The sequence below is a fragment of the Mesocricetus auratus genome, unplaced genomic scaffold (genome assembly GCF_017639785.1).
Source record: "Mesocricetus auratus isolate SY011 unplaced genomic scaffold, BCM_Maur_2.0 Super-Scaffold_100020, whole genome shotgun sequence".
In the NCBI taxonomy this organism is placed as follows: Eukaryota; Metazoa; Chordata; class Mammalia; order Rodentia; family Cricetidae; genus Mesocricetus; species Mesocricetus auratus.
Window position 1 is genome coordinate 14,176,609 of NW_024429201.1, and position 144,179 is coordinate 14,320,787.

Below are 144,179 nucleotides of genomic sequence, written 5' to 3' on the forward strand. Positions count from 1 at the left end.
AAGTGTCAATGTAGTCCTCAGCCACAAAAGGAACATCTTTATCACCACACACACATACGCACACACACACACACACACACACACACACACACACACACATGCATTTATGCAAGCACACACACACAGCTCAGAGGCCATCAAGAAAGAGGGAGGAGAAAGGTTGCAAGACCCAGAGGTCAGGGCATTCTGGACACGGCTGAAATAGCTTCTGGACATGACAGAAACACAGCACTCACAAACTCCCAGCAGCTGTGACTGCCTACAGAGACTTGCAAAAGTTCGTTTCTTTCAGTCGGATAATAAAACCAACAAGACAAACGAAGTCCTAACATGGAGCAGAGGACTCATGAGCTCCTTCCCCTAACTGAGGGATTAATGGCAGTTTATGCCTTCTGTTGAGGAAGTATCACTTTTCCTTATGGGTCTAGTCCCTGGTTGGTTCACCTCGCTCAAGTAAAGGTCCCACACTCATGAGTATATGGGCAGCTCCCACTGAAATGAGTAATTCAAAACAAAACACAAAAGGACATGAAATGGGGGAGAGGGGATGGGAGTGGATCTGAGAGGAATGGAGAGTGAATATGAGCAAACTATGTAAGAAATATTAAATAAAAATTACTAAAACTATACTTTCTTTAAAAAATGCAATTCATTGTTCTAATTACAGTCAACGTAAGTATAAATGGATCTCTTGGATTTATTTCTATCATCTAACTAAATTTTGAATCCTTTGACCAACATCTTCCAAATACTTAGCCACTGGAAACAGAGCAATGCTTTTGGAACTCCCAAACAAACAATCCCCAACAGGATGAGCCCTCCCTGGGCATTTGGACCAATATGGACCTCACCACATTTCCCGTTATCACAGACTGCCAGTTTGCCAATAAGAGGCAGTTCTTCTCACCTCAGTCCATAGTTTTCTCATGCCTCACCCTGAGGCATATGACAGAAGTGGGAAACTTGTCTAATTTCTTGGGTTTGTTTATAACATAGAACCCAGTCTCCTAAAAATGCCAACTATCAGTTAAAATTTATCAGTCATAACCTATCTTTATTACAAAATATTAAATACCTTTAAGCTCTGGAATTTGTTGTATTCTACTTTAGCCTTGCAATGAACGATTGCATTTGCTACCACTATTAATATGTGGTTCTTCAACATATTCGTGAACTGAGCCATATTTAGTTATCTCCTCTAGCTGTGTAGAAATCCCAGTTTACATGGATAAGATTTTTTTTGGTAATTTTCATTGCAATTATTGGGTAACTTGAAAACTTGCATGTATAAAGAGGATGAGTTATTCCTTTAAATGCACACAAAATATAACCAAGTATTGATATGCCAAAGGTATTTTCTTTTGAGCATTGCTAATCCTTAATCTTTACTGTCTTATCCATTTTGCATTTCTTCTTATACTTGATCAAAAGCATAGTATTACATCATTCCTCTTGTTAACGTTGTTGTGTAAAGAACATTTTGTTTCTTTCAGTCGGATAATAAAACCAACATTGGTTATTAGAGTAACCATTTGACTTTAAAGTTGTAATTAGACACTAAGTGTATATATGCTATGAAATTACATTAAAGTTACTTTTATTTCATCTGGGTTAATACCAGAGATCCTGTTGTGGAGATTGACTCTCAAATGTATGTAAAGGACAAAAAGTGTTATGCACATCTTTGAAGGACAAAGGCACTGAGTTCCTTTTGCCTGAATCCGAACCTGACTTGACATAAACATTTGAATATGCAATAAATACCATAATGAGGATAGTGGCCTCAGTTACTGTGTCATATGTAACAGATTGGAGGAGCTGGTGGTGGGCTCTGCACTGGTAACTGAAAAAGTGAGAGGTCCTGAGGCTGCATGTGCTACCAAACTGGAAGTAGATATTCCCTGCTTCTGCCAGACTACCAGAACTCAGTATCAGATAAGGCCTTCCAACTTTCACAAGAGTGGTTAGAGGCCAGAACTCAGTATCAGATAAGGCCTTCCAACTTTCGCAGGAGTGGTTACAGGCCAGAATGAGCCCCAAAAAGGTATTGCACTGTACCCTAGTCTGACACCAAACACTACATCTAGATGTCTCTTAAAAAGGCCCCTTTATCTCCAGTTCCCTCAGGGGACAGAAGCTGAATGTCCATCCTACCATGGAGTTAAGAGGGTTCCTCCACTGTCCTGTCTCCTTTGTGCTGCTGTCAGAGTTTAAGATGGGACACTTCTATTCTGGGGGAAAAAAGCAGTTTTTGTTTTTTTAAACTTATCTGTCTTCAAGTCTTTTAAATACAAATAAAGGTGAATTCACTGACTACATTCTCTTGACTCTGGAGCAGGTTAGCAAGAAAAGTTGGAAAATCTCAGAAAAGCCTGCTTCTGAGCCAGCACCTTAGTGTGTGATTCTGAACAGGTCCCACCGTCCTTGGATGCACCAGGATTTCAATAACTAAATAGAAGCTCAAGAGTTACACCTCAGTTCAGTGCCAGCCACTGGTATCATTTTACAACCCTTTGCTTGGTCACTAATGCCTTTCTTTGCATGTCCTAAAGACCCAGACATTTAAAATCTAGTTTAGGAAGAAGCTAGCACTGAATTTGCAATCCTCCTAATCTGCTTCCCAAGTGCTGTGGTTATACCTCAGCATCTGGTAGGACCCAAACACATTGACTCTAGATTTTATCTAGATTTTATTGTCAGTGTTCCTTTACATTAATTCTTGCAAAGGTTGTCCAAGACTTTTTTGCTTGGAAAAAAAATCCGTAAATTTTCTTTCATTTGCACATGGGGTCACATTATCTCATCTCTAATATCCTTTGTTTTCTCCTACAATTATAAGTTTTTATAAAAGTGGCATTTGTCTTTGCTTTTTCGCTCTTCCCTTGTTTTCCAAGCATGTTCTTAAAAAAAAAACAAAACCATTTATGACAAGTTCCTTCCAATGACTATCACTCTGTCTCTTTGTGTCCTCAGACTTTGTCCTTGTGGCTGCTTATAAGGGTTCATCTAACACCTTACTTACAAGTTTTACACCTTGTCATTGTAAATCCACAACATTCCACAATGAGTGATTTTTTATTTAAATTAGAAACAAGCTTGTTTTACATGTCAATGCCAGTTCCCTTTCCCTCCCCTCTTCCCTTGCTCCCTATTGACCCCCTATCCCATCCCCTTTCTGCTCCCCAGGCAGGGTGAGACCTTCCATGGGGGATCTTCAAAGTCTGTCATATCATTTGGAGCAGGGTCTAGACCCTCCCCCTTGTGTCTAGGCTGAGAGAGTATCCTTCTATGTGGAGTGGGTTCACAATGCCCATTTGTATACTTGGGATAAATACTGATCCACTACAAGAGGCTCCATAGATTATCCAGACCTCCAAACTGATACCCACGTTCAAGGCGTCTGAGAAAGTCCTGTGCTGGTTTCCCAGTTGTCAGTTTGAGGTCCATGAGTTCCCCCTTGCTCAGGTCAGCTGTATCTATGGGTTTCTCAAGCTTTGTCTTGACCCCTTTGTTCATCATTCCTCTTTCTCTGCAACTGGATTCCAGGAGTTCAGCTCAGTGTTCAGCTGTGGGTGTCTGCTTCTGCTTCCATCAGCTACTAGATGGAGGCTCTAGGATGACATATAAAGTAGTCATCAATCTCATTATTGGAGAAGGGCATTTAAGGTAGCCTCTCTACTATTGCTTAGATTGTTAGTTGGGGGTCAGCCTTGAAGCTATGAGTGTTTTTAATGCAAATGTGTCCTTTCACTCTTTGGTGCCTCTGAGAGAGCACACAGCTCACTCCTCAGAAGTCACCATGTCCTTCCCTTCTGAGACAATGCATGCTCAGCACTCTTCCTGCTGGCAATCCCCTCTCCATGTCTCTGCTTATGTTACCTCAGCCCTCCCCTCATTTGTGGACATGTATCAGCGTGTAGTTTGCATACATCTGTATTTTTTTTTTTTGCTGTACGCTTACTCCTGCCTAGATACACACACATCCTCATGGCTTTACTAACAATTTTTGAGTTGTAAATTCTAAATTTTTCTGTCTGTCTCTAATCATTGTTAGTATATTTTCAATGGTCAAATTCTAACAGGCAAAGGTAAATTGAAAATAAATTCTCAGATTAGGGAATTAGAATCCATCACTTTCTTTTCTTCTTTTCTGTCTTTCCTTTTCCTTTCTTCTTTCATAGTACCAGGATCAGAATCGACGAGAATATGATACAAGCTTGGTAGTGTTTTAACACTCAGTAGCATCTCTAATCCCCTTCTCACTCTTTAGTTTGAAATAAGGGCTCACTGAGCTACTCAGGTTGACCTTGAATTCATTCACTTGAACCTGGAATCCTCCTGCCTCAGCCTACTAAGCCACCGGGCCCACTTTTGAACCATTTTCCTCACTTTTCTTCTGGCCCAATGTAAGAAATTATTTGGCTGTGCTTTTAGAAATGAGCTATATCCACTCATGATGATTTTGAGCAAAGTCCTTGGACCTAGAACTGATGTGTGTGTGTGTGTGTGTGTGTGTGTGTGTGTGTGTGTGTGTGTGTGCGCGCGCGCGCACGCGCGCGCGCATGCGTGTGTGTGTGTGTCTGTCTGTCTGACTGTCTGTGAATATTAGGACATATTCATCCATAGGGATTCTCTATTGAAACTATCTGAAGCCTGAAGAAATGAAGGACTAAGAGGTAAGAATATAGACATGAAATGGGCAAGTCCTGTTGGAACACATTTAAATGCACAATGTCAAACTGACCAGGATTTGGGCAAATAAACACTTTCATAAATAGTCAGCCTGCGTGTTATTTGGTAAAGCCACTCTGGAAAGAAATTCTGGAGCTTCATTAATATGTAAATTTGGGCTGGGAATGAAGTTCTGTGATAATGAGCAGTGCTTACACAGTATGTACAAGACCCTAAGTTCTACCCTCAGCATTTCAAAATAAAAATAAATGAATAATGCAATCCACCTATTTTACATCCCAGCCACTTCATCTCTTCCTATAACTTTCTAAAGTATTATATATGTTCTTATATGAAGAAGACCATCTAAAGAATTTCATTGAAGTAATAACATAGTATTAAAACACTAGAAATAATCTAAATGTCCCAGATGAGAAAATAGCTTAGATAGCTATGCCTATTATCCTAGAATATCATGCAGATTTACAGCATGGAGGAAGGTGGACACGGATGCTGATGCTTCTTTGAATACAGTGTTGAGGCAATTTGCAGAATGATAAACACATCTCATTTCCATATAAAACCTACATACACAAAAACACCAAAGCACTGTATGGTTTCCCAGGAAGGTCCCTGGATACAATTGCCTACTGGGAGATGTACAAGAAGAGAAGATTGAGACCAGTATAATAAGGGCTTATTCTTATCTGTGATTGTGTGGCCTATGAGAAATGGAAGAGATGGAGGGGTGGAATAGAGTATGGATAATAAACAAAATAGCCAGCATGAGTCGGTGCACACACATGGGTCAAAGGACAACTGAGGCTCAGGCTCAGTAGACATCCCGTCCCTACAGGATTGCTCCAGTATGTTTTAGCGTACTTGGCAGGCTCAGAAGTGTCCTTAAAGGCACCCAGTTTTGCTGGAGAAGTGGCTGTTCCAGACAAGGTTAGTGAGGCCAAGAGAAGAAAAGAGAATCAGCAAAGTCCTCACTGGCAAATGGCTAGCACAGTGTGGTATAGACAAGGTGCAGGCCAGAGCTGCGGTTGGCTAGAAAACATTTAGTCAAATGGACTGGAGGTTTCAGTAGAACCCACAGACAAAGCACCCTGGAGACGCTGACTAATGGCTCCAAACAGGAAAGGTTCTGTAGAGTCAGAGCGAAATGCAAATCTCAGGGAGAATTGCCAGTGGGTTTTTGTTGTTTTCATGAGAGAATAAAATTCCTATTACCTTGGATAGTTCATATTTTTTTCTAGTCAGTCCTGTTTGCAAAATAATGCTCTGACCTTAAAACTCCTAATTTCTTAGCGACTCTTATTCAACACAGCTGGGTATCTCCTCCACTTGAGTTATTATATAGCTTAATAACTGGCTTCACTGTTTTCACTGTTCTTTTTTTTCTTTTTTCTGATGTATGATACACCTCACTGCCAAATTAATTTTCTTTAAATAACACTGGCCTCCTATTAATTCACTTAGTTGAAAAATGGCAACAGTCCTCTTTTGCAAATGAACTTTCTCAACCCCGGGTCAGGATCAAACTGTTCTGATCTGAAAGTTCTGCTGTGAACTATTCCATTCTCGGCTGCTGTCAACTCCCACCTATGTATAAGTCCTGTCCTTGATGGCTCAGCCTTCAAGACCCTGTCTGCAGACTGCGGAGGTCAGTGGTAGAAGACAGATTAGTCCTTTGGGTATAACAGTTTCCCAGCGTGGCCTCAAATCACTTGTGTTTTGTCGTCGAAAGTAAATCATTGCAGTTCAAATCAAAGGAGCCAGACCGTTTATCCTGCTTGGGGCACCTTGCTCACAATGCTATCACATGAGTTGCTTCCCTTTTATATCTCAATTCAGATTGCTCATGTTATTCTAAGTCACTCTCTACTATTAGATGTGCTCCCTAAGTGCTGCTACTCTCCTTATCTGCCTATTTTTGATAACTATATTGGGTTACCTTTTCTAAAGACATCATCCAGAGATCTATCTCATCTCTAAATGCCTATAGTATTTACACATGACAGAAAGTAATGTTATTATACGTTTTTCCTGTTCTTGATGGTCTTGTGTATTTATTTTCTCTTTCAAGTATACATTCCATGGAAGGAAGAGTCCTCTCTTATTCTTACTTAGCCTTCTTTTGTATGTCTACCATTCTTGCTCATACTGAACAGTAAGTATTATGTAATGGATTCGTTAGAGGTACCCATGTCTTTGATTAATGGTTCTTTGAATATTGTATTAGTCCAGACTCTTTTGATTGTCTGTGGTAATATCTCTAACCCAACAGACTTAAATTTAAAAGGTTGTTGTTACTGAACTAGTTGAAGTTGTAAGCGTAATTTTACCTCTATAGTGCTAAACCTACACACTTAGATTATATTTTAGCAATATGTCTTTGTCTATTTCTCCACTTTGAACACCTGGATGAAATATGAGGCAGCATGGGATCATGAATGGCAAAGGCAGCTACCAGCAATTGTAGGCTTTCATCTCAGCAGTCTATCACTTCAATGGAATATTAAAACATAAAACTGTCACACACGTAAACCAAACACTAGATCCTCAATTTTTTTCTATTTTAATTATGCATATCTATATATTTGTGGGTGTGTTCACATGAGCTCAGACATCATGGAATCTAGAAGAGAGTTTTAGATCCCTTGACACTGAATATACATACAGGATGTTGTGAGCCTCCTAATGTGGGTGCTGGCAACCAAACTCAGTAATCCTTTCTCTTAATCACTAAATCATTCTCCAGCCCCCCAAAATAGTTTTCAAATATCAAATTCATATATGCTGCTATTTGAAATTAATAGAACAGACCTCAAGGCTCAAGTTCATTAGATCACCTGAAATTTCAATCCTATAATTAAACCGATCATTATGGCCACTGGGTATAGTGTTCTTGTTGATCAAGCAGAAAATGTGGGTCCACACTCAAAGCCATATGGGAAAATAAAGAGAAGACAGGTTTCACAATGGGAATATAAGGTTTTACTCCCAGGAAAGTGAAAGCAACAACTGCACTGGTGAGCCAAACACTGAATGTCCTTTATGTACATGAGATACATCAAAGATGAGAATTAATCATAAAGTTCCCTGTAGGATCAGACATGTAGTTTTATATTTAAATTTTGAGTTTTTCTGTTTAAGATATTTTTAAAAATTGCTGGAGAATGTGGGGCTCCCAAATTCTATAAGCTCCTAGACCAAGAAAATCTGTATTTGCCCTATCAAAAAAAAATATAAAACCAATAGGAAAATTTTATATTTATCCTATTTAAGTTGAAATAAACCATTTGTCATGTAAATTTATCCATTAAATTCTTCATAATCATATTATCAGATCATTTAGCAGTACAAAAATAATAATAACATGATTATCCCCTACATATCTTCCCATCTTCTGGAACCCTCACCTTACTGCTTTTTCTCTGCCTCTGTAACAGACCCTCTCAGATGAAGAACCTTCCCACCTCTCCTCTTTGACCTGTACTTCCTTTGACTTCCAGGTCACATGTCCTCAGCATCTCATTCCATGAAAGCCCAGACCATTTCCTTGCTGGCTCCTTCCATGTTTCCCTAAAGCACCAATCAGAAGAAATGTACCCGTTGCTCATATTCACTCTAAGCTGATGTTCTCGCATATTCTTTTTTTCTGGATCTCAAGTCAAAATTAATTCTCTTCAACTCCAATAGAAAGGACATGAAATTTAAAGTGTGTCTTACATTTAAGGTGAATCTATGATGTCACCTTTGTCAAACCCTTATAAGTGGTAGGGAACTCATCATCAGAGAGGCTTCCAACCTGGGTTTAGGTAACTAGAAAATGTGTCCTTCTTACTGAGCTTTTCAACTGTATTTTACCCTTCTGCTTGGAAGTCAGACAGCCCAGGGAATGTGAAATCATGCTGTCTTGAGTGTGGGGGAAGGTGAGGGAACTAAGCTTGCCTGCTGCTATTCTGATTACAGCATTTGTAGCTGGGAGAGACAGCTCTGGAATTGATGCTATTTTTCCCCCTTTTAGGAAAATGGCTTGTATCAGGGAAAGGCAAAGGGCACCTGCAAGTGACAATTTCTGCTTAATCCTCAGCAGGTGTGCCAATCTGTGGCCCTTAAGATATGGCTTTGCATTTGACTCCTTAATGCCTCATTTTCCCCCTTTTCCCACCTCCTGCATGGAAACAGGGTAATGCAATTATGTTGCCTATTTTTTTATCTTTTAATCTGCTGAAATTATCTGTAGGCAGAATGGGGAGGGTAGAAACCAGATGGCTGTAGCTGGAGTAGAAAGGCACTACTAAGGGAGTTTTAAGTACTCAGATCTAGTAGAAATCACTATTTTCCTGCAAAGAAAGAGGGTGCAATTCCAGAAGAGTGACAAAAGGCGACCAGCACACCGAGTGTCGGGGCCCTGCTCTCCATCCTCTCTCCACATGCCAGAAAAGGCAGACCCTATTCCACCTATCCTCCTCAGTCCTGTCAACCACAGGCTACAGAAGGGTCTCTTCAGTGTGTGGAGGGGTAGGTACAATTGTAAGTTAATAGTAACAAGTGGGTTTTACTCAAAGAATGAACAAATAGGCATTACCCACGTCTTTTCAGAGTTCCTCACTCCCTCTGTTGCCGTATTCCTCACCACCTACAGCCTCATCACCCCGCAAATCCCAATTATGTGATTTAGTGATTCTTCAGTCCTTCCTCCCTACACACATGAAGCAGAGAGCACACCGACACTGAGACTTCAGATAGAGTAAAAGCCCATGGGCTGGCTGAGAGTTAACCTTGTATCTTTTTATCCTGGGGGAAAGACCGGCGACAAGCCCTTTTACACTGGTGTTTGTAGATGTTACCGCGCACAGAAAAGGGAAGAAGTACTGAGACCTCCTTCCTCTGGTGTCTTTGGCAAAAAAAAACAATTGCCTTCAGAATAATATGAAAAATGAAACTGGATATTCATTCAGATATCCAACCACAAGGTATTGGTTTTCCTTCACAACCAAATAAGTAATGTCTTTTCCAATACCACTCCACCTCACTGAAAACAATGAGAGTATCCTACCATTCAAATAATTATGACACACAACACCTAGAGTTGACCCTAGATTCAGCATGTCTAAAGGCTTCATCCCTCAGGACTGCCCTCCGAACTGTCGGTCAAAAGTGTTGGTCTGTGGGTTACCCGCTCTTCTGTCCAAGTAGGACACAGATAGATATTCCCACACGTCTCCCTCTCAGGACTGAAACTTTATGACAAGAGTTCATGGAACTCAGGAACGCTTTTCAGTTGTTGCCTGTTTATTAAAGCACACGTCATCCTGGAACACCAAATAGAAGAGGGACACATTCGGAGTTGGTAGGCTCAACAAGTAAGTATAGATACCTGTCACCATGGCTGAGTACCTGAGTTCTACCCTTGGGACCTACATGACGGAAGGAGAGGAGAAAATGTTCTCCTGTGACCTCCACATGCACCATGCACCCCACTCACCTCATAAATAAATAAAATAAATTTTAACATTTCAGCAATCTTTAGTGTTATTCAAGGTAACTTAAGACCTTAGAAAAGTCCATGTGGAAGCATACTGATATATACGTTTCCTAAAACATATAAACAAACAAACATACAGAGAGAGAGAGAGAGACAGAGAGGGAGAGAGGGAGACAGAGACAGACAGACAGAAGACAGACAGACAGACAGACACACACACACACACACACACACACAAAGAGTTTAAATGGAGTTACTCTAAAATAGGGTAAGGTACCTCTCCTAGACAGCATAGACTATCAAATAAATGCCCAGTGTCAGAAATGAATTACTTCTTTAGAGTTGTTAGTCAGTGGAGTCCCATAGACCCACAAACACTGCAGAATATTGCCACTGGTTTTTGTTATCCTCTAGAACTTGATTATAAGGGCCTACTACAGATAATACCTCTTCTTGAGTCATGAGACATGGTGAAATCAAACTGATGCCCTACCTGAAAGCTTTATCCCCATTGGCTAGCTTCATACTACTGAAGATGCTATCCAAAGTACCAAGGGAGAAACAGTCACTATTATAACCCATCTCTGAACCCTGTGGGTTGTAAGAAAGACTAGCCTGGTAAGATATGTAACAGTGTTGTAAGTGTATTAGGAATCATCAAACATTTTCAGATTAGACTTAACACCAGCTTCATAAAATGGAACTCATGTCTTGTATTAAAAAGGCCAAGATCGCATAGCTAAGTAGGTAATAGGCCCTAGGGAAGGACCTACTACAATTATTTTGCTAAAATGGACATAGCATGAAATCAACTCCTTATGTCTTATCATTATAACCATAGATAAGTGCATTTTTAAAACCCTCATTAAAGAAACTTCTGTTAATCCCACAGATTTTAGGACAAAGACCACCAACCCATATTATGTCCAAATTCATTAAAGAAACCAATTAATTAAAGTGTGTTTTTTTTAAAATTCATGCACACAGGTTGTCTCTCCCTAAAAGTGAAGCTCAAGAGATCAGCATTGGACATGGGTAAGATAAGAGCTTTTATAGTTCAAGAGTAGGGGGTTCCCAAATTGGAGACTTGGCAGGCAAATGGTGAGGTTACAGAAGCAGGGCATAAACAAAACAAGTTGGTCTTAACATCCTCCTGAAACAAAGACATGATTGCAAGGTAGCCAAAACAGGATAGGCATAACAAGGGAGTCATAACAAGGTGGTCATAACAACAGATGGTCATAATAACCCTTTGAAACACAAGTCATGACTGCCAGTTCCTGGAACAGGCAGTACAGAACCATTTTTAGTGAAGGACACAGGTGGGCACAGCTCAATCCTTGAGAAATAGACTTAATCATAAACAGGAACAAGCCTAGTTTATCTTTACTATAGCATGACTTTCATGTCTAAGATGGAGACAGCCTGATTCATCTTTTGCAGTAGATATCAATTAACACAGAGAGCCACCATTGGTCACTAAGCAAAGAATAAGAGACTACAAAATGTTTAATTCTAAATGAGACATCCATATCACGTACCCTCCTCTCCAAGGCTAAGGGAACACCATGGAAGAGGAGATGGAGACATAAAAGTCAGAGGTGGTAGATGACTTCAGAGAAACTATTTCTCAGAAACAACAGGGAAGTTCTACAAAAGCGCTTGCAAGTAGTTGTGTAGCATGAACAAGATCTGAGTAAGATCAACCTAGAAAAAAAAACCTCTTTGTGGCCAAGAAAGGGAGTCCTGAAGACCTACCCCTAGCTCAAGAGCTATTGACACTTGATGGCTTCTGGGAAAGGAAGAGTAAGTTTCTTCAAAGGTGTAGCCCCCAGGAGGCTACCCATGATCTGGAAGATGGCCCCCTATCTATACACATACTGACAGCTGTAAGTGGACTCGGTTTGTTTAAAAAGTAAAAACAGAACACATGAAATTGTGAGATGGAATAGTAGTGGGGGAATAGGGGAGGGGCAGATAAGGTAATGGAGGAACATTTTATGCACGTATGAAATTTTGAATATAATTTTTAGGACAAGGTATTGGGTAGAGGATGATGTTTTTATATCTGTGCCTGGCACACCATCCTCCTAGCCCCTGGATGTTGTTCCCAACATGGAAGTTCCCGATGCCATCTGGGTGACGGTTTTCTCACAGGTTTCTTTACCTGACTCATAAAGAAGTGGTTGTTGATGGTAAACTCTCTTCACCCCTCTCCCTTCTCTGGGAGCTGGGAGGAGAGTTGACAGTCCTGGGCTCCTTGAGGATTAGTCTTTCTTGCACCAAGACATCCCATCACCCCTTTCACCCAGACAGCACTGTGTCAGGACCAGAGACAACAGCCAAACATGCTTCGTTATGTTATCCCACACCACCTCAGTGTGTTTATCTGACCATTAAAAGGAAAACATACAGAGGCCATCAATTTATGGGTGAGGGGGTGTATACGGGAAGAGTTGAAGAGAGTAAGGGAAGGGTGAAATCATGTTAGATTTTAACTTCAAAAAAAAAACTAAAGAAAGGGATCTAGAGGTATTTCAAAGACCCACCTACGTCGTTGCCTCCCTGGTCATTTCTAGTTCCCCTTTCTGCGTGCTCTCCACATTCATCTAAGATAGTCACCAAAACCTCTGATTTGTTCTTCAAGAGTTGTTCATTACATAACTACTTCCCCAGGGAAACAAGTTTCCTTAGCCCTTCTCTCCTGGGAGCAAGTGTTCAAGACCTCAGAGTTGAAGGGCCTTTCCACTCCCCCTTCCTTCCAGTAGGATTTTACAAAGTCAATGGTCAGAGGGAAACCGATTGGCTTGAGGACCTAACCCCACCTCTTTCTGGAGATAACCTTTTCTTTCCATTGGTCCTGACGCTGACCTCCCATAAGGAAAAAAGGTCAGTTTGTGGCTGGGTTGGAGTTGTTTGTTCTGCTTTGTTTTGTTGGTCCTTACATCTTCAAATCTCTGCTGGCAAACACTTGCAGGTTTAACCACTTGAAGTGGGGTGAGTATGAGTACCAACTTGAGTGAATGCCCCTGTGACTTCGCCTCATCGCCGCTCCCAGGAGCAAAGACCAAACTAAACCAACTCAGGGAAACATCGCTGTCCTTGGATGCTATCAAGAGAGCCTCCTTCAGAAACAAAATACATCGTTCCCTGCTATGGCCCCTAAAAGTCTCCTCTCAGATGACAAAGGCCTCAAACCTCAATCGGTTTATTTGAAATCCATGTTTAGGTCCCAGCATGTGGCAATGTTCTCCACTCTGATGACACTTTTCGTTTCTAATAATAGAGCAGATGAAGTAATATTGCAATTGATGTTCCCGGGAATTTGATTGGATAAGTGCATAAACTGTGAAAGGGAAGGAGATTGTATGGATGGATCACATTAGTATTCCTGTCCTATCAATGTGCGGGGCCAAGACCAACGTCAGCCGGACCGACTCTGTGCGTCTGCCAGTCCCGCCACAGATTCATCTGGGATCCTCACACACACCAGCCAGCAGAGGAATCAAGAGGGCCGATTAGCACAGAGTTGCCTGCTGCGGAGCAGCTGGCCCCTTCCAGGCCTGGCGACCAAGGAAGGAGGGGAGAGGCGAACCTCGCACCGCTGCGGGAAGACACCGAAGCAAGAGCGACACCCCCTCCCGCCCCCCACCTTGCAGCGCAGGCTTTTGAACGCAGCTTCCCCCATCTGAATGGAAACTCGGAACCGCCCGGCGGCGCGTTCCTCCTGGCTCAGCCTGTCAATCCATGCCGAGAGGAAGGCGGTGCAAGCCCGCGCCAGCAGCGTCCAGCTCCCGGGACAGGGCCGGCAATGCTGCTGAGCAGAACTTGATCGCGCCTCTTCGTCGCTGCTAGTGGAAGCTATGCTGCACCGCACAGGCAGCGCTTCCCCGGCTCTCCTTCAAGCTGAAGGTTACCCACCCGCGCAGCCAACCGCAACCTTGTGAGCCGCGCGCGCCTCGGGTCCGGGCTCTGGCTGCTCCGCGGCGGCGTGCAGGGGCAATCATCGGGCCGCCCGCGCCGGGGCGCACTGCACCAGCGGCTTCGGCTTGGTGGATGTGTATGCATGAGTTCTGCACCGAATGGGCGCAAAAAGCGCCCCAGCCGGTCCACCCGCTCCTCGATCTTCCAGATCAGCAAGCCTCCGCTGCAGAGTGGAGATTGGGAGCGCAGGGGCAGTGGCTCCGAAAGCGCCCACAAAACCCAACGAGCCCTGGACGACTGCAAGATGGTGGGTGAAAACTGCGCCTTTTTTTTTTCCTTTTTTTTTTCAGGGGGTTTGTGGGAGTCGTGTATCTTAATCCTTTGCTTGAGTGCCAGCCACTCCCCACCCTCAGCCTCTCCATGCCGATCACGTGCATGATGTACTATTTTTAAATCTGTACTCCCCCAGATGCGGGGTGACACCCAGCTCGAAATGGCCCTGTCAAGACAAGAGTCATGGGTCTGGATTCTGGGAGTCAGAGGCTAAAGGTGATGTCTCTACCGGTGAAAGAATGATAGACGCCAAAGGGGTGAAGAGGCTCGCTCGCCAGGGAAAGAGGGTGGGGGTGAGGCTTTGTGGTGACACAGGAGCAAACAAACCCAAACAGAGTGCAGGAGCGCTGCAGAGGCGATGAAAGGTCCCAACGCAGAGGACAGGACACTGACCAGTCTGTCTGTCAGGGTCCAAACCAGAAGCGTTCAGTGGCCCGGTAGGAGGTGAAAGGTTTGCCTGTTGTGTCCTACTTATGTTTTTTTTTCCTGTGCCACTTCAAATCCATATCCTAGCCGTAGCAGAGAGAGTATCTATTTCAGAGACCACAGCATCATTTTCTCGTGGCCTGGGAGTGGCTCGATAGCTTTCCAAAGATGTTCTTGCTCTTCGGAAACATACTCTAAAAAGTGGGGGCGATTGGGCCTGCAAATGGAGCGTCCATGGCTAGCTTGCTGAGGAAAAACAAACATTGGCTTTGGATGAAGGGACTTGCCACCCTTAAGCCTTCAGCTTTGAACAGGTTCCGTAGTTGGAGATTGGGGTGCCAGGCCAGACAGAGGTCAGTGAAATCTCTGTTTATGTACATGAAAATAGTTAAGTTTCTGATAAGCGAATGCTTAGTGAAAGAAATTGGCTTTTTTTTTCCAGCTTGTCCAAGAGTTCAACACACAAGTGGCCCTGTACCGAGAGTTGGTCATTTCTATTGGGGATGTCTCGGTCAGTTGCCCCTCACTACGGGCAGAAATGCACAAGACAAGAACCAAAGGCTGTGAAATGGCCCGTCAGGCACACCAAAAGCTGGCTGCCATCTCAGGGTAGGAGACTCTGAACTTTTATCTGGTAATTTGTGTACATGATGCATGGATGCTGGCAGAATTCTGTAGTGATTGAAACCTCAGAATGAGCTCTCTAAAGCAAATCTGATTTTAACCAATCACCCTGAGATGAGTGAGCCCTTAATAACAAAGCTGTATTACTGCGATGATAGACAAGCAGACATACATACAGGCAGACATAAATGCATGCCTATGGGTGGTTATGGTCATTCACTGACTTTTTAAAAAGTTAACTTTCAGTTAATTAACTGGAATTGGGAGCTTACAATTTTGATGAGGGGAGTGTGTGAGCATTAAAGTTAGATTATCATGTTTGAAGATGAGTTCATAATCTGCTGCTGGAGAGAGAAAAATCTTTGCTAAATCTCAGATTTAGTTAAATGATTTTATGTCATGTGATATATCCCTATGGTGCTGCTTAAAGTGGGTAAAGTAAAATCTTGGGTAAAAATTACATCAATTCCTTTACTAGGCGTGAAAGGGAAGTTTTGACACAAGGAAAGGTGTTTTGTTGCTGCTGTCATTTGTTTTTTTCCCACATTGGAGATATTGGCAAATTTGAGTGAGCATCAGCTGGATAATTTATCCATCACACCCCCTACCCATTTTTATTTATTTTCATCACATTTATGGATTCCCAAGCCCATAGAAGATGCTAACAGAGTAAATGAAAACTCCTCTTCTGGGATCCCATCTACTCTATCTGGACCTCAGTATTAGGGAAAGAACCAGCCTTTTGCCAACAGTTGCTGTTATCAAACTAGGTACGCCCAGAGATGTTGCGGGAACCCTTGCATAGACAATGTGAGTGCTTGATTCAGTCCTGGTCTAGCTTTTATCCAGTTTTTATTTCATGAGTGTGGCTTTATCATAATATAAGCGCAGATGCAGCTACACACCTGATGATGCTGCAGACGGATCACTTAGGAAACAGTTAATGTCCTTCTTCGCATCATCAATGCCAGTGATACACGCAATAACATTACTGACATGTACAGTGAGAAAATCATGTTACTTTTTTAAATACCTCATTTATGTTTGACAACGGGAGTTTTATTTCATGAAAAAGATAAGTTTTCTCATTTACTTGAAGTGAAGGATACCCGAAATAACATGCAAACCTCTTTTATTTAGAAGTAAGCTGGGTGTCGGTGGCACACTTGGGAGACAGATTAGAAGTAATATGGAGAAGCTTTATTCGTTTTCTATTATGCTTTATTGAACAGAAAGTAAACCTGGGAAGTAATGAGGAAGTAGGTGTTTCAGTACATAGCTATAACACACACCAAGAAAATCAACATGAAGAGTGAAGTGGAGTGATGATTAATTGAAAAGTAGAGAAACACTGATTGGGAGGGAGAATAGATATGGACGGGAACTTAATGCTCATAGCGGAAAGTCCGTATCTCCATAAATTCAAGATGAAGTCATATCTAGAGCTCCTTTTAGTCAAAACTCAAAATGAGACCATGTTCCAGTCAGACAGAGGGGCTGGAGAAATGAGCAGGATTGAGAAGTGAGTTGATTTTGCTCTCCAAATCACTTAGGTAAGAGTCTGCACACACTGGGTGAATGCCCAGAGTTGAGGATGTGAAGTGGGCTGAATCTACTCTGAGCCTGGCAAACTTGTTTACCTGTTAATGTGGGGTTGTTGCCAATGGAGGCAGTTTTTAGAAGAATTGGTGGGGAACAAGGGTGTTCTTAGATCTCTATTAACATAAAATTCCACAATAGTCTAGCATAGAATGTGATCCATTCCCCCCTTTAAAAAATAATTAAATGCAATTTAACATTATTTATAAGAAGTGACAGTTGATATAGCTGAAGGAAATCCCCTTAGTTCCTTACCATCTGGGCTTCATTAATGAAGGACACGACTCCCTTTGGTGGATTATGTTTCTGATATTGCTTTACTATGTGACTCTCATTCCAAACTTGATGAGAAGGCTGCTGGGGAGGCTGTAAGTCTCACTGCACAGTTTGAAGTGGGGAGGGGGGTGAGAAGTACACAGATTGCTGGGCAAACAGGAAGTCTGGGTTTATTGAGGAGTGTCTGAGAGAAGGATTGCAACTGTATTTCAAAAGATGCTGGGAAGGTCTGCGAAGACTCAGCTAGAAAGTGCCACAGACTTGTTCAACCTCACATTCCTTCCCTCTGAAATTCTACTCTTTTTTATACATAATACTGACATGCAAAAGAGTGGTATATGAAAGGATGTTTTATTATTGCTAAAATATGTGTAAATTATAAAGAATAAGCTAACTAAAAGGAGTCACAAAATAGCACACATTGTATGATTCTATTCATATTAAACATCTTTTCCTCATAAAAATCAAATCTAGAGAGACAGAAAGTAAATTAATGGTTACTTGAGACTGGTGGGAATAGACAGTACCTCTTTTCAGTGTAATAGAAATATTCTAGAATTTGACAATGATGGCACTTCTAGAACTTTGTGTTCTTACTAAAGCTCATTGAACTTCCCACCTAAAAATAGGCTACTTTGAGGAACACAAAGGATACCTACATAAGTTTTCTTTAAAGATGCTGTCACCATTAATATGATTGACACCATTTTTTGCTCATATAGCATATGATAACAGTATATATTGAGGAAACAAAGAAAAACAAAGCTTTCTCTTTGTATTGGTCAAAATGTCTGTGCAATAACTATTATCACAATACTAATGTGTTTCTCTTTGTAGGAAAAGAGACAGTTAAGACAGTACTTCCGAGAATAACTGAGCTCATTTATTGCTTACGGCACAGACCACCTCTTCCTAGTCCATGAGCCCAGTGTGGGAGGATTGAGGACAGAGGCACAATTAAAAGCAGACAGGGAAAAAGAAAGTGAATCAAATTGGAAGGCAAAAAGACAAGTAATTTAGAATGATGCCACAAATTTGTTATGACTCTCATCTCTGACTAAACTGAAGCCTTCTGGGGATGATAGTGTTCTCGATGACAAACTCTGGGTAGGAAAGTCATCTTTACCAATGTGATCACACATTATCTCATACTGTGTTTGGGTCAGAACCTGGTCCAGCATGTCCTTTACTTTCAAAGTATAAGGTTCTTCAGAATCGACCTAGACAGATGACTGTGAAGTCTCCTCTGACAGGAACATCAAGCTCTTATGTCTGTACAACCCAAATCCTTTTCTAAATGGCACACCTGAGGCGGTGGGAGTGGGATGCTTGAAGGTTAATACTGAAAATGGTCCACAAACTTCTTTAAACACAAAATATGGAATACTGATTCATTAGGCAGGCCAAATAGCATTGCTATGCACTGTTTGGGGTGTGTGTATGTGTGTGTGTGTCTGTCTGTCTGTCTGTCTGTGTGTCTTTGTGTGATTTGTGTGTGGTATGTGTGTGTGTACACATATATATATATCAGAGGGAGGTAACAATCTAGACCCTGTCTTATTGGAACTCCTTTCCAAAATAACTTCTGAGACACCTTCAAAGAATCCTCGGGACTCTTTGACACTTTATATTTAGGATTCTGAGGTTAGGTAGGTTAAAGGAACATTGGAAGCAGCTTAACACATTGGGTATGGAGATTTGGGAGTGGCTTGGGGTGTTTACTATCTTCTAAGGCATTTTATGAAATCCATGCTCTGAGCCCCACTCAGGTCTTTATCTATCAATTTGTTGTCATGCTTGATCCCAGGCAGTTGAGAGAGCTGTTTGGGCTCAGTAGACAGAGCAGAAATCATGTGTCCAGCCTATATGGTCGCATGTCCCCATTAGAGACTGCTCTGACCCCATCAACCACACCCCTTTCTTGGAAGGACAAAAGGAGAACACGCTGGGAACCAGCATTCTCCAGAAAGCTCCAGAGTTGTTCTGTGGCTAGTGCCTTTGAGGTGGGGATCATTTCCACAGCACTGTTTCTGTGGTGTCTCTGTTGGACTGAGACCTCCTCACACCTATACCTTATCTTAATGGCTCCTGGAGAGTCAAATCGAGGGAGCAGGCCAGATCTTATAAACAGGTGTAAATAGGATATGTTAGAGGCAAGATTAGAAAGAGCATTGACTCTAAAGTAGATTAGATCTGAACAAAGTCCTGACTTCATTCACCGCTTACTAAGGACACATGTGTAAGTCAATAAGCAGATTGCTACACAGTGTGGCCAGTGGCCATCTGCTTCCGGGCCTAAGAACACACACATGGAGGCCAGACTGTCAGCGCTGCTGTTTACAAATGGTGTGACCTTGGGCAGAAAGGTTGTCACTCTTTGCCTGGGGTTCTGAAGACAAATAAGACCAATAAGTAATAGGACCAAATCTCAACATCCTGTGAAGAAACTGGCTATCACATAGTGAGTGCTGTTATTGCATTCAGGTCAGTGTTTTCATATCTGCTAAAACACTGAAAACTCAGATTGACAAGAAACACTTATTTAGATTTTAATATTGATCCATCAAACACTTTTCAAATAAATGCTTTAGTTGGAAGAAAGTGTGTTTGCCTTTCTTTCTTACATTATCTTCTGAGGTGTTTTCTATACTGAAAATGCCCCAAGAGCCATCTAATGTCCTATTCTTGAACACTTTACAAATGATACAGAGATGTGAAGGTTTGAGAGTCAGTTTAGAATGATTTTCTTTATGTAAGCCAGCCTAGATCATTCATAAGTCATAGAATACTTACAAAGTCTTTAACCTGGTTCTTTATGGCCTTTGTGACACTTCTGCCAAATTCACTGTGCACCTAAATGACAGGTCAAATTGAGTGACTTCTTGGCCTCCTGGCTTCATATCCCCCCCCCCAGCATTCCACATTAGCTGATGTAGAATCACAAGGGTGTTTGTTTATGGAACTGAGCTATGAAAATTGTTAGCACCACACGGACAGTTCAGTGATGAAAACCTAAACATAATTTTGGGGAACCTGAACATATACTCCGTTCACAAAAAGCATCCTAATTTCCTCACGGCCTTCTGCCGAAGTGTGCTGAACCTCACAGAGAGCCATAACTTCAGGATTTGGGAGTCTGCCCTCCAGCAATGTTTTCCCAACTAGCTAGGCCAGGGTTTTCCTTTTCCCTCCCCCTCAGTGTGTTTCAGTTTTGTTCATTTTGTATTTTTTATTCTATATTTTCCAGTCCCACTTTCAACTGATGCTGTTCTACTCCTTTGTTCTGTGTGTTCAGAAGTTGAGATGTGTGAGGGAGAGAGGTGAGAACAGCAGTTTATTCATAGTGTCCCTTTTGACACTCTGGCTGAGACAGCAGCAGCAGTTATGTGGGGTGGGAGACTGATGAGGAGCTGGGTGATCATGGATGCACTCCCACAGCTTTCTTTGAGTCTCGTGATGGAGGGTGTACTAGGTGGGCAGTGGCAGCCTCAGCTGTCAGCAAAGAGACCTGTGGTTGGCAGGCATGCCAGGACATTCACTCTGACCTTTTTCTTTCCTATGTGTGTTTCCCTTAAAGAGAATTTAAATCTCACTAGCCCAAGAGTGAAAGACAAGTTACAGATACGCTGTTCCGTAAGATGATGATAGAATCACTATTCTGGATCCAATGGCAAGAGTTGTAATCTAAAAATGCCATGGGCTTGGGGGATCAAAAGCAGAAACATGTTGACTCAGAGCTGTGGAGGTAAGAAGACCACGCCAAACAGTTGAACAAAGTTGACTGTGAGGAAGATGCTGTCCCACATCTCCCTTAGCTTCAGGTGGTTTGGTAGCAGTCTCGGATGTTCTTTGGCCTGTCTCTCACTTTCCCTTCACTTGGCATCTCCCTGAGTGTGTGTCTCTATCTAAATTTCCCCATTTTGCAAGGACACTCATCATACTGATTAGGAGTCTGCCCTAATTAGGAGTCCAGTGCGATCTTACTCTAGCTTAACTAGTTACACCTGCAGGACACTATTTCTGCACACAGGTCACATTCTAAAGTATTCGTGGGTAAGAATTCAATGTATAAATTTGGGGTTGGCATAATTCAACACACCATAAACATTCTTGGTCCTACTTTGTCTAAAGGAGAAGAGGTCAGTGAAGATAGGGTTTTGTCCAGAACTTACTACATACCCTCCACTTTCACAAACTGGCAACCCAAGACCAAATGTTTTATATTCACACAACTGTATTTCCTCTTAAGGGTGAAGTTGGTGTCAGTGGAATGAAATTGATATGTTCTAAGTCTCCAAGTCACTTTGTCTTGTCTGATGGTATGCCATCATAAGTGTTGGTATATGATGGTAAACCAAAACCACAACCACAAGAGACTAAGAGACTACCCAATGATCCCTCACTTGAGACATCACTCACTTTCCCTCCGGAGTTTGTTGGGAGGATTAGTAAGCAGTGGCCCCTTAATAGTGCTGATATTGTTACTTAATGGTTATAAGCATCATCTCCAGCAATTGACAAGGCACTGACACATTCCAGGCTGAAAATAGTGCTTGCTTAGTTGGTTTGTTTGTTTATAGGGTTACAATGCACATCTCAAGCAGCCCTCAAACTTTCTATCTTCCTGCGTCAGCCTTCCAAGTTCTGGGGTTATCGTCCTGCACTACCATGTCCTGCTTGTAAGAGACCACTATTAGCAACTAAACTCAGTGTGATATGGACTCATGGATAGTGATCATTATTGCCTGTGAAGTTTCCCACTTTCTACCTTTTGAACAGATCTAACTGCTTTCACCTTGTTAGGGTTTTCTTAATAGATGTTCCCATTAGAGAGAAAATTGAATCTAAATGAACTTTAGCAGATCTACAATCGCTTCATTATTTAAACAACAAAGTGCTAGAGAGCAAGGTCATGTTTCTTTCATTTCTGCGTCATGAATAGCAAGTTTAGTGGTGCTGTGTCTTGTATTTTTATTAAGTTTAGAGGCATTTTAAAACCGATCCTTGAATTTTTATCTTGACTTTATAGTAAATATGGAGAGATTACAGCAAATCAGTAGTCAGCGTATAAGGTAGTATTTAATTTAGGTCATTACACAAGACTTGGATTGTGGCTTCATTTTGGATAGTAAATAATCACTAGTCCCCTCCCAGTAATGACAGACTCTGGAGATCCCCCTCAAGGAGGGCCTCACCCTCCCTGGGGAATGATGTGGGGATAGGGCTGGGGGGCTAGGAGGGGCTGGGAGGGAGAAGGGGGGAGCTCGGATTAACATTTGAAGCATGCATGTTTCTAATTTAAATAAAAAGGGAAAAAAAGAAAAAATAATCACTAGTCACTGAGATGACCTTTTAGAACTGTTCTTTAAACATTTAGTCCTCAAGAGTATGGCTGTGTTGCATGCTGGGGAGACACCAGGATGTGGCATGGCCGTAGTGGGCAACTCAATTGCCTGGTTATCTAATTCTCTACTTTGGAAGATGAGATTGTGAGTGTGCACATGTCAAGATGAGAAGTTGACATCAGATGTCTACCTCAACTGCTGTCCACCTTATTTTTAGAAAAACAGGGTTTCTTACTGAACTTAAAGTTGGATGATTTGCCAGAACTGTCTGATGAAGCAAGTCCCAAGATCCCCACCCTAGCCTCCATGCCCCAAGCATTGTGATTTCAATGCTGTACCACCGTGTGTGGCTCTTTATTATGAGTTCTGGGGTTTGAACTTGGGTCCTCATTTTTACTGACTTACCCATCTCCACACATGTATACATATTGTCATAATACATGTGTGTGTATAATCTCATGAAAATTTAGTTGTTTATATACAGTTATATACAAATTTAAATACACATACAGAGTGGGGAAAAGAGAGAGAAAACTTATTTATGAGATCAGATCTTGTTGGATAAAACATCCAAGCCTTTAAATTGATTTTAGAAAAAAATGTTTCTGACCAATGGGATACCATAGATACAACCAGATCAACAAAAAGCCCACATTCTCAGCCACAGGTGCATGTAAAGGTAAGAACAAACACTAAAGTCACAAAGTGGAAGGAGCCACAACCTAGTGTGTTCTTAGTTCCTTGTGGCTATCTGGATGTTACCCTCACCGTCAGCCTCCTCCAGTGTTTTATCGTTTGCAGTGTGTGCTGAGCCCCTTTTTTCAACATCTCCATAACCATCCTGAGCTCATGTATGTATCTACCCAGGACACCTCCTGCTCCTGCCTTCTGACTGGGCTTCCCGCCTTCAGTCACTCACTTCTTGTCTTCAGTTTAGTCACTAATGAGAGACTAATCCTCCCTAAATGCTCCTCTGATCTTGTTACTTCCAAAGATTCTCCATTGCCTAAAGCAGTGTTTTTAAGATGTGATCCCTGGGCCATCCATGCCTTCAGCTCTGAAAATCTAAAATTCTGGGCATGAGGCCCGAAAGTCCAGACTGTTAACAAGCATCAACATATTCCCCCGGAGACTCTGGAACATACTACACAGATACCTGCTGGCCTAATACCGTGAGTCTCAGTCTGAGCTCCCCAGGGGAATCACAGATGCAGCTTTAAACATTTGTAGCTCCTGACTTTCATGCCTAGAATTGCTGTTTTAGTAGGCATGGGATGCAGCCTAGGCATTGGATTTTTTTTTATTTTCCTACAAGAGCATCAGAAGGGATTTTTTTCCTTTTTGCCTACATTAAAAAATAAAATAAAAAACAAAAAAACCTTCAAAGGCACCAGAAGCTCATTTCCTCTCAGAAAAGCCATAAAATGGACAATTCAGAATAATGTATGGAGGCTCACAAAACCATGTGTCTGCCCTTATTCCTAGTTCGTGGCATTCATCCTCAAATTCATTTTATGATTCAAGACTGTGATAGGAGTCTTCCTGGAACCCAGGAAGAAAAGAAGGGTCAGGGGCCTCGAAGGAGTTACAGAGCTCTATCTGGGATGACATGTAGTAGTCACATCGCCCCTGCACACTCTCTGGATGGACAACATATTCTTTTCTTAAATAAAATATATTATTACTTAGAAAAAAAGGGACAGATGGAGGTTTGAAAATAACTAATAATGTCTGGTACATACATAATTTATTTCTTAGCCTAATCTTCTACTACTTCTAAACACTTTTTATTCTTTAGTTTCACACAGCAGGAGAAAAATATCCCATCACTCCTCACACACACTCTGCATGAAGAGGCATGTTCAGCTGAAAGGGAAAGTAGTCACTTTTCTGAATATCAAGACTGTAGTTCTAGTCTCCCTTTGGCCTGCTTGACTACTTACATTGAAAACCAGAACAGAAAAATGAGCTCCCTTCCCCCCCCCAAAAAAATTAAGAATATTTTCCTGCCTTTTAGCAACAAAAAATATGAAGTTCAGAAACCACTTTGGAGGGCAGGAAGTTAGGCAAAGTGCCTTTGAAATGATGGGAGGATTATTTCCATAAGACAGAATGTGAAAGCAGGTCAGGCCAGGAAGGAGTGCCAACAGTGACACTTGAGAAGTTAGTTCTGAAAACTTTACCTGACACTGAGTGGGCCTCGAAAACAAAAACAGACAAGCAAAATTATTTCAAATATCCTTTAGTAAGTGGAGAATTACTAGACAGTTAAACTCTGGTGAACGGTTATGAATGAAAGGTGGCAGGAGTCACATGGCACAATACACCAGGTGAGCTAAGGTCAACATTGTAATGAGTGTGTTAAAAGAGAGTGAACCTAAAGTGCACTATCTTTCATAAACAATATCGTAGATTAAGTCGTAGCCACGTTTACCCAAGAGTTCCCTAAATTATAATCCGATGTGTATGGTTGTATCTTCTATGGGAAATCATTCCTGTCCAACCCAGAAGTCCGCAGCTCCAGAATCCACACATTCTCCAGTCACTGTGGAAAACAAACAGACAAGGTCCTAGCAGCCCCACTGTGTGACAAAAGTGAACAAGAAATGCAAACTAGGAACAGCATTTCAGATAGTGATAAATGCAGTGGTAAAATCAAAACAAGATCGTCACATTAAAGAATAAACAGATGGAGGGCACTGAGCTACTACTTTCAGACAGTGTGGTCAGAGAGGCTCTTCTGCCTTGATATCTGACTTTCAGAAGGAACCAATTTTGAGATAATCTGCGCAAAAAGCATTTCAAGGAAAAGGGAAAAGCAAACACAATTGTCTTAAGAATAAATTAGCTTTAGCATGTCCAAACAAAAGAAAAAAAGAAAAGGGAAGGCAAGGCAAGGCAAGGCGAGAATAGAAAGACTTATCTTCAGCTGTTAAGTAACATAGATCACAGAGTGACCTAATCCTTCAGGCCTTTTCCTCCTAATGTTGTTGTAACTCCAGGAAATGTATCTGTGTCCTGGGAAAGTAGTCTAAAAATGAAAATGTTAGTTAATTACATGTGTCTCTGTGTAAAAGACTTTCACAGAAGACTCATACAGCAACTTGCGTGAATACTTAATTGGCCAGCATCAATGATTCCAAGTTTCATGCATACATCTCTTTGTGCCCATTGTCTAGGAAGATTAAACATCCATGGTTTCTCAACCAAAGGTGTATGTCTGCCTGTGTGTATCTGTGTGTATGCATGCCTGTGATATGTATGTGTGCAAGTGTGAGTGCAGATATGTACATATTTTGGTGGACATGTGAAGGTCAAAGAATAACCTTGTGAGTCTTCACCTTCTTTCTTGTTTGAGACAGAGTTGCACACACCAACTGGATGGACCATGAGCTTCTGGGCATTCTCCCATCTCTGTCTCCCGTCTTTCTAGAACAACACTGGGATTAGAGGCATGATCTATCATGTTAGATGTTACACGGGCTCTGGAACCCTAATTCAGATCTTCACACTTATATGAGAAGCACTGTAGCCATTTTCCCAGCCCCAGGGGAAGAAGTTTAACAAAACTGATGGTAAGGAGCCTGAGAGTAAAGTGTGACGAAAAGTCCTCAGCGTTCCCTTCCTCTTCCTTCGCACATCCTCCTGTAGGCCAGATGGAGTAATAGGCTCCAGAAGTATAAAGATGAATGAAGCATTTATGTCAGAACTGACTTATAAACAAATCATTACACAATGGTGGGATTGGTGCTTCAGTAGGAATGTCCAGGGGTCACGGTCGAGTCAGCTTGGATCAGCAAAGGAGATCATACTCTGAGAGGCAAACAGAAATGTCCTTTCTCTTTTCATTGTGTGGCCTTGGCATTATACCGTGGGAAACCACTATCCAGTCTGAACTCAAAGGAAACAGAATAGAACTTTATTTTTATTTGCTTAACTTTTTGAGATGGGAATCTTGGTATTTTGCTTAGGCTGGCCTGGGCTTAAAGGATTCCTCAACCTACCAAGCAGCAGAGGCTACATGATAAGCTATCACACCTAGTCAATAACAGTAATTTGAATGTGTTAAGAGTTTTCAGGGTGTTGTTTCTCTCAGGTGTTCAACTACATGCCCTAAGCTCTTTGCACATATTGTTTCCTGATTTAATGAGTTCAAGTGAAATACTATTTGCTTACTGTGGTGGTTGAAAAGAAAGAGCCCCCAGAGGGAGTGGTGACCTTGATGTGTGTCTGTGAGAGCAGGCTTTAGGCTCTCTTTTTTGCTCATGTCTACTTCCTGTTGCCTGCACGATGGAGCTCTCTCATCTCCAGCACCTTGTGTGTGTGCCTGCCACGTTGCTCCTCATCGTGGTAACAATGAACTAACCTCTGAAACTGTAAGCAAGTTCCACTAACTAAAAGTTTTACTTATAAGAGTTGCCATGGTCACGGTGTCTCTTCACAGCAATAGAAAACCCTAAAACACTTAAGATACAGAAAATTAATATTTTCTCAAACTTGGCATGCTGAGAGGGAAGTGCTTTTACCTGTATAATACAAATCAACCAACCTATTCACAGGGATCTACTCACGGAACCAGCTCTGTAGTGTGTGGGCATTGGGGTTATTTCGCCAGTTGGAGAATGCCAGGGGTGAGTTCCTTCAGGTGTAATGTAGAACTTGCCCTGTTGTTCCAAGATGGCCACCCCATCCAGTGCAAGCAGGATTCAGAGCTGTCTCTGAATTCTAGGTGAGGCACATGAACCAGCTTTCCCAAGTACCCAAAAAGTTAGTGACCTTTAAATCTCCATTTTTAAATAAATTGGCATTCTGAAATGATGAAATGTGTGGCCTGTTGGGGTTTGAACACTGGTCTCTCTGGTGCTAGCTTCTCTGCTTTTCTTCTTCACAAAAATTTTCCTTCCTGATCCTGGGTTGCAATCCTCCCATCTTCTGCCCCACAATCTTATTTCCAAATCTCTTTCCTAGCCTGGGTAGACTTCCAGTTAAGCATCTTCCTCGCTGGGCAGGCACACTGCTGACGTGAGGCTTTCAAAGTTTCCTCAGAAGAGAAAAAGAAGAGTGGAAAAGACTATCAAAACGATGGCCTGATTGAGGCTGTCAGAAACATGAAAATGGATCTTGGCTCCGCATTCCTGAAGTTTCAGCACTTTTCTCTGGACCCCAAAATTTCCAGAATTTCCCCCTCCCCGGGGAATCGTGTTTATTCAAATTGTACCATCTGGCGTCTTCTTTCTTGGCTGATCAACTATGCAAGTCCCAAAAGTGACCCTGTAGGATAAGACTTTGATCCAGCTCGGAATTCTAGGTCATTTGAGGAAGAAGCCTGCCCCATTCCAGTGCGAGGCATGTCAGCTGAAGCTGGACATCCCATCGCTGCCTCCACATGGTCCAACCAGCCCCTTCTAGGATGCCAGTGGCCACAGGAATCAAAAGGAAATGGTGGTAAAGTGTGAGAGAAGACAGCTTCCTTCTGGTAACAGGAATCCTCACAGGACACTCCCTGGGGAAGCAAGGGAACCCTTTATGTTCCCATTCATGTAGTCATTAATAAACTATTCTCATTTGCATCTCACATATCAATTCCTAACTTTTCATGGCCACAAATATCCCAGTTGGTCTTACAAATAGCAAATTATCCCCCTTATTAAGAAAATATTCCTTATGTAAGAATAATTCAAGGAAGGAAAGGAGAATCGATCCTAAAATTGTCCCTGATGTACAATAACAACTTGTTCCTAATAACTTCTTGAGTTGCACATCTCAGATATTCAAGGAGTTGTGTCATTATTCCTATTTAATAAATTACTTTCTTATCCTTCTGTAACAGAAAGCACTTGGGACACGCACAGACTAAGAGTCAATAAGTAGAAAGCGAGGAACCATTCACAAACCGTCTTCATCTCAAGCTCCCCTCTTCCTGGCACTTATTAGCTTTTACAGAATTCTACTTGCTTAGCTGTCATGACCCTCATCTTACTCATAAATTGCTGTGTGGACAAACATCCCTAGGAGGATGGACCCCCAAGTTCTCCCTCCCTAAATGAGCTAGATGAGGAAACAAATGGCCAGAATCTCGCTAGGACTATGATTTGGGCATGGGTGATTTGTGTGAGGACAGCTGTTGCCTCCACAGAAGAGAAAAGTTCTTGTGGTACAGGAGGATGAGTGGAACACAGCACTCCAGCTGTGTGGGTTCTTGTCACCCCCAACTGACCCAGAGCCCCAACTCTGTGGGCTGACCTATAATGTTTGAAAAGCCCCTACTGTATGCAGATCCAGGTGGGGGAGGATTGAAGCAGTCCCTGCTCAAAGACGGCACTGTGTAGGACACAGTTCATCCCTCCACTAAGGAAGGGAATACACGCATCCATCTTCTAAATGGGCTGACTCCTGTAATTCCTCTCCCCCAGTCACTGTCTGAGGCTTGCATTCCAGTGGCAGCGTCTGCTGGAGTCTTGTACCATCGCTGAATCATGAGGAAATTGCTCAGATTATTATAGGCCACAACATCCACCATTGTGCAGAATGGTTCTACAAATGTTCCATCCATAAGACAAGCGATATCAACTGTTTTTATATTCATAGATTCAATCTTTTGTTTTCCGAGGCTGAAGTATGTTTTAAGCTACCAAATCTGTTCAAATTTAGAGTGCCTTTAAATTGTTCCCTAAGTTTTCCCAGTAGTTACTGTTCAGGTACCGCTGCAGCTCACGTATGAGAGTGTGAGGCGAGTTCAAGTATCTATTTAGTGTCTTGTAGAAGCAGTCCTACCTCGGTTCATTCCAGGAGACTGGCTCATCGCTGCTCCTTCGGCTTTATAAAGCGTTCTCCTGCTTCTGAGGAGGAAATTCTGTGGGCTGTGAGGGGGAACAAGGCTAAGAAGGAGAAGGATTCAGATGAAAAGAAGAAAGAAAATGGGAAGGAGGGCCGGAATTGCTCTCTGGGAATTGTGCTGACTAAAGCACTTGATTGCCAAGGAAGGAGGAAAGCTAAAGGGACTGGATAGCATCTGGGCTCAGGGAAAGGACTAGGGGCATGCAGCGTCACCAGACTCAGGTCTGGTATGCATCTGGGAAGATTAGGGCAGAGTTGAGATGAGATCACGTGCCATTATAGCTAAAGTGGTAGATCTGATTGATTGGTAATTTCCACATGAAATAAGAGCAAAGTGTGGCATTTGTGTGACTTCCCTCTCTCCCTCCCTCCCTTCCTCCCTCATCTTTCCTTTTGTATTAGGGTGTATTAGGGCCTCGAATATGCTAGGCACAGGCTCCAGCACTGATTTACATCCTCAAGGCTCACAAATTAGCAGAAGACAGGATCTATCTCTGAGTCTGTGTTTTCCTGAACTCACCTAGTGGTTCAGGAAGGCCTTCAATTTTTATCTTTGTGCCTCAGTTTCCCACATAGCTAGGCTTAACAAAATTGAATTGCCAAGTCTGGCTAGTTTTCCCTACGACACTCCAGGGGCTAGCAGGATAGCTCAGTGACTGAGTATTATTTGTGAGTTTAGTTTCCAGCACCCAAGTTGGGTTGTTGGCATGCACTTGTAACTCCAGCTCCAGGGGATTCAGTACTTTCCTCTAGCCTTCATGGACACCTTGCATGCACACTAACATAGACAGATAAGCACAGGTATACATAGATAAAAATAAAAGATATTTTCAAAAGAGACTCCAAACTTCAGATCTCTGTGTGAGATATCATGATTGGGGATGGGGGTGATAACAAAAATGTCCCCAGAGCAGGAGGTACTCAGACACCTGTTAGTTATCACCTGATTGTTTGCTCAGAGTACGTACAGGCTGACAGGGATGAGCGACTGTTTTATATGTGCATTTGCCACTGTGACTTTTATCACCCTAAGTCCTTTATTGCTTCACAATGGCATATTATGACAGACAAAACTTGTCAATATCTGTCACTTCATCAAAAACCCCTGCCAAATTCATTTAAAAGGAGGAAGGGGGTATATTTTCAAGCAACCTATGTAATTAGTCTTAGAAACTTGCTAAGCACTCCTGGAATTGACCCTAAAAGAATAAATTATGTCCTAAAATCAAAAAAGAAAACTAATTATCATAAAGCTTACATAGTTTCTTGTGGCATTAACTAGAGCCAAAAATCTTATTGTGATCAAGGTCAAGACAAATAGCCTGTCAAATGTAAGCGTCCAGGGTCTGTATATATGTCAAATGGAAGAGTTGGGGTCTGTATATATACACTGGACATACATATTTTACCTCATCTACATAAGGCCCTAAGAGGAATCATCCTGATTTCATGGTAATTATATGACTTAATAACTAGTAGGATTTAACTGAGAAAAAATACTGTATATTAAAGAGCGGCAAGCTTCAATCTATGCAGGAGTCATGGCTATTTCTGCATAGATATTTCTGTTCCATGAACAACTTCTCCTGCTAAGAAATGTGAGTCCTGTGTCATATGTTTCCTTTCCAGTATTCAGTTTTCCCTAAATTCTGTAACTCGAGATTCAATGTAGCTTAGGGGTTCGTCTATTCCCTTCTAGCTCTTTCCTTGGCTCTCCCCTCCCTCTTCCAATAAAAGAGCTTTCAGGTGTTCTCAACCTTTTAACACTGTGACCCTTTAATACAGTTCCTCGTGTTGTAGTGAACCCAACCATAAAGTTACTTGTTGTTACATCATAACTGTGTTGCTACTGTTATCAATCGCAATATAAACATCTATGTTTTCTGGTGGTCTTAGACCACCTCTGTGAAAGGGTCATTCGACACCCCCAAAGGGGTCTTGACCCACAGGTTGAGAATCACTGCTGTAGAGAAAGGAATTGGGGCTACAGAGGCATGTGTGACCTGAAAGGAGAAATGATTAGAGAAGATGTTTGTACATTTAGAGGAAAGCAGGGTGAAGTGAGTGACCTGTAAGTTCATGAAGCTAATATACAACAAATACATAAAATTTTGCTTTGCCTTGGTAGCTCATGCTAGTTATGGGGTCAGTGTTTGTATCTATAATCAGCATATGTATTTCAAATGTCAATATTCTATTGACTGATACAATTATACTTCTGGGATTTAAATGTCAGAAAGGTCTGCTTCTCCTAAGACATTAGGGTTCTGCAACTCTTCTTATTGATGTTTGATATCATATTAGTCACCAAAGCAACAGTGCACAAGAGCCCACTTACCACTCTGCAACTCAGGCAACCAGGCAGCATCTTTGAGCCATATTCCCAATGTCATACTCCAGCTTGGTTTATCTGTGTTAACTGTCCCCTTGGCTCAACTTCCATAGTCTATTTCCTGGACTATACTTCTTCCTTCTCCTGAGATAAAAGGGGTTCTATCATGCCCCTCCATAGATGCAAATAATGTTGACAGAGATAGAGACAGGGATCACAAAAGAGCTACAAGATAAAGAAGTGTGTCCTTGCCAGAGACGTCTCCACTTCATTGTAGCCAGTTGAGTCAAGTGGATGATAAACAGCTACTGTCCTTCCATCTCTTCCTAGGCATCTCACAAATTCCACTCTACCATTGCATGGGTTGTTTGTACATACAGCTATAGAAATAAAGTGGATACTTGGTGATATCCTTGGTTTTTTGGAAACCCAGTGGTCCTAAAAGGTCACTTATCCTTTATAGAGTCAGTGGACCCTACAATAATTATAGATACCCTATGGGTTTGCTGAAGCAAAGTGCTTCCATAATATATTGCCCTCAGTACTCTCTCTGAGCTGGCAATCATCTTCATTTTACATGTGAGGAAACTGGAGCAAAGAGAGGTGATTAAGGACACTTATCTTCAGCTACACTACATGGATGTCTGGTACGGGGAAGTTGGTTCCTAATGTTAAGCTCATGCCCTTGTCCACTACTGCACAGGGACCCTTTTATGACATTGTCTTTAAGGAATTTCCAAGGTAAGATCAAGCAGATTCTTCTGTCACTTGGAATGGATACCTATTTTTATTTGTTTCCCCTTTCTTTCCCTTCAGTTGTTCTGATAGATTATGTAGATCTGAAGAACCCTGATAACAGAAGGGACATCTAGAGGTCCCTGAAAGCAAATCCATAGTGGGGAAAGAATCTAGCCTTCACTGAGATTTCTAGAGAGAAGATTCTGTGTATAACATGATAATGACACCTGAATTTCTCCCACCTGGAGACTTGGAAGGATTGAACACTGCATCAGTAAACCCAGGATTTTGTAGTCCAGAGTACCTTACCTCCAGATACTTCTACAAATAAGTGCAAGTCAAGCAGTCCTCTTACAGATTGCAAAGCTCTAGCTTAGAACAACGATGGATCAGCTTCATTCTCCCTAACCTCAGTGCACAATGCATTTTCCATCCCACTGCAACCAAGAAAGGGGTAAGAGCCAAGATGGGCAAGTTCTACTCCAATCAACACCTCTGCAGACAATTAGAATTTTAAGGTATAGATGTTCCAGCCACTTTAATGAGCAGCTCATGGGGTCAATTATACCCATAGCAGTATTGAAAATAAATACAAAAGTTGGGTTTCTGGAAATGTCTAGAGGGGCCACCGGATGCCAGGCATGAATGAGGGGCCAGAATTGATGAGATCCACATTCTAATGCTGAGGGTCTTGTAGCCCTGGGTATAAGTGGAAATCCCGGGATGCTCCAGTTTCCCATTAAATTACAGCTCCTTATTTGCCCTCATCTTTCCTCTGTATCAGCCCCAAAGCAAGCATTCAAAGCTCTCTAAAATCTGAGCAGTTACAAAAATGCACACTTCACACCCAGCTTCCAAGACCAAATACATCACTAAAATTGACTAATAAAAGCGCCAGAGCGATATACTTGAGTGCTATTAGCTTAAGGCAGAGCAATTGTGGGGTGTTTGGACAATCTCTGTTTCCTGGTTCCCTCTTTAGTGTGCAAAAGCTAACACCAAGAGGGTCCCAGTACACCTGCTGGAGAGACCTTGATTCCAGCGGCAGCTTAGTACAGAGCTCGTAACCCACTGCATATTGCAGCCCCCAGGGTAGTTTTTGAAAATAACTGAGCTCCTGAGCTCCACCCAGATGAAGGCAGAGTGACTTGGGGTGAGATGAGGATATATCACAGAGGGAAAACCATCTTTGCAGGTGAGTTGAGAACCTGCAGTAAGAATTGAAAATCTCCCTCAGATAGTAAAGACGCCATTTATAGTCTCTGTGAAATTTTTGACCAAATAAACTCTGATCTTTCTGAGCTGCAGATTTCGTGTCATTTCTAAGTTTGCCATGGGCTGCAAAAATTTATATATACATTACAGTATTGCATATAGAGTAAAATTGGCAAATGGTCTAAATATTTCATATGGATTTAATTCAAGGCTCCAACACTAAGTAAACAAACAAATGACATTAAATAAACGTTTTGCTCTCTGATTTGAGTTTTGAAACAAAATATGGGTATATGTAGATGGTAATAGATAGATGAAGAAGTAAAGGATAGATAGATAGGTGTGTGTGTGTGAGTGTGTGTGTGTGTGTGTGTGTTTGTGCGTGTAAGGATATACCCAAAAATCTTTATAGGTTTCCCTTTCTGGAAACTGACTTTATTTTCTTCGTTTTGAGTGTCTGTTTCTAATTCTGTATTAAACATTAAGGGAGAAAACTACTCGCAGATGTCAAGGCCTGAAATCAGTGTTGACTTAAATTGCAGACATTTTCAAAACAAATTAGGTTTGTACATGCAGCACTTCATCTGTGTGTCCTTGTTTTGTTTTCTTCCCACTGCAGGGGATCAAACCCAGCCTCCCTTGTGCTCAGCAAACACTCCATCACTCAGCTACATGTCCAGACCCTGAATCTTAGCTCTTATGTGTGTGATGTGCTAGCGTCAAAAGCCACAGCTTTGCTGGTCCTCTTCACTCTTAGAGATGCACTAGCCTTAGACGCGTTTCTCCTTCTGGAGACTGAAGAGCAAGGGAGAAGTGAAGGATGGAGGCCTTTCTACAGCAATATTTGTTATGGGTCCTGGCAGAACCACCCTCGTTTCATTGGAGAGAATAATGACAGAGAAAACACAAGGGCAGACAGCCAGGAGAAAAGGCTCTTGATCCCTTTTCCTTCCCTAGAGCATCTCGTCATACTTACTGCCTGGTGTATTAGTTGTTATGGAGATAAAATGAGAGGCATCAAGGAAAAGGGTTAGGATACATTTAGGCACACAATGGCTTGATAAATTTTCATTCATTCCTGCTCACTCCAGGAAGTAAATGACATGCCAGGTATTTAACGAACACATGACCTTGGAGAATTGTCTTCTGCAAGCCTCAGTTTCTTCTGAACAGGTACGGACAGCAACAACATCAGTTGCCATGAGAACTGAGTGGTGTGATGCAATCATAGCACTAAGCAAGACCTCTGCATATGACACACACTCAGTAGCTCAGTAGGTGCCACCTGCTATTATTATTTCAGTGTTTTGTAGCTAAAACACCTGGGGCACTGAGAACATATTCATGGTAAGCCAGAAAAAGAGAAGTGTATGCAGCTGATAGGAGATAGTTTGGGAAATTATGTTTTAATTAGAAGAATCTAACTTTTTGCCCTTTTGATAATTTCAAAAAAAGGGGGGTGCCTTAAGTGGTTTTTTTTTTTAAAATACTATTCTTTTGAGATCTGGTACCAAGAATAGAATGTTTCACTTTAGAAAGAATGCCTTAGAGAAATGAACTACTGACAAAGACTACAACACTAGAAAATGAACCCAGGTTAAAGGCAAATGTTTCTCTCAGAGAGAGAGAGAAAGAGACAGAAAAGAGAGAGAGAGAGAGAGAGAGAGAGAGAGAGAGAGAGAGAGAGAGAGAGAGAGAGAGAGAGAGAGAGAGAGATTGGTCATAAGCCTAGCTCCAGTTTCAGTGAGAAAACCAATCTCAAGGGATTAAGGTGGGAAGAAATACAGTGTGACACTAAAAGTGTTCCTCTGGCCTTTGCATACAAGAAGGAGCATGCAACCGCACATCGCTGTGTATACCACAAACATACTCATATACACATAGAAAAAAGAAAATGTTTTAATTTTTAAAGTTATTAGGCCCCTAGAAATGTTTTCATAGCAACACAATAGATACATATATTGTAATGACTCTATCTTGATCTCAACTTCACTGTTGAGCTCAAGGTTCAAGAGCACCAGGGCTCAGTGAAGACATGAGGAAAAGGAAACTAAACTATTGATGGTTCCAGTTCATGGACTTTACTACAATAAATGAATTATGATGGTGAGCATAGACCAGTAGTTCTAAAAGTGGGGATGCCCATCAGATTGGACTCACTTTGTGAGTGAGTGAGTGAATTCCAACTTCAGAGGCTGACTGCTCAATCAGGGACACAGCCTGGACTCCAGAGTCTTTTCAATATTCTGGTGTGTCAGCAAATTTGGGCATAAGTGGTAGGGACAGAGAGTCCATTTGAACCAGCATAGCCACCAAGGAGGGATCTTTCCCTTCGTCCTCAAGAAATTCTCAGAGAGGAGCAGTGGCAAACAGCCTGACTGTTTCTTCCTCTATCCCCCCACTCTCTGTAGTAAACATTACTTCAACCTCCAAGACACACATTACATCACTCAAAACAAAGGCTGAGCCTTGCTTTGGCAGCATCATGCCACTTCCTACTCTCTGCATCTCTGCCTCAGTTTCCACAACCTCCCTTTAACAAAATCAGCATCACACCACTAGGAAATCACTAAAGGGCCACTTAAAACCCTCCACAAGCAATATTTTAATTTTATGTTACATGACATCACCAGACCAAGATGATCACAAAAGTTTTAGCTAGAAGCCAACATGGTTGAAGGGCAACTTGGAAGGATCACCGGTTTTGGTTTTTGTTTGTTTGTTGTTGTTGTTGTTGTTTTTATCTTAACTCTTTGTAAGTCTGCCACCCGACTCCCAAATAAATACAGGGAATCGTATTCTTACTTGTGAATGCCTGCCCTTAGCTAGGCTTGTTTCTTGAAATCTTTTCTTAGATTATCCACTCTATCTTTGGCCTCTGGGCTTTCACCTTTGTATATTTCTGTACACCTTCCTTTACTTTTTGCTCCATGTCTTGGCTGCCCCTGAAGTCCTCCTACGTCTTTTCGTTCACTCCTAGATCTGTTCCTCCCAGATTTCTCCTCCTGTTTATTATCTCTGCTTGCCAGCCCCACCTATCCTTTCTCCTGCCTTGCTATTGGCCATTCAGCTCTTTTTTTTTTCCAGTTTAAATTTAGATAAGAAACAAGGTTGCTTCACAAGTCAGTTCCAGGTCCCTCTCCCTTTCTCTCCCCTCCTCCCGTGCCCTCTCCCCAATCCCCCCCCCCCGTTATCCCTTCATTCCCCCAGGGAGGGTGAGGCCCTCCATGGGGGTGTCCATAGTCTGTCATTTCATATAGGGCAGGGCCTAGACCCTTCCCCAAGAGTTCAGGGTGAGAGTGCACCTCACATTGCTCTTTATTAAACCAATCAGGTGTTTTAGACAGGCAAAGTTCACAGCTTCACAGTTAAACAAATGCAATATAAAAGACTGCCACACGTCTTTGCTTCATTAAACAAATATTCCACAACATAAACAAATGTAAGACATCTTCAACTAAGCAAATGAGCTAGGATTTCTTTTTGTCAGTATTTATTTGGTGCTGGCGATCAAACCCAGTGATCTACCACAGAGTTGAATGCCTAAGCCCAGAAGATAGGTTTTGAATGCAGCTGCCTTTGCCTGTATGTACATGTCTACCAGTAGGAAGGTAAAGTACGTTACAAATGTAGTCAAATACAAATGTAGCTTTTGAGTTGAGAAATCGGAAATCATCTGCTTCCATCTGTTCAACACTGTTGCAGTGGAAGCAATGATCTAAGGCCCCATTTAAAGCTAGTTTGAAGCCAATGGCGTTTTATCTCTTAGGTCCTATCTGAAAAGGAAAGCAAGAATGTATAATGGATGTTTGTGATGTACAAAAGGAGATGATATAGAAGAGGTCTTCCTGTCCTGAAATGATAAAAAACGTAGCCTCTATATGAAAAAAAATGCTTTCATGATAAAAAATAGTCTTACATTGTCCTTGGGACATATCTGTGTGATGTTCTTATTCCTGTCTATAAGTGAAAAAGGGAAGCCGAGGAGAGATGAACTGTCTTGCCCAAGGTCACATAGTCTATAAATGATAGGACCAGTGCTTGAACATACATCCTCTGTCTCAAGGGCCACCAGACTCTCAGTTATGTCGCCACTAGAAGAATAGAAATAGTGTCTGAATATGGTTCTCATCTTCTAATCAAGTAGATTTTTTATTTTCTTTTGATTTTAGATACAACTGCAAAGCACAGGCTAACTTCTGCTTATTGTTCAATAAATGTCTCGGGGTTTTATTCCAACCAAGAGTAGCTGACTATATTACCTTAATCAAATAGGAAAACTAATTGGAATGTAACAGGAAGATTGTGGGAGTAAATGGAAAGAGGGGAAATGTCTTGGAAAACGTACATGAGTCAAGGGCTTGAACAGGCTACGTAGCAGAAGGAAGATGAAAGGGTATTGCCCCACCCAGTGTGACTGGCAAACACAGCTACTCCAAATGAGTCTTAAATAGCCCTTCCTTTGGGACTACTCATGCCATCTTCAGAAGAAACACATTGGGAATAACCACTTAGTATAATGCAGCATCCTAGCTTCTGGGAGTAGGAAGAGAGAGGGGGTGACACAAGGTCGAGAGAGAGGCTATGAATCCACCCAACTTCTACAGTGATGTTATGAACTTTCAAGGCCACTAGCAGTGAGAAAGAGATAAAAATTGCTGAATGTTGGACAGCCTACAGAACATCTCTTAAGAAACAACATCAGTTTAAGATCTATACTTTTCTGTCTTTCTATGGTGCTAAAAAATCTTATCAGAAATGAGTCCAACAAAACTTAGAAGCTATTATAGAAAGAATACTTTATTTGTTTTTTAATTTAAAACATCAGTGGCTAATAACTAAGCCATTGGAGATATCACTCAATGAGCATTTTGAGCAGAACATAAAGTTCCACCCCTAGAGAGTTCACGTGTCATCTCCTATACAGGAAAGCCAGTGGGGTTATATCCAGCTCTGTCACATGAGTCCCCACACATAATATAGTCATAGCTGCTCCACGGCAGAGTCCGGAAACACATTCTTGTTCATTTGTTCAGTCATTCTTTGTTTAGCCTCATCTGTCAATGCTTTTCATGTCTTAGCCAGGATGTTTCCCACACTTGTTTCTTCGAATACGAAGACAACCATGTGCAGATTCAGATTCCCCCCTACAAAAGAACTTCAAGCTGTGTGAATGTGGTGGGCTCATCCACATATGTTTGAAAGTGTGTGTGTCGCTTTGCAAGAGTTCTAATCAAGTTTCAAAGCATGCAGGAAATTAGGTAATTTAGAAACCCCTTCATTGGAATGCCAGAGACACTAGTGAATGTAGACAGTGTTCAAATATGTTATTGATTTGCAAAGTCATTCCCTGTTCTATCACCATTACCCCTTCTCTCTCCTGTACACACACACAAACATGTAAATGGTCAAAAAGTGTTTATTTCATAGTAAATGTCATCTTTAAAAAAATGGGGATCTTAAGAGAGATTTTGTTTCATAAATATTTTCTTCACGCTTCCTATCTTTCAAAAAAAAGTAAAAAGAAGCTCACCAAGGTTGGGCTAATTTAGGTAATAAAAACCAAGCAGAAACTGTAGACAGGAAGAGTTAGCCGATGGCTTAATGTCACCCTGCTTTAAATCTTTTCCTAAACAATGCTAGCACAGGCACCATTTGTTGCAATATTCTTTTCCCCTGGAGCCAGAGCAGTGCCTGGGTTGTATCAACTTAGCGTCTATTTTCATAAACCCAAACAGAACCAGCTCCTGGAACAATGAGTCTTAATCGCAGAGCATAGAGAGGCAGAATTCACTTCATAGAAGCATTCATTCTTGGAAAAAATGTGTAAATACCTTCTCAAGTGTCAAAGTATAACTTTTGTTTCTGGAAGTTGAATGTAAGAGTATCAATGTTTGCTTTTTTTAGGTATGTTGAAGGTCATTTATATTGAAAAGCAAGAAAAAGACTGATCTAGACTTCTCCTTCACAGAGAAAGAACAAACACCCCTGTGAATAATGAATAGTTCCCTGAAATTCTTCCGCTACTGGGAGCTAGTCTCTCTTTTCTTTCTTTGAGAAAAGGTCTCATTCTGTAGCCCAGGCTGGCCTTGAATGCACACTAATCCTCTTGCCTCAGATTTCCAGTTGATGAAATTATTGGTGTGAGCTACTACACACCACTGAGGCCTATGTTATTCTTACTATTATTTACTTTTATATATGTGTGCTGTATTTACACCATTTTGTCCCCTTCCTCTAACCCTCCTGAGCCACCCTGTTCCCTCAGGAAATTTGTGACCTTTTCTTCAATTACTATACACACACACGGACACAGACACAGACACACACACACACACACACACACACAAACTGGATGAGTCCATTTGGTGTTTTATGCATGTATATGCTCTTAGGACTGATCACCTAATACTGGATAACCAATTAGGAGGCTCATCCCCGACTGACTCTTCTCCTCTCAGCTTCCATTAACTGCCCATGGCTCTTCATCTAGGAATGGGGGGTCTTATGATCTTCCCCCATCCATGTTGACATTTCAACTGCGATTGTCAGTTTTTTGGGTCCCGTTTAGGAAACTGTATCATCGATAGTTCATGGGTGCAGCTTCCCTGTCTAAAATCCAGCAGATATTCTGGCTCTCTGTGTGCTAAATCTTTGCTCTCTCTTTCCCAACATGTTCCTTGAGTTGTAGGTGTAGGGACTGTCTTAGATGTATCTAGTGGGACTGGACTACTCTTATTTGGACACAGTTAAACTCGAGGCCTGGCACATTTCATACCCAGGAGCTACCTCAACACTCAGTACCCAAGAAAAATAGCATGAGCCAATGTCCCTCCTTTCTCAGGGAGTTCAGTGTCCCACATATCCTTTTGTCTGGCATTCTCATGAAATATACTTGGATATCAGAGGTCTCCCTTCAGGTTCACTGTTGAAACTGCTAGCCCTTCAACCTGAATCATTGACATGACAATTCCTCCCCATCCACTGTTGTTCTCTGTGTCTCTGGCCCTCTCTCCTCACAGCTTCATCCACTGTTGTAAGTATGGATTCCAATATTTTGCCTCCATTTTCCAAGGCACTGTTCACATAAGGCTAACACAACCAGTTAATCATTGCTTCTACCCAGTATCTTCTAAGTCAGTGGTTCTCAACCTGTGGGTGGTGACCCTTTAGACAAACCATCATCTCCAACAAAATTTACCTTATGATTCACAACAGTAGCAAAATTACAGTTATGAAGTAGCAATGAAAGTAATTTTATGGTTGGGGGTCACCAGAACATGAAGAATTGTATTAAAGGGTCACAGCATTAGGAAGTTTGAGAACCACTGTTCTAAGTGTTATCACTGAGAACTGTTCCACCTATTGATGTGGCCTATGGGATAATTATATTCATTCTTTGACTGAACTTTATAGATGATTCCTTCATTTTTTCTGTCTCAAGCATATACTCAGCTTCTTGTTGCTTCTGAAACATCACCAGCCTCTTTTCTTGGCTAACTGCACAGAGCCTTCTCAGTTTTGAGGAGATCAATGCAGTTGGTGATGATGATGCTGAAATCTAGCCATGATGTTAGGCCTTTTTTTTTACCCTGTCTGCTCTACTGAATAAGGAAAGCTATAAGACATAGTTCACAATAACTGTATTTTCCAGATTCCAGGGGATTTGGAAAGTATACTTCCCGAGGTTCAAAAATATCCCCTACAAAAAACAGTAGGGATACCTCAGGAAATAAAGCAAATGTTATTATTATTATTTTGGTTTTTTTCGAGTCATGGTTTCTCTGTATTGTTATGGAGCCTGTCCTGGAACTCGCTCAGTAGACCAGGCTGGTCTTGAACTTACAGGGATTCACCTGCCTCTGCCTCCCAAGTGCTGGGATTAAAGGTGTGCGCCACCAACGCCCAGCGCAAATGTTATTTTTATCACGTAATATATACCTGTCAGAAGAGATAGTAAATAGGAAATTAATAAATAAGAGCAGTGGATACATATTAGAGTCACCTGGAAAGCTATTGAAACTCTTGACACTCGGGAAACATCTAGCATCGATGACAACAACATATCTTGGATGGGGTCAAACACTCTTGGGTTTCTAGTGGAAGATCACTTTTGGGAAAGACTGCCTGAGACAGTAGGCAGAAGGAAAATTAAACAAAAAGACCACCATCTGATACATTTTCTTCCACAGATGAACTTCCATACTCTGAGTCCTGAATTTTAAGAACCATTTCATATGCATTCACAGTTTTATGTTGTCTTGTATTTTCAAGTTTGAGGGTTACTCTAATCTGTTCTTCTACCCCATGTCTATTTGTGAATCATAATTGCCCATTAAACAAAGATTTGTTGAACATCTGTTATGTGCCAGTTTCTGGAGAGGTGCTTCAGGAAATAAATAATGATGGTATGATTGCTGTGATTCAGTTCATATCTCCCATCACAGACATGATGAGAAAACAAACAAATAAGGTAATATAGAAACATTACACAGAGGAAGACAATAATATAAAAAGGATAGTATCTGGGGACAAGAAAGAGCAGCTGCTTTAGTCAAGCAGGAGCATCTTCTCACAGGAGTTAACATCGTAGTGTGAGCTCAATGGAAAAAGGAAGTTAGGCATGTGATGATCTTGAGCAGAGCATGCCAGGAAGAGAATCAAAGACAAAGGCCCTGAGGCAGGGGCAAATTGGTGGCTTCCAGAGCCTGACAGACTGGACTGTGGTGAGTAATGAGAGACTGAGACAAGACAAGGTCAGAGGGTGATAGAAGTCAACCCAGCAGGTCTGTGTTAGGCCACAGAGAAGACTGGATCTGATTTTAAATGCAATTAAAAGCCATGAGAGGATGAGATTTGTGTTTCTGAAGTGTGTAGAGAAACTGTTTGGATTGGGAGAGGAGTTAGTGGCTTCAGTGATAGTATTTTAAAATTACAATTTCAGAGGTAAGGCCCAGCAGGACTTTCAGGTGGGCTGAAGGTTGGAGGAAAGATGGAGCTGGTCATGAGAGAAAGAAAGAAAGGAAACTGAGTCCTTTGATTTGGCCTGGACAACTGATTCCATGGAGATGTCTTGTCACTGAGTTGAATGGGCTAAGTGAATCATACTTCAGAGGATGAGAGAGCAAAGCTCAAAAACTGTGCTTGCTTGCAATAGCTGAGATATTCCTTTAGCCATATGTTAATATCTCTCAGATGCTAATTACTATTAGAACAACTCTGAAGCTAAGATGATAGGTTGGGATTATAGATTCAATTTTGGAAACTGTTGGCAAGAAGGTGACATTTAAAACTTTCAGACCAGGTGGCTTTATCCAAAGAGATAATATAGACAGGAAACAGAAGAACACTGTGGACTGAGCATTGAGGCACTCCCAAAGTTTAAGGAGAGAACAGTCTAGTCAAGGAGATTGAGGAGGAGCCAGGGACCTACAACTGCAAAATTCTAGGAGTCCTGTGTTATAATTTACATTATAGTGGAGAGTGTGGCCTGGAATGTGCTCAGTTAATACAGTAGTTACCTAGGAGTACAAAGCCCTACTTTTGATTCCCAGGATGACATCAAAACAGAACATGATGGTAGGCATCTGACCATCAGAAACTCAAGTTCATCCCTGGCTACATACCAAGTTCAAGACTAGCCTTGGAATACATGAAACCTAGTCTCAAAAAAAAAACAGACAGTGAAAATGATGCCAAATGCAGTTGAAATGTCCAGCAAGATGATAACCTAGGAAATAGTGGATTTTGTGAAAGGTATTCTTTGTGAGAGTGACATGAGCAGTCATTGGGGACATAAATTCAGATTTAAGAACTGAGCAATTATGGCAAGTGGGTAAGTGTAGACAAGGGCTATTGATATGCATGAACCAACGGATCTGCTCTAAGGTGCACATTTTTCTTGTTAGAGCAGAAACTTGAATGGATACCTAAAATAGGATTGGCTCTGTGCTCACCCTATATGCACACAACCACTGGAAGGATGCCTCTTAGACATTCCATCTTTTTTAGCTAGCCATAAGAGTCAACGAGAAAAATATACAGTCCCTTTAAAAGAGCAATAACTACCTGTTGGGAAAGGCTTCCCCACACAGAGCACTGCAATAGTAAGTAATGTCAAACCCAGCCTCCTCGAATGCTATTCGTTTGCTCTTACAGCCTGGGTAAATTCTCTGTCTCTTATCTAAGTGAGAACCATCCTCTCCTCCATGGCATATAGGAAGACACATGGATAGTATTGTTCCTCCTTCATGGATAGTAAATGTTCCTCCTGTCAGTGCCTTTAAGATGACAGCTTCAAGGGGGCAGATGCATGTTTGGCCAGATGGTGTTAGAAGAAAAGTTCTTAAGTTTTTAAAAATATGAGTTTTAAAAGACAGAAACCTCCTCTTTTGGAAGAGAGTTTTGGGGATACAAATGAATAACACAAATCTTAGAAAGAGTTATCCCTTAATTGAAATAAATTACTGTAAAAGTAGCTGGTTAAGTCTGTTTTGCAGTGAAAGAACTTTTACAGACTCAGAATCAAAGTTGTTCTGCATAGCAGGACTCTCATTCAGAACCAGAATCTTGAAGTCTCTTTGGGAAGGAACATTCAAAGAATGTCTCATCGTTGTGAGGCAGAGCTGGGTTTGAATACCAAATCCTGTGGCCATGGGAAAAGGTGGATACTTCTGGATTCGGTGTGTAAACCTCAGTTGAAAGCAAGACGAGGTGGCCATAGTGAGGAAGTAGGGGGCAAGGTATAGGAAACTCTGTGAGGGAAATTCAGCAGGTATCTAGATGGGAAGAACACAGAGAAAAAGAAATTGTTCTGGCTAGTGTAATTATATTCCTTCTGGCTTTATTGCCATTGACATTCACAATACAAATCCAACTTGCCTTACCATTAGCTGTTTGTAGAGTGGAAATCATGTCCTTATTCATGTGTTTTCATGATCCATCTTTGTGTACATATCACACACTTCACTTCTCAAAACATATCTGAGCATACATGCACTGCCCGCCAGTGTCAAATCTTCTAGGAATTCATTTAATGACCTGAATTCATTTTAGTCATGGCATTAAGTGACACCCAATTCTCTCTGTGAAGCTTACTGAATCATGACCAGGTTATCAGGCTATTTCTAGATCAGGTGTGGATAATATAACTATAAAAAGCTACAAAAATCAGTATAAAAGTCAAGAGGGATTCTACACTTTTTGTTCATCACAATGACTTCTTCAAGCTTTTGCTGTACTTGGAGAAACCAAATGTGGAAATTGGAGCTGATACATTCTGAGTACCAGATACAGAACTTCACCAGATGGACCTACACTCAGGAAAGACCTCAGAGTGTTACAATAAGTCGTGATTGTGCATCTAGCTACCCAATCAGGATATAGAGAGTGCTAGCTTATTAAGCATCCAGTTATCAACCTCAATGACAAATAGTCAGAAGGCTTCCATTGTTCTTGGTAGGGATTTTCATTTTAGACACTTCAAGTTTTACCTCTTTGCAGAAGCTTAAATAAACCATTACTACTCAAGAAAGATGGCCTGGGAACATGAAGAATTATTCCAAGTTCCCTCCCTAGATTGAGACAAAGTTTCAGAAAGCTGCCTCACTGATCAGTTTGCTGTAATCGCAGTGGGAAGCCCATCACATAAATGTGATATTTGTGTTAGACTCCTGATTTTTATTGAGGATCCATAAAAGAGCCTGGCATACGAACAATACTTGTGTCTAGTGTATTAAGCTGATCTCGAAGCCTTCCATTATTCTATCCCAGACCTGGTACATGAAGAAGCCTATGACAGTTGTTCACAGGCAGTCACAGAGAAACACTGCAAGAGTTGGAGGGAGACTTAGAAAGCAAAAGAGAAGAATCATAACTAATGTCTTAGTCAATTAAATGTGACACTCCTTGCATGCTGCTCTGACTTGTTCTCTTTTGGATTTATGGGGTTTGAAAAGTTGGCGAACACAGTAAATATTCCATTTTTATCTAATTAGCCTAAAACAATAAGCACAACTTTAATAAACATTATCACAAAAGTTGAACATTTCTATAAAGCTTAATTTCTTCAGATGCAACAATCATTTCCCAGACTTTTTTATATTTTATTTTCCAGTTTAAATTTAGATAAGAAATGAGGTTGCTTCACAAGTCAGTTCCAGGTCCCTCTCCCATTCCCTCCCCTCCTCCCGTGCCCTCCCCCAACCCCCCCGTTATCCCCTCATTCTCCCAGGGAGGGTGAGGCCCTCCATGGGGGTGTCCATAGTCTGTCAGTTCATATAGGGCAGGGCCTAGACCCTTCCCCAAGAGTTCAGGGTGAGAGTGCAACTCAAATTGTTCTATGGGAGTCCAAAGTCCATGTGTATACTTGGGATGGGTACTGATCTGCTGCCCAAGGCTCAATAGATTCCCTAGCCCTCCTCACTGACACCCAGATTCAGGGGGTCTTGATCAGTCCCATGCTGGATTCAAGAGTTAACCTTTGTCTGGTCAGCTGTTTCTGGGGGTTAAACCAGTCCAGTCTTAATCCCTTTGATCATCAATCCTCCCTCTCTGTTACTGGCTTTCTTGAGTTCAGCTCAGTACTTAACCAAGGGAGTCTGCCTCTTCTTCGATCAGCCACTAAATGAAGTTTCTGTTTCCCAGACATTCTGTTTCCCATAGGATTGTAGGCTGGCACTCCCCAGACATTTCCCAGACTTTTATCTTTTGATCTCTCTCCTGTAATTTCAATTCCTTAAACTTTAGATTACAGAAAAATTCACTTTTATATATTTCTGACAATTTATAAGGTTATTCATAAGTCTTTCTACATAACCATAATGGTCCTAGAACTCACTACATAGACCTGCCTCTGCCTCCCTAGTGCTGGGATTAAAGGTGTTTGTCACCATTCCTAGCATCAGAGAGTTTTTTATGCATTCTCACCATGCATCCTTGTCAAATATGTAATGTACAAATATTTTCCCTATCCAATATTTGTATCTTAATTTTCTTAATAGTATTTTTAACAGATCATTTTTTTAATTCAATGGATACCAGTTTGTCAATCTTTGTCTATTCTGAATCATGCTTTTGATATCTTAAAACCTCTTTGTTAAACTCAAACATGTAAAGACCTTCTCTTGTACTTTCTTTTATAATTTTTATCATTTCTCAGAACATGCTGCTGCATGGTTATTGTCCCATCTACTCTAAAGGACAAGTCGAGAGGCTAGCTTGATCTCTGTTCTAGGTTGTCTAAGAAGTGGGCCAACCCAACTCAGAAATGAAATCAGGTCAAAACTCCCATGTTACTCAATTGTATGACCCTCCCTGTGAACAAGCACTGCACTGCAGCTTGAACAACATAGCAAAGCTAGACGATAGAAGACTACCAAAAAAGAAAGAAAGGGAGGAGGAGACAGGGAAGAAAAAGAGAATAAAAGGCAAGACAAGACATGATCAGAAAAAGATGAAATGCTCAACACCTGCAAGCAATGTGACTCTATACCTTAAACTCCCTGTGGATGACTGGGTTTGGTGGCCCTGTGCCTTTAATTCCAGTACTGTTAGGCAGAGACTGGTGCCTCTATGTGAGTCTGAGGCCACATTGCAATACAGTTGCAAGATATAAAATCAATTTGCAAAAAAGTACCTTTTTCAATTATCAACAACTAACTTTCTGACAAAAAAAGGAAAAATAGCTCATTCTCAATAGCTTACAAAAATGTACCTACATAACAAGGAGGACCCTAAGAGAGACATGCATAGATGCCCCTAGGAAGGGGAAATAAATAAGATCTCTTGAGCAAACTGGGGATGGGAAGAGAACATGAGAGAATGGGGTTAGGGAGAAATCTTGTGCTAGAGAAACTCGCAGAAATCCAAAAGGATATCTCCAGCTAAGTTTCCTAGCAATAGTGGAGAGGGTGCCTGAACTGGCCATCCCTTCCAATCAGACTGATGACCACCCTAATTGTCATCATAGAACCTTCATCCAGTAACAGATGGAAGCAGATGCAGAGATTCAGAGCTAAGCTCTGAGCCAAGCTCTGGAAGTCCAGTAGAAGAGAGGGGAAGGGTTTATATGAGCAAAGGGGTCAAGGTCATGGTGGGGAAACCCATAGAGACAGCTGACCGGAGCTAGAGGGAACCCACTGTCTCTGAACTGATATCTGGGGAACCTCAATAGGACAGAACTATGCCCTCTGAATGTGAGTGACAGTTCTGTGACTTGGGCAATCTGTGGGGTCACTGGCAGTGGGACCAGGATTTATCCCTAGTGCATGAACTGGCTTTTTGGAGCCCATTCTTTATGGAAGGATACCTTGCCCAGCATAGATACAGGGGTGAGGTGTTTGGTCCTGCCTCAACTTGATAAGCAAGACTTTGATGACTCCCAGTGGGAGGCCTTAGCCTTACTGAAGAGTGGGTGGGGAGTTGTGTAAAATGAAAAAAAAACTTTTGGATGAAAAATTAAAATAATAATAAAAATAAATGAATACTGTTGGGGAAACTGGGAAACAGCATGGAAAAGACTGACCCTGAACCTTACCCCTACACATCATACAAAAGGATCTTCAAAATGGACTGAAGATTTAAGTGTAAACTTTGACATTGTAAACTACTGTAAAAACTATAAAGGAAACATTTTGACATTTTTTTAAAAATGTGCCTAAAAATAACTTAATAAGAATAGTGTTAAAGACCTTTACAAAGAACAATTGAAGGTACTGAAAAAGAGAAATGGGGGGGGGGCTAGAGAGATGGCTCTGTGGTTAAGAGCAGCAGCTGCTCTTCCAAAGGACCTGGGTTTGATTCCCTTAACCCACATGGTGTCTCACAACCATCTTCAGTTCCAGGCCTAGGGATGAAAGCCCTTCTTGCATCCAAGAGCACCACATGCCTGTGGTGCACAGACATGCCTGCCAGCAAAACATGCATACATATAAAATAAAAACTATTTTTGAAAACAGTAAGGAAAATGTAATAAAAAGATATGCAAGGCAATGGAAAGGCAGAATGCTATTGTGAAATGAGTATATTACCAAAAATAATCTACAGCTTAATGTAATCCCTCTCCATCAATATTCTAGTGGCATTCTTCATTGAAGTGGGGGGGAAAACAATTCTACAGTTCATATGCGAACACAAAATACCACAATTATACCTGACTTCAATTATACTTACAGAGGCATATTGACCACGAAATCATAGCACAAAACAGGACACTTAGACCAATGGAAAAGAAGAGGACCCAGAAATAAATCCATGGTCGCTAAATACTTTGTAAAGGTGTCAAAAACATGCACATGCGGGAAGAGAGGGATACTTGACAAATGATTCCTGCAAAACTGGATATCAACATGTAGAAGAATGAGATTATCTCCCTCTTCACAAAAGTCAATCCAAAACTGATTAAGGACATTAAATTAAAGCCCAAGAAACTGAAACTGCTGGCAGAGAACACTTCAAAATATAGATGTAGTCAACAACTGTCTGAAGAGGATCCCAAAAGCACAGAAAATATCCTCCTAGATGGATAAACGGAAAAACACGCAATTATAAAACTCAAGCACAGCCAATCAAACAGGCAAAAAAATGGAGGCAATTTTATGTTGGTATGTTACTAACACATCTCCCTCAAATGTGTCCTAAATAGATTCCCACCTGCTGTCTGTCTGTCCTTTTTCAATTTTTCTTCTGGTGTTTGCCTTTGATTTATATTTCTGTTTTGCTTGCTATTTTTCTTACTAAAAGTCAGATATTGTTTTAGACATGTTATCTAATTTTTAAAATCTTTTCCTTTTATGTTTTTGTTTTAATATATAATCTTAATATATAATCCATGTGTGATCAAGTACATCTTATTTATCTGCTTCTTATTTCTTGTGTCTGTTTATCTATGTTGACTTGAAAGCTCAGAGTAGACTCATGAGTGCCATCATGTCAGGCTTTTTATCAAAAAGACTCTAATACAGATGAGGTAATCCTTGGAGGAAGAAACAGACTCCATCAGTCAAAAACTGACCTTTTCTTTTATATTAGGATGTGTTTGGGTTTCAGAGTTAACAGCTGAATTCTGAACAGTTTCTGTGAACATGATGTTCCAAAAAAATCCACTTTGGTTTTGAGGTTCCCATTATCCTTTTTCTAGTTAGACAGAAAATGCTTACATGAGTACCTCCCAACCTCCAGCCAGCCATGTCCCATAAATCCATACACTGCAGGTTTATTTACAATATACAGTCTAGACAGAACACACCAGTCCTGCCAAAACCCATCATTTTAGATGGGGACTCTGGTATCTTTCCACTAGTAAATACTATTAGCATGTTTACAAGGAGCCTGTTGAGGTCAATCATCTCCAGCCCCAGGAAGGAGTCTGGTGTTGTGCTTAACTCTTTCTTTGCTGTGTGGACGTGACTTGACCCACCAATAAATGGAGATATTCATGATTTGTTTCTGTGTCTATGTGATGTCTCTCTAAGCATCATAAACTGAATGAGTTCTGCATCAAATATTCATCACTGTTTTTGACACTACATTTTCATAATATGAGTGCATTTTCATAAGAATGGATGAAAAAAAATAAATGTAGGATATCTGGCTACAGTTAAGTGGCAGTGTTTGCTTCAAGTGTATGTGCCTTGGGCTCCAAGCCCAGCACCTAAAAAAATGACAACTAAATATAAAATTGTTGAACACATGACACTTGCTTCCTCTGCATGCATCACTTCCTGTTTCCACACAACTGGATCCACAGTTAATGTAAAAGGAAACTCATCTGTCCCATTCCAGCTCTTCCATCTGAAGTCTCCTTGCTAATGTATTCAGTCTACTGAACCCTAACAGGAGGCGTTTCCGTATTTAGTAAGCAATAGAGTATTGATATTTCATTTTTAAATGCAAATGCTTCAAGTACATATACCATAATCAGGACAGCATATACAGAAATTAGATTTAAGAGAAGAAGAGAAACAACAAAAACAAGTTTTGTTTAAAATAGTAACAATGATTACTAATCCTTTGTGTGCTAGTGAAAATTAAAAATAAAGTACATTTAAGAATGAAAAATACAGCCTAGTGGTGGTGGCACATACCTTTGATCCCAGCAGAGGTAGGTGGATCTGTGTGATTTGAGGCCAGCCTAGTCTACAGAGTAAGTTCCAGGACAGGCTCCAAAGCAATACAGAGAAACCCTGTCTCAAAAAAAATGAAAAATACACCAGGCAGTGATGTTGCACACCTTTAATCCCAGCACTTGAGAGACAGAGGCAGGCAGATCTCTCTGATTTTGAGACCAGCTTGGTCTACAGAGCAAGGTTCAGGACAGCCAGGACCACACAAGAAACCCTGTCTCAAAAAAGAAACCAAAAGGGGAAAAATGAATGAAAAATACACTTTGGAAATTTCAGCAGTGTATTCCCCATTGTCTTTGCATAAGAAACATTTCATACAAAAAGAATAATACAATTGGCCTGTCAAAGAAAGTCATTTAATCAAAATAGAAAGTTTTCTCTGACTACACAGCACTGTGGGAATGAGTGGGAAGTGGGGAAAGCTAAGAGGATGTTGGTGCAACTTATGTGGGCAGTGATGTTAACCTGACCTCCATAGTGTAGTGAGAATGGAAAAAGTAGAGAAAACCAATTATATCTCTGAAGGCATAATCAAGAGACAATGTACCTAAGGGATGACACTGGGTAAATAAACCAGGGATAACTCAAATTTTTGGTTTGGTCTTCTGAACGAATGGTGATGCCATTCATTAAGACAGGGTACACATGGGAAGAAGATGAGGGGGCGAGACAGTAATACAGAGTTTGGGTATATGTGGGAAATCAAAGGAGTGATGTTTCCTGGGCTGCTGGATAAATAGATCTGGGCTTCTGTAAAAGGATCTTGGCCAGAAACAAATCTTCCAAGAATGAATGAAAGTATATGGAGTGCATGGCGTGGGTGATGACGGTGTGCCTGAGAGATGACAAGCACTAGAGAGCAGAGTCCAGAGGTGTACCAAGAGATAAAGGACTCTACAAAGGGGGCTAGGAGGCAATTCCCTGAGACGCAGGAGAAAAAGCAAGAAAAGCAGCATCAGGGAAACAATAAAGGGGAAGATTTCCAAGGAGGAAGAAGAGGTTAAAAGTGTGAAATATTCCAGACAAGTCATAAAAATACATTGACAGTTATTCATTAAATTTAATAGCAATGATATTAGGGAATCTTGGAACATCTTGTTTCAGGGAACAGCTAAGGATGATGCTTGAAGTAAGACAAAGTTAGAGAGTGATCAGTCATGGGAAGAACTTTGTAGAGGAAAAGACAGAGATACAATGCAGCCAGGCAGGGCTAAGGGTGTAGAGGTACAATGAAGCCACTAAGGGCTAAAGACAGAGGCAGGTATTTAACTAGCTAAGGGCTAATCGTTTTACATTAATACATTAATACAGGGAAGCTTGAATGTATGTATTCCAATTTTCCTTAAGCTTAAACCATCAGAAGCATACAGCAAGATGAGTTTGTGCACTAATTTAAGTGTGCAGTCATTTAGCTCTTACATGTATATACACTTATATAATCACCATCCATTTTCCTATTGGATGGCATTCAGCAGGTTTGCTCATGCCTTTTCTGAGTAAACCCCAGTCTCTAGAGTTAAATAGTTCTAGTCCCCCTTACTGAAGATCAGCTAGCCAGATTTTAAGCTTCATGCAAATGAAATCATTCAGGATATATATGAGATTAATTCATATGTTGTAAATAGAAGCTCTTACTTTACTACTATATAATATTTCATTGTGTGACTGTAGAATTCACACAGTTTCCTAATGGATGACATTAAAGGTGTTTCCAGCTATGAACTGGACTTGTTGTGAACACGGCTGCTAGCATGGTTCTTGAATCCGTCTTTTGGTGGGTGTAGTTCCTCAGATACCTTGGGTAAAATCTAAGAATAAAACACTGGACCATCAGGTACATTATCTTGAGGAAATGCATCTGATTTTAAAAGGAGGAGTAGCATCAATTGCACTCCCAGATCAACTAATGCAGTCTTCTCACCAAAGCTCCACGTTACCACTTTATCACTGGCTTTCTGGTGAGCAGACATTTCAAAGTCAGGATGACAGAGATTACAAACCACAGCTTCTCAGTTGTTACTCATAAACATTTCAAAGCTTTCTATCCCAAACATATCCAATCATTGGCTGCTGTCCTTTGGTAAATCAGATCTGACATTAAAAATGCATACACAAATTCAATCTTTGTGAAAGAAGTGATTAAATTCTCTTTTGTAGTTAGCAGGATTGAAACATGGTCATCAGGGAAGGTCTGTCACGAAGAGCTGCACTCCCAATTATGACTGTGTAGGGAATACTACCCTCCGATATATCAGCTGAGGTTTCTGTGATGTTGAAAACCCTAGCGTGATACACCTAACTTCTCCAATTCACATTTGATACAAGCAGTGAGCTTAGAGATAATGACTCAGTTTCCTCGCCTCCTTTTTATTTTGATTATCCACATTTAAACCCATCACTCTCAGTGATCTGTGTAATAATCTCTACCATTTTAGAAGATGTTAGTGGTTCACTGAAGGAAAATAATAAAATAAAATTAGATGTTAACATAAAATTGATTATTATATATTTTCACCTATGGTCTTTCCCCATTTTTGATGCAGTCTCCATTTTGTACAATACCCAAAGGATTCAAAGAAAATACATTATTTATAGTTTCAATCAATATTATTCATGCTAACATCACACACAAAATTTCATGTCAACACTATTTCCTTATAATTTTCTCCTAAGTGATCACTTCAAATACTCAAGAATCTGTTCATTCACTTCACCAAAACAATTGGTTATAAATTTAAGTGTAATTCCTTTAAAAGGGCACTAAAAATAACAGAGATATATATCTCTATGATTTCTCAGGGAGATGCTGGAACCAGTGACCATAAAGAAAATCCTTGGTATGGTTGCCCATGTGTTTAAGGCTTCTGATCACACCACACAGAAACCTAAGTTCAGAATCTGAAGTACTTTTTTGAGTAACTTGTAGTGATATATTATTTGTGATTTAATAAGGCTTGCCTGAAGGTACAGAAAGGAAAGCCAGCCACAAGTCATAGAGCCAGGCAGTGGTGATACACACCTTTAATCCCAGGACTCAAGAGACAAGCAGATGGATAGTCTAGTTAAAGCCACACTAAGCTACAGGAAATTGATCCAACCTAAAAGAGAAAGGGCTCATGCAAAGGTGACCTCAGAACCTGGGGTCACATGCCTTTCATACAAGCACTAGGGAGGTGGAGACAGGAGTGGCATAGCTGGGAAGAGAAAAGAATATAAGGCAAGAGAAGACAGGAACTCAGAGCATTTTCCCTCTGAGGATTTATGGAGACAGGATCAGCCATTTGGTCTGAGGTAGAGGTAGGAGCTCATGACTGGCTGCTTTGCTTCTCTGGTCTTCAGTTTGAAGCTTGAACCCCAATATCAATATTTTATTGTTGATTCGAGTTACAGCAACTCATCTGTTCTCTTTTAAAATGTCCATGGCATGATGAAGAAGGGCTGTTCTGGAGTCAAAGCAGTCAGAAGAAACAAACCATGTAACCCCTAACTAATTCATGTTTGTTTGGTTGGTTTTATTTTGTTTTGTTTTGGATCTGGCTTTGTTTTATTTTGTATTTTTGAAGACATTCAGTAATGACTAACAAATTTAAATCACATAACAGATTATAGAATATTTTCTGTATGTATTACATAATCCCATTGCCATATCAGTTGATTCCTGTAGCTCTTTAGCAATTTGAAGATAAACATTAAGAAAAAGTGCCAAGCATTTCAAAATAAACTAATAGCTTGCCTTAAAACTTTTACAAACTACTTTTTAAGTATGGAGATTCCTCAGGAAAATGGGAATTGATCTACCACAAGACCCAGCAATTCCACTCTTAGGCATATATCCAAATGAGGCAAATTCATACAACAGGAGCATCTGCTCCACTATGTTCATAGCAGCATTATTTGTAATAGCCAGAACCTGGAAGCAACCTAGATGCTCCTCAACTGAAGAGTGGATAGAGAAAATGTGGTACATTTACACAATGGAATATTACTCAGCAGAAAAAAAACAATGGAATCTTGAAATTCGCAGGGAAATGGATAGCACTGGAAGAAACCATATGTACTCACTCATATATGGTTTTTAAACATGGATCAGGATAGTGCCAGTCTGCACTTCCACTGATAGAGAGTCTGGGAAACAGGAAAGAACCTAAAAGATATGCATATATGCATAGTACCCAAGAGAAGAGGATTGAGACAAGATCCTCTGAATGGATGGGGAACACGGCGAGGGGTGGGGGGTAGTGGGAGCTGGGAAGAAGAGAGGGGGAGAAGAGGAAGAGAGAGTAGGTCATGGGGGAACAGGAAGTTGAGGGGGTGGAGGTAGAATAGGGGGAAGAGGGAATCATAGATTAGAAGACAGATCAGGCACCAGAGTGACCACTAGTGATCTAAAGGGATAACACCAATTAGCAAACTAAGCAATAGTGGAGAGACCACCTCGAATGCCCATTCCTGATAATGAACTTGATGTCTATAACCACCCGGGAGCCTTCATCCAGTGACTGATGGAAGCAGAGGCAAACACCCACAGTTAAGCACTGAACTGAACCCAAGGAATGCAGTGACAGAGAGAGAGGAGTGATGAGCAAATTGGCAAAGAATGGGCTGGCAAAACCAGCAGAGACAGCTGATGTGAACAGGGGAGAGCTCTTGGACCCCAGAACGACAGCGGGGAGGCCAGCATGGGACTGATCTGGACCCCCCCAAATGTGAGTGTCAGTGAGAAGACCTGGGCAACCTATGGGGCCCTGGGCAGTGGATCAGTGTAAGAGGGATGCTCTCTCAGCCTGGACTCTTAGGGGAATGCCTGGACCCTACCCGGAGTGAAATGACAGACTCTAGATATCCCCTAGGTGGAAGGAATTGGCAATAGGGTGGGAGGCTGGGGGGGGGAGGGGAGTGCGGGAGGAGGGGAGGGAGAGGGAACTGGGATTGACATGTAAAACAAGCTATTTAAAATTAAAATAAAAAATGATAAAAAAAAACACCTCAGGAATAAGATAAGAAAAAGATACAAGATCTCAGTTCCTTAAAGAAAATGCAAAATGACAGCACATTTACGGAGTCTTCTCTGCTCATTGGTAACCAATGCAATGCAACTCAGATTACTAAAACATAAAGAGATATGAAAATTCATGTCATCTCAGAAATGCTTGGCAGAGAATAAGTTAAACTTGATGTCTATTTAGCAGGATTTTTATCAATAAAACCTTAACAATATTTCTACCTTTGATTTTAAAATTCCAATTGTAATATCCATCCTAAGGAAATAATCATATGACTGAAACAATTCAAGGATGATTTTTCTTCAAAATGGAATATTGACATTCTAGTAATAGAAAATGTATTCATGATATAGCACTATCTAAGAGCTGCAGGCTAAAACTGTTTATGATATGATGTCATTTATTCTGTGACGTATCACTTCCACAAATCATATAATAACTTGGGAAAACATTTAAAAACAGAATAAGAGGAAAGTTTCACTTTGCAGAATCATAGCTTTGTCTTTCTTCTACCTCAGGCTAGGGGTATTTTCCAACACCTATATCATAGTTTCTTACTGAGGAAAACAGCAATGGGTTAAGTGGCCTTGCTGGACTGTGAGAAAAGGTTGGAAGGTTTTGTTTTTTGTTGTTGTTGTTCTTGTTGTTCTTGTTGTTGTTCTTGTTATTCTTGTTTCCCGGTTCCTCTTGTGACACTAAAATGTACTTAGAACCTACTTGATTTTATCAGGTCGCTCCTGCTAAATTTTGGTCTAATTTAAATCTGTGTCTACAAATGGGAAGTAAGTTTCCAGAAGTCTAAGATGGCTGGTCATTTCCTTCTCTGATAAAACAGAGAAGGTTCAGGTGATAATCTGGCCCCTTTTTGTCTGTCAGTCAGAAGAGGCTGAGGTGAGTTGGGGCTGACTTTTCCCATGGACCCTCAGGCACTTTCCCAAATCAGTTATGTGTGAAGTACACCATGCTAACAAGGCCAGGTCTGGTTACTTTCAGTCTCTCAGGGATAGACTAATAAAATCAGTGTAGCTGTCCTGTTTTATGAACATTGGCCTGAGTCCACCTAAGCTTTGGGTTCTTCTTTTTTTAAAGGAATCTCGAACAAAATAATTATTAATTTTTTTCTTTAGAAATAATTCTAGACTTAATGTGTTGCAGAAATCTAGTACAAAGGTGGATACCTTACTGTATACATCTTACCCTATTTACTTACGTGGCTATCAGTATGTCTGTGATTATTTCCTGAATCACTAGATATAATTTATAAACATCAGAGGCTTTCACTTTATAAATTTTAGTATATATTTGCAAGAATAAGAACTTTCCCTTAACTTACACTTTAGAGTTATAGCAGTTTCATAAATACACTTCCACACAATAATAATGCAATCTCCTGTCTGTCTTCCATTTCTATCAGCTGCCTGACACTATAGCATCTCTGCCAGGCTGATTCACAAAGGCTCTACTCTAGGGCAAGTACTCCGTTTACTTAGCGTATTCTCTTTAGCTTCCATTAAACCACGGTGATTGTTCAGATATTATTCACTTTTATGACACTGACATATTTTTTTTTTGGTTTTACGAGACAGGGTTTCTCTGTTTTGGAGGCTGTCGGTCCAGCCTGGCCTCGAACTCACAGAGATCCACCTGCCTCTGCCTCCCGAGTGCTGGGATTAAAGGCGTGAGCCACCAACGCCCGGCTGACACTGACATTTTTTAAGAACATGCCCTTCCCTTTTTTTATAGTGTGACTGATAACTAAGTATCATAGTCTGGGTGTATATCAACACAACCTACCAAATTTATTTTCTCACTACTCTGAAACCTGGAAGTCCAAGCGATACAGCATTGTGAGCTGCTGAGGGAGCTCCCTTCCTAGTGATGGTCAACAGCTCCTTACCATCTTCAAAATTCTCTGTTGCCTTACCTTAAAGGAATGCTAAGCCCTTCACACCAAAGGCTCCGTCCACTGTTCTAACATGGGGATATTAATTGGGGGTTTTAGCCTCCAAATATGATTGATAGAGGGGTGCTACCAAGGGTGCAGTCCACAGCACAGGATGTTCCTCACTCTGTAAAACACATGCATTTTGAATATATGAGTAACAAAAGTGACTTGTGTTATTCAAAAAAAATAGTGTTTTCTAAAGCTTTGAAATGTAAATACAAGTGTAGAATTGATTTCCCAAAGGAAATGCCTACTGAACTGATAGAATTCATTGAAACCCCAGCCACTAAGACCTAGTATCTGAAAGTAGCCTTCTGTTTGTCATCCTTGTTCATAATGTACACCCTTCTAGGGAATAGAAAGAATGTAAGAACCAAAAGAGAAGGTCTGTGAACTGCTGTTTTCCAGACAAGGCCACACTAATACAGTCATGATCCCACAGAGGCTATGGCTGCCTGCAGTGGGCTTGTGGATCTGGCTCACAGGGCCCTCCAGCAAGCTGCCTTTTAAACTGACTCATTATTGACTGGTGAAGGGGCAGTCATCTTCAATTGTGCACACACTACTAAAGAGTCCACCAGGTACTAGGGAACAAGTCCAAACCCATTGTCACACAGACAAGGCTGGTAAAACTCAGTGGATTGAAAAAAAAGTGTGGTTTAGGAAATAGACTTGTCAGGTGGAGGGTGAGGAGGAGACTGGAGAGGGTGGAAGGTGACAATGATCAGACTGAACTTAGTACATGTGTGATGGTCAAAAAACAAATTCAAAAAACAAGTTAATTTTTAATTATCCCTTTGTGCCAGCACAATGTTAAGATGGATATATTTGCTCTTTATAGAAGCATTCTGTCCCAAGGAGTTTTACAGGATCCAACCTATATCAGTCCCACAGAACGTGCTTCAATTTACTTTTAGATATTAAGTATTCATAAAATATATATTTCAGAACAGTACTTGAGTCATGAGACAGGATGGATATTTCCATATAGCTTCCGATCCTTTGAGTAAGTAAAATACTATTCCTTTTTTCTAAATTTTATAAGTACTATGTCTTTGTTTTTTGCATTTTTGCATATTCAGATTTTTTGATTTTGTTGTTTTTTGTTTTGTTTTTTAGGGTTTTTTTGTTGGTGGTGGTTTTTGGTTTGGGGTTTTGTTTTTTGCTTTCGGGGGGTTTTTTTGGTTTTTTTCAAGACAGAGTATCAAGTCCTGGCTGTCCTGAAACTCACTCTGTAGACCAGGCTGACCTTGAACTCACCGAGATCCGCCTGCCTCTGCCTCCTGGATGCTGGGATTAAAGGCATGTGACAACAGTATCTTTGTTTTAAGGACTGTGTTTTTATTATATGTTAAACACATTTAGTCAGTTGCATAATTATATGTATTGTATACCATATGCTAAAATTTAGTTCATTGTAAATTAGTTTGTGGAGTCTCATCAGTCAATCTAAAATTTGTTGCTTACTAAATTTTAAGACAATTTTTCAGTTGTTCCAATTAGACGTCATCTGATTTATATACAGTTTCTCTTAAACCTGTGCTTGTTGGTCAGGCATAGTGGCAAATGTCTGTAAGCTCAGCATTTAGGAGAAAGCAGTTGGACGATTGTAGCAAGAGGTAGTCCAGCCTGTTGTATAGAATGAGTTCTAAACCACCCAAGACTATTACACAAATTCCTTTTCTATTATTTTAAGAAATTCTTACTTCTTATTCTTACATGATTTCTATTTCTCCAAAGTCAATGATAGTAACTTTCTAATATTTAACCAGTTTTAGATGACATTAGCTACTTTTGACATTGTCTTTTAAGTGGTTAATTCTCTTATTCCAGTCCCAGGGATTTTTTTATCTCTGGACTAATTTCTCAATAAAGTATAAGTTTTCTTTTCTTTTTTAAAGAATCAAAGGTTTAGATTATAGTTGCCTCAATATATTTAACATATATTCAGTTACAATTGCTTCTGAACTTGATACAATTGCTTGACCTGATACAGCACATTTTAGAATATGATGTTTGTGTCATAAGCTCCTACTACCTGAACAAAATGGTTTTCTGGACTTTTCAACATTGCTGATTTTCTTTCCGTGGTATCTATTCGATATTTTGTCAACTGAAGCACTAGGGTTCTGATGTTCAGACAAAACAAAAGCAGAATATTCTTCTCCAATAGTCTCACCTGTTCAAGATGTTTGAAAGGTCAGGATTCATCTTTTCCCATCTTTTCATAATGGCTTCTGTGGAAGAAGTGATGTTGTACTCATACTCACAACCTGCAGCGAATTTTATGTCACACGTGATTAATGAAACTCCAGTGTTCTTGGTTTTAATTTCTCTCTTGCGGGTTTTATGGTTAACCTTTCATGTGATTAAGTAATATTTATTTATACAGGATTTCATTTCTCCTTTCATTTCTTTATTTTTTATGAAATGGTACCCACTGTTCTTCTGATAGCATGCTTGTACTCACTTAGTCATATAATAGAAAGAGCCTGGGCCCAAGGTCAATGTTCTTATAATCATGACCTTAATAGTTTTCTGTGACTGCTGAGATTTATCCCAACCTCAGATCCTTCATCTTTAAAATTTCAACACTGTCTATGTTATAAGATCTATGATTATTAGTCTTCTTTTCAGGAAATTAAAATAATCTAAAAACATGAGTCTCATAAAGTGCATGGTTTCTGGAAAAGTAAGAGTAATTCCCAAACTCGAATTTCAAAGAGAATCAAGAATGGAGGCACACACTTGTGACCTCCACTCTCTGGAAATAGAGGAAAGAGGGTTGTGAAGTCAAGGGCTGCCTAGGCTACACAGTGACACCCTTCTGAGAGAAGGGAAGAGAGGAAAGAAGGAAAGGAAGTCAGGGAGGGAAAGAAGGTCATGGAATATTGATACAAGGTCCTGAAAGGAGCATGCAGGTCATTAATAAGGTCTTTGTAGTTGGAACAAGGAAAAATGATATAATTCTATTATAATTTTTAAGAAGTATCTTTAAGAGATTCTGATTTGAACTAGGACTTTCAAAGTGCTACAAGCTTAGTGACAAGAAAGCCGTTGGGGACTGGAGGGCGGGGGATAAAGCAATAGCTGTGGTGTGTATCTGGTTCAGTCTCCTCGGAACTACAACTAAACCGGTTATACGGTGGCATACTCCTATAATCCTGTCAGTCAGTGGTAGGTTACAAGTTCAAGGCCTTCCTGGGCTGTGTAGTAAGAACCAGACTCAAATAAAAGACAGACAGACAGACAGACAGACAGACAGACAGACAACAGACAGACAAAGGAGAGGGGGAACACACATTCATTGTAGTCTAAGAGAAAATCTGCTCTCATGAATCTGCAAATAAAGTCCTGCTAAGTGAGGTGATGACACAAGAGAATCTTGAAATACACAGGGGAAACGTCCAGCAAAAGCAGAGAACACATACAAACTAAGCAGGAGGATTCAGCCTTCCAAGAGCTTTTGTTGATACCATCACTTTGTAATAACCTAAAGGGAAAATGTCTTAAATTATTAAAGACGTAGGCAATGGATTGAAAATTAGACAAAATGGGATGTGTAAAAACTACAAAGCATACTTGGAAGCACACTCAAATAAGTTTCAAAAGATTTGGTCATTAGAATTAAAGTCTCATGGATGAATAATACACAGCTAAGCAGAGTAAACTGGAAGACAGCTCTAGAGAAAATGCTTAGAATACAGCAAAGATAAGTGTACAGAAATTATAAATGGCAGGGTAAGAAGACAGTAAGAGTAATATGAGAAGGTCCAACATATTTCTAAAATGTGTACAAAAGCTAAAATAGGGACTGGATACCACAGAACCCCAAGACAAAGGAAGATAGAAAAGACCTCACAAGAAAAGCAACTGCCACAAAACTGAAAGCAAGTTTTTCCATGACAACAGAAGCCAGGCCACAGTGATATGTTTAGCAGATACCTGGTACCCAGTAAACGCTCAACAAACCTTGCAGCATCTCTCAGTTGAGCATTCCTTGTGAACTAAACCAGCTATCTGTTTTCCCATGCAACCCAGTATTTACATTTTGTTTCTCTTCAGTGGCAGTTTAGTTTTTATGTTGTTGAACATAATTGATCTTAACTACAGCTGCTTTTTAACCTTCAAACAGAAAACTGTAAGACAGAAGGCTTGAAATAAAAGGGAAACAATGAAGAGGCAAACACAAGATAGATGCACACGGTACAGGAGAATTGGGAGTTTGCATGTGTCTGTACATACGCAGTGCTAATGGCAATGGGAGTTGAATTTACATACTACATTATAAAACCCAGTTGCTTTCTCACACTTGCCATTTTAAGCATTCAGAAGTGTCATAGCGCCTACCAACCTGCTTGGCATAAAAGAATAATTTCACCCTGGGTGGAAACTGTGCTGACCTGTGCTACTCTGGGGATGGACAAAGGAGCCGCATTGAAGTGTTCTGAGTATACACAACTCTCATTCTACGTGAGACTTCAAAATGGCCTCCAGCCATTGTGTTGATCTTGCTTCTCACTGGTCAGCACAATGTGTCATTTCTCTTTCAGATTCACTATTTGATCTTCTTTTCATCTAGTGGGTATGAAATGCAGCGCCTCAGTTAATTAAATTTGCATTTTCCTGACAACTAGAGGTTAAAAAATTTTCTTAATGTGTTAGTATTTCACAACTCTTATCCTGTGGCATTCTTGTTTATAACTTTTTTTTCTACATTGCCATGTTGAAATAATTTTTAAGGGTAAACGACTGTGATACACTGACAAGTAAGACAAAAATAATTTCTACCCCTCCCTTAAAATAATTGGCCTCAATTCAGTGAAAGAAAATATCCATATGCTTAAATTCTGAGATGTTATGATAGTTAAGCAGTGGGATTTGAACCAATTTGTTTTTCTTTTGCATATTATTTTAATGTAATATCACTTTCTCATCTTCAAGGGTCAAAGCAAATACAATTATACTTGAGCATTGGGAAATTACCCTAAGACTTCCTACTTTTTGTTTTCTATGCCTTCTTCTTGGCTCCATGTAGACCCGGTGCTTATTTTTCTTTATCCCTGCTGTTATTTTTATTTGACGTTATTCCCTTCTGGTAGAACACTGTGTACTTGACCTTAAAAAAGACTCTGTATGCCTCTGTGTATGAAAAGCAAGATAGAGTAATGAGTTGGAAAACACTTCAGGATTTGTATGTTTAACTACACTGTGAGTTTGAATTGCAGAAGAGACCATGTTTTCTAACTCATAACATGAAGAAAGGCATTTGTGACCATTGCTTAGTTGTGTTTGGAAAATGGAGTTTAAGTCCACACTGGACTTAAGTAATCAACCCAGAAAAAAATGACAATCTTTAAAAGTAGAACCATACTAGTGTCGTATTTTGTTTTAACCAGAAATTGTAGTGTTGAAGTTGAATAGAAATCTGGACAGGTGTGATTGATTATCGGGGAAAGGAACCTGTCACCAAGCCTGATGAACTGACACCTACATAGCAGAAGGAGAAAACTGACTCTCCAGATGTCTTTCACTTCCCTACAGGTATCAAGACATGCATGTGTGCACTTTCGTGCGCGCACGCACATGCGCAGGCACACACGCACGCACCCATGTACACAGGCACGTAAGCACACACAATAAGTACATGCAATTTAAAAATTAAATAGAAACTCTAAGTTCTTGGAAAAGAATGGGCAGCATTTTGCAAGATGTTTCACAGTAGTGCCAGCAGCCAGCACTTGTGAACCTCCACCGGTGAAATGTAGTTATGCTCTCTCACACAGATCTCTTCCCTACGCTGCATATTGTTGGCAGGGCTTCTTGCTATTGTCTCTTCCATGGGTCATCTTGTCCAAATTTCTTGCCACTCTCCTGAGTGATGTTTCTCAACCCTGGTACAAGTGTTCTTAGCAGCAGGTACAGGAAATGCAGCCAGGAGTTTTACCTTGAACAAAACAGACAGCTGCTATCTTTACACCTTTTCAAGAACATTGCAGGCTCCAGCTGATGCTGAGGCTTGAAATCCTTAGCATTTTCACCAACTGTGGGCACACTGGCCATGCGCATCTCTGGGGATTTTTTGTAGTACAAGCCAGAATGTGCCTTTGTGTGCCCTCTGCCTTTCCCAGTTGATTCCAAATAAACCCCCCTGCAAGAGATTTGTTTTGAACAGGAGGCAGATTGCCTGTGTTTGTGGTTCTTGACCTTGCCAAGGATACTGACCCTTTCCAGTCATCCCACAATTCAGGCTCTTTTACCTGTACTCATTTGTCAAGTGGATTTTGCTGCATTTTTTTTGATTGACAACATGATGTCAGTTCATATTAAGATAATGTTGACATGTGTTCGAGGGCAAGAAATGAAAGCAAAAGTTTTAAAACAAGACTTTTCTCTATTTAATTAGGGTAAAGTTTGCACAGTAAAAGCTGGAGTGCAAACCAAATATGATTTGCAACCTGAATCTCCACTCCCCAGGGGACCCTGCACAATAATCTGCCAAGAAATGCTTGGCTTCTCAGGAGAGCTTGTCATGAGGGATGTCATATCACTGTGGTCCTGGAACACCCTGCAGTCTTCCATCTGCTTAAGTTTGAGCTGAAGTGTGGATTTGGATCTATTTCTAAGATTTCTGTTCTGTGTGTCTTGAATGGCATCTGAAAACATTTTTCTCTCCATGTGCTCCATTGGAATGTTTTTGCATGTTCGTAGAATCCTCTACTGGGTCGAGCAAACACTAGGACTGTGTGCTATGCATTGAGTCTATAAAGTCATCTGCTTTAAATATCAACTTTACCGCTGCATGACAACATCTCTGCTTCTTCCCCTTCGATGCTGTCTTCTGATCCTCAGGAGTTCAGCATATGTAGCTTCGCTGACACATTGTATTCTAGACTGATATCCTAATGTTAATGGGAAGAAAATAAAAGAACAGAACAGAATAAGAGGGACAGCAAGAGGAAAGAGGAGCAATGGAAGAAAACTAGGAGGAAGAGGGGAAAACGTTTACATGGAAGAGATGAAAACACCCAAAACAAACTGGAACCCAAGAATTATGTACGTAAAGCACTGAGCCTCACTCTAGAGTTAAATTTTATTTGATTGCTGTGTTGTCTTATTGGGATACACCTGTGTTCATTTGTTATACAAATCAAGCATATAGGTAGGATTTTAAAAAGAAATAATTCGGCAATTGAAAATGATGCATGCCTGCTACCCACAGCTGGAAAATGTTCTTTTAGAGAATTGAATGGGCAGAGATGCACTGGAAGCAACTTGTGTTACTTCTGGCATCATTATCTGACACATTTGAGTACTAATCTGTATAAATTAAGTCACTTACGTAAGAGTGTTAATCTCATACTAATGCCCTACCAGAAAATCACACAGCCTACTACTTACACACGCACATACAGAGAGAGAGAGAGAGAGAGAGAGAGAGACAGAGAGAGACAGAGAGAGAGACAGAGAGGCAGAGAGACAGAGAGACAGAGACAGAGAGAGACAGAGAGAGACAGAGAGAGAGAAAGAGAGAGACAGAAACAGAGACAGAGACAGAGAGACAGATAAATACAGAGAGAGAGACAGAGACAGAGAGAGAGGGGAGGGGCTAGAGAGATGACTTATCCATAGTAAAATGCAAACCTGAGTTTGGATCTCCAGCACCCAATAGAGAGAGAGAGAGAGAGAGAGAGAGAGAGAGAGAGAGAGAGAGAGAGAGAGAGAGACTCAAGGTGTACATAACTACAGCACTGAGGAGACACAGACAGATGGATTCCTGGGGCTCCAGGTTCAGTGAAAGACTCTGTCTCAGTCAAATAAAGTGTAGGGCAATGGTTCTGAACTGTCCTAATGCCATAACCCTTTAATACAGTTCCTAAAATTATTTGCATTGCTACTTCATAACTGTAATTTTGCTACTGATATGAATTGTAATGTAAATGTATGCATTTTCCAATGGTCTTGGGTTATCCAAAGGGGTTGTGACCCACAGGTTGAGTGATCAAGATACCCGATGTTCACCTCTAGTTTTCACATGGACACACACATGCATACACCTCTGCATGAACACGTGTGTGTGCACGCACACACATACACCATGAAATTCTTATTTGTTATTCAAATTTTAATTCTGACAACCTAGCATTTTAGTTTAATATTTCCACAAAGGATATGGCTATAAGTTAACACAAAGCTTCTCCAAATATGGATCCTGAATAAGCCAGAAATTTAATAGAGATTTATGATATTTTCCTTAATTGTTCTAGGATCAATAAAAACTCGTGAGTCAGAAATTGAAATAAAAACCTGTTAAGTCCAAAGAACAACGGAGAGATGATTGGCAGACACTACTCTCTGTGTTTTCCAGATCAAAAAGCCTACAAAATCTCCCCAATCCCTGCCTTATCTCTTCCTATCCCTCTCTATTCAACTTCTTCAGTCCTCCAACATCTCTATGGCTATTTCCAGTCAGCCAATCGCTGACTCCATCCTTTGATTCAAGTTTAAACTTTATTATCATAGTGGAGTGGCAGTGTGAACAGTCCTCCAATAACAGAGATTAAATGATGTCCACCCCAAACCCAGGACTGAAAGCCAGGAAGAGGACCCAGCACTATATGACTTGATATGCCTTTATGAAGATTAGATGCACACTGAAGTTTGGGAACCTCCAGCGAAAGCCTTTAGACTGCAAAGGGACACAGGCAAGATGACCTAGCAGAAAATATTGTAACTTCGTATTTCATATTCATTTCTAAACTTCATTTTTGTGTATCTAAAATATGTCATACTTAACAAATCCATATTGTGTGTCAGTAGTGCATGCTTATATTTTATTGGCATGGCCATATGGAATATAAAGGTTGGATTCTGTTTCTCTAACATTTTAAAATCCTTACCCTATAAATCCAGCTGGACCATTGGCCACCAACGTTGTCTATGTTTTCACTAATATATTTCTTTCACCTGTTGCTTCTATAATGATTTACAAATAACTTTCAGTACAGCTTTCTCTTCTTGTGGAGAGAATTCCCACACTAGTAGCAAAATGGAAGAAAAGTTGGGGGAAACACTACACTGTGTCTACTCCTTGAGGAAAAGAGGTAATAGTGGCGTTTGAACGGCAGTAATACCACCTTTCTTATCCCTCTCAATGCATTTATATTCAAGAGTGCAGAAAAAGACCCAGACATTGAAAAGGAGTCTTCCCAGTCTCGCCATGTCCTTTTCTCTTTCTCATGGCTCTGAGATGGGAGCTCACTGCAGGGTAGAACCCCTGTTCCTCTTAGTGGCTTCTCCCAGTCCCCCACATATACCAGCTTGAATTAGCCTAGTGGGCCTCTTGGGTCAGACAAGTGAATAGAAAATATTATTTTACACTTACTTGAAATGGAAAAGTGAGAGTAAAACTGACTTTTGAGCCAAATGGTGTGGGGAATCTAGGAAGGAAAAAGTAGGAAGAAATAATTGTTTCTAAAACATGCTGTCGATAACTCAGGGTAAGATTAAAGCAAGCAAATAAGGACAGTGCCTTCCTGTGCGCCTATCCTGGTGATATGGTGGAGTATCTAAAAGCACAAACATAGGCTTCAGTCTTGTCTCTGCTTTTACTTCCCGTGCGACCCTCGACAAGTCCCCTATCCTCTCACAGACCTCACTGCACATGGAGGATGAGGATGGCTACCACTTTGTAGACTCACCATGGGAGCCAAAGGGATATATGAGTTCAGGACAGTGGCTGGTCTGTAGTAAATTCCCACCAAACCTTACATTGCGTTTTGCTAATGTTGAAGAGATTCCCAAAAAGATCCCAGCCTGAGTCCTTCATTGGGGAAAACTCACCAACTTTTTGGCTTTTGTTTTGTTTTCCAGGCTGAGTGCTTCATGAGCTTGCATAATGCATACTGACTTGAAAATCAAAAGCAATTCCCTCCCCTAGAGAGACTGACCTAAGCATTTGCTCCTAGCTCTCTGCTCATGCCCCTATGTCTGTGTGTGTGAAGAGCTATCTCCTAGCTCTCTGCTCATGCCCCTGTGTCTGTGTGTGTGAAGGGCTATCTCTACTCTTGAGCTACGCATTGGCAGAGATGCCTGATAGCACATTATGCTTTATCATTAGGAAAGGAAGGAAAACCGTATGCTAAACTCCATGGTAGAGCTACTTAGTTAAAATTTTGCTGGCAGTAAAATGATACCTATCAAGGAAAGAAGAAAAGACTTCAAGCTTTCAGTAAGTTCTCAGAAGAAATCAATTTGCCTAGAGGAGATGCTACAACACCCTGTCATCAAATAAAAAGACCTTGGGTAATGGTCATTTTCATGAACTCATAAAAGGAGTTCAAAAAAGTTATGAATGCCTTTTTTCCAAAATCTGCTGAGTTAAAAAAAAAACCACCAAGTGTTTTTTGCCTGATTAAGTAGGAGAAGGCCTGTAACATAAGCGTAAGGGTGGCTAAACTAATGGGCAGAATTGCCTGCTGGGATTTTTCCCCTTGTTCATTTGGATTTGCTATAATCCCATAAGTCCCATGCAATGTTTCATTTGAGTCTTTTCAATAATGCTATAAAGTAGGTATGACTGTGCTACTGTGGTGTTTGAAGTACTCCATACCACTTGGGCTTCACGTAGAAGCTTGAAGTTAGGTGTCCTCTTGTTACCTGGCCCCCAAATGAGCCATGATTGACTGCAGTGGACCAGAACCCCTCCCCCTGCACTCAAATTACTATTCTATTACTTTATCTTACCAGTTACCCCTTGAAACCTCTTTGAGGACACTATGGACCCCATGGACTCAAGTTCATGGACACCCAACCCAGTGTCATTTCCAACAGTCATTTTGTAACTTTAAGGATACAGATGTTCTAAGACTGTCATTCCCTTTGAGTTTCTGTTTGGGATGGACAATTTTCATGTTTGGAATTTGGCTTCTGTTTGTTTGTTTGTTTGTTGTTTGTTCCTCGACTTTTTTGAGTCCATCGTCTTACATAAATGTTGCCCACTTCCCCCTGCACATGCAGGCTTGCTGATTAACCTTGTACTCCTCCTTTCTGCTCACCTGCCTTTTTCCAGTGGCTCTCTCCCTGGGCAGTTAGCAAGTCGGCACACTCTTTCTTCCAAATATGTTTACTGTGAAACTTAATGGGATTTTTGGAATTCTGAGGACAAGATTGAAATGCTTCTTTGGTGTCTGTCATGGGGATGTTTGCTCTGATAACCAGGCTTCACGATTGTGTCTGTGGTCCAAACATGACTGCTTGCTTCTTGCTTGACTTGTGTCTGATCTCCATTTCTACCTCAAAGAGAAGTCTACCTTGCATATAACCCAAAGGGCATCAGGACAGCCACACTGGTGTCTTGGTGTAGCACTAGTCAAGTGAGTTCATTCCCTCATCTTTCAACTTTAAAGTAGAGAGTTAAAATAGCTGAAGTTGACGGAGGTGATTTTAAAGTGAGAGGCTGAGAAATAGCTTCATGCTGCCATGCAGTCCCTGACCCCACAGCACTCTGAGTACAGTCCACACACCATCCTATTCTTGCCATGTTCTCCTCTGAATACCCAAAGGAGCCATCAGTTCGTTAGCCATCATGGATGTATCTCATTATCACTGTTTACAGAGCTGTGAAATGAGCTTCAGAGATCTCTACTTGTTTTCTTTAAAGTATGTACTTCTTTGTTAAATGATAAATATTTTTTCAGAAGGCTTTACTTTGTAATTTCTCAATTATATGGCTTACTTCATGATTTAGCTCAAGAGCCTTTGAAGGTCTTAAATAATTGCTCCAGCATGATTCATAATTTATTAGGAAAGCACAGATTGTTGTGAAATTTTTATACATCCTTAAATAATTACCATTTCTAGATCTCTGATTTTGTTTCGTATCAAGGAAAGCAGTTTTATCTAGGAAATCTGACTCCACCATAACTATTTATTGAGCTCCTAAATTGTGTTTCTCACAGATGATGGGGAAGCATCTTAATAAACCTGTAATTCATTGAAAAGGTTATGAAGGACAAATGCCCTGGCACACCTCATCTCAACAGGCTGCCTTAGCAACATAGCACACTGTAAAGCTTTTCTTCTCTACCCTCTGAATCTTGGAGCTGGTGGCAGCTGCAGCTCTCTGCTGCCACCTAACACTGTTATCCCTGAAAAAGATCAAGTTCAAAGTACAGTTCTACCTAATGGCTGCCTACACCAGTCTAGGGTTTAATGTGGATTCAGAAATAGGAGTTAAAGCAGGGTAGGTCAAGCAAAGCAAGTTTCTAGGCAGCCTAGAATATTCCAGAGAGCACAGTCTCTGCATTAAATCCTTGGAAGAATTTTGGGCAAGAACTTAGATCCACTCCTCCTTGGAATTTTCATGAGTAAATGTATTGAGAGTTGATTGTGTGCTAAGCCTTCCCAGCATAATTCCATTTGCCACACCACCAAGTAGACATGGTTATCCCAGTAAGAGATAAGGAAAACCAAAGCTCAAAAAGCTCTGCAATTGGTAAAAGTCATCTTTTCTTCATTGTACTCTTATGATATGGTGTGTGTGTGTGTGTGTGTGTGCGTGCGTGTTACAATGGATCTAACCCAGAGCCTTGTGAACACTAAACAGCTCTTTACCACCGAGCTACATACAAATTCCAATTTTTTTAAAAGAAGGTGAAGAAGGATACACAATAATAAACCAGTCAGTATTGGTACAATTGAGTTGGTGAAGATATCACCAACACCATGAGCCGACATGTGACTCCTTACTGCACTGAGCCACTACCTTTACAAGCTGCCTGAGAAAAGTCTTTTTGAGATCTGTGATGCAGCAAACAATCTAGTAAATGTTCTGGATTACAGACACATGAGGTAAGCTTTCTGACCTTTATAATCCCGTAAAGAAGCTCATAGTGGAATATAATTTCCATGTATACAGATACTACTAGCCTCCTGTATTTGCATAAGGAATTTACATTGTTATACAAAATAGCCCTCACATCTACTCAGAAGTGCATATTTCCATATTGGCATAAAACGTCATCTTTTGACAGTTATGTGAAATATGTTTTAATTGCACGCCAAAGCAAAGGCACAATAATACCACCAAATATTTGATTGTGTTTATTTAGTGTGTGTGTGTGTGTGTGTGTGTGTGTGTGATAGTGGGTGATGGGAGTGTGTGCAGGTCAGAGGACAACTTGTGGGAGTCTATGGTCTCCTTTTACCACATGGGTCCCTGGGTTGGAACTCAGGTTATCAGGCTTGGTAGCCCTCTCCCTGACTCATCACCCCAAAATCTTACTGAGTATAATACAGGCTTCTTAGTGTTAGATAGAATCTGAACTTGGAAAGGAGGCTGGAAAATGAAAAATGCAAAGCACACAAAAAAGCCCACTGCATTCTTTATAGAAGTTAAAGTGAGATCTCTTGCGCAGGGTGGAAGCAGTAAGTAGTCACTACTATCATTAAATGTGAAAAGCAGCTACCTCTTTTCCATTCCCATCCTTTCAGATGAGCTTTTCTGGGTCAACTCAGAATAGTCTAGAAAAAGGTATTTCAGACCTTATATGATATGTGTTTGGGACCCTTACAGCTCTTCGCCCTTTTTAGGCAGTCTAAGTGAAATCTCTCTCATGTAACAAGGCTATGAGAAAAGCTCTTCCATAGCTGTATAGCTGAGAAGTCACAATTAATTACCAAAGTGTTGATTGCTGTTTTGTGCTATTTTAGTTGAATGATATTTTTTTTAAAAACTAACTTACATTCTTCTATCTAAAACTCTCTTTAGCATTAACAAATGAGATCAAGCTTGGTCAGCCCAGTTACCAGAGTTCACATGTAAACTGTTTGTTGTTTTGGACAATATTGATGAACTCCATAGCTTCCCTAAGCATCAGCTAACTTAATGACATAACTAAGAACAGAGCCCTGCACAGTTTAGATAAACCTCAACAGTTTAATATACTAAGCCCTAAAAGCCTAAGAGACTAAGGTAGGAATTAAGTGCATGCTGCAAAGACTGGTCCAGACTTTGGATATGATGCCTTTTGGGGGGCCGAGTTGAGACAGAGTTTCTCTGTGGCTTTGGAGGCTGTCCTGGAACTCACTCTGTAGACCAGGCTAGCCTCGAACTCACAGAGATCTGCCTGCCTCTGCCTCCCTAGTTCTGGGATTAAAGATGTGTGCCACCACCTCCCAGCTGGATATGATACTATTTAATGAGAATCTTTCCAGGGCAATACATAGGATGATGACCAACCTCTAAAGATTGTTGGCATCTTTTTGAACATAACTAAAACCAAGAGGGAACAGCGAGCCTCAAAGTTGGAAGAACTTGATTTTGGATCCAAAAATATTTTGTGTACTATAATGTCGAAATATATAATACTTCTTTAACTTGAATATGTATCTTTCAAGGCAACATGCAAGTGTGTAAATTTATATCTTTAAAAAACTAGGTCTGGAGTGATGGCTCAGCCATTAAAGGCTAGGCTCAAAACCAAAAATAAAACTACCCTAAATGTAAGAAATCATATTCAATGCAAATATGTATATATAAGTTAAAATATATACATGTATATGTCTATCTATACATGTGTGTGCATATATTTATGGTGTTATATAAATATATATGTACACACACTTATATACATATCTTTAATATGTATGTGTATATGTTTAAAAATAAATCAATTCTGGCTATATTCAGTGGGAAACGACTATGTTCTCATCATTACAGTCTTTGGTTCTGTGTTCCTCCCAACAGAGTCTTAGGAACACAAAGTCAGATTTCCTCAGTCACAGACCTCTGGTAGCTGTAAGAATCCTAAGACCTATTAAGACCAGGATCTACAGAGCTATTTTCAGACTCCATATAATTCCTAGCCAGAGACCATAAAGGGGAAAACGCTAAGAAAAATCAGAGGGGAAATGGAGAGGCCAAGAAACTCTCAAGCCAAAAAGGGTGTAGGGTAGGGAAATAGGCCAACACAGAATAAGAAACACATTTTATTTCGAGCACTGAAGAATGTTGTCTTGTGAACATCAGAGTGGCCTAGACTCTAAGCCTGATCTCAGGAGAGATGCTCCTGGAACAATGGCCAGAAGTTGCAGTGAACTTCTCCAATGCCTCAGGCCTTGAGAAATCCCCAGAAAGCCCAGCAGAATCACTCTGGCAGTTGTTCTCAACCTGAAGGTCACAGCCCACACAGGGGACACATATCAGATTTTTGCATCACAATTCATAACAGTAGCAAGCTTGCAGTTATGAAGTAGCAACAAAAATATAAGTTTATGGTTTGGGGTCATTACACCATGAGGGAAAGGGCTGCAGCATTAGGAAGGTTGAGAACCACTGTCTACAGAGTCACCAGCTATTCCCAGTTCTCCCATTCTTACCATGAGAGTAACATTTAAGGCAAGTCAAAGATAAGGTACAATTCAACAGAATGTTTTAATTTTATTTCAACATAAGCATTGTGATGCCAGGAAAGTCATGGCTACTTGTTTTAAATGGAGTTTTCACTTTTTAAATGGAAAAAAATGAACAAAGCACATGGTAATTCTCTCCAAAGCATCATTAAGAAATGGGCACGATGAAAGGGAAGCAAAAAGCAACAGGAAAATGGAGTCTGGGCTGAAGCTGCCCAGGGTGCTGCCCCTCTGAACCCCAGGGTTTTACATAAAAGAATCCAAAGTTTCTACCCAAAGATAGCTCAATTGCACACGGAGGTCTCTTTTGCCTTTAAAAATCAAGTCCCCTTTATGACTGACTTGCACTGCTCCAGGGCAGAGTTCAATCCATGTTCTGTTCACTGTGGAGGAAGTCACCCAGCCAGCCATGTGTTCCCATGTAATAACAGGCTGTGAAGTGACAGAGGATGCTGAAATTGCTTTTCCAAAGCCTCCTGGGGGCACCAAACTCACAAAGACTCTATGAGGAAAATACGGGTTCCCACCTAGCATACAAGTTCATAAGAATTCTCAGGAGCAAAAGGGAGAGAGATGGAAAACTTCTTGTTTCTGGTCTCCTGCATAACTGGGTTTCTCTATTTTATGGAGACCTCTGTTGTGTATAAACTGTTCAGCCATTGGATATGTAGGTATCTGGCATCTATTCTGTATTTGTGAACTTGGAGAGACTCTATAATTACCTTCAAGAACTTGAAACCTGAAGTAATTACTGGATGATACATGTCTATTAGCTCCTTACAATTTGACTGACTAGCTTCTCATGATGTAGACTTAGGGGACCATCTTGGGAAATAGCCTTCATTAAGCTACATGAAGGCTAAGGTTTGAGCTGGTATAAAAATAAGGTATATCCTTGAAGAGAAACCCATCTGTGAGGAACCAGCAGGGATATTTGGAGTGATATCCAGAAGAGCATTCTTCTAACTTAAGTCATTTATTGTCTCTCCCCACTATTTGGAAGATACAACAAAGAATCTAGTCCCCTTCTCACATTCCACTAGGTTTCCTGGGACTTTCCCTGCTTTTTGCCTTAGTAACCAAAATCAGAATTAATTCCAGGAAAAACAGGCTTGGATATATTCGCTACGGTGGAAGTTCTGCTTTCTGTTTGTGCCAGGTGATCCCCAAGTGCTTATTTATTTGCCCTCGCTAAAATCTGTGACATGCTGAGTAGTTGCCATTAGGTCACCTTCTCTCCTCGCCATCTCTCCTCAGTCTAATGGAACGTTTACTTAACCAAAGCCCATTATGGGAACTGCATGTAAATAAAGACTATTATGCAACAGACTAAGGAATACAGTTAAGTAAACGTAACCTTGACGTAAGATGGATGGCAGCCAACTTGTGACACATCACATTCTTTACTTCTTTTCCCACGCATAGTCTCATTGGAGCCTTGCAGTGACCTTGAATTACTTCCTATAGTTGCTCCTCTGTTTCACAGTGGAGGTGACAGTCTCAAAGAAATTAAAGTGATTTTCCTAAGACCACAATTCTATGTAGCAAAGGTATGAGTCAATCTACGCTTTCTGACTCCAAGCTCGTTCGCCTATGCTTGTCTTTGTGCCTTCAGTCCCACGTGCAAATCATTACTTACACCACCAAAACAACAAACATTTTGCTTGTTTTTTAAAAGTTATTAGCAATTGCATAGACTGTCAATGTCTGGTAACTTCAGCAAAAGGAGCAGATAAATTCATGGCTAAGATGTATCCTCAACCAAATGCCTAGTTTAGCTCCTGAGTGTGACTTAACAGCTGTGAAGCTTCCCAGATGTTTTGCTCCATTTATATCATGTGATTATTTGGGGACAGGAAAATCTTCAGCATGGTAAATGCCCACCCTTCATCTAAGTTCCACAGTTAACATTTTATTCTGTATATATTTGCTGTATTGCACACCTATCTGCCCGTCCATTCATCTTCCCAGTCAACAAGTCATATCGCTTTTCTGAAATTCCAGGCATCAATCAACTTTACTCCTAAATAAGTGGGCACACATTTCAGAAGATACCCAGCTCAATGTAAAATTAAAAGGTGCATATAGTAAATACATAAATATTAAGTGAGCCATTCAGCAGGTTTTGTCCAATGTGGACATTGTCTCATTCAAAGTGTAGGCATGGAGTCTCAGCCTGCTCTGGACTGTCCACCCTTCTTAGACCATCATCCACCATTTTAACATACTCACTGTCTCTTATTTTTCTCATTTGCTACACCTTCGAATGAATGGAGACTTATTTTGCTTGTCTATGCAAGGATTTTCTAAAATAATGTTTCTAAAATATGCTCACATTGATAGCACACGCCTTTAATCCCAGCACTCAGGAGGCAGAGGCAGGCGGATCTCTGTGAGTTTGAGACCAGCCTGGTCTACAGACCAAGTTTCAGGACAACCTCCAAAGCAATACAGAGAAACTCTGTCTCAAAAAAAAACAAACAAACAAACAAAAAAGATATGGTCATGTTGTTTTGAGCACAAGGAGTTAGCTATTTTCAATTGTCTGGTGTAATGATATCTTTTAGGACTATGCAAATTTCTTTAACCATTTTCTTCTTGGTAGAAAATTAGGCTATTTCCAGTTTTTGGTTCTTCCAAATAAATCCTACAAGCACTCTTGTATGGTGGTATCTGTGAATGTTCTTCTCCATCTTGGGCAAATACTTAGGAAGAAAACTGTCAGGTCATAGGATGAACACATATTTTGTTTTACAAGAAATTGCCAGAGAGTTTTCTCCAAAGTACTTGAGCTATTTTAACTCACATGAACAATATACCAGAGTTTCTGTTGCCTTGCTGTTGCTCACCAACTTTGGGGTTACCAGGATGTTTTTTATTTTAGTCATTCCAGCAGGTCTTCATCGTATTACTTTTATTTGTAATGGTTGAGAGTTTCCATTTTCAAAAGATGCCTTGAGTGGCATATGCATTAAAGTCTCTGCTGTGACTGGAACACTCGAGTTTTCTTCTGTGAACTTGGAAGAGAATGGAAGCAGATTTATAACTTAGTGTTTATTTTAAATAATACTGAGCTTAACATGAGCTACAAATTTTGAGTTCTTGATATTTTGTTGGACCTAAATCTTAGGGAATTTTTTTCTATAGCATTGAGGCTTTCAGATTAATCAAAATCATCAGTTTGGTTCTTAACTTAAACTCAGCAAAGGAAAAAAATCACAATATGTTCATTAATTCATAAAGTTTCTTTGGATGAACTAGTTAAGTATCACCAAGGGGTACCTCTCCTGAACTAAACTTGGACAGGAAGTGAGTCATTCGGAGTAAGCGCCTGTAATATTTGGAAAGTTATCAGCAACGTAAATTGCTTCCAGCTCAGGGAGAGACCATAGTTCTCATGTTCAGTTTAATGTCAGTATTTCCTTGGGTCTTGCAATTTATACTTAAGAATTTTCAAGGATATGACTTGCTTTTGTTTGAGATTTTTATTTGTTTTTGTTGGCTTGCTTTTATTTATTTTTGATTCCTCACTGTTCTCCATAGTTCAACTTCTGTTTGACATGAAAAAAAAAACTTGAATGCATTTCCTTCCTCTCATGAAATGAGATGTTCTGGTGCTTGCCCGTCATCCCTGCACCAGGGAGGCAGACACAGAAGGGTAAGGAGGTTCCAAGCCAGATTTAGATACAGGGAATCTGAGGTCAGCCTGGGCTACATAAGACCCTGTTTAATTGTTGAAGCCATATTGAATTTACTGTTTGTAACACTCGTCTCCTTATAGCAACTGAATGGTGTGTCTTTTTGTGAATTTTCAGGAAGAGCAACATGTTTAAGGGTTCTACAATGGAAGGAATAAAGCACCCATGCACAGAGGCTTATGCACTCTGCTCTGGACATTGCAAAGCACAAACACGGTGATGCCTTAGCTTTTCCTCTGCTCTCTAGGGCATTCCTCTCTGCTTCAGTTTTGTCAGCTATGGAAGGATAATGTGTGAGAATGTGCATGCTTTTTAGCCAGGAAATTCATAGTGCAGCTTTAGCATTGATTAAATTTTATCATGTATATTGTTTTTCTGTTAGGCTTACTCAGCTCCTTCCCATAATATGTGTGAGGGGCACAAAGATACCAATTCTTAGAAAGCCTTCATGAGTTTGAGACACTGGCAGGTGACCCCCTTGGAAACAAATTTAAATTAAACATCCCGGTTTCTGTTCTGACTTGCCTTTCCCCAGAACATAATGCATTGATTTTTCTTCTAGTTGCAAAATAATAAAATAGTTTATTCAAAAGATATATAATATAGTAGTGTTTTGGTAACTAAGCCCTCATGCATATATTTTGTTCCTTTATATATGAGAAGATCCTATGTCTTGGAATGACACTGTGTTGGCCACCTGTCTAATTCAGATGTGAGGAACATGTGACAGGTTTACTATAATGTTCATTTTGTTTCCTGGTTTTATTTAATGCACATATGAGGCACCAGGAACAATGTCATAATTAATGAAAATCGGGACTGTGATTGAGATGGTTAAACAGCACAGAAAACATCCATTTGCCTTTGAATGCTTCCCTTACACCTTGTATTTGGAATATGACATTGCCTTCAGATTTTTCTATGCAAAACAATGTATTAACAGATAATACACCAGGATCACTGTTTTTCTTTTATTTGGAGAACTGTTAATTGCAGTATTCCTTCAGAATCTAACAGCATCGTTAAGAAATGGGACACAGAGAAATGTCTGAAGACAAGAGGTGATAGAAAGTGTGTGAGTGTGTGTGTGTGAGGGAGAGAGAGAGTGTGTGTGTGAGTGTGTGTGTGTGTGTGTGTGTGTGTGTGTGTTTAGATATAGTGGGGTCGTGTGGGGCAGGTAGGGGGGAACTTCTGGTAACTTGAAGGTAGAAGGTGCCTGAGGTTTTCACAGGAGATCTCTTGCTTCAGACACTGGTCTAAGGCTGGCTGCATGTGAGGCAGATGAAATGGAAGTAGAGCACTGTTTTAGCTTCCAGATAAAGCCAAATTTTGCACAGCAGTTCTGGGATGCACTTTGTTCTATTTGACCCCAAAAGACCCAGGATAACTGTGCAGGCGTGGTGGTGTGGAGGCTGAGAATTTTGCGTTTTTCTGAGTTATATAAGCCACATGGTTAGATACACTTGTTCATCGGTGAACTAAGTATGAAAATGAAAACTCATTTTCACTGTCAAGTTCTTGGTACATAGTTTTTGTTGTTGTTGTTGTTGTTGTTGTCTGGTTATTTTTTTAAACTGTGATTCCAGAGCTTAAAAACAAAGTGAGCACTTTTTTAAAAATCTGATTACATACCCCTGAAATTTGCCACTGACCCACTTTACAAAGAAATTGAATCTAAATTCTATAGTATTTAATCAGATTTCATCCCATTTTAAATGAATGTGGGCCAAAATAAAGATAACTCATTAGGATATTTGACAGAATTTACCTTTAGGCTTTCTTTAACCTCAAATCAATCTGTAAACTTATCCCTTTAGTTTACATCATTCAATATATGCTATTCTGGGACAGCATTGTTTTATGAAAAAAATCAATGTTCTCCTTCAGAAACCAAAACTAATCACTTCGTGTTTTATCATATTTACATATAAAATTTTAAAAAGAAAGCCTCCAGAACTTTAGGTTGTCATTTCAAACATAAATTCAGCATCTGTGTAGATTCAGATTGCCAAGCATAGCTATGACAACTTTATAACTTCTCTCTTTTATCATAAAATATTTATTTTATCATTAAAAACATTTGGGTTTCATAAATTAACCATAGCAAACAACAAGAAAATCTTAGATTAAGATTAAAAACCTTGATAAAAATAATTTGAAAATTGGCTCTCTAATCATATTAGGCTGGGGCCCTGATATTAGAGATGTCTTCTAAACGTTAATTGAATAGACCGTGTTAGTCTGTCTAGAAACAGACGTTTTCTATCTCTTTGTAGCTAGGAGATTATTATGCTTTAAGTGTATTTTGGAAATTTCTTCCTACGGCTAAATTGAAAATGTCTGATATTCTCAATTACTTCAAGCGTTTATGATTCTAAGCTCCCAGCAGAAACCACTGCCAAGGAGGGGAGGGTAAGAGCAGTTACTCCGAAGGACACTTATGTAAGAACCATCAGGGCGGTTACTGGCTTGCAAGCAGGAAACCCTGTATTTCAGACTCCAGGCTTTAAGGAATCTTTATTGAGCCCTTTCTCCTCTCAGAGCTGAGACAAATGGCTGATGACTGAATCCTGAGACTGTCCACAGCTTTGCTCTCTCATTCTGCTGCAGCCCGGAAGATGGTGAGATCCATCCCGAAATCTGCCGGCTTTACATCCAGCTGCAGTGTTGCCTAGAGATGTACACAACGGAGATGCTGAAATCCATTTGTCTGCTGGGGTCTCTTCAGTTTCATCGAAAAGGTACACACATGCAATAGGATGCCAGAAACACAGTGAAAGAGAAGACAAAACTGGCCTTTTGCCTAGTGCCCATGTACAGGCCCAGGCACACAAGCAGAAGGATTTAAATGCTCAAAAACTACAGGATACATTAACTAATAAAGAGCCCACATCACTGCCATCTAAATGTATCAGGATTGAAACCATGGTAGGAACAGTCCTTAAATGTATTATTTCACCACTTGTGAATGTGACTTTCATTAGAATCCACAAAGACTGCAAAGATATACAAAGGTCTTAGTAGAGTAGTAAATGTTCTTCAAGAGCCTTGTTTCTCTAAATGAAAAGTTGCAAAGAGGTAAATGGCATACTGTGTCCCACTGACTTCAAAACAAAGGGAACCCAACAAATTGTGTGGAGGCATGAGCAATGGCAAATCTCCTTCCCTAGACATGGCATACAGTGACTTCAGGACTGGAAGTAGCTTCAGCATGGTTTGATGATACTTATGATTCCTGTTCTAAGTGAGGCTCTGTGTTTTCTCCCAAGCTGCCCTCCTCCACACTGGGTAGACTGACTACCACAGCTCTGGTCATCTTCTGTATTCATCATTTGACTCATCCCGAAGGGGAAACTTCTCCTGATTATAAAATGAAAATCCAGGCTTCATTCTAACTGAAACAATTTCCTTCTTGAATCATGGAGGGCTAGAATTCCACTGATTGGCTTCAGCAGTTAAGGGCTGTCCACAAGGCTAGATCTGATCAGTGCTCTACAAACTGATCAGTGGTAGAGTGGAAGTTGCTCAGCTTCCGTCACTGAAGTATTTATCTGACTTACATTTTCTTATTAATTCATCAAAGAACTCTTTGAAACCTCCTGAGTGTGAACTTTCTGTGCTTCAGGCCAGGAAAATGGGAGCTGAGAATACGTAGAATGTACTCGGTGCCTGTGGTTTAAATTTAAAGACAAGGAAGTTCAGTGAACAGCTGGGATAGGCGAACTTAAGACAACAAAGTAGTTAAAGATTTGAAATCAAACGAGTACTGGAATTTGGCGACAACAAAGTGATGTGATAATTTAGTAGTAAACATCAAATATTGCTTCATTGTTCCAAAGACAGGATAATGTTTTCTCAATACATGAGTATTATTTTTTCCTTTGTCTTCCTAAAAGCTCATTTTTCAAGGATTAACACCTTCATTTCTGTGGTTAATAAGAGAGAGAGTAGGTTTGGAAAGATCAGTCTCATGACATTCCTGATGCCTTATCTAAAACTTGAGTCCTCAGGCACATGGCAACAACACTGGTATCACCCTCACATATACACAAGCAGGGCAATGCATTCTTTGCATTGTTTGGGTAGGCTGGTGTCTTAGTCACCACTCTATTGCTGTGAAGAAATACCACAACCAAGACGACTCTTATAAAGAAAGCATTTAATTGGGAGCTTGCTTGCAGTTTTAGAGGTTTAGTCCATTACCATCATAGTAGGGGGCATGGCAGTAGGCATGGCAGATGTGGTGCTGGAGAAGTAGCTGAGATTTGCATCCTGATCTGCAGTCAAACAGAGAGACACTGGGCCTGGAATGAACTTTCGACACCTCCAAATCCACCCCGTGATACACTTCCTCCAACAAGGCCACATCTCCTAATCCAGCAGTTCTCAACCTGTAAGTCTCAACCCCTTGGGCTATCAAATGACCCTGTCACAAGGGTCTCCTAATACCATTGGAAAACACAGATACTTATATTACGATTCATAACAGTAGCTAAATTACATTATGAAGTAGCAACAAAACTAATTTTAGGGTTGGAGGTTACCACAACGTGAGGAACAGCAATAGGAAGGTTGTGAACCACTGAACTCATCCTTTTCAAATAGTGTCACTCTCTGATGACTAAACCTTCAAATATATGATCCAATGGGAACCATTCTTTCCAAACCACCATGATTAGATATAGGTGGTCTTGTTTTCCAGATCTGCATTGGTTACACTTGTGTGTAACCCACTCCTGCTTGTAACCTGCTTGCCTTTTGTTTTCTCAAAACTGACTTTGTTTTTTAGGTAAGATATCATGCAGCCCAGACTGGCCTGCAGCTCCTATGTAGCTGAGAATGACCTTGAACTTCTATCCTGCCTCTATCCCTGCAAGCATTAGGACTACAGGGGCACACATTTTACCTCTGTTTTATGTGGTGCAAGGACTTGAACTCAAGACTTTATGTATGCTAGATTCTTACTCTAACAACTGAACTACATGCTCAGCCCTGCAACCAACTTTTGAAAGGAAACTTCTGTTAGTTTTTCAAATTAACCTGGATCCCTTACTCGGGTTATTTCCTTGCAAGTGTTCTCAAGAAAAATAAGAAGCATGTCACCTCACTCCTGAGACGTTCTTTGCCCCCTGTCTTCATTGTCAGGATGTTTAGCCTCCATTTCTGACTTTTCTTTAAAAAAATAATAATTAAGGCTGTGGGTGTAGCTTAGTGATAGAGCTCTTGCCTAGGCCTTAGGTTCTATTCAGAGAACTACAGATGAATAAAAGCAACTTGGGTTGGCTTTGAACTCAGCAATCTTCTTGCCTTGGTCTCTACAGTGCTGAGATTACAAGCATCAGCCACTCACCATTCTTGTTCTCAACATTACTGAAACTTCTAGCACCTGCAGTCAAGCCTGCTATTACAAAAGAAAGAAAATCACAACCCCAGAGAAGCTAGACCCAGAAACAGATGGAAGCTGGTGCAGAAATCCACAACTAACCAATGGGTCAAGCTCCTGGAGTACAATTGAAGTGAGGGAGGAGTGATAATATGAACAAAAGAGTCAAGAGCATGATGGGAAAACAGAAACAGCTGACAGGAGGTAGTGAGAGATCACTGACTCAGGCCTGACAAATGAGGAACCTGCATAAAATAGAACTAGACTCCCTTAATATAGGTGACAGTGGTGTGACTGGGACAATATATGAGGCCACTGGCAGTGGGTCCAAGATCTAACTCTGATGCACAAACTGATTTAGTGGAGCCCATTCTATATGGGGAGATACCTTGCCAACCAAGACACAGGGATGTGGGGTGGAGAGGTGCCTTTGGCCTGCCTCAATTAGATGATGGGACAGGCTTAGTAGACTTCCTAGGAGAGGTCTTACCCTATCTGAGGAGCAGATGGGAAGTATGTGGGGGGGTGTGAGGAAAGGAGGGAGGAGGAACTGGGATTGGAATATAAGAAATGAATTAATAAGAAAGAAAGAGAGGGAGGAAGAAAGGAAGAAAAGAAAGTAAGAAATATTCTTTAAAAGTTTACACATAGTATGGAGGTCTTTGAAGAAAGTCCAAAGGGGTCTACAAAAACACTCCTAGAAATAACGACTGTATTCAGTATGGTCAAAGGGTACAAAGTGACCCTCCAAAAGCAAAAGTATCTCTATATGGTAGCAATGAACACACAAGTACCCAAATTAAAGATGTGGTGTCATTGACTACCACTAAATGCATTTATTTGTATCTAAAATCTCACCAGGATCTGTGGTTGAAATTACAAAATGGAAGAAATCAAAGAACACCTAAATTGGTCCCTAGATCCAATGAAAAGATTTCTATCAATTCAGCAAGGTTATCTCTGAATATGAATAAGCTTATTTTTAAATCTACACATAGGGTCTGGCAGCGAGATTGCTCAGTGGATAGAGGTGCTTGCTGCCAAACCTGCCCACCTGAGTTAACTTTCCAGAGCCCATACAGTGGAAGTAGAGAACTGAGTCACAGCAACCGTGACTGAATGCATAAGACCTGTAAAGCATCAAGCCAACTCAAATTCCTTCATGAATGGAGAAACGGCTCATGAATTCCTACCTTAGCTGAAGAGCTATTGGTAATTGATGACCCCCAGAGGAGAGAGGGTTGGTTTCATTCAGGGATGTGGCCTCTGAGAGGCTACCCACACTCCAGCAGATGGTGCTACATTCATGTACATCCTGCAGCACCAGGTGGACTTGGTGGCTTTAATAAAATAGCACATGAGACTGTGAGGAAAAGGTGATGGCGGACTAGGAGAAAAATTAGTAGGAAGTGAATGCATATAATTCATATAAGAAATTCTCAAACAATAAAACAACAACAAAATAAATAGTGGCATAAGTGCTTAAGAGACACAAGCAGGAGGGTACAGAAAGTTCAAGACCATCGTAGTGTACATAGCAAGTCCTTGGGGAGAGAGAGAGAGCACATGCACCACTAAGTATATGAAAATATGCTCAAATATCATTATCCATCAAGAAAATGCAAGCTAAAACTGCATTCCATTAGGCTGATCAGAAAAACGAGGACATAGAACCAGCTTTGGTGCCCATGAGTGGGTAATGATAATGTGGCATATATACACAATGGAGTATTGAACAGCCATAAAGAATGAAATAATCTTGTCTAAAGAAAAGGTGATTGGGCTAGAAATCATCACTTTACTTTAATAAACTAGACCCAGAAATCAAATAATAAATTAATAAAATAAAAAAACTTCATCTTCTGCTCTAATGCTCAACCTTCTATACATAACTCCTAAAAAGAAGCAACTCCTGGGAAAATACTAGAGTAATTACTTAAGCATTGCTTCAGCTGAGTGTACTCAATGGCTACCTGTCCTCAGCAGTCCATGTACATAAACTTTTTTTAGAAATATGCATCTACTTTCTCACATGATACCTAAATAGCATCTCACTCTCCTCAAAAGCCTTTTGTGTTCACACACCCAAGAGCTAGCATTGTCTTGGTATCAGTAGACAATCCTAGGAGGTGATTTCTTTTGGTGAGAAAATGCCAATTACTCTAGAAGTAAAGAAAATGGAAATATGTGTAGCTAAATCCTATGTTGAAGATAAGTCACTAGTGGTAGGCACCAAGGGAAATGTCATTAAACCAGAGAAAATACAACATTAGAAATATGTGCATGAAAGTACTTATTTGAGAAGTTTCCTGAAATCTCTAGAATGTGAAATGAAACACTACCAGCAATTTGATAAGGGATGGAATGGTTCCATTAAAGAAAGCATTTTGAATATTCCTATCCTGTGTTTGTATAATACATCATTTCTATTTCTTTTTCCTTCTGTTAATCCCCATGTTGAACCTAAGGAGTTGACTCTACACTGCTATTTTGAACTAATGTTTTGTTTATATTATGTCTGAAGTCACATTCCCACTACCAGAATAACACAGGTAATGTCAACTGATATCATTAGGTTTTGTTCTTTCTTGTGTATCATTGGTAGCTATAGAATGGCTTGTGTGTACCCAGAAAACTTCCAGCCAGTGCACAATATACATATAAAGTCTTCTGTGGTCTCTCTTGGTGGATTAGGTTGAGAAGAAGAGGAATATTTGACTCCAGTGACAGTAGATGCCAGAAATGAGTTGAGGAAAAGAGTGTTTCACAGACTACAGCAGATGAGTGTTAAGCTTGTAGAGAAGATTTGGGAATATTAAGGCATATGATATGTCCCTGAAACTTGGAGTCAATATTGTAAAAGTATACTTAGAGAGGTCAACACACCTGAGAATCCTAACTGTACAACAAGAAGATGGGAGATAAGAAATGTGGGAGAGATGTGAGGCTGACTCTGTCCTACCAGGGCTCCGAATGGAGATGTATAAGAAGTGTGGGTAGACCTGAAGGAGCCATGTGGTAGAAACTAGAGTAAGGCACTTACAAATTCTAGGTCAGGTGGGAGAAGTCACAGGAAAAAGATCAAGAGGCCATTGTCCTTTCCCGGGACTAATACACATGCATTACATTTTACATATAATTTAATGTTTGTGTCATATATCAACAAAGACATACCATTTATACCCTAACTCTGAAAGTTAAGTTGGCAGATGACTTTTTCAAGACATTTTGTTGTTTATTCAAATAGTGGTACATCTGTTGCACCTTCAGGCCAGAAGATGATCTAGACAGAGAACATTCACTAAGAATCTCAATTTTGATAATATTTTTTTTTATTTTTATTTTTTTTTGGTTTTACGAAACAGGGTTTCTCTGTATTGTTTTGGAGGCTATCGGTCCAGCCCAGCCTCGAACTCACAGAGATCCGCCTGCCTCTGCCTCCCGAGTGCTGGGATTAAAGGCATGTGCCACCACCGCCCGGCCGATAATATTTTTAAAAATAATTTATTGATTTTTATTTTATGTGTGTTGGTGTTTTGCCACAATGCATGTCTGTGTGAGGGTATTGGTTCCCCCTGGAACTATAATTACCGGCAGTTGTGAGCTCCCAGGTGGATGCTGGGAATTGAACTCAAGTCCTCCAGGAAAGAGCAGCCAGTGCTCTTAACTGCTGAGCCGTCTCTCCAGCCTCCCCATAAGATCTTAATACCCACCTCTTTGCCCTCCTTCTCTTCCTCCTCCTTCTCCTTTTCAGTTCTGCATTTTGAACCCAAGGCTTTTTCATGCTATGCATACACTCTACCACTGAGTTACTTTCCCCAGCCCCACTAATATCTTACTTTAACTTCTCCCCTCTCCTCTCCTTCTCTACCCTCCTCCACACCACACCTTTCTCTCTGTCTCTCTCTGTCTCTCTGTCTCTCTGTCTGTCTCTGTCTCTGTCTCTGTCTCTGTCTCTCTCTCTCTCTCTCTCTCTCTCTTTCTTTCTTTCTCTCATAAATCAGGTAGTCCCCAGAGTCTCCAGGGATCTGTAGTACTTTCAGCTCAGAACCTCTACCTGATTTGTTTCTTCTAACGTTATAATAAAAGTTGATGTTTTAATAATCTTCAGGTGAGCTCCTTTCTTTTCCCTCTGGGTAGATGCTGAAGGTTGACCATTGCTCTCTTCTTCAGCTTTCCATTTCCGTCAAGGAAAGGAAATATCACTGTAATTGAGTTTCTAAGCAGCTTTGTATCAAAGCCTCCTGTCAGTGTTGGGCTGGGGTTAAGTAGGGAAACTGAGCTGCTTCATAGCAATCTGAACACACAGTCTCTTCTTCTATCTGTGAACCTCCCTAGCTCTACCAGAAGCTCATGTACTAGTGTATGTCTTGCTTAGTTTTTCTATTATATTCCATAGTCAGAGTGTACGTTCACTTTTTAGAGGTAAAGGGCATACAAAGTCACTTCAGGAGTTGAGAGCATGGCTTTTTTTTCCGGAAAAGTATTTTCCAAATCATTTTAGAGCTCCCACAGTGATCTTGCATTTATAATGAAGATTGTCCTCTTCCAATTAAGCAAATTCTGTATTCTTGGTCTCAATAGCATTTCAAAAGATCTTCTTGCATATTCTGTGTATAGAAATTTTTGCTGCCTCATGTATCTGATTGGCACAAGGCATTTGGAAATATTATGTGCTTTGCAGGATCATGTTTTTGCCAAAGAAATGAAAAAAGTTCCTAAAATGATTTTCCTTTTTCATAGTCAACAAAATTAAAGTAAATTACAGCTATGTCAGGTAAAACCTACACTTAATAAACATTATTGGGTTATACCAGGTAGAGCATGACTCTGAAAAACTGTGTTTCTATAGGAAGATGACAGATGGGAATAATTTTAGTCATTTTGTAGCTTGATAGTCTAACACTTTTAAGCTGTAAATTGGAGTGCCGCTTCACATAATCTCATTTCTATGTCTACAGTGAAAGATATTTGTTCCCATCTCTTCACATCCAGGTTGGTAAGAAACCTGCTCTCATTACTGGTTGCATGCATTGTGGTGATTGCTAGTGCCTGCTTCCTGCCACTGGGTGAAGTGAGCTCAAGGTTTCACCCATTGTGTTGGCAGACAGAGGAGGCGGCTGCTGAGGGAACTGGGAAGCCCTGCAGTGTGGACCACGGTTGTCTTCTCACTTTCTCTTCCCCATTTAATCCGTTATGAGAACTTGCCCATTCTTTTTTTTTTTTTTTTGGTTTTTCGAGACAGGGTTTCTTTGTGGCTTTGGAGGCTGTCCTGGAACTCACTCTGTAGACCAGGCTGGCCTCGAACTCACAGAGATCCGCCTGCCTCTGCCTCCCGAGTGCTGGGATTAAAGGAATCCGTTATGAGAACTTGCCCATTCTTAAAAGAGCTCCTTTTTATGTGAACTTCTTTTTTTCCACCCTGTCCTTCATGTCACGGTGCTCTGTTATCAACCTTCTCTGACCCTACTCGCCTCTCAGCCACAGCTTACAGCAAAGTGCCTGCCCCCTGATCATTTGTGGGCATGAGACCACCACCCCAGTCTTTTGGGGATAAGGTGGATTCTTCTTCGGAAATGCACTGTCATGGTAAATTCAGATTGAAAAACGTGTAGACATGTGATCACAAAAAGGAAAAGAGGGAAATGTTAAAAATGGAAAAATCTTTTTGCAAAACTGGATTGGGAGCCTGGGGACTGATAACTCAAGATGGACTAGTGGGAATGAATGGCCCAGATGTGTGACATGCAGGATGAAACCAAGTCAGGAATGGGTTGCAGGCAGGAGAGATTCCAGTGCACTCAGAATCAGGACAACTAATGCAAAGGAAATGATCCACACAAATGAAAGAAACAAGCAGAAAAGATAAAAATAGAATTTAGCCACAAGTAAACACTTTATTTTCCAATGTAAGAAGGAGCAATTGATACTAAAATAGAACAGCGAGTTAGAAGAAATGAAGCAAAATAAATCCTAGAATAGAAACTATGATTGAAATTCTAAGAGAAAACAGGAATTCATTCTTTAAGCAGATATTCATTGTTCATCTGTCGTATGTGAGGTAGTGCTCTGGGAGCCGAAAGCCGGCAGTAATGAAGGTTGCAAGGGCTCTATTCTCAAGGAGTATGTAGTCCAGAGGGAGAAAAAGGGAAGTAAGATGAGGAAGGAGGAAGAAAAGGGGGAGGGAGGAAGGAAGGGAGGGAGGAATGAGCAAGGGAGAAAGGAGAGACAACCAAATTTTCTAAAACTACCAAATATGCAGATAATTGAAAGTGGATATACAATGCAATAAAATCAGATGGAGTGGCTGCTTTGGGTGTGATAATCAAAGTTCTCTGAGGACATATCATTGAATCTGACCTGAATGACAAAATGGCAACAACCTCGGCAATATACAAAAGACCTTCAACCAAGAAGCTTGTCCTTTTAAAACAATGCACTCATAGCCAGATTCTCTAATCCTACAGGTGGCCTGAAAACATCTGTCAACTCTATCTCTGTGTCTTTCATGTTGTTATATGATGGAACTTCATATAACAAGCAACTGCATGGTTTAACCCTGACACCCATTATGAAAAAGCTGCCATTAGTTAGTTACACTGGAAACACATCTTGCACACTGCTTTGCACTGTTACAGGCTTGAGGTAGAGCAAAGTCTCTCTCACACGCAACTGTCTTCAATTGTTTCCTCTCTCACGCTCTGAGGGAACCTCGTCAGTTCTGCTTTCTCACACAGCCACATAGGGCCAGCATGTGAGCTGCTCCTCCAGGGTCACTACTGACACTACAGTACCACAAGGAAGACAGAAAAGAATAGTAAACATTGAAGTTGGGGATTAGTGCCTCATCACTTATGGGTTGAACATTATTTATGTCTAGATACATGGCAATGAAGGAGCCCTGTGTATAATGTGATTATATTATCGGCCTCATGCTTTTTGGTACAATGAATGTCTTCCCATCATCACGTAGAAAAGCCTTGAAACTATTTTTTAACATAAAGAACTTACTGAATTAATGGAATTGATTCCCATCTAAAGCGCATACTGTCTAAAGCATGAGAGGGTGCGGGTAGGTTACCTAACATATGCCCTGTGTTTCTTTAGCTCTTTGCACAGGGCAGAGTCAGAAAAACCTGAGACATGTGAGCATGAGAACCATTCTAAACAGGCAGCTGTGCATCTGATGTAAGTCGTGTCTGTTTTGTTCTTCTCATTCAGTCAGTACAAAAGCTAACCTGAAAGTCTCTTCTGTGAGGACTGTCCCAACAGATGATGTGTCAGGAGCACTTAGGATGCAGGAAACTTGTCTCTGCCATCATGGAAATGACAAGGCAGTGATACAGGAGGAGCTCATGGAAGAGTGATTCATTTCATTTCCTGCACAGAAGTACCCAAGTGGGTATTATGGACTTGCTGGATCCTGGAGGCCAAACTAAGGACCTGACAGTGACAGCATCTCCCACTGTCACCGGGTGGCTGAAGAAACGAAGAAAAGCAAGAATGGAAGACAAAGGAGAAGGAAGGAGAATATATGAAAAATGCAATTAGGGACAAAAGACTATAGTACCCATAGAAGAGATTTCTAGAGGCGGGTGTGACCAAAGGGTCCCACCCAGCCTTCTCACCATTCTGTGGGATTTTTGAGGGTGGAGGACTCTGTGGCTCTCCAAAGATGCCTCACGCCTGATGTGGGCTTCTTCCTCCTGAGAGACTGACTGTATTCAAGGAATGTGAGAATATCTAGGCTTCCTTTCCATGGTTGGTTTCTCTTGACTTTCCTTCAAACATGCCTCTTATGTTATCTATAAACAGGCTAAAAATACATGTGAATCCCCAGGAAACTAAAAGCAAAAGGCTTTGCAAGACCCTGAGGGAAGTGGCCACAACTTCAGTGGCCTAGTTCCAAACAGTGGTGCAGCTGTCTTAGCATGATTTCAAGGTACTCTGCAGACTCTTACTCTCATCTCCATCCCCTCCCCCAAGCAAATATTTGTTCACTGAGGCCTGAAATTGATTTTTCAGAGGACAAAACTTTCCATTTCATAATAGAAAATTATTTTGGATGCATAGTCACTCTCTTAGGCAAAGCAAAATATGGCTTTGAAGTCACCATTTTGGAATCATGCTGATCTTTTTCCTAAGAGCAAGACAGGGAGCCCAACCTGGTATTATTAGGCAAGTGTCCCATTCCAAGGAAAGACAGGCAAAGGAGGAAAGCTGGGAGCGAAGACCTCAAACTGATTATCCATAGGTTATTTAGGGCACACACCCTTTTCCGCTAAGTCCTTCATTAAAAAAAAATCTATAAAGTGACCCTGATAACTCCTCCAGTCTCACAGACTACCAACAATACTCCAGACTTAGACACCTGTACCCAACTGAACTACTTTGTAGAATCTCAAGAGATGTGTTGCTTTCTGTGTCTCCTTCTTCCTGGGATAATATGAGCCATTCCACTCACCTCCATACCCATCCCTTCCCCCCTGGACCATCTCTGAACTTTATTGGGAGAGGGTGTCATGATCTAGATATGACTTTCTACAGAAAGCTACTCCAAAAACCCTAAGTTTGGGCAGATTCCTATCCCTCAAGCATTCCTATGGTGCTGATGATGGCACATTACATAAAGGCTGTCATTTGTTACCTGGTTTTACATCTCCTGACTTCTGTAGACTTTGATGGTCTCGAGTGTATCCCCATAATCTAATGCAGTATCTGGAGCAAAGATTCAAGTAATGATTTTTGGATAAGTAGATGAAGTTTGTGTTCTCCAGCATATGTCATTAGAGAGGGAATGTAATTAAAGAGGAAAACCTAACAGAAATGATGACCTAAACTTGTGGATATTTCCCTTCCTAGTTAAAAGAATTTTTTCATCAAAATAATACAAAATCATATTAGGAAAAGAATAAATCAGCATTAGTTTGTCAGGATAGGGCAGTCAGTTGCTTTATTAAATAATTCCATACCTCAATTGGTGAGAACAGTAAGTTTATTCATTTATGGCATAGTCCAGTGATGTCAGAGTTAGAGTGGAATGTTCATCCAGCTTACAGAAAGCATGGGAGATTCTATAGGAGGATGTCTAGAAGACAGTCTGAAAGAGTCTATTGTCAATACCTCTGTCACAGGGCCCTTTTCAACTGTAAGGGGAAAAAAAGTAGAGTCTGACAAACACAGAGCATTTCCCATAACCCGAAAAACAAACAAGGAGTACCTAAGCAAACAGAAAGTTTAAGGAATTTATCCAAACTGACAAGTAATTGGGGTTGAATTTGTTGAAATTTAGGAGTAAGTGAACAGAGGAAACCAGGCAAATAAGAAACTCCAGAAGAAACAAACAACAACAGGAATTCAAATGGTAGAGAAATTCTAAAACGATGAAATCAAATCCAGAAATACTTCAAACCCAGTCAAGAAACACAAACTGGAAGGATTTCTAAAGCCGTTGGAGTTAGTAATTGCAACTGCACTTAGAAAGGCTACACTTTCTCCTAGCTGAAGCTACTAGTGTTGTAGCTCTTGGGAACCAAAGCAAAACTGAGTGTGAGATAATGCCGGGGCTGCACAAGAACGGCAATGAGAAAGACAGAGAGTGCATTTGGGATTGTAGTCAGCACCACGTTAGACTTCTTAGCATTTCTCTCATGCACTGCAGGAAACTAGCCTAACAGGGATACCAGGGCAAATGGCCTTGGGATGGGAACATCTTGCACCCACAAGTAGAGTTTCAAACACATGTTTTCTAGTCACACACCCTGCCACTTTTCCACAATTACCAGGATACTGTTGGTAGAAGTATATACAGAGATACTCAAAGACATCTGAACAGACATCCAGGAATGACCAGATTTTCAAAGAAAAAAATCAACACTGCTAAAGAAGATATCCAATGTAATAAATAGCCAATATTGAAAGAAGAGCTATTAAGATGATGAAAATTTTAAAGTGTGTGTAATCAGTATATGCAAAGAAAAGAATCATTATATTCATGATTCTGCCATATCCATACAACAGTAATTATCTACACCAAGTTGGGAATAGTGTGAGGCAAGCTCTCTTACTGAACCTGGGACATAATGATAGAGTGAGCTAGTCAGTAACCACCGCTCCAGGACTGGAATTACAGTGACCATATTCACCCGTCTTTACATGGGTCCTAGGGTGATCCAAACTCCCACCCTTACACTTGAATGGCAAGTACTTTACCCACTGAGCCCTAGCCCCGGAAATGTTTTAATTAAAACTATTGTGTTGAGTTCAAGACCAGCCTGGTCTACAAGAGCTAGTTCCAAGACAGCCTCCAGAGCCACAAAGAAACCCTGTCTCGATAAACCAAAAGAAAAAAAACTATTGTGTTATCTCAATGGGTTACCTAATAGTCTACAGCAACAAAGAAAAAGTAGTGACAGCAATAATAAAAGTTGTCACTAGTCATCTTAGCCAAATTAACATCATTTACAGTGGATCAAATGACATGTGTATTTTCCAGGGTAATGAACCAAGGACAATGTATTTCTTCTGTAACATTCTTGCTGAAAATATTTACTGCACACTTAGACATCGGGGAAAGGGTTCATCAGACAGCTCTAGATAAGAATAAAGGCATTCTATAAACTAACTGCTGTGGACTCCTCTTGATTGAAAGATAGTCATGAGATTAAAAAACAAAAGAGTGTTATATTTGATGAAAACAATGCAAGGAAACATGAAAAGTAAATGCTAGTCATAGCCTTTAAATTAGGTTCCTCAACTTAAAAATAAAGCTAAAGAGGACATTATTGGAATAGTTGGGTAAGCTTGAATAATAATAATATTAGATATTAATAATAATATATATCAAATTGTATTAATTACATTCAACCAGGGTTTTAGAATTATTTGATGTGATCATTTGTGTATGGGCGGGAGGCAATACAATAAAAGATTTGTTTCTCGCCAGTCTGGTCCTACAGCCGTTTCAGCCCCAAATGAACACACAGAGACACTATATTAATTATGAAACTGTTGGCTGATGCTAGGGCTTCTTATTGGCTAGCTCTGCCTTAATTATTAACCCACTTCTATCAATCTATGTATTGCCACGAGGCTGTGGATTACCTGGTAATGCCCAGCATGGTGTTACTCCTCCGACAGCATAACAACCCTGTGGTGGCCTCTGTCTGCTTCCCTTTCCCAGAATTCTTCTCATCTCCTAGTCCCACCTATCTTCCTGCCTCACTAGCCGAACAGTGTTTTATTCATCAACCAATAAAAGAAACATACACAGAAGGACATACCCCATCAAACATCCTTATTCTTTTTTCTCTATTTTTTGTATGTTTGGTTGTATGTTGCATGTATGTTTGTACACACGGGTATGAGTGTATATGCCTATATACTCAGAGACCGAGGAAGGGTGTTGAGCACCTTCCTATATCACTGTCTGCCTTATTTATTTGACACAGAATTTTTCATGGTGACTGAAACTCAATTTTAGGATAGGCTGGCAAGTGCCGGACCTCCCAGGATCTGCCTACATCTTCTTCCAGAGGTTATAGGCATGTGCTGCCATGCCTGGCTATTGCCCAGGTATGGGGATTTGGATTCAGGTCTGCATGTTACACAGCAGATTATCTTACCCACCAAACTGTCTTCCATCCTTGTTTGCCGGGGAATATATACTAAAGTATTTTAGGACTGCGTGAATTAAGGCCCGCAACTTACATTTAAATGGTTGATCATAAAAATATATGTAAAAATTCACATGTAATTTTAGGTAGCAACTTATCTGCAATTTTTCAAAATTTAGGGTGAATCCTATCAAGTGGCAAGAAAAGTTAACATAAAAGAGTTCACACAGAGACATATTTAAGAGCCATTTTAGGATTCAAAAGTTGAAAGATTATAGCCTAAAACTTTTCAAAGATCCATAAATAGGTTACGTACAAAAGCATCTCCGAATATAAATAGGAGATGAGTGAACAATGCCATCCAAGTTCTCAGAGAAACTTAGTTCAAACATAGATTTCTGTGCGTAGCCAATAGAACATAGAAGCAAGCATGTTGGAAGGGGATGGGAGATACATATTTTGAGGCACATAAAAGCTGAGAACCTTTTTTCCACAGATCTCCTCTGAAATAATCAGTCAAAGGTACATGCCATACATGCCTTCATGTTATCTAACCTTCAAAGTTTAAAAAACAGAGGGCTTTACTGAGGAGTCCCCCTTGACCCTCTTCCAAATCACCCAGATCAGGTTCAAGTCCACAGGTGAATTCTGCCAAGAGGTTAAGTGGCAAATAGACAACCACACTTGAGCCAGGGGGCAAATGCAAATGGCTTTAAGAGATCATTGCCCTCTAGCTATGAGATGATAATTACTTGCTTAGTTAATTTCCACCGAACAGCACATCGTAAGTTTGGAAAAACTATTCCTCAGGCCAGCTATGTCTCCAGCATCAATGTAGTGTACTGCAGAGGACCAAAGCTTCCCACCAGGCAACTTGTATTCATGCTCCAGCTGACCCTCAAGTTTCTGCTGTGCTTTGAGGAAGAGTGCATAGCTTGGGCTTCTTGGTGTGTACCTTTCTCCTTGTTTTGCTAACTCAGGAGACGGAAAAGACAAACAAGAGTCATCATCAGTTCTTACAGGAAAGGTAGACTTTTCCCATGAGCAGCCCTTCTCTTCACAAATTTGAGGGTATTGTCCTCATTGATGTTTTTGCTTTAAAGGATTGGTAACACTGATCTAAAAGGCAAAAAGTGAAGCTTCTATATCAAACATGCTCAATGGTGGCCAACAATCGAAATTTCTCTAGAATTATATGTATATATTAAAATAGAACTAAGTAAAAGAATATAAAACACAAGAGATCCCTTTTCTCCAAACTGCCTAATGTTGAACATAGCCCCTGCAGCTGCTGCTATAGCTCTGGCTGTTTCTGGTGGTGGCTCATGCTTGTAGTCTGAGTACTCAGCAAACTGAGGTCAGAGGATTGCCATGAGTTTGAGGCTAGCTTAGGCTATACAGTGTCAGCACATCCAGGGCTATATGACAAGATCTTGTCTAAAGGAGGAGGAAGGGAAAAGGGAAAGGGACAGAAGATCCAGAGGACCAAGAGGATTAGGAGAAAAAGCAGGAGGAGGAGGGGAGAACCAGCCTTTCTTCTGTGTCTCATATCAAGCCTAGTGTTTGTATTTAGTTGATACTCAAGAAATATTGTTATGGGAATGGGAATGAAGGAGCAAATAAACAAATAACAAATCTGGAGAAGGTTGGATCCTATTTCTCTGACCATTATTACGGTGCTGGTATACTCCCCTGTGGCTACAAACATTTTCAAGGTAAAATGGGGGAGATAATGACAGAGTATATATCTAAACCAAGGACTATGATCCTCCATCTAATTTCATGTACCCTTGGGGTTGAACCAACTTTTAGTGTTGTTTGGTATTATTTGTTTGAGGCCGGTCACAATGAACATGAGTCTTGGTGGCCAGTGCTTTGCTATGGACAGCTACTCAGGATGACGACGCCCTCCCTTCACACAGCACGTTAGCTGATGGGTCTTTAGTGTGTCAACACAGTACCACTGTACCATACGGCTGGGTTTTCTTCACCTAGACTGCTATATTGAAGTAGACTGGAGAGCCCAGGAATTGGTAAGCTGGTCCATGCTCTACTATAGCCTGTGAAAGTCATTGTCTGGGATCAGAGGAAACAGCAGAAGGTAGGGAGAGGAGCTCCCACACTCCCTGCTGAATGTCACCTGCTCCTCACTCTGATACTCACTCCTGACTCTAAGACCAAAACGCAGCTTGTGTTCACGGGCTAAATACCTCCTCCCAAGAAGGGTTTCTAAGTCGATCACGCCAGGTTACAAAGCAACTCTTCATCTAAGGAAGAGCCTTAAAATTTGTTTTGACCTTTAAGTGATGTTGTTCTCAGTTATCATTTCAGAATGTTGTAAGGGCATACTCTATACACACACAAACATGCATACACAACACACACAGACACACACACATATACATGCATACACACACACACACACACACACACACACACGTGTGCATGCACTTGCTTTATAACTCAGAGAGACATTAGCATTAACGAGGCATTCCACTCAAAGCATAGCCAGTCTTTGTAATGACACCCTGGGTAGAGAGACTGCATTGCTGATTTCTCACCCCTTCTCCTTGTCTAATAACCCTTCCTTAGGAAAGGAAGCTAGTGGAGGAGCAAAGAGTTTGGACAGCAAAATTGAGGAGAACGCTGAAGCACCTGCCCTGGAGGACTCCTCGTCATCCCCTCTAGACAGCCAGCAGCAGTCCTGGCAGGTTTCCACGGACATCGAGAATACTGAGAGGTAAGTGGGACACTCCGTTGGACAGAAGCGGACCCTCCTCCAGTCTGTGTTCTCAGGGGACGTTGAGAGTGCAGGGGTTTCTACTCCAGGTTCAGGAGAAACAGGGCCCACTGTGGTCTGACAGAGCAGCTAGGCTGGCAGGAACTTGAGTCTGCCTTACCTGCAGAGGGAAACCTGGGGAGAGAGTGAGGTGTTAGTAGGATTTGCAGCACTATGACAAAATTGCTGAGAAAACAACTCCAAGGTGAAAGCTTTTTCTTGGCTCTTGATGTCAGAGGTTATAGCATAGGAGTGGCCGGCTCCATTGCATTTAAGCAATACATGGGAGCCTATAACAGAAGATTGTATTTACATTATTTATGACAACCAGGGTGCAGAGAGAAAGCAGAAGGGGCTGGCGGCAAGGTGTGTCCTTCAGAGCCATACCCCTGGTGACATGTGACTTACTTCCTCCAAACTTGCCCCACCTCCTAGTTTGCCTTACCTCCCAATAATAAAGTCAAATAATTTATCCACCAATGCACTCACCTGCCAGTTAGGTCAGAGCCCTTATGGTAACAGGGCCTCCAGTTGGGGACCAAGCCTTCAACACATGAACCTGAGGGACCATTTTATGCTCAAACCACAGTAAGTGGTCCATACTCTATAGGAGGACAGTAGCAGGATCTACAACAATTCCAAGCTACTAGACCTCTGCCTACCTCCATCCTACACACCACAAATCCATTGCAAATGAAAACAATCTAGGAGTGCACCCAGTACTTGGGAGGTTCTGTCTCAAAAAGAAAGGAAAGGAGAAGAGAGGAGAGGAAAGGAGAGGAGAGGAGAGGAGAGGAGAGGAGAGGAGAGGAGATACTGCTTACAAGAAAAAAAGGGTGGACCTGTGACCATCACAGTCCACCAATGGCCAATTCCTAGATCACCCTTTTATTTATTATCCAAAGGTACTTGGGGTGTTTAGAATGTTCTACTTAGCATTTTGACCAGGTTTTCACAGCCATTTTCCTCTTCTGGAATATGGCTTATGGCACGTTGGTAGCCAGAATGAGTTAATGCATCGACCTACACAGCTTACTGCTAAAGAGGGACTTTCTCCAGGACAGAAATAATTCTATGGTGATTCTGTTTCATTGAGGAAAAGAATTCAATAATGATAAAAGAACAAGGACCCATCCCATCAACATGTTGAAAATGCTATTCTGTGAAGCAAAAAGACGAGGTCCTTGTGTAGCCTTCACACTAATGCCCATGTCCTTTGCTATGAATGTCTCCAGAGCTGACACAAGGCAGCTGAATGAACTCGGGGTAATTCTACTTCTACTCCATGTTCCTCTATGTGTATGAGTCATGGACAAGATAATGAACATTTTATTTTTTATTTTTAGAGATGGAACACACAATGCCATTGTGGTTCTACTTTCAGGTTATAATATCATTCTAAAGCTAATTACCAAATTTCTGTGTTTATAGGAAAGTGGAGAATCTGGTAATTGTGTGCTATTAATATAACTTGCATACACTTCGATATCCAATAATTCAAACAATGAAGCTTGTTTGTCTCCATTTTATGGAAAGATAAACAAATGATGAAAGAGTCATCTATCTTCATGTATAGTAATAAATTATTTTATAGAAAATTCTTTGATGTACTCCCAGAGAAAGGGAGTAGTGCATCTGTCAGAGTGCAATGGTCAGGGAAAAAGCCATCTGCAAAGCCATTTCCTTTTCATACACTCAGATTGCAGTTAGAGCCACACCTCATGCTTTAAGAAATTGCTGGGTGATGGTGGCACACGCATTTAGTCCCAGCACTCAGGAGTCAGAGGGAGGTGGATCTCTATGAGTTTGAGGCTAACCTGGTCTACAGAGCAAGTTCCAGGACAGCCAGGGGCACACAGAGAAACCTGTTTTGAAAATTCAAAAAAGGAGAGAGACAGAGACAGAGACAGAGACAGAGAGAGAGAGAGAGAGAGAGAGAGAGAGAGAGAGAGAGAGAGAGAGAGAGAGGACAAAAGAAAGTAATGTGTCGTGGCAGTGAGTTTGAGTAGGATAGCCTGCTGTGTTTGCAATGCTGCCAGCTAGAAAGGAAGTCCATGTTTTGGTCAAGGGAGATAGACCTGCCTGAGGAAAGAAGGCAGCAATAAACACAGGCCGAGATGAGCTTTGGCGTTCCCTTGCTCTCTGCCCAGTGCTCTGCTCCAGGGGGTCTCACATTGGACTGGCATTTAACTGGCCAGGAGAGCTCTTGAAGTCATCGGCAGCTGCCCCTCCAGAAGTCAACCCAATCAGGTTTTCTTCTTGGGTGCAGAGGAGGCACAGGTGATCCTCCAATGCAAGGTGACAATGGGACTTCATCCCAGTGGTGTGTGATTTGTCCTTCCCCTCCCATTCGACTGGGCTGGAGACCTTACATGGAAGGGCGACTGAGGGTGGCCCTACCTCCCTGTGGTGCCTCTTCAGCTTTGTCTGCATGCTGTGCCCTCTCAGCCTCACATCATTGGACGCCATTCTGAATGTTCAGGGGCTCTTTCTACACACTCACCAGGCTGCTCTCCTTTCCTTTTCCAGTCAGTGGTGCCTGAGACCTGAGCTCCCTTTGGTTTTGTTTTTTAATTAATTAAGTTTTTTGTTTTGCACCCAGACCACAGTTTTCCCTCCCTCATCTTCTCCCATTGCCTCCCCCACTTCTCCTCCACACCCCCTCCCATCCATTCCTCCTCTGTTTCTGTTCAGAAAGGGGCAGACATCCCATTGGGTGTCAACAAAGCTTAGCGTGTTAAGTTGTGGTAAGACTAAGCACCTCCCCTTGTATGAAGGCTGGGCAAGGCAATCCAGTATGAGGAATGGGTTCTGAAGAGCCCATCAAAGAATTAGGGACAGCCCCTGTTCCCATCCTTAGGAATCCCACAAGTAGACCAAGCTACACAACTGTGACATATGTGTAGAGGGCTTAGGTTAGTCCCATACAGGCTCTCTGGTTGTTGTTTCAGACTGTGTGAGTTCCTATGAGCCAGGTTAGTTGTTTCTGTAGATTTTCATGACCCACCCCCTGGCTCCTAAACTAGGCCTAATGTTTGGTTGTGGGTATGTGTCTGTTTCCATCAGTTACTGGATGAAAGCTCTCTGATGACAACTGGGGTAGTCACCAATCTGATCGCAGGAGATGGCCAGTTCAGACTATGTATCCACTATTGCTAAGAGTCTTAACTGGGGTCATCCTTGTAATTTGTGAGTTTCCATTGCATCAGAGTTCTACCTGATCCTGAAATGCCCCTCTAGTCATCTCTTTTCATTACATTTCCCCCAATTAATCGCCCCCAATCTGATCACCCAAGTTCCTATACCCACCTGCTCCCAGTCCACCAGGAGACCTCTTCTATTTTCCCCTCCCGAGGGAGATGCATCCCCAATGGGCCCTCCTTGTTACCTAGCCTCTCTGGAACTGTGGATTTTAGCCTGGTTATCCTTTACTTAACAACCAATATCCACTTACGAGTGAGGACTTTCCATGTTTGTCTTTCTGAGTCTGGGTTACCTCACTCTGGATGATTTTTTTTCTAGTTCCATCTGTTTGCCTTCAAATTTTCTGGTGTCATTGCTTTTAACAGTTTATTAATACTCTGTGTAAATGTACCACATTTTCTTTATCCATTCTTCAGTTTAAGGGCATCTAAGTTGTTTCCAGGTTCTGACTATTGTGAACAAAGCTGCTATAAGCATATTTGAGCAAGTATCCTTTTGGTATGATGGAGCTCTCTTTAGTGTCAGCTTGAGTCTGCAGCCTCCCCCAACAGTGGTCCTCCAATACTACTCAACAGAACAGTGGAGCTTTGTAAAGCAGACTGAAAGTTTCAACCCCGAAATTACATGGTGGTTCTTCCCTCAACTTAAAACAAAACGTAGTAAATATAAAATCTCTAATTTGGGAGTTTTCCTACCCCCCCTCCTCTTTTGTAGTTCTAGACATTAAACCTAAATCCCCATACATGCTAAGTAAATGCTCTACCCTTGAGTTCTATCCTCAATTCCCCCACTCCTGTTTTTCTAACTTTTTTGTTTTGAGAGGGTCTCACTAAGTTGCTCAGACTGGCCTTGGATCACTCTGTCACCCAGGAAGGCCTGGGACTTTTGATCACGAGTAGCTGTTAAGTACAGGTTTGTGCAAACAGCTTTAGAATTTTTCCCCCACAACATTCTTAAAATAAATGTATTTACGTATCTATTTATCTTATATTTATTTATGTGCACTCAGGCATATTCCTGTGTGTGCTACACTGTACACATTAAGTCAAGAAGACAAGTTGTGTATGTGCATGTGTATGTGCGTGCGTGCGTGCGTGCGTGTGTGTGTGTGTGTGTGTGTGTGTTAAAACAAGCTGCAGGAATCAATTTGCTTCTAGTATGTGGGTCCTGGGAATTGATTTCAAGTCGTCAGTGGCCCCCGATGGCCCCTCTCCCAGTATCTCTACTGTGAAGAACTCTTCCCTGGAGGTCTCAGAATATATTCCTTGTCAAGCCTGGTGGCATAAACACATTCCAACACTCAGGAGGCTGACACAGGAAAGCTGAACTTCAAGGTCATCTTCTGAAACCTTTTCTCAAAGAAATCATGGCTGTAACTGTAGTTCTCTAATAGAGAGACTCCCTGGCATCCACAGGACCCTGGGCTTGATGCCTGGTGCCACACAACAACAATAGTAATGATAGTAATAATAATTTATTTGCTCTGCTATCATTCAAATCAGTTCATGGCAAGGGGAGACTTAAAACAAGCAGAGAGCAAGGAATCCGCACAGAAGCACAGCCATCTGGCCACAAGCCTCAATGATGCGTCCCCAAGCCTGACTCCCCCAGGGGCCCACTGTTCCAGTTGTGTGTCCTTGGCTTCTCCCTGTAGATCTATGGTGCTGTACTCAATAGAAAGGCTCTCCACTGAATTCAGCCAGGTCAGACCAAAGGCAGAGATGCTGAAGGCGGGAGCAGAATCCCTCCTGGGGAAACATTTGGCAAGAAATTGCATTTCCCCTGGAGCCCACCCTTCTCAGATACTTTTTCTTGTAAAAAAACAAAGTTAATTCAATGTTTGTCAGTTAGAGCTAGAGCTGGTGTGATTTGATGTAGAATCCCATGCTTCCTTCACCCAGTAGAACACACAGCTTGAGGTTTTACTTGGGAGATGCACAGCTAAGTTGTCCTTCTTTTTATTGACCCTACAGAGACATGCGAGAAATGAAAAACCTCCTAAGCAAACTCAGGGAAACCATGCCTTTACCGCTGAAAAATCAAGGTGAGTCCTCGGAGGTCTCTTTGAGGCAGAGGATATCTTTAACACGCTGAACTTGGAACCTGCTTCTTAGCAAGGTAACGCAAGCCTTTCCCACAAAGAGAGGAAGGCTTTGGACCTTTCCCTTTCTTAGAGATAATGTGATAAGATGACAGGCTCAGTGATCGAGAAAGAGGGATGCACTTACCTGAAAGACGATGCCCCATCCCTGCCAGCCAATCATGTGCTGTGGAAAGCACCACACTGGTGTCTCCACAATAGGATCGAGAGCCTGGCTCTTGTCTGTACAAGGCTTAGTGGAACAATATCCCTCCACTTACATACATGTTTAATTATATAAAATAATAATAGGAAGAATTAATATACATTAGGAACACACTGTGTGCCGCTATCCTAAATACTTCATATGTGTCTGCTATGTTGGCTTATACCTTTTTTTTTCTTTTCTTTTTTCTTAGGGGTCAAAGCAAGGACCTTAAATGTTAGGCAAGTAGTCTACCATGAGCTATATCCCCAGTCCCCTACTTAAATCTAATAATGATTTAAGAAGATTCTATGATATTTTTCCTAATCTGCAGGGAGCTACGACAAGGGGATTAGCCTGTTTCTCAGTGCCATACAGATTACAATGGAATGACTGAGCTGTGAATTTGAACTCAGGAAGCCCATCTCCAAAGCTCTGCAAGAGAATACAACCTGACACAGACACAAATGGCTACTCACCAGAATCGGGGATGGTTGTAATTTTGTTAACTATTGGATCCCCGGTATCTGGAGCCTGAAATGCAGTTAGAATACCACGCGGTACAAACAAATGTTTGTTAAATCTTCACCCAGCTTTGTGGGACTCCAAGGCTGAAGACGTGCACAAAAGGAAATAATAAGTGCTTTATGTGAAACATACGTAGCTAGAGCAGCCATGAGCAAAACATTAGCTTCAGAGAGTGGTACCAAGAGGATGGGAAAGACTCTTTAATGGCAAGAAAGAAACTCCTGTTTCTACCGAACAAAGCCTGTGCAGGAGGGAGGGAGGACAGTACACCGTTTGCCTGGGAGCAAGGGAAGCTGAGTGAAGAGGAGGGGAGGAGGAGGACTTGGCAGAGGAGCTGAAGTGCCTCTTGGCTCAGAGAGCATCTCGGCAGAAGGTGGAGAGGTGGAGGCAGGCGGGAGCACCAGACAAAGGCTGAGGAGCAGCATAGGCTGCTCTGTGCTGGAGACCTGGGTCAGAAGAGGGAGCAGGGAAACAGGCAGGGCATTCCAAGCAAGCCCCCAAAGCCTGCTCACCCCACACCACCCTCAGAACTGGCCAGGGTGCTCCAAAGTCCTGGGAGAAAGTAGACATGTAGTAGTAACTCGATTTCTCTGACCACACATACAAATCTGCTGAGAAGTAAGCATGGGTTGCAGATGAAGGGCTTCAATTAACTCTAGCCTTGAGTTCAGATTCTGGCTCTGTTGTTGTCCATCCCTGTGACCTAACACAAGCTGTTTGACTTCTGGGAATCTCAGGTTTCTTGTGCCTGGTTGGGGGAAGACTTCTGATGGTGGATCGAGGATTAGCGAGCAGTACACTACATGCCTGTCATCAAACTTACGAACAGCAGAAGCTCAAGGGAGGCTTCACTGTTGCTGTGTCTGTGGAAACTGTTCTTATCATTTCCTAGCTTCCCTCCCCCCACTCAGAACTCCAAGCCAGCAGCAAGTAGAACTCAGCCTGCAAAGACTGTAGGTCGTATCCAGGTCAAATCAGCTTGAGCTCCAGGCCAGAGAAGAGGCCTCTGAAACTTCCCATTTGGAACACAGATTAGGATCAATAGATTTGACAATCTCCCTGGAAGACTCTACGCTGCCTCTTACTGAGTCACATATTCAGCTTCTCAGGAGGGTAACGTCCCACGGTGCCCAGTCTGAATTTTGTGAATGTCATGAAGTCTATATAATTTTTAAGTTTTTTATTAACTAATTGTTTTATATTCCAATCCCAGGTCCCCCTCCTCTCTTCCCACTTCCCCCACCCACCCCCTGCCTCCCATCTGCTCCTTGGAGAGGGTAAGGCCTCCCCTAGGAAGTCTACTAAGTCTGTCCCACATCTCATTGAGACAGGACCAAGGTACCTCTCCACCCTCCACATCCCTGTGTCTAGGCTGAGCAAGGTATCTCTCCATATAGAATGGGCTCCACTAAGTCGGTCTTAGCCAGGTTCCCCGTTTGTCAGACCTGAGTCAATGATGAAGTCTGTATTTTAAGTGAACCCATTTTAAGCTTTTCTTCCACAACTAGTGCTGGTCCACACAGCCATTTTGGAACTGTATGTTGACAGAAACACAGAAATTTCATTTTAATTAGGGAATTTTCAAAATCATGGTAAGTATAATATAAATGAATACTTTGATATTCTATAAACAGAAAATTATGGGACTTTCAAGTGTATTTGTGAGATAAAAGAGCAACAGCAGTTAAGTGTTGGTACTAAGAAGGAATAATTGCCCAAATAAGAAACACCAGGTCTTAAATCACTAATCCATCTGGAAAACGAAAATACAAAGATGTATTCAGGAAGTGTTTCAGTCACATTCTAACAATAAGAAGAATAGGGGAGGCAAAGGGCTTTGGGAAATCCAGGCCTCTCATTCTGCAGTGAAACGGGAATGAACACTTAGCAAATTGGTCCGCACTCACAGTGTGCTGTCACTGTCGGTGGCCAGAAGGGTGTGAGAATTGGAGGAAGGGGCCAGACAGGCCCTGAGAGAAGGATAACCAGTCTCTTGAGACATTCTCTGACAGACACATATGGCAGGGTCATTCTATTCATTTCCAAAGGCATCCTGATTCTTCCCTGTGCCTGCACAGACTGGGATGCCCACAGAGGCTCCCCACATTGGCAATCTGTGTGCCCCGCAGGTCTGAGTTAAGGTGCGCAGGAAATGGAGTGATGTGTGGAAAAATTATTCCAGTTCTTTCACGTAGAACCTTGCTCTCAAAAGCTGGTTCTAACTGGTTGAAAACCATTATAGCAAGCCATCTGTTTCTTTTCTGGCTTCTTTCCTTTCTGTTTTTATTCCATTTGCATGTGTGTTGGAAACAGAAAGAGGGGGAAGATGTCACTCATGGTCCTGGCTTCCTGTGCTTGGACTGCCGGCCTCCTTTGAGCCCCTGCCAGCTCAGACTCTGGTTCTTCACTCGGAAGTGGTCCTGAATTTATTTGATTACCGCCCCCCACTCCTTACTCAACAAACGTTCACTTGAAGTTGATTTTCGCTGGGAAGAAAGGCAGTGTGGCCCAGAGCAGGGGTTTAAACCATCCCGGAGGCACCTTCATTTTATACATCGCCTTCTCTGCCGGTGTCCTTCCATCCTGAGCTTGCAGACACAAGTTCCCAGAAGGAGAGTGGACCACCCTTGTTCTGTGATACCTGCAGGCAGTGTCCAGGTCTCCTGGCTCTAGGCCTGCTGTTCCTTCCCTTGCTTCTGTGTCCCTCCTGTCCTCTGTTCTGGGTCATTGGCAGTGCTGCAGGGAGCTTCATTAATTATGATCAGCTTGCTGTGTCCAATGAATTACAAATGGAACCACCTGTGGGGAGCCCACAAGGTTACTGACAAAGGCTCGGAGGAGACTGGGACTTGAAGGGCAAGCCTCTTCTAAATGCACGCTGTTATACAACAGATGCGCAGAAATAGATTAAGCCTGAAAGACAGTTTCACCTTTGCTACACTTCTGACTTAATGAGGTCTGTGGGATGTGTTGGTGTCTTTACTCATGTGTGGAATCCAGTTGTTGACAGTACGAATTAGAATCCATAGGAACTGAATCTGCTCTAGAACGGGGATTCAGTTAGGAGGCGAGTGCTGTATTCCAGATGAGACACGCTTCAGAGATTATGTAATGTCAGGGGACTAAGGAGAAAGATATGGCAGGTCAGATATGATTAGTAAGGGAGAAAGCAGAATTAAAGATGAATCTGGGTTTAGTCTTGGATAGCAGAATGAACGATGATTCGGTCAGTAAGTGGAGAGAAGGAAGCAAGAGGCCTCAGGTAGAACCTGACCACAGTTTTGGGCATGCAGGAAAGTGTAATATTCAGTGGTTAGTAGTGTTGAGGGAAGACATCATCCAAGAAAAACTGGAAACAGATCAAAGTATCCTCAGAACAGTGGTCACTGGAGCGCTAAGACAGCTGCAGCTCTCCACGGGAAATTTGCCAAGAGAATGCTCTGGGATGCAAAAATGTAAGGCTTGAAAAGAAAGACAAGTAGTTCACAAAGGGATCCCAAGAAGAGCATCAAAAGAGCATTGCAAAATGAATCAAAGAAATTTGCAAGGAAGGGATGGCTAATTATGCAGGGTGATTACGCTGGGTAAAAAATGCCGAGTCTGAAGGATTTGGCAGAAAGGTAGTCAGTCACTGGTGGTGATGGCAAAGACAGCTGACTTGGAATTTGGGACAGGGAAGCCTGGTTGAGGAAAGCTATTCAATGAGTGGGAGCTATAGAGCTGGGACAGCAAGGATAAACATATGAAGATTTTCATAAAGTTGTTTTTAGCGTGGTAAGAAGATGGGATTAGAGGCAGTTAATCTACCCAGGCAATTGTTTAGAGAAGGGATGGGAACAGGAAGGAAAGCAGAAGCATGGAGCAGTCAGAAAATGGAAATAAGAAAGCAGCTGAAGCTAACCCCAAAGGGGAGATTAGCAATCAGCCATAGTGGGAAGGCTGTGGAGGAAGGGAAGCATATGTAAAGAGAGAAGCAGGAGGTAATTTACCATGGAGGTAATTTTAAACAGGTTTTGTTTGCACTACCCCCTCCTCCATGAACCTTTCAGTCCACCCTGACTAGACTGTTTATTTGAACTTGAACTAAGCTGCCATTGGTGTCCTATATCTGCGTTCATAGTATCCCCTTCATTCAGAATGTGTACCCCCTTGAACAAACACTCAAGTTCTTCTCATTCCTTGTGGTCAAGAATGGTGATCAATGTCTATATGAATCTTCCATGAATGGTGCTCTTCTCTAAATGGGAGTAACACCTTTGCCCCCTCTCCTTGGGAATTCCCTTGGGTATTTCGCATGCTTTTTTAAATGTAGTCTCACAGTGGAAGACAAGAAAAGGTCCTTGAGGCCAGGGCCATGTTTCTTTTAAAACCCATCTTGGTATTATTGTTACTATCCAGCACCAGATATATTGGTTTCTTACATCATTGCTGTACTAAAAGTACCTGAAAAACAGCTTAAGTGTGGAAGGGCTTATTTTGGCTCGCAGTTCTAGGGGATACAGCCCTTCATGGCAAAGTGTGACAGCAGGGAAGGCTTTGGGGGAAGGGAAGCACATGTAAAGGCAAGGAAGCTAGAGGAAGCAGGGAATATTCGGGTAGCTTCTAAGCATCAGAGACTGCTAGTTAACTTGTTTCCATAGAAAAGAGAGCAATGAGTAGGATGCTCTTCCGTCCAGGACCTCACAGAGGACTATTGTCCACCTACAGGGTAGATCTTCCCACCCATATTAATGACGTCTACACACACCTTCACTGACCCATCTGGAGATGTGTCTTCCTGATAACTCTACATCCAGACAAGCTGACAATCAAGTTAAGCATCACCTAGATCTTCTGTTAATTTAGTGGTCCTCAAGGTCTGCTCCTATGACTCGAAGCATCAGTTGTTGTGTGATAATCTTTCTGTACACTGTGAAGTGGTATCTTTGCCAAGGCACCTTCTGATTGCTTTAATAAAGGGCTAAATAGCCTGTAACTAGGCAAGAGAAGAGGGAGAGAGAGGAACTCAGGAAGAATCTAGGCACATGAGAGAGGCCAGAAAGACACAGAGGGGGCCAGACGTACAGAAAGGAGGTAAAAAGCCATATGGCAGAATGTAGATTAGTAGAAACTAGTTAATTTAAGTTATAAGAGCTAGTGGAACAAGCCTAAGCTAAAGCTAACCTTTCATAATTAGTAATAAGTCTTTATGTCATTATTTGGGGGCTGATGGTCCCAACAAGAAAGTACTACTACAATTGGCAGCTTTAGGAACTTGTAGGAAAATCTGCTTTTCTGGCTCCATGCCAAACCCACTGTTTTAGAAACTCATGGGGTGAACTCTATAATTTGTGCATTGCAAGGGCTCAGATGATGCTAATACAGTTGTTGTTTGGTAGCCACTGAGTCCTCTAAAGTGTGTTCTCACTATACATCTGTGTACATGTGTGAATGAATAGAAGAAACAACTACAGTTCCCACCTGACAATTTCTCTTAACTATGTCTGAGAACACAGCTTTAAACTCAGACTGTAATTTAGAATTGTTTTATGTCCCTCTTTTTCCTCAAAATGCCATCTCTATAACAAATATTAACAAAAGGAGATTGAATAGTAGAGAAATAATGTCACTGTTTCTTAAGAGATCCCAGGGTCCTTGGACTTGCTGGTGGTTACATTTCCTAGTCTATCTTTCCATTCACTTTCTCTGAGGCTTTGCTTCCTCAGTTTCCCTTCCCACTTTTCATTTTCAGTTTACAAGCTGTCTTTAGTTACGGTTTTGTGAAATTGTGCACTTTGTGAAAAATGTAACTAATGGGAGCCTTAATATGCTATATTCCATTATGCATTTACAGTAAAATTCAACAATTCCCTAACAAGTTCAATTGGACTTGCCCAGAGATTTAAAAATGAGTCAAGAAATATTCTATTTTGCTCTCATTCTTTCAACAGCCTTTCAAAATCCAGTGACAAGATTTTAATTCATGTGGTAGAGGCAGGGTTTTAGTTCATGTGGTAGAGACAGGATTTCAGTTCATGTGGTAGAGATGGGGTTTTAGTTTGTGTGGTAGAGACATCCTTACCTGGAGTTGAGTTAGCTTCAGAAGGTTTGGGGAAACTTTGCAGCATGATGAATTGTAGAACTCACTACAGGTATGGCCTTCCTATGCTGCAGAAAGCTGTTCGGGATTTGTGCCAAGGCTTTTCAAGCTCTTATTTCTCCTCAGCCCTAGGTGATGATCAGACAAGCTTTAGGTTAAGCAAAGGTGTGACAAATGCACTTCAAAGAAAGACACCAGCCGGCAGTCATCCTTAATAGGTAACATGACCTTTGCTTAGTGTAAGCATTTTCCCATCCATCATTAAACTGTCCACTTGTGAGGGAAACATGTGTATGTGCACACACATCTCTGCAGCATAGATACCCTCTATATATGCATGCACCCACCCGTGTGTCTCATATTATACACGAATGGACACAAACACACACACACACACACACACACACACACCTCACACTCATACACCTACAAAGAAATGGGAAGAAGAGGAATAGAAAGAAGTTTTCATTTACTGTAATGGGTAAACAAGACAGTCTTGGTGAAAATCTCATATCTGTGCATATGACACCTCTGTGCTTTTAACATTAAAAAAAGACAGCAAGACATAGCCTGTCATGACAGTACACATGTAAATACTTTCCTTTATAGATGTACAGTAGATATTTGTTTATGTGACGTGAACAATGCATATGAGACAGGAAGGGGATGTAAGCATTTAAATGATAGAACTTACCAGAAAAAGAGAGAGAGAGAGAGAGAGAGAGAGATTTTATCTATAAATATCTTCCTAGGTTTGATGACTCTGCTCCCATAAAAGCACAGAATTGCCAGTGAAGTTGAGTTTCAGAAAGTATAGCCATTATCTAAGGCGACCCTAAGCTACTCAAAGCCCCATCCAGTGAGGTTAAGTTCATTGACCACTTGCTAGTTAAAATAAGAGTCCCAGAAATGATGAAAGAGTGAGTTATGTATGATTCCTTTCTTTTCTAAAAATATTATTCTCCTCTGGGAGCTCTCGCTGCTCAGTGATGCCCCGCTCATGCATAGGGCCTGGCATTTCCTCCAGTATCTTTGCTCTTTTGAAACAAGTTAAATATAGGAGAAAGAGGTTGTACTCTAAGCTCTCAAAATATTGATGTCCAGATTATTGCATATTATTTTTCACAATTAAAAGAGTGAAGAATGAACCTACTTGTTTCCCCATTTAAGGAATCTGAGTTTTATAGGAGTGTGTTAATCACTGGAGGTGAGGAAGGGGATCATGTTCAAGTCATTTGCTGTGCACAGCTGGATGTTCATTTTTCTCCTTTGCCTTAAACATGCTGAATTTATCACAAATTGAACCAGTACCAAGATCCCTGTCAGCTTAGGTGGGCAGTATCCCTGTGCTAATAAGTATAGCAAAGTGACACATAAGAGACTTGAGGAAGATGAGGGCACCTAGGTACCTGGATGGAAATAGTTTTGTGAGAGGATCAGGAAGCCAGGGTTTGTTTTTGTCCTCAACAGTTTCCTAAGCATCCAGACTCTGTAATGAAAATAAATAAATAAATAAATAAATAAATAAATAAATAAAACTCAACCACAAACCAGTTCTGTTAATATGTTAATAATATAGTGTCAATATGTTAATAATATAGTGTCATCTAACTTTAGATAGCGCCCCTGGCCAAGGTTCCATCTCCTATAAAGTTGGAAGTGGGGAAGGGGACCTCCTCAACCCCACTCTGAAAAGCCACCTTCGGTTGCAACCATGTGTTTTGTCACAAGATGACGCACTGGCTCTGCCCCTGCTGGCCATTTCCAGCTAATGCTTTGCAGTCCTCTCGCCTCTGAGACCCATGCTTTCCAATTCTGCTCTCCCAGGGCCTCCCGAACTCCTTGCCTTTCAGACTGAAGTAGGTTTTAAGAACCCAGCTCCGGAAAGCAAGTTAGCTTTCTTGTTCATTTCTTCCTTGCTTGTTATTATGCTAAAATTTTGCCCCCCAAAGTGTTGATTCAATATTTATCAATCTAACCTAATGCGCATATGCATTATACATATATATGTCTTACCTATGTGTATATATACATAGTGTGTATGTGGAAAATAGCTAAAACTTCTTCCTAAGACACAAAAGAAGTAGAATGGGATCAAAAGAGCGGTACTGTGTAAAGGGAAATAATCACTAATGATCTATTTAACTGAGTTATTTCATGTAATTTTCACTTAAGGTAAGTATCATGCACTATTAAACCCGAATTCACACACAGGGATATCAAAGTTTAGTGAGGTTGAGTGATGGATGAGGTCCACAGAAGGCAAGTTCACAAGGCCCGCCAAGCTTCCTCAGATGTTGGATTGCTTCTCTTAAGGTATGAGCAACTTCCCCCAACTGAAAGACTGTCTCTGAGCCCTTTCAATTGAATTATAACCGGTGATATTCAGCCTTGGAAATTTTGTCCCAGGGGACAACTGTCCAAATCTGAGAACATTTTTGGTTGCCCCAACTGATGGAGGCATCTTAGTGAGTGAAGGCCATGGATACTGCTGAAGTCCTTCAGTGCTCGGGGTTGTCTCGTATAGCAAAGCATTGACAAGGTCCTTCAGAGCTTGAGACAGCTTCTAACTGGTTCAAAGCATTAACATTGCAGGGGTTTAGAGTGTGGTAGACAGGACGATGGACTTTTAAATCCACTTCATGAAGAGCAGGTTGTTTCGTCTGTGCTTACTGCTATGCGTATTCTGTCCTATCACAGATGACAGCAGCCTTCTGAATCTAACTCCCTACCCCATGGTTAGAAGACGGAAGAGACGGTTCTTCGGGTTGTGCTGTCTTGTCTCAAGCTAGGAGGTTTCCGCTGGAAACTCACAGCCAAGATCACCTGAAGAACACCCCAGGACCGGAAACCTCCACACAGCTGAACACCGAGAATGGTTTTGAACACCTTTTCTATGCTTCCCTATTACTTTTATCTGCCTCTCCCTGCCCTTTTAGATAATTTTACACTTGAAAGCAGCTGCCATCAAGGAAAAAAAAAGAACAGATTCAAAAAGGCACAGCCTGTTTTTAAAGGGATTTTTTTAAAAGTTGACATTGTGCATGTCTGCTCTGAACCATGCCGTGACAGATGCAAGAATTATGATTTTTAAATCTTTAAAGGTTTTTTAATGTATTCTATAGAGAAAAATATTTCACATATAATAGTATATCTGTAGCTCTTGCTGATCTCATGCTAACAATTTATCAGATATGAAAGATGTCTCTAAACATAGAAATCTATTTAAAACAGCAAAACTGTTCAAAACGCAATCTATGAGTGTCATTAGAAATAATACTGTAACCAAACACACACCACCTCATGCGTTGCTTTCTCTACACTCATTTACTTTAGTCTTCCATTCTGTCAGAATTTGTGTCAGCATCAAAAAAACTTAATTTATAATGCAACAAAACCACATATGAAAAATACATTTTGTAAATACACAGTAATCCTACTATCTTCGTACAATGCATATGGGCAACTACTTTTCTTTTAATCCAATGGTGTCTTTTTAAGCTTCTTGGAAAATGAAGTTATCCAGTTAGGAAATGGTGTAGTCACATATACAATTACCCTCAAATGTAAAATTGAATATTATCACATTTTGTTTGAATTGAAATCTGAAGCATGGAGTCCGCACATCAGCATAGTGTTAAATCTCTTAGGGCATGCTGGAATTAGCTCAGATCATAAAACTCTTTAACATGTTACATTATTAATGAAAAGATGTTTTAGTTAAGCTTAGCGTGTCTCATTTTAGATGACTATGCAGATATGGCTTTTCCAATGTTACTCTGTGTCTTGTCTTAATGTTTAGCATCTTGAGAGCAGGACACATTAAGCAATACTGTATTTTAGAAAAGAGGGAGCCATGTGCTGTGTTTTTCTGCCCACGGCTCTGTTATGGTCTTCTTCAACCGAACTTGTTATATGGTACAGACCCTGTTTTATTTTCTTCTGCCCTCCCTTTGACCCTTTTCCCAGGGAGAACTCCCCAGGAGTTGGAGATGAACCTTTGCACTTCCTGCCTTGTTTTCCATTCTCTGAACAAGTCAGAAGGAGGTACCAGTGCCCAATCTTGAGAGGGACAAACTAGCTACAAGGGGCTTTAATGCTAGCCCCGGGTAAGCACTTACTTGTACACTAATATCTTAGCCTAAAACTGAAATGTTTTAAAGATGGGAAGCATGGATAATTATTGCATTAGGTTGAATTCTATGACATGGCTGATACCGACTGTTTTGACCTATTTTAAAAAATGGCAATTTCACACAGTTCAACCTAATATCTGGAAAGGAAATGGTACAGCATATGGAATTTTCTCTTATCTTTTTGTATCAAAAGTAAAAGAATTCAGGGATGGAAAAGGCCTCCAAAGTCTATCATTGGTCTGCATTTCAATTCTACTGTTGGCCATGCTCTTGGAATCCCACACTGTGTTACACTGAGCTGGTAACTAACGTATTGTTATGGGTATGAATGGATTCGCTAAAAGAAGTACTTTTGACAAATTACATGAGAAAATTATAGTTTTTTTCTGAATGGGAATGTTCACAAAATAATGGAAGGAATGTGTTATTTAAAGACTCCTTACAAAGCAAGGAACTCCTCCCAACTCTCCTGGCCCACCATCTTGAATAAAACTTAGCATTCACTCCAGCACACACTTCATTTCGAAAGAGATAGCCCTGAGGTCATCTCATTTACGAGCTGTCATTTCTAAATGGCGTGTTCGCAGCTCCTGTCTCTGTTCTGTCGCACGCTCTGGCTGGACTGACACCTACACTTCAGCCTCATTCCTAGCAATCCATGCAAACTTACTAACTGATGAGCCCGCGGTGTGCCGCACGCCCCTGTTGATGCCTGGCCTAAATCACTTCCGGCTTTGTTCATCTGTGCCTGCTCTCTCCTTAGTCTCAGCGTGATGATAACACCTTCTGTGCAATTGTCCTTTGTACAGCTGAAGACTGTTAAAAAATAAAAAATAAATAAAATATTCAGGTCTCACCTCCATGTCTGAGAAGGCCGTGGTAGCTACTCATGGAGATGGGAATTTGTCTAATTACCTAGCCAGACTTCCATATCTAAGGTAATACCGTCCAAGCACCTTAGCTTTTATTCAGTGCCTGCCTTTCAGCCGTTGCTCAGTTTTATAGTTCCCATAGACACACTCCGAGATTGACAGACCACCACTCAGTAGCAGGTTCTAAAGCCACATTCAGCAATCAAAGCTCTGATGACTCCGCTGGCTCGTGGTTGCCATGGGTGATTGGCCATTCACCACCTCCCCTTAGCTACGCCAAGTGCACTGGGGAGGAGCTGCCCTCTCTCCTGCCAATGGACTGCCTCAGGTGTGGGTCCATGGAATAAATAAGTTCTGCTGCCTCCGCTCCCCGTGGGGAACTGTCTTTGCCCTCACAGAAACTCCCAACTGACCTGGGGAAGGAGAAAACACCGACGATTCTCTCACAAACAAACCCACGTGCTTCAAATAGAAAAGGATGGCAGTGTGTGTGTGTGTGTGTGTGTGTGTGTGTGTGTGTGTGGCACACACTCATTTTATCACTATCCTTTTTATATCCTATTTTAGTTTTTGAAGGAAATTATAAAAAATACATTTTTTTTTGTCCTGGTGGGAAACCTGTAAAACATCACCGTATATAAAAGTTAAACATCATCTGGACTTCACCACAAATGTATTGTTTAAAGCCAAGTTCTAGGGCTCTAAATCAGTTGTGGCTGGGCCCAAAGACTCTTTTGGAGAAGACATGAATTAACCTCACGGCCAACGTATCACTTTAATGTCTGACCCCGATGTTCAGCGTCTAGATGCAGACTCACCGCAAATTGCCCTGGTGTGCCATTCATTATTCAGGTACAAAGAAAGCTGTAGCCGCAGCAGGGTCCTAATGCCAGGGGGAAATTCTCCAACCCTGCCCAACCATTGGGTTCCTCCATATTCTTGTAAAAAGTTAGGACGCCCCGGATTAGGCAATACTGCCACCTAGTGGAATCTGAGCTTCAAAATGACACAAAGCAAATACAAAAAAGGTATCTCATTTATTAGAAAATCTGTGACTGGATTAACAATGAGCCGGTTAGGACTTCCAAACTGTGAAAGTCTTAGGATTGAAAAAAATTAAGACTTATCATGCAGCCCAAGTCCCTTCACCACACATCCGTGCCTAAGAAATATCTGTGTTCCTTTTGTTCTAGAATATCATGACAGTAAACGCCTCACAGTAAATTGCTACAGCCAACTACAGCACCCACAGTACACCCAATAACATAAAATAACTGAGTACACTACACTTCAAATCTAAGAAAAGTTTGGATAATTAAGTAAGTTGTTTGGAATAACTCTCCTGGGAGCAATACTACGTCCATAATTTAATAAAAGCAAATTCTAGATGAAATGAGCATTCAAATTTTAAAACATATGAATAAGTGATAAACATGAAAAAGCCTTATCAGTATCCATGAAGATGTCATTTTAACGTGGGGGATAAAAGCCTTTCTAAGCATAATACCAAAGGAAGAAGTGATAAAAAAAAAAGATGATGGGTTGGACTAATGCTGTTTTTAAAAGAAAGTAAAAGTCCAATACAATAAAGAAATAAACCAAAATAAGAGGAAACAATATTTGCAATTCATGAAAGAAAGTTACTAGACCTCTACTAGATGAATAACCACAGCACTTTGGGGAGGTCTCAATGGTTTGCAAGACTTGTAATTTTTCCACTATGGCTTGTATGATTGCTGACATATCCCACTGAACTGAAAGCATAAAAGGCATCAACCGCATACACTTTGCTTAACACTGTTCTTTCATCTCCTAACATAGTGCTATATAAAAACCAAATGATGAAAACATATTCATTGAATGAGAAGATAGTGGATAATATTTTATAATTTGGAGAAAGAATCAGACATTCCAGTAGATTCCAATTGACCTAAGAAACCAAGGTAGTAATACACCATAAACTAAAATAATCCACTGATGACATTGAAATATTTGAATGTACTAGTAACAAAAACTACAAATGTGAACAACTCCAAAAGTCACATGTAAATTCCTGGAAACAATAAGGAAGTTTGAGATATAAACATTCTCTTGCAGTTAGCAAGAGTAAAAATTTATCTGGCCTTTCCAGAAAATATTTTGGTACTATGTATTTTTCATGCACACTCAGCAATTTCACATTAAGGAAGTTCTCCTTTTAAAAGTTCAGCAATGGGCCAGCAAGACGACTCAACAGGGAAAGGCTCTTGCCACCAAACAAGTTAGACCCCTGGACTTACATGGTAGAAGGAGGTAACTGACTCCCCTTCAGGTTAGCCTCTAATCTACACACACACACACACACACACACACACACACACACACACACACACACAAAATGTAATTATGTCATCTAACATTCAGCAAAACAAGTGAGCTAAGATACATTTATTCATTATTTTAAAAGTCATACAAGAAAGGACGTTTTGTAAATATGCCTACATTGTATGGTATATCCTTTCAATGGATACCATGCACCAATCAAGAATACTCACCACGTATGTTTATTGAAATGTGCAATTATGTTGTTAAACAGAGAGAAGGAACTAGGAGAATTTCTAGAGAATTGCCCTCTTACAAACATACCTACACGTGTGTACATTACAGAATGTGAAAGGATGTTTGCCTATAGGACAACAGCATTTCTCTCTGGGAGGTGAGATTTGGAGCAATCATATTTTCTTTCTGCATATCTGTGATTTCTGACTTTTTCACAATGAGCATGTAGTATCTGTATAATTTCTTCAGGGAATAAACACTGATGTTGACAATATATTAAAAGAAAAACATGTTATAAAACAGTATGTATAGTATAATAAAATATTTGTAAAAAAGAAAATCACATATAAATATATCTAAGTATGTATATATATGCATAAGAAAGCTAGAAGGCCATACACTACAATGTTAATAGCAGTTATCCATGGGTAGTGGGATTATGGGTGATTATTTTTCTTTTTGCTTTTCTGTGTTTTCTAATTTTTCTACAATGAACATGTATTACTTGTGTAATAAAAACTAATAATAAAAGTTTTAAAAATATGTAAAGCAGACACTTTGAGTCATCACTTGTCTCCTCTCCCCTACCCACATCCCTTTTCCATTCTTGTTTGGCTTACTCCTTGTCAAAATGTGAGCAGTGGGATATGGAAGGGGAGGGCCAGGGCAACATAAGATAGAGTAGAAAGGGTTGGGGATGAAAAGGAAGAGGGAAAGGGGGGATGGAGAGAAAAGGGAGGGAGGCAGGGAGGCAGGGAGGCAGGGAGGCAGGGAAGCAGGGAAGCAGGGAAGCAGGGAAGCAGGGAAGCAGGGAAGCAGGGAGAGACGAAATGGTGAAAGAAAGAAATGCATCCTGTGAAGTCAATAGAGGAAATGAAGGGGCTTTGAGAACAGTTTCACCAGTAGCAATCCCTAAACCCAGCTCATCTGGCAGTCACAGGAGGACCAAAGGAAACAACAATGAATTGCTTTCTTTTCTAATAGAAGGACACAAGTGTGTACTTGGTTGCACACACATACTCCTGCAAGTGCCCACACTCACCCAAAGAAAGATCTACAAATTCCAACAGGGATGGACTGCAAGAAGCTCACTGGTGGGCTGTGCAACCCTGCCTAAATCTCAGGATGTTGCCACCAAGAACAATACTGTCACCATTATTCCAATATCCATTCTCTCTCTCCTTGGTAGCGGAGTCCCAAATTTCTGAGAGATATTGACCACCTCATATAAAGGCTGCTGCCTTCCCCAGGTGTTCATGGGTATGAGGACAGCACCAAAGCTGAATGTCAAGCAATAGGATGCGGCAAAAGCTTGTCACCTACAGAAGCGATGCCCTTCACACTGTTGGCATGAATCTCATCTTCCACTCCTTCTGAAAGAGTGTGGGGGTTAAGCAACCACCTAGATTCAGAAATGCAATCACACCGGGATCACAGAGGTTTTTTTACTCCTTCTTTTCCTTATTGAAGTACTAGGCTTTTGCAGGTGAGTGAGTACTCTACCACTGAGCTATATCTCCAGAGTTCTCTTTACTTTTTGAGTCTGAGTCTTCACTGCCCTTGAAATGACCAACTTCCTGCCTCAGACTCCCAAATGATTACAATTAGAAGCCTGAGTCTCCATGCCCAGCCTCAGAAGTTTCTTTACAGGCTTGCACCACTTCCCTCCATACTGTTACCTATGAAAACCAATCAATCAAGTTATCTCTGTCTTTAGACATTAATAAAATGAACCTGTGTATAGAAGAAGCTGTTAGCTGGGGAATGGTGGACCATGCCTTTAATCCCAGCACCCAGGAGGCAGGAGCAGGCAGATCTTTATGAGTTCAAGATCAGCCTGGTTTACAGAGCAGGTTCCAGGACATCCAGAGCTGTTATATGGAGAAACCCAGTCTCGAAAACCAAACAAAAATTAAAAATTAAATAGAATAATAAATGAATGAATGAATGAATAATAAATAAAATTAGATGAAGAAACTGTCTGCTAAACATTTGGTTCCCTCATAATAAGGAATGGATAATACCAATATCACATGAAGTTCAACCATATAACAATCTGCTAAGGACCAAAGTTCTATTATTAGAAAAAATAAACCAAACTTTGAATGATGTTGTTAAAGGCCAAAGGGAGCAGGAGAGAACTTTTACCTACTATTTTGAAAAGAATAGGGCAGAGAAGGGACACACCTTAGTAGAGTAGAAACCTTGCTTAGTGTCATAGTTAACCTTAGCTATCAACTTGAAGCAACCCAGAGTCACCTGGAAAGAAGAAACTCAATAGGCCAATCTTCATCTGATTGGCCCATGAGCATGTCTGAAAGGCAATTTATTAATTGATGACTGATTTTGAAGGGTCCATCCTACTGTGGCAGGTAGGCCTGAGTTGAATATGAAAAGCAAGCTGGAGGGAGCATGCCAATAGATACCATTCCTCTCTGGTTTCTACATCAAGCTTCTGCCTTGCTTTCCTGAGTGACAACACTAGAGATGAACTATAGTGTGTAAGGGAAAATCACACACACACACACACACACACACACACACACACACACATTTATTAATTATAAATGCTTGGCTGATAGCTTAGGCTTGTCTCCAGCCAGCTCTTACAATTTAAATTAACCCATTTCTATTAATCTATGTGTTGCCCTGAGGCTCCTTTGCATACTTTATGAAATTCCCATACTCTTTCCAAGACTGACTTGCGACTTCTCAGACCCCACCCTTTTTCCTAGCATTGTCTCTGGCACAAAGATCCTGCCTAGTTATCGGCTAATCAGCTTTCTATTAACAACACATTCTCACAGTGTACCCAAAGATTGTTCCACAGCACGGAGACCAGTAGAGGAATGCCACATTACCATTATTTCTAATAGCCAAAACCTGAAAATAATTCCAAGACCCACCAACAGATCATACAAGTAAATGTGATGCACTCATACAACTGGATGGTACAAGGTGGTAAAAGAAGAGAGCTCACTGTGGTTGCATTCAAACTTACGAAAGAACATAACTACTGGGGCAGTTAAAAGCGCTGACAACTCTTCCAGAGGGCCCACGTTCAAATCCAGTACCACACGACAGCTCATAGCTGTCTGTAACTCCAGTCTCAGCAATTCCAATGCCTACCTCTGGCTTCTGTAGACACTGTGTGCACATGGTGCACGCATATATACATGAAGACAAAACACTCCTATATACAAAAGAAAAGTAAGTATTGAAAATAGCATAGCCCCTTCAATGCTGGACTGACAAAGGCAAAATGATAAGGAATGCTTGCTGTTATCAGCAACCGCCATGCTCAGCAGCTGAGACTAGTGCTAAGGTCTCAGGAAAGATTGACAGGGTTTACAGCATCTCTGCAGTTCATACTTGCACTGATTGGATACACTCACTCTATTTATCCCACCTAAGTACAGCTGCTTCTAGATTCTGTTGTCATAGTTCTTGGAGAGACATATTAAAAGAGAACAGTCCTTAGCCCCAATACACACAGTTAATCCCAAGATTATACAGTTGATATTTGTTGTCTCCATTTTTTGCCACCCAGTCTAGGTTCCCTTCATCCTGTCATATCTGGGCTCTGGGACCCTAATCACCAAACTGTATTTGTTCTACTTTCCAACTTACCATTAAGTCTATGCCTGAGCACCGCAACAAACGAACCCATGGGCCTCCTATGTGCCAAGCATATTCCTTTATGTTCCCATCATGGTTCAGTAGCTGCTCCACCCATGTCATGAAGAATGGGGTCCTTCACCAGTCTGTTGGCATGAGAAATCTAAAGTGACTAGCTGTGGCTGACAGTACATTGAGACTCATTTTCTCCTCTCCAAGGTCTAGGACACTAGAGCAGCAATTTTGAAAGATGCAGGAAGAAGCACGAATTCCTCGGAGAGTCAAAGGCCTCTTCTACTTCCAGCCTTTGCCTTTTAGACCCATATATTCCCTATTCGAGCCACAGACCATCAAGTGGGCTTTGACACAAGGAATGTAAAGCCTCGTGATGGACAGTGATGTGTGAGGATCCTTAAGAGGAATGCCATTACTGTTAGGGAACAAGGGGCAAGGTTCATGGATTAAGATTGGCATTCAAGCTAAGGGTTTGTTAGAGAGCAACGGAGTGAAAGAAAAGCTTCAACCCATTCAAAGACAGCACTTACTTCTTTTCAAGAGCCCTTTAGAGAAAGGAGAAAGGAGACACAGAGTGCTGTCATTGCAAAGTCAACTAGAGGTCGACAAACCTGGTTCCAAAATGTCCCCTGAGCAAAGGCACACGTGGGGGCTTGACTGGCAAGTTCTGTCCTCACTGTTGGACAAGGGTATATAGCACTAAACTGGAGCACTAAACTCACCCAACTGGACTTGGAGACATTATGTTTGGGGGATCGGAGTGTTTGGCTTGGGGTTTGGGGTTTGTTTCTTTTTTCTACATTTCTGAATGAAGCAAGAGATTAGTAGATCCCAATGAAGGGTGTTCCTGGAAAAGGGGGCAACTAGAAAGATGAACCTAGCTACTCTGCAGACCTTCTCCATTTGGAGGCTGTTATCTGGAAATGTCCCATCTCCTGAGAGAGTAAAAGCCATGCAAACGGAAAGACTTCCCGGTTGCACTCATCCGGGTCTTTGCAGTTGTTCACGGTGGACAAAGGGCCTGTGATCTGAGTTACTCCACTAGATGGAGCTTCGTCAGATGAGACCAGTAGCAGGAAACAGGAGCTGCAGCCCTTTCCACAGGTGCACACCCTGTGCTGAGGGAGGCAAGGTCTCCGCAGTCCAGTGCAGGATCAGTAGATGAGACACTGTGAGTCCAGGGAGAGTGGAGTTGGCTGTCATCCCGCCGACAGTGAAGGCAAAGCTCTTCAGAACACAGGTTAATCCCAGTCAGGCCGGGTGTCCTCGTCCCCAAGTTGTTTCTCTGTGTCAAAGACACAACAGGTGATGTCTGTTTGACAACAGGGCAGACATTCTTCAGCCTGGTGACAAATTAACACATAATTAGTGACTTAAGACAAAGCATGATGTTAACTGTTTTAGAGATCATAATTGTTAAGATAAGGAATCAGCAGGCCCAAAGCCTCTAGAACTAAATATATTCCCTTTATAGATTCTAAAAAGCTTCCTACATTCCTTGGCTCACCATGCTCCATATTTCCTCATTACTGAAGGGAGGATCAGGGGATACTAATTTACTTTTGCTTCTGAGAGAATAATTTCATAAACCTCTAGATGCCTAATGGCATGCCTGACATAGCAGATGTTTACAGTGGTATCTCCTATCCCTTCCCCTGGAGTTCATTCATTTCATCCAGAAATTCAGAGCACTTCTGACTCATCACATCCACTTAACACAACACTCAGTTAATAGGCAAAAGTGACATTCCCTAGAATCTGGTTGGTGGACTCTGATGGTGCCGCTATGAAGCATAGTAAAATTTTTCCAGAGATGGAGAAGCACTGTCCCAAAAGATCATCTGAAGACATGGAGTTATACACCCGAACTGAGGTTTGCAAATTGTTTTTTAATAAAGTAATTCTGAGATGACACAGAGTGCTGTCATTGCAAGGTTAACTAGAGGTCGACAAACCTGGTTCCAAAATGTCCCCTGAGCAAAGGCATACGTGGGGGCCTGACTGGCAAGTTCTGTTCTCACTGTTGGACAAGGGTATATAGCACTAAAACACAATGTGCGACAGTACACACACAAGTCATTAAAAGTCAGTCTGAACCGAGAGAGAGAGAGAGAGAGAGAGAGAGAGAGAGAGAGAGAGAGAGAGAGAGAGAGAGAGAGAGAGAGAAACCCTGTCTCATAAAAAAAAAGTCAGTCTGTACCTTAAGTGTTTCTGCTGGCCCACCTACTTTCAGGAAACCTTCTTCAGGGGATGCTTAAAGACCATTTATTTGTTGGTGGGAAGATAAAAGCAGCAATTGATCATTTTGGCTTTTGTAGTTGTTGTTGTTTTTAGTATTGGGTTTTTTTGTTTTTGTTTTTGTTTTTCGAGACAGGGTTTCTCTGTATTATTTTTGAGGCTGTCCTGGAACTCGCTCTGTAGACCAGGCTGGTCTTGAACTCACAGAGATCTGCCTGCCTCTGCCTCCCGAGTGCTGGGATTAAAGGCGTGCACCACCAACACCCGGCGTTTTTTGTGTTTTGAAATAGGGTTCTTTGTGTAGATTTGGAGCCTGTCCTGGAACTCACTCTGTAGACCAGGCTGGCTTCTGCCTCCCAAGTGCAGGAATTAAAGGTGTGTGCCACCACTGCAAAACAACATTCTTACTAAGTACCCATGGGACTTCCAGAATCCTAATACTCTTCAAAATTCTCATATCTGTCCTATTATAATGGCATTATCATTCTAATCAGAAAGGATATTTGCAACTGGGTTAGATTTTCATTATATACATACGTGAGATTGTTTTAAGTAGTAGCAGAGAGATCACACTGACACATCATTTATCACTGGGGCTTCTGGGATGATCAGATTGTAGCAATGTTTTTGCTGACCCTGTTATGGTCTACCAAAGGATCTCTGTATCTCCACCATTACACTTGTGTGGCAGATTGGATCTTCTTGCCAAGAGCAGATTTCTGTAATACTTACTAAGTCTTTTTTTTTCAAGTACATTACCTCTTCTCCAGGCTAAGGACCAATGTTCTGGTGCTGCTAACCACTAAGAATGTCCATTCCAATGAAATAAATATGCTTAGATTCAAAAGAAATAGATGTACACTGCCTTTCTATTATGTGGCTGACATTTTTCCAATTTATTATAAGTTCCATGCCAGGAATATTGGTCTTTTATCTACAATATGAATTGAAAGTTTTCCTGATTTTGAATATTGCTTTTACTTTGCTACAGGTATTTTTGTTGTTGTTATTGTTATTTTCTTTGGCACAAACCACATTTCTAAAACTGATGCTACATTTAGAATGTATAAATTAATCATAGTTAAAGATTCTCTACTATTTTGTTTTAGCATTTTCATGGTCTCATTTATTAAAATATGTAACTTATTCTAAAATCTAATGAATAAAAATATATAGATATGAAAAAAAGAATGTCCATTCCAATAATAAGTTTTGAGGATTGGAGGGAGAAGACTTGGAAAAGCAACTGCCACCTTGTGAGTCTGGTCTACATCAAAGCCCAATTTGTCCCTTTATGACAGATGTTGGTATATAAGTGTCAGCTCAGATTCTGTCTCCAAAGCCCCTGAAAGATACAGAAAACCCCCTTTTCCTATTTTATGGGCTCCAGAATAAATGACTACATGATTATTTGTGAAAAGACTCAGAGGAGTGAGGTCACTACTGCATAAACTTTGTGAGTCTTGAGGGGACTGTGTAGCCCCTCTTTCCATGGAGGAGTTCTGAGTCTGAAACAGGCTCACGGGGATGTCAGTTTTCTATTTATCTAGTTTTAACCTCTTCAGGCTGCCCTGCCAACTTATGCTGCCCATGTGAATGCCGTGATCATCATCAGCTATCTCGTATGACTGCCTCCTGGTATATTTGAACATTGATGACCATTATGGGGGTTATGCCTACCGTGCTTCAGAAAGTTAGGTATTCCCAAGCAGTGTTTGCTAACAACCCAACCGTCTTCATCATTTCTAGGAGCCAAGACTTCTCTGAGCTACAGAAATAGACACCTCTTTGTTCCTTCCTGCGGCTGCTGTTGTCCCCTCCCTGGAGTATTCTTTGTCCTCTGGGAAAATGAAGTGATGTCGGGGCACCACAAGGGACAGAATTGGGGTGGGCTTTCCAATGTCACAGCAAATCTTTTTTAGCAAGTTACCTACCCGAACCTTTCAGTCCCTTCCCTTGTACTTTGCCAGGGAACTTCTGATATACCAAGTAGCACTCTCCAACCCATCCCTTTTTCCAAGCCTCTAAGTCAGTGGTTCTCAACCTATGGATCTCAGCCCTTTTGAGGTTCACATATCGGATATCCTGCATATCAGATATTCGCATTATGATTCATAACAGTAGCAAAACTTTGAAGTAGCAATGGAATAATTTTATAGCTGAGGTCATCACAACATGAGGAGCTTTATCGAAAGGGTCAAAGCATTAGGAAGGTTGAGAAGTGCTATAGTAACAGCATATTGGAACCATCTTCTAAAGTACTAGACCCTGTCTCACAGAACACATCCCAAATTTCCCCATCTGTTTTGTCACTGCTTCATCTACCTCACTTTGAATGAATTCCTAGGTACGCTTTTCTGCTCTCTAGTGGGTGTGTGGAAGCCATCTCTTTGGAGAACAACCCAGCACTTCCATTTAAAAGCAGAACAGATGCTCACTGTTAGGATGGCCAAGTTATTGGTCTGGCAGCAGAAAGGAGTATGGAAATACCTTGAGTAAGATAAACTCAGTCTCATTAGATAGGTGTGTTGTCTTCAAAAGGGTATGTGTGGACTTAGGCTTCCACAAAGTAAGGGAGTGTGTCTACAGGTTTAGGAGAATCTGGAGGTTCAAAATATCCACCTGAAATACCCAGTAGTTCCTTTTCTCAGCTCTCCATTTTAGGCTCCAACTGTGGTTGGGAAGTCACACTGTTCTGAACTCTGTCACTCTCACAGTTAAGTATATTGTCTTGCCTTTGGATATGTGTGCCTTCCAGCTACAGAAAATGGGGCTCTCTTCCCAAGAGGTCCACTGACTCTAACATTTCAGTTTCAGGGATGGATGGGTGGATGGGATTAATTGCCTTGAGTATGTAGTTTTCTCCCATCACTACCCAGTTCCACAGCCCTTCTAACTTCCAGTTCTCCCAAAACAAAGCCAAAGCATTTTCCTCCTTTCTTTCTTTCTTTCATCCTTTCTTTCTTTCTTTCTGTATCCTTTCCCATTTTATCAGATAGGAATAGCATAGCCGTTCAGCGCTACATCACACCAGTGTTCAGGGTTCACCTGCTGTCAAGACTTAGCACCATTTGTCCCATACTTGGAATCGGCATCCTTGGATCTTTCTGGTACTCAATGGGCTTGACTGATTTTTATAAAAGCAGACAATAAGTTAAGGACTGTATCAATGTTTGTTTGCTTTGTTTTGTCTTAAAGCTGACAAAATGCCGATTTATTATGGAAAAGTGAGAACTCCCAAGAGTTTCAAGAGAGGAATGCCCTCAATGTGTTGTTAAAGCAATGAAATAAAAGTGTGAAACTTAAAAAAGAAATGAGAGTTCAAGACATCCTGTGTGGGCCTCCCACATATGGTATCACCATGAGAAGCAGTGTGGCTGGAGGAGGTTGGGGGCAGGGATCGAGCCAGAGGGATCATCTGAGGTTTAAAGCTTGGGGGGTGGAGAGCTAATGGAGAACACTGAAAGTGCTAGCAAGGAAGAGAGATGATGGTGAAGCCCTGGCCTGGTGGAAATGTGTTCAGCAAAGAGCGGTATCAAATGCTCACCAAAAGTAGATGCAGTCAGCTCTCACGGCAGACATGTTGGGCTTTTTGGTGATGTCAGCAACATTGAACTATAGAGGCACATGCAGATTAGTGGGAGAGTCTGAGATGAAGAAGCCTGGAAAGGCAGTTTCACTGGAAGGGGAGCAGCCAAAGAGAAGGACTGGGTAGAGGAAAAACAGCAGAACAGGTTTAGTAAAGAGGAGACAACATTGAAGGAATCACGAAGAAGTCTGGAAAGCTGGGGATGGAGTTCAGAGGTCCAACATTGACCGAGCAAGGCCAGAAAGCCCTGGTTTGATCCAGGGCATGGGGTGGTAAGTAGGACAGGGTAGATAGAATAATCTGTACAGATTTGCTTTTTAATGAAAAGGATTGGGAATAAACAAGCCCCACATAAGAATCTCTTAATTAGAATCACTGAGGGTGAGATTTGGTCTTCCAGCTATTTTGCTTTGTTTTGCCTTTTTACATTTTTTTGTTTATTTTTAAAGTGGGCTCTTATTCTATTACTCAGGCTGTTCACAAACTCACTAGGTAGCCAAGCTAGCCTCAAATTCGCAGTAGTTCTCCTGCTTCACCCTCTCAAAGGCTGGAATTGCAGGTGCGAGCCACAGTGCCTACCTAGCATTTGTCTGTAGTCAGGTCTGGGAGTTACTAACAAGACAGGAGCAGCAAAGACAAGTATGTGGGTAAATATTGCAGGTAGTCTGGCCAAGCCACCAGGGACATGAAGCAATTCCCCCAGTTTTTTAATGAAATAAGAAAGAAAGTGCCAGCTGAAGGATGCTATAGATTTGAGGAGAGAGGGTTATAGTATGAAATGATCTTCAGAAGTAGAAAACTAAATGTCCTCCTGAGATGTAACAGAATTGCAAGGATCTGTAGAGGGCACTTGAGACTACTGGGGACAGATGCAATGTGACATTATGTAGCTCAGCTGTGTTTTTGATCCAGCCACATCCATCCGGGCCCAGACAAGGAGCAAGTGGAGGTGTGCTTTTGTGACATTTGAAACCGTGGACTCCTTGACTCCTGAGTAAAGTTACAAAGTGGAGGCGGCTGCCTTTGGAAAGTTCCAACCTCCTGCCTGTTCCTTTAAACTAAGATACCCCAGGCTTCTCTAATCACCATGGGATAATTTTTAAAAAGAAGCTTTAGTAAACCCAAACGGAATTCTAATTGGATGGGTAAAGGACGGAAAGGGGATCTAGACAGTGTCTCCTTGAGCCATAATATACAGAGAGCAAAAGTTTGCAAAACTTAGCCCAACACTGTGTGCATTTGTGTACACAAAGGTGTGAACACACTAGATAAGACATAAGCCCATCATGTCACAAAGTTATCCTCATACCCTTTAAAATCAATACCCCACTTAAACAGTCAATATTATTGTTTCTGTACGCATGGACAAGGATTGTACCACCTCACACTCCCAACAGAAACGTAAGTGTATTTGGGGACTGACAATTAATTTTCTATGGGTTTGACGAAGACTGTTGCTAAAGACTTTAAGAAGCCTCTTGTCTACATTAGACCTAAATTAAGTCATAGCTCACAATTTAAAGCAACATCTGCAAGGTTCTTCACCTTCTGCTGTAGCATACAATGCAACCTACCTGGCAGCTTACTGCATCCTAAAGGGCTTTTATTCTGGGATAAAATGAAGTTTGCCTTAGGAGGAACTGTTACCATAGCACCCGATTTTCTAAAGGTATCTGTCAAAGTATTAGAAGCCTTTTCCCTGTGGAAGGGACACTTCTTTCATTAACAAGGCCAGGGGATGGATTTAAGTGTCTCCTATGGTCTAAGTTACGAGACTAAGAGGAATGAATACCCTTTCCCTTCCACTGCCAACTCTTAGAGATAAGTTTAATTTTGCTAACAAGGTCCCAAACCAATAGGACCCAAAGAGTTACACTGGAACCATACTGACAACTAGTCCCTTGCCCCATTCAAACCATGAGCAGGAAGCGACACTCCGATGCTCAACCAAGGCCTAAGAGTCTGAAGACAAGAAAGGGATGAACCTTTATCCTGAGACCCACACAGCCAACTTGTGTGTCTTGAAGAAAGGTGACCCTAAAGAGAGGCTGTGTGTAGACTGGGAAAAAGAGGAGAGTCTGGGATAATGTCAGCCATATCCTAAGTTTTTTAGAGAAAAAAATGTTCATTAATATTTGTGAAACCATGGTAAGGCCAGCCTTCTTCAGGACCTTGAGGTGAGTGTAGGAACTCTGCAGTAGCACTTTGCATGGGGATAAGAGATTGGCCTCAGTTCCCCATACAAGGACAAGTTGTCGTCTCTAGCCAAGGAGGGGCTGGGGAACAGAGTCAGTAGATGGAAACTTACTAACAGTCAGCATCAGGGCTGAGGAAGATTCTGTTAACCCAGCCTATTGAGATCCTTGCTAGAGACAGGCCAATGTGATCAGACATTGGAGGAGAATGGTCAGCCATTGGCGGTGACGCCTTATGGACATCAGAAGACTCACCGGATTTTTCTAAGGGTGTGTGCACAGTTACACCATAGGAGAGGATTCAGAATCCTGACTCAAGTTTGACAAGGCAAGGAATTGTTGTGGAGCTCTCAGTGCCGTTGAAATACCACAAAAGATGGAAGTAGGAAGCACAACTGTTGGCTTCTGCCTGCAGCCTCCTCTCTCCGTCTTTCCCCCAGCACACACTCCCAACTCAGTACTGATTACTCAACTCCAGCAGCAAAGCAGCCGCTCCAATTCCTCTGCAGGTACAACTTACACAGCATGAGGAAGAAGGACGAGATCTTTCTAAGGTTTTCCTGCCGTTGCAGTCTTCTGAGAGATCCATCCCCATGGCAGGATGTGCTGTTAAGTGGAGGGGTGCTGGCAGACACTCATATTCCTATAGAATGTGAAGGAAGCAACTGGGATGTGTCCCTAACTTCAACTTTCTGCAGAAACAATCCCAAGGGTCTGAAGGGAACCGGCTCTGACACACGTTTCCTGTGTCCATCCACATTTCCACTGACTCACATGGGAACGAACAAATCTATGCACAGCCCAGATGTCTCTAGTCTTTCCTGTGTGCCAAGGACTGGCCATCTCTCCTTTCCACACAGCTTCCAGAACTGAAATCTATTATTCTTCCCATTACTAACTCCCAAGCTGAATTCCCCTCTGGAGAGGCAGACAGGAAGCCGTCTGCAAGGACTGACTTCTAATGTCCCTTCCAGCTTTAACAGAAACTGTTCCAGCTCTTTAAGAAGATTTTGTCACTTTAGACTCAGTTCATTCCATTTGAGCAACCTGGTAGCTTTGCAGTGAGGCTTCCAGATTCTAAGTAGCAGGAGCCACAGTCATGGTACTCAACCATTTAACAAATAACCAACCATCCTGGGATTTGAAAATCTATTTACCTACACACAAGTGTAGTTCACAGTTTGGCCAAAGGATGGCAGTACAGTGCTTTGTGCTCCATTGTATGGAGCCTAGCTTTTATAACTGCAGCTATTTCTATTTCTGCTAAATTATAAAATATATTAAGGAGAAATTTTACCATGAGAGAATGGAAAATACAGGCTTTGTTTTTTATTCCATCATTGCTACAGGAATGTCTGTAAGTGAATATCTCACATATTTAAAATATTTTAAAGCATGTAAAATACTCTAACTCATATAACTTAACCTGTCACAATCCTATATAATGGTTATTGTCATTTTGTGTAACAATGCATTCAGAAATTAATTATACACTAATTCAAGGCTATTCATCCAGCAAATAAGCACAGCCAATTTCCCAAAACACAAAATTCTTCCTGATACGCATCTGTTTAGCAGGAAGCAATTATCCACATGTGCATTTTTTATATTTCACAGAGTATTATGAACCAACAGGTATTTGGGGTTAAAATTACAGAATTTAGAGCTAAAGTTGTCTGATAAGTAGAATGACCAAGCCAGGTTAGCTTGCAACTTTGCGAGCATTAGTCTTGAACATTGCTGGGGAAATTATTCTTTTAGTTCCCGGAGAGCTCCTTGGTCCCAAGTACAGCAGGACAGCTGGTGATGAGGGTGAGTGATGTCTGCATTAGTCACATAGTGGAACTCAGCGTTCTGTGAAAGTTCTACCAAGCGGCGCCCACAACGGCCTTTTGCTTAATAGCACTGTTGAGCATTTCTAAAACAGTAACTTAGCTTAGTGTTGTGTTTAAGGAGCAGTGGCAAGCCCTCTTGCTGTTTCCTGGATAAAACGCAGTCATGAGGATCACTTGATTTCAGGCTCTGTGAGCCTGCCCATTTGAACATCATTTCCCAGTCGAACCTTTGGTTTTACAGTTCTCTTCCGAGGCAGCTCTCTGAAGGGGGTAGCGAAGCCCAGAAGCTATGACACTGTGTTCGGAAGAGGGCCTCGAGTGTGACACAGAATACAACAGAGCAAGCCTTTTCACATCGCAGAGGCTCCAGCACTCGGTCAGTGTTGGAAGCACAGTGGACAAATGGGCAGTCCTTCTGCTCTTCGTCCTGGAAAGAGCCTGATATTTGAAGAAGAATCCATATACCCCTGGACATACGAAGCAAAGTGGGGTCTCTGAGGAATCGAGGTAAAAAGAAGAAGCACGTGTGTGTACGAGTGGGCTTGCCCAGATGGCACCGACACAGACGTGGGGAAATGGCCCTGAACACAATTGCCTGTTGCCACTGCAACTCTACCTCATTCTGTCACAGCCCAGAAACAAAATGACTAATTAAATGTGCTGGCAACCCGGGTGAAACTCATCAGGTTATCAAAAACAACAGCAAAATAAGAGAGACACGAGACGGACGACTAACTGGGAAGCAGGACGGGAGGAAGCAAGAGAGGGTAATGGGGATGAATATACTCAAATACTTACTTAAATGTATGAAAATCTCATAATTAATATCTACTGGTAAAAAGGACAAAAAAGAAAGTAAGGAGACTAGGTGGAAAATAAATTGAAATAAAAAAACCAACTCTCTCATTAAAAGAAAAAGCAACTTGATATGTGTGGCCTATGAAACATCCAAAATTAAAAATACCCATGAATTACAGTGATTGTTGAATCGCATCTGTGAGGAGTCAATTGCTGTAAACTGTTAAAGTAGCTGCACTGACGTACTCAGGGAGTGTTTGGTCATCTAATCTCCATTCAGACGTATCTTCTTCAGTTTCAACCATTTCTTTTCAGTGCCACCTTCCAGAAACGCTGCCTCTCAGAGATTTCTCCCCAGTGTCATCCCCGGAACAAAGTCACCACACAAACCCCATGCAGAGTTGGTTACATCGGTTCTGATGCCACCGGTGACTCTCGCCCACAAGTTTCTTCCCCTGCGCTGTACTACTGCCTCCGGTGGCCAGTCAGTGACTAGTGCCCATGCGTGGGATTCTCTTCAGCTTGACTGGGAGTTAATGCCCCTGGTGTTGATTTGGTCCCATGTTGGCTTTCCCCACATAGCCTCCTAAAATCTAGCAGTAATTTCCTATTGCTTCCTGTAACAAGGTGCTACAGCAAGTTGCAGATCCAGCTGAGGTGAGGGCAGAAGAGACTAAAAGGGAACAATCCAAATGAAACTCTGTTTACTCTTTTCTTTCTCCTCCCCAATCAATTGATTGGGCGCCATTCTGTCATTAGAGCCCCACTGAAGGGTGGAGGCGAAGGGAGAAAGCCTCCTCCAGAGGAAAGACCCACGAGGAGGGAAGGTCTAACAAGGCGGAGCTGGCGAGAGGGTGGCAACCTCGGCCTCCGGAGATTATGAAGAGGGAAAACCAAATTCAAGCAGGTGAGACTTGTGTCTACCCACTGGACAGAAAGACAAGTAGACAGGGTGGAGGGACAGTTACAGCCTTTCCCTGAGGTAGCTGCTGAGCCTTGTATTGTACAACTGGGGGAGGGGGAAAAGCGAGGACGAGGGGACACCAACAACAACCATCTCTTAACAACTTGAAGCTCCTACTTCCAAGTTAAAATCCTTGCTTGGAGCTCCCTGGTCCACATGACTCGGATGACCCGGATATAGAAGAGAGATACCTATAGGAGAGATTGCATCAATTGTTAAAAAAAATGAAATAGCTACATTATATTTGCACTTTGGTTCTGCTATAGTAGTTAATAGAAAGATACTTTGTGTGTTGATAATTCAGTGAATGGATCTTTTGATAAATTACTTAATCAGCTAATTGCTCATCCATAAATCACGTTTTGGGTAAGCAAATTCGTTTTTCAGCAAGCCGGTCTTTTGATAGCTCGTTGTTTTTTTGTTTTTTGTTTTTTTCCATGAAATAGATCTGTTTCAGTCTACCAAGAAGAGAATGCAGACCCACCACTCCCACCATATTTATTTGACTCTAGGTCGTCCTCAAAGCTCAAATTTTGCGCAGGTTGGGAACACTTCAGAACACGTCTACACTGCTTTTAGATCAGCACCCGCAGCTTCCGTTTTGGCAAAAGCATGAAATCTAATAAGCCACACATGACAAGGCACAAGTCTGAAATGAGCGGCTCTCCACACACAGCTCCAGTCTTTCCAGAATGCCTCTCGGCATGACCAGAATGTAAAGGGGAAGGAAAATGATAGAGATGGAGTTATGGGGGGAAAGCTGGGGTGGGGTGGGGTGGGGTAATACAAATAAACCCAAGGCAGCCTGAGTTGACTCCTAGAAAATTCCCGGGAAGAATGCAAGCCTTGTTCGTTTAAAGCTTGCCCTACCTTGGGCCTGCCCATCTCTACTTTAAATCGCTTTGTATTTTCCACAGCACAAAAGGTGTGCTTGTAGAAGTTCAAGCTAATGTGTCTTCGTAGAATGTCCTTATAACCCAAGCCACCCACCCGACTGCCATACTCCATAGAGTCTCTGTTTGGTCATTCCGTTCTATCTTTTGAATCCTGCCTTCCCAACCTTGTGATCAACTGACTGTTTTTCAGGCTTCTCTGACCTCCACAACTTCATGAAGCCAGGTATCAACTACTTTAGCCCACATTGAAGTCTCTATATTCTGAAAACTGCAAGCACTGGATGGCCTGTATTCCTCATATTTCAATTCCACACAGCTCATACTTTACTTATTTCATCGGTGGGTCACTCCAAAGACCACAAGCTTCTAATCTGGAAGTGCCCTCCTTAGGTGTGTCTATATTTCAGCACCTTATCTGTGGTGAGTAATCCCACATCCACTCTGACAAGGGTTTATGGAACTGGATGGAATTTTCATCTGTAATTTAAACACTTTGCTCTCATGTAGGAAATAATTTGCTTGCTCATATGCTTAAAATAGACACCACACCAAACCATTTAGCAGACAGAATGCTTTCAAAAGGATTTTTGCAATGATGGGGAAATATGGTATTCAGAAATGGAACTCAATCGGTTTTTTGAAAAACAACTTTGGAACATAATATTCTTGACAATTTGTTGGACCCGGAACACAGACCCAGAGCAGTACGTATTTCTAGAAAAAATAGTATTACATTATAGAATATATTTGGATTCCAAACAAAACATTAGAGACAAACCCCTTCACACATCCTTGTGGGGGAAACTTAACAGCCTTCAAGGCAAGAAAACTAGAATCTCTGCTGGTGGCACTGGAGGTCAGAAGCTAAGGGTGGGTTTGCTTGTTTTGGTTTATTTTGTTGAAAAACATAATGTAAAGTTGGGGTGAATGAAAGAGAACATCCAGTAATAAATAAAGATCAGAAAGCACAATCGTTTTTTGTGAAATGCCCCCATATAGATTTTTCTGTTTTGATTCCTTTTCTGTCTGTTGAGATGAGGACTCACTGTGTACCCCAAGCTGCTCTTGAACTTATGATCTGACTCAGGCTCAATGATACTGTGATTGCCCATCCCAGTCAGGACCATGTTTAAGCAGTATGTATCCACGCTTCCTTAAATAAACTTACAGCATCAGCGAGCACTGACAGTTGGTATACACCTCAAGAATATACCTACTACATTCTTGTGGCCATTAAGATGCCTCCTTTTGGGGAGCTCATGGATCCCAGACTGATAGCTGGGAAACCAGCATAGGACTGATCCAGACCCCTGACTGTAGGTGTCAGTGAGGAGGCCTCAGCAATCTATGGGGCCTCTGGTAGTGGATAAGAATTTATCCCTAGCATACGAATGGACTCTGGGAGCCCATTCCACATAGAGGGATGCTCTCTCAGCCTAGACATATGGGGGAAGGTCTAGGCCCTGCTCCAAATGATAAGACAGACTTTGAAGATCCCCCATGGAAAGCCTCCCCCTCCCTGGGCAGCAGAAAGGGGATAGGATAGGGAGTTAGTGGGGGGCAGGAGAGGAGGGGAGGGAGCGGGAACTGGGATTGACATGTAAAACAATCTTGTTTCCGATTTAAATTAAAGAAAATAGAAAAAAACATGTATGTTAAAAAAAGACAAAAAAATGCCTCCTTTAGCTTTATTGAGATTACTTAACCTTTAATTTGTAGAATTTTCTTTGGAAACTTCAGCCAAAGGTATGGAAAAATAAGTTTAACTGTAAAAGAAATAGAGCCAAAAAAAGAGACAAGCTATTTTTTAAGCATTGTCTTATCTATATGATTACTCTGAGAGGTGTCGATGCATATTTTGTCAAATACATTTAAAGACCTGGATATAAACAGCAGAAGAGATAAAAGACTGAAAACTAGACTCTGGAGACAATGGAGATGGACTAGAATTGGGACCGCAGACTATTTTTTTCACTGTGAGTATTGTAATACTAATTGACTTTTTAAAAGTCTCCATTGACTGCTGCAAAACAGTACATTTTAACAAAATTATGAGATTATGATGCCTGGGGGCTCTTGGCTGATGATCTAGACTGTAGGGTAGAGGTGGGTTTGAAACTGCTGTTGAATACAAGTCTTTCCTCTGGGGTTATTTGTCTAAAGGAAGTTAATAATGTCTACATTTGTTCAACCAATGTGTACGTGTAAGCATATTTTGTAAGTTATGGGGCTTACCTGTAGAATTAAACAGACTTGACTTCTAAGAACTGATATAAAGACGCAGAAGGACTAACTGTCACTTTTCATTACATGCCTATTTTAACATGTGCAAAGACTCTAAGGAGCACTTGAAAAACTAAATCCTTTTGGTTTTTCACTGTAACCCATTAAGAATCCCTTCCAAGATGTAAATAGCTACTTCTCACAGAACAGGAAGTTTTCATCTTTTTTCCCTCCCACATAAGACAGTCTGGTGCTTTGGACATATTAGACCATCAATAGTCAATGGAGGAATAATTAAACCTTGGTATATGGACTTGTGGCACAGTCTCTGCACACCCATCAAATTACTTGTAAAAGGATTATGCAGCTACCCAATCCCAAATAATAGCACAGAAGCTTAATATTAATTAAAGACTGTTTGGCCTATTGTTTAGGCTTATTGATAATTAGCTCCTACTTTTAAATTAACCCATTTCTATTAATCTAAATATTGCCATGTGGCTCATGGCTTTACCTGTGGTCTGGTACATCTTATTGCTCTGGAGGCAGCTCCCCGACTCTGTCCTCCTCCTCTGAGTCCTCAGTTTGATTGTTCCACCTAACCTTATCCTGCCTGGTTATTGGACTAACAACTATTATTATTAACCAATGAGAGTAATACATATTTACAGCATACAGAGAGATCATCTCGTAGCATTTTCCCTTTGCTGTCTAATCAAAAAGGAAGGTTTTAACTTTAACATAGTAAAATGACAGACAATAAAACAGTTATCAAGTAAGAATTACAGTTACAATCTCTAGTCTATTTGTATTTGACAAAATTAGAAAAAGTATTTAAATATATAGTCTATCTTGGTAAATTTAAAGCTTTATATATGATTTATCTTTTATCATAACTAAGAAAAACTATAACTATAATTATCTAGTCTTCAACTCCATCAAAGACCTGAGAAGAAAATATTACCCAAGAAAGCAGGAAGTGAAAGCAAGTGACTTCCAAAAATTGCAAGAAATGACAGAAACAGCTTGCTACCTGGACAGTCACCCCAGGTTTCTCTGTGATGTTGGGGCATGACAGAACAGGGAAATTTGAAGGGCTGTCCTATCATGTCTTGGCAAAGCTCAGCATCCAGTCATTTTTCTTATGTCCTGCTGGTCCAGTTTGGAAAGTAACTGTGAGAAATTGAGAAAAGGGTAGTTTCTTTGCACACAAGGCTAGCTTCTGGCATAAAGAAAACGAACTCCAAAGGGAATTTCTTCAATGCCCATAATCTTTTTTGAAGTACATTGGGATGTCAGAAGCAGATATGTCTCACTGTCATGAAAAGTTTAAGTTATTAAAACATATTAAATGCCATATTCTATAGGCCTTTGTTTGAAAATATCTATCTATTTATCTGAAATATATTTCTATGCGTATAGAAAACCTAACTAAGGTTTCCAGCCTACCATCCACTGCCCTGCGCAAAGCCAACTGAGGCCTGGGGACTGTGCACTGGGGAACCCATCCCAGAGACTGGGTTCAGGCCACCCAGAGACTGCCAAGGCCCCGATACTCATCCTGCCTCCATCCATGGGAAGAGGAGACTATTAGAGTATTGGACCTGCTTGCACCCACCAGAAGGAAACCTTGGACCCATACCCAGAAGGAGAGGAAGAGTCTCCTCCTGCACCCACTGGAAGTAGGGATGGGAAGAAGACAACATAAAAACACATTCAACAACAGGAAAACAAATATGACACCACCAGAGTCTAGGGACTCTACACTAGCAAGACCTGAGCATCCCAACACAGATGAGGCAGAAGAGAATGACCTTAAAAACAAATTCATGAAAATGATAGAGGCCTTCAAAGGGGATATGAGAAAATCCCTTAAAGAAATGGGAGAAAAGACAGACCAAAAAAATACATGAAATCAACAAGTCTCTTAAAGAGAGCAAGGAAAGCCATGAAAAAACAATCAAACAGAAGAAAGAAACAGTTCAAGACAGGAAAACTGAAATAGAGACAATAAAGAAAACACAAACAGAGGGAATGTCAAAATAGAAAAGCTGATTAAATGATCAGAAACTACATAAGTAAGCATAACAAACAATACAAGAGATGGGAGGCAGAATCTCAGGTATTGAAGATACACTAGGAAAAATAAATTCATTGATCAAAGAAAGTTTTAAGTCCAAAAAAAATCCCTAACACAAAATATACAGGAAATACGGGACACCATGAAAAGAATAAACCTAAGAATTATAGGTATAGAAGAAGGTGAAAAAAACCACCTCAAAGGTACAGAAAACATATTCAACAAAATCATAGAGGAAAACTTTCCCAACCTAAAGAAAGACATGCCAGAGAAGGTACAAGAAGCTTACTGAACACCAAATGAAGTGGACCACAAAAAAATAGTTCCCTCACCACATAATAATCAAGACCCCAAACATACAGAATAAAGAAAGAATATTAAGAGCAGCTAAGGTAAAAGGTCAAGTAACATATAAAGGCAAACCTATCAGAATCACACCTGACTTCTCCATGGAACCTCTGAAAGCCAGAAGGTCCTGGATAGATATTCTACCAACACAAAGAGACCGTGATGACAGCCCAGACCACTATACTCAGCAAAGCTTTAAATCACTATAGATGGAGAAAACAAGACATTCTATGACAAAATCAGATTTAAGCAATACATATCCACTAATCTAGCCCTACTGAAAATTCTGGAAGGAAAACTCCAACCCAAGGAAGTGAACTACAACCAGAAAAACATAGGCAACAAGTAATCCCACCTTACCAACAGCCAAAGGAAAAAAAGGGGTGGAAATCCACATATAATGCCACCAACAACAACCATTCCAAAACAAACAAGAATGAGCAATCAATGGTCATTAATATCCCTCAGTATTAATGGTCTTAACTCGCCCATAAAAAAGACACAGGCTAACAGAATGGATTCAAAGACAGAATCCATCCTTCTGCTGCATACAAGAAAAACACCTCAGCCTCAAAGACAGACATTACCTCAAAGTAAAGGGTTGGGAAAGATTTTTCAATCAAATAGACCCAATAAACAAGTGGGGGTAGCAATCCTAATATCTAACTAATTAGAGTTTAAACTAAAATCAATCAAAAGAGATAAAGGAGGTTACTTCATACTCATCACACAAGAAATCCACCAAGATGAAATCTCAATTCTGAACATCTATGCCCCAAATACAAAGCCATCCACGTTTGTAAAAGAAACACTACTAAAACTCAAAGCACATATAAAGCCCCACACACTTATAGTGGGAGACTTCAACAATCCACTCTCACCACTAGACAGGAATACCAGACAGAAACTTAACAAAGAAGCAAAGGAACTAATAGAAGTTATAACCCAATTGGGATTAACAGATATCAGTAGAACATTCCATCCAAATAAAAAAGAATATACCTTCTTCTTAGCACCACATGGAACCTTCTAAAAAATCGACCACATACTTGGCAACAAATCAAACCTCAAACAGGTACAAAAAAATTTGAATAACTCCGTGCATCTTATCAGACCAGCATGCATTAATTAGAATTCAACAACAACACAAATTGCAGAAACCCTACAAAATCATGGAAATTGAACAATGCACAATTGTACTATTCTTGGGTCAAAGAAGAAATAAAAAAGGAAATTAAAGACTTCCTAGAATTCAATGAGAATGAAGACACAACATAACCAAACTTATGGGACACTTTGAAAGCCTTCCTAAGAGGGAAGTTCATAGCACTGAGTACCCACATGAATAAACTGGAGAATAGTTACACAAGAGAATTAACAGCACAGCTGAAAACTCTAGAACTACGAGGAAGCAAACTAACACAGGAGGAGTTGATGCCAGGAAATAATCAAATTGAGGGCTGAAATCAATAAAGTAGAAACTAGGAAAACAATACAAAGAATCAATGTAACAAAAAGTTGGTTCTTTGAGAAAATCAACAAAATAGACAAACCTTTATTCAAACTTATGAAACGGCAGTTTGTGAACATGCAAAATAACAAAATCAGAAATGAAAGGGGGCACATGATAACTGACACTGAGGAAATCCAGAGAATCATTAGGTCATACTTTGAAAACCTGTACTCCACAAAATTAGAAAATTTAAAGGAAATGGACAATTTTCTGGATAACTATCACTTGCCAAAAGTAAATCAAGAACAGATAAGCTATTTAAATAGACCTATAACCCCTATGGAAATAGAAGCAGTCATCAAAAGTCTCCCAACCAAAAATAGCCCAGGTCCAGATGGCCTCAGTGCAGAATTCTACCAGAATTTCTGCACCAATTCTTCTCAAAGTGTTCCACACAATAGAAGCAGAAGGGTCTTTGCCAAAATCTTTTTATGAGGCTTCAATAACATTGATACCCAAGCCACATGAAGACACAACTAAGAAAGGGAACTTCAGACCAATATCCCCCATGAATATTGATGCAAAAATACTCAATAAAATACTGTCAAATCTAATCCAAGAACACATCAAAACAATCATCCACCACGATCAAGCAGGTTTAATCCCAGGGATGCAGGGATGGTTCAACAGACAAAAATCCATTAATGTACTCCACCATATAAAGAAGCTGAGAAACAAAAATCACATGATCATCTCACTAGATGCTGAAAAAGCCTTTGACAAAATCCAAGCCCCCTTCATGATAAAGGTCTTAGAGAGATCCATGATAAAGGAACATACCTAAACATAATGAAAGCTATATACAGCAAACCAACCGCCAACATCAAACTAAAAGGACAGAAACTCAACGCCATTCCTCTAAAATCAGGAACAAGACAAGGCTGTCCAATCTCTCCATATCTTTTCAATATTGTATTTTAAATTCTAGCTAGAGCAACAGGACAACAAAAGGAGATCAAGGGGATACAAATTGGAAAGGAAGAAGTCAGACTTTCACTATTTGCAGATGATATGATAGTTTACATAAGTGACCCAAAAAACTCTACCAGGGAACTCCTACAGCTGATAAATACAAGATCAACTCAAGAAAATCAGTAACCCTACTATATACAGATAAAAGGGCTGAGAAAGAAATCAGAGAAACATCACCCTTTACAATTGCCACAAACAACATAATACCTTGGGGTAACACTAACCATCAAGTGAAAGATCTGTATCACAAGAACTTTGAGTCTTTAAAGAAGGAAATTAAAGAAGACACCAGAAAATGGAAAGATCACCCATGCTCTTGGATAGGTATGATCAAGGTAGTAAAAACGGCAATCTTATCAAAAGTAATCTATAGATTCAATGCAATCCCCAGTAAATCCTAGCACAATTCTTCACAGACCTTGAAAGAACAGTAATCAACTTTATGTGGAAAAACAAAAGATGCAGTATAGTTCAACAAGGCAACTTCAGGAGGCATCAGCATCCCTGATTTCAAGCTCTATGATAGAGCTATAGTCCTGAAAACAGCTTGATATTGGCACAAAATAGACAGGTAGACAAATGGAATCAAAGTGAACACTCCCATATTGACCCACACACATACAAACACATGATTTTTGGAAAAGATGCTAAAATTATACAATGGAAAAAGGACACATCTTCCACAAATGATGCTCAATAACTAGATGCTGGCATGTAGAAGACTGCAGATAGATTCATATCTATTGCCAAGCACAAAACTTAAGTCCAGGTGTATCAAAGACCTCAACATAAATCCAGCCACACTGAACCTCTTAGAGGAGAAAGTGAGAGGTACCCTTGAACGAATTTGTACAGAAGACTGCTCCCTGAATATAACACCAGTAGGACAAACAGTGAGATCGACAATTAATAAATGGGACCTCCTGAAACTAAGAAGCTTCTGTAAGGCAAAAGACACAGTCAACAAGACAAAACGGCAGCCAATGGAATGGGCAAAGATATTCACTAACCCCACATCTGACAGAGGGCTGATTTCCAAAATTTACAAAGAAATCAAAAAGCTAGTCTCCAAACACCAAAGAATCCAGTTAAAAAGTGGGGTACAGAACTAAATAGAGAATTCTCAATAGAGGAATTGAAAATGGCTGAAACACACATAAGAAAGTGCTCAACCTCCTTAGCCATCAAGGAAATGCAAATCAAAACAACGCTGAGATATCATCTTGCTCCTGTCAGAATGCTTAAAATCAAAAACACCAATAATAGTTTATTCTGGTGAGGATGTGGAGAAAGTGAACATTCCACTGCTTATGGGAGTGCAAACTGCTACAGCCACTTTGGAAATCAGCATAGTGGCTCCTCAGGATAATGGGAATCAGTCCACCACAAAATCCAGCAATTCTACTCTTAGGAATATACCCAAAAGATACTCATTCATACAACAAAGACATCTATTCAACCGTGTCCATAGCAGCATTATTTGTAATATACAGAACCTGGAAGCAACTTAGATGGCTCTCAATTGAAGAATGGATACTTTTACACTAGGCAGAAAAAACAATGGAATCCTGAAATTGGCAGGCAAATGGATGAAACTAGAAGAAACCATATTGAGTCAGGTAACCCAGTCACAAAAAGAGAAAAATGTGTGTATTCACTCATATATGGATTTTAGACATAGAGCAAAGGAGTAGCAGCCTACAATCCACACCTCCAGAGAAGCTAAGAAACAAGGAGGTCCCTAAGAGAGACTTAAGTGGTTCCCCGGCGAAGAGGAAAGCAACAAGATCTCCTGAGCTGATTGGGCATATGGGCGGGGGACAGGAGAGGGAGTTAGAAGAAAGAGAAGGAGAGAAGAGGAGGGGAGAGGAGGACAGAAGAAAGCAGGAAGATTGAGTCAGAGGAAGAATAAAGAAGAACAAGAAAAGAGATAACATAATAGAGGGAGCCACTATAGTTTTAAAGAGAAATCTAGCACTAGGGAAATGTCCAGAGATCTACATGGTTGACCCCAACGAACAATCTAAGCAATAGTGGAGAGGCTACCTTAAATGCCCTTCTCGAATAATGAGATTGATGACTATCTTATATGCCAACCTATAACCTTCATCCAGTAGCTGATGAAAGCAGAAGCAAGCATTCACAGCTAAACACTGAGCTGAACTCTGGAATCCAGTTGTAGAGAGGGAGGAGTATTGAGCAAAGGGATCAAGACCAGGCTGGAGAAACCCACTGAAACAGCTGATCTGAACAAGGGGGAGCTCCTGAACCCAGACTGATAGTTGGGAAACCAGTATAGGACTGAACCAGACCCCCAGAAAGAGGATGTCAGTTTGGAGGTCTGGTTAATCTATGTAGCCTTTAATAGTGGATCAGTATTTATCCCTATTACATGAATGGACTTTGGGAGCCCAATCCATATAGAGGAATACTCTCTCAGCCTAGACACAGCGGGGAGGGCCTAGGCCCTGCTCCATATCATATGACAGACTTGAAAGTTCTCCTTGGAAGACCTCACCTTCCCTGGGGAGCAGAAAAGGGATGGGATGGGGATTGGTAGGGACCAGGGGAGGAGGGGAGGGAGAGACTACTGGGTGATATGTAAAAGAAGCTTGTTTCTAATTTAAATAATTTGAAACAAAAGAAAACATAACTAACATGGCTTTAAGTTTGACTGTTGTAGATGACTTCCCTGGACTCCCAGCCTCCTCTGGTTTCCTGGTCTCGTTGGTGGGAGAGAAGATCTGGAGTCTTGGGTGCTTGGTTCCCGCTGGGAATTAGAATTCAACAACAACACAAATTGCAGAAAACCTACAAACTCATGGAAATTGAATAATGCTCAACGGCACCATCCCTGGATCAAAGAGAAAATAAAAAAATAAATTAAAGACTTCCTCGAATTCAATGAGAATGAAGACACAACATACCCAAACCTATGGGACACTTTGAAAGCAGTGCTACGGGGTAAGTTCATAGCACTAAGTGCTCACATGAAGAAACAGGAGAACAGTTATACCAGAGAATTAACATCACAGCTGAAAGCTCTAGAACTACGAGGAAGCAAACTCCCCCAGGAGGAGTAGATGCCAGGAAATAATCAAATTGAGGGCTGAAATCAATAAAGTAGAAACCAGGAAAAAAATACAAAGAATCAACACAACGAAGAGTTGGTTCTTTGAGAAAATCAACAAGATAGACAAACTTTTGTCCAAACTTACCAAACAGCAGAGAGTGAATACGCAAATTAACGAAATCAGAAATGAAAAGGGGGACATAACAACAGACTCTGAGGAAATCCAGAGAATCATTAGGTCATACTTTGAAAACCTGTACTCCACAAAATTAGAAAATTTAAAGGAAATGGATGACTTCCTGGATAGCTATCACTTGCCAAAACTAAATCAAGAACAGATAAGCAATTTAAATAGACCTATAACCCCTATGGAAATAGAAGCAGTCATCAAAAGTCTCCCAACCAAAAATAGCCCAGGTCCAGATGGCCTCAGTGCAGAATTCTACCAGAAATTCAAAGAACAGCGTATACCAATTCTGCTCAAAGTATTCCATGCAATAGAAGCAGAAGGGTCTTTGCCAAACTCTTTCTATGAGGTTTCAATAACCTTGATCCCCAAGCCACACAAAGATACAACTAAGAAAGAGAACTTCAGACCAATATCCCTCATGAACATTGATGCAAAAATACCCAATAAAATACTGTCAAATCGGATCCAAGAACACATCAAAACAATCATTCACCACGATCAAGTAGGTTTCATCCCAGGGATGCAGGAATGGTTCAACATACGAAAATCCATCAACGTAATCCACCATATAAACAAGCTGAAAAACAAAAATCACATGATCATCTCACTAGATGCTGAAAAAGCCTTTGACAAAATCCAACACCCCTTCATGATAAAGGTCTTGGAGAGATCTGGGATAACAGGGACATACTTAAACATAATAAAAGCTATATACACTAAACCAACAGCCAACATCAAACTAAATGGACAGAAACTCAACACAATTCCTCTAAAATCAGGAACAAAACAAGGCTGTCCACTCTCTCCATACCTTTTCAACATGGTACTTGAAGTTCTAGCTATTGCCATACGACAACAAAGGGGGGTCAAGGGGATACAAATTGGGAAGGAAGAGGTCAAACTTTCACTGTTTGCAGACGATATGATACTTTACATCAATGACCCAAAGAACTCTACCAGGGAACTCTTACAGCTGATTAACACCTTCAGCAAAGTGGCAGGCTACAAGATCAACTCAAGAAAATCAGTAGCCCTACTATATACAGATGATAAAAGGGATGAAAAAGAAATCAGAGAAACATCACCCTTTACAATTGCCACAAACAACATAAAATACATTGGGGTAACGCTAACCAAACAAGTGAAAGACCTGTATCGTAAGAACTTTGAATCTTTAAAGAAAGAAATTAAAGAAGCCCTCAGAAAATGGAAA

At 41.0% G+C, this 144,179-nt stretch overlaps 1 protein-coding gene and 1 long non-coding RNA gene across 6 annotated transcripts; one reads left to right on the top strand and one right to left on the bottom strand.

The window, feature by feature from the left end:
- Positions 1-13,571: 13,571 nt before the first annotated feature.
- LOC101822805 (regulator of G protein signaling 7 binding protein) lies at positions 13,572-116,962 on the top strand. Of its 5 annotated transcripts, none has more exons than XM_040728873.1 (6): positions 13,580-14,399; positions 15,294-15,460; positions 79,611-79,741; positions 96,591-96,738; positions 101,955-102,025; positions 111,574-116,962. In XM_040728873.1, exons 1-6 carry the CDS (start codon positions 14,235-14,237, stop codon positions 111,663-111,665), a joined length of 774 nt encoding a protein of 257 aa, XP_040584807.1. In that variant the 5' UTR covers positions 13,580-14,234; the 3' UTR covers positions 111,666-116,962. The 5 variants fall into 5 exon arrangements, with proteins under 5 accessions (XP_012981814.1, XP_040584810.1, XP_040584807.1 ...); XM_040728874.1 differs by lacking the exon at positions 13,580-14,399 and adding an exon at positions 14,562-14,641; XM_040728875.1 differs by lacking the exon at positions 13,580-14,399 and adding an exon at positions 15,049-15,204.
- LOC121133111 lies at positions 96,732-110,364 on the bottom strand. Its single transcript, XR_005869846.1, has 3 exons — positions 110,283-110,364; positions 108,856-109,001; positions 96,732-96,912 (listed from the first exon to the last, which is right to left on the bottom strand). It is a non-coding gene; the product is annotated as an uncharacterized LOC121133111 (long non-coding RNA).
- Positions 116,963-144,179: the final 27,217 nt, after the last annotated feature.

What these genes read in the sequence shown, in the direction of transcription:
- LOC101822805 (XM_040728873.1), top strand. Translation starts at nt 14,235, where the DNA reads ATGAGTTCTGCACCGAATGGGCGCAAAAAGCGCCCCAGCCGGTCCACC. An exon ending in AAGCTGGCTGCCATCTCAGG is followed by an intron (nt 15,461 to 79,610) that starts GTAGGAGACTCT and finishes ATTCTGCTGCAG; the next exon opens with CCCGGAAGATGGTGAGATCC. An exon ending in GACATCGAGAATACTGAGAG is followed by an intron (nt 96,739 to 101,954) that starts GTAAGTGGGACA and finishes TTGACCCTACAG; the next exon opens with AGACATGCGAGAAATGAAAA.